Source organism: Phodopus roborovskii, unplaced genomic scaffold, assembly GCF_943737965.1.
Source record: "Phodopus roborovskii unplaced genomic scaffold, PHOROB, whole genome shotgun sequence".
In the NCBI taxonomy this organism is placed as follows: Eukaryota; Metazoa; Chordata; class Mammalia; order Rodentia; family Cricetidae; genus Phodopus; species Phodopus roborovskii.
This window is the reverse complement of record NW_026126558.1, coordinates 7,048,843-7,191,580: the sequence shown is the minus strand read 5'-3', so window position 1 is coordinate 7,191,580 and position 142,738 is coordinate 7,048,843. Positions and strand designations below refer to the sequence as shown.

At 47.5% G+C, this 142,738-nt stretch overlaps 3 protein-coding genes across 3 annotated transcripts; 1 reads left to right on the top strand and 2 right to left on the bottom strand.

The window, feature by feature from the left end:
* Positions 1 to 243: 243 nt before the first annotated feature.
* On the bottom strand, positions 244 to 27,305 carry Slc7a5 (solute carrier family 7 member 5). Its single transcript, XM_051201644.1, has 10 exons — positions 26,686 to 27,305; positions 15,312 to 15,437; positions 8,013 to 8,118; positions 7,138 to 7,182; positions 6,506 to 6,629; positions 5,571 to 5,674; positions 5,142 to 5,238; positions 3,986 to 4,135; positions 2,612 to 2,789; positions 244 to 1,992 (listed from the first exon to the last, which is right to left on the bottom strand). The coding sequence occupies exons 1-10, from the start codon at positions 27,218 to 27,220 to the stop codon at positions 1,937 to 1,939; spliced, it is 1,521 nt and encodes a 506-aa protein (XP_051057601.1). The 5' UTR covers positions 27,221 to 27,305; the 3' UTR covers positions 244 to 1,936.
* A 9,793-nt stretch (positions 27,306 to 37,098) lies between these two features.
* On the bottom strand, positions 37,099 to 66,614 carry Ca5a (carbonic anhydrase 5A). The gene is made up of 7 exons (XM_051201793.1): positions 66,452 to 66,614; positions 58,145 to 58,342; positions 46,996 to 47,114; positions 43,919 to 44,014; positions 43,140 to 43,202; positions 38,465 to 38,620; positions 37,099 to 37,416 (listed from the first exon to the last, which is right to left on the bottom strand). Exons 1-7 carry the CDS (start codon positions 66,612 to 66,614, stop codon positions 37,270 to 37,272), a joined length of 942 nt encoding a protein of 313 aa, XP_051057750.1. The 3' UTR covers positions 37,099 to 37,269.
* Positions 66,615 to 71,850: 5,236 nt separating this feature from the next.
* Banp (BTG3 associated nuclear protein) lies at positions 71,851 to 142,203 on the top strand. The gene is given in 15 exon segments (XM_051201855.1): positions 71,851 to 72,267; positions 92,627 to 92,678; positions 92,681 to 92,767; positions 93,847 to 93,938; positions 96,480 to 96,679; positions 106,669 to 106,785; positions 108,272 to 108,447; positions 114,234 to 114,473; positions 117,091 to 117,258; positions 121,915 to 122,045; positions 123,484 to 123,546; positions 124,042 to 124,080; positions 136,326 to 136,451; positions 139,687 to 139,830; positions 141,604 to 142,203. Coding segments are annotated over 15 exon segments (1,989 nt in total). The 5' UTR covers positions 71,851 to 71,985; the 3' UTR covers positions 141,676 to 142,203.
* The last annotated feature ends 535 nt before the right edge of the window (positions 142,204 to 142,738 follow it).

The following is a 142,738-nucleotide window of genomic DNA, read 5'->3' as shown; positions in this document are numbered from 1 at the left end:
CATTGAACACAGTGAGCAACTTAGAATTCCAATAGCTTTTTTTTTTTTTTTTTTTTAAAAAAAACCAACCAAACAAAAAGTCCCATAAAACAGCCAACCCCCCCCCCCCAACCCAGTGTAACAGGTTAGCCATTAATACAAGAGTGAAAGATGTTACAACCACATCACTAACTCAGGTGGCACAGTAGGTGGACCCAAAGTGGTAGGAACACAGCCTTTACACACCACTCAGACACTGACCACTGAAATAAGCCAGACACAGGCATCCATCAGGTCAGTGACAGGACAAAACCAAAATGCAAAGCACTGAACAAAATGGTTGTGTGGTCAGGGCTTGCTTTAAGGAAACAAAAAACCTACAGGTGGGAGAACCCAGGACATCAGAAATAGGAACGAGTAGAGAGTTTCTCAGAGGGCCTAGGTCAGCACCATGAACATGGCCCAAGAGTCCCTGCCCTTTGGACCCAGGCTCAAACTGGGTTCCTGACCTGATTTCAAGGGCAGAGACCTCAGTTCAGATCTCTGGAGAGCCTTCAGGAAGCCCTCTGACCTCTCCCTCCTTATCCCAGTGAAAAGGGACCCCAGAAATATAAGAGGGAGGTCAGGGAGGCCAGTAGTAAGGTTACCACCATGCAAGGGCTGCATTGTGACTCTAGTCACTGCCCTCTTTCAGGCAGGCCACAATCTGAGGCAATGGCAGGAGTCAGCAAGGGATTCTTATATCCCTCCAAGCACATCAGTGGCTTGGTGAGAAGTGCTGGCTGGACCTCAACTGTCCCCCCCGGAACAGAACATGAAACCTGGAGGGTGATCCCACATAGGAGGGATAGCAGCATGTGGCCAACAGCTCTCACACTGGGGAAGCTGGAGTGGTCTTGCCACACAAGTGGCAGAAAGTAAGGAGGGGTGCTTGTTCTGGACAATGGCTACAGGGGATAAGGAGGGGATGGTGTTGACAGTTTCAGGAACTATGGAGGTGAACAGAGACGTGTGGGTGGAGACCCATGGTACTGGTCACTGTGCCCACCTTCCTGGTCTGTTTCTAAGAGAGCTGGGATGGGGAGGCTGTGTCGGCAAGAACCAGAGCACAGCCCCTTGAATGATGCTGAGCCTGCCTGAGTGCACAAGAGCACACAGCCCTGTAGTTGACAGCTGGTGCTCTGCCCATGGGCTTCTAGCTATGGCAGCCAGGGTTATGGCTGCAGAGCTCTCTTTCATGTATAGCCAAGGGAAGAGGAATCACCAGGCCTATATTTATATCGTTAAAAAAGTTAACTCAGCAGTAGAGCACTTGCCTCATATGAATGAGGCCGGGGTTCCATCTCTAGGACCCCTGAAAAACAAAACAGCCCAAGCTAGAATGTGTCATCTGTCTGTCAGTCCAAGTCCACAGTAGAACAAGTGACATCCGAGACTCAGTAGTTCTTTTGACCTGGTGACAGTGATGTGGTCCCCTTGAGGCACACTGTGCTACTGAACAACAGCTTTGGGAGAAGAGCTGTGGCTAACAGCGTCACATTCCCAGCTGGGCTGCTCTGGCTATGGAGCTCCTGCTCTGTGCTACCCTGTTTTGTTAAAAAATAATCATCTTGGTAGTGTAAACTTGACCCAAATGCAAGCTACAAAAACAAAACAAAAATCAGAGAGGGGAGAAAGGCCAGATATGGCAGTCCCCAGAAAGTCAAAAAGACCAGGCCTCAGCTCACAGCATGCACTAACATGGAGTGCCATGAAAGGATGGTCGCCTTTGGGGACCAAATTCGTACCAGAGTTCTTTCACAGCCACTGTGGACACATGACCATTGAAGGGACAGTGGATGATGCTGGACAGTTGGTGCTCACTGGAGCTGTGGGAGATGACAGGCCTGGACGCTGTTCTTCCAAAGGTCAGTTGTCTCGAAGTAGATGCTACTCCCTGTGGCACCCAGGATCGCAGCTAAGTCTCCTGAGGAACCACCTGCATAAGCTTCTGGCACAGCACAGTCACAGAGACTGCAGGGAGAAAACAGGAGTGAGCACAGGGCAGAAAATGGGAGTGAGCTAGAGCCAGCTCCTACTGTCCTGCTTTTTCTCTCTAGGCCATTATTCACTTCTGAAACTTTGAGAGATGGGCTAGACAGATGATGGTTCAGTAGTCTAGTTGCTTGCCTGCGCCTGGCTTTTATGTGGGTCTAGGAATTGAAACTCATGTCATCGGGCTGATACCACTCCACATTCTGGAGCTTCAAAGTCCCCTAGACCATAGTGATAGCCCAGGTCTGCAAATACTGCTCTCCTCTGGGAGTTTTAGGAGGGTAAAGAAAGGTTCCTAACTGGAACCAGCCCTGAGCCAGGCGCCCCATACACAAAAATTTCAAGCTCTATCTCTTGGTCAGGCCACCATGTCCAAGCTAGTGGCCTGCAGTGGGGTTCTGCCAGTTGGCAAGGGCAGCTAGCCAAGGGATGCCTACCAAGACATGTGGACTCCATGTTTCATCCAGGTATCCCCTCTCGCTGCCAGCCCATTTATACTAGTGACTCAAACCTATATGGTGGGTATGGCAGGACCAACAGTTCCCTACCCTGGAAATTCCCACTCTGGCTGGTATGGGTAAGGGCTGTGTATACTTACAGATGGCCTGCAGGAGCCACTTGGGCTTGTTCTGCCACCAGACGCCAAAAAAATAGACAGGTAGCCCACTTAGGATGATGGCAAAGCCAATGCCACACTCCTTGGGTGTCTTCCAGAAGGACACAGCAATGAGGAAAAGGCAGGCCAGGATGAAAAACACTGGAAGGGCCAGGTTCACCTAGGACACAATGGAGGAATACAGGCTACCAAGTTCTCCTCCCCACATTGCCCATGGCCTGTGGGCACAAGTAGAAAGCTCCTACCTATTGTTCTGTGGCTGACATGTGACAATGGAGCCATCATCTTCTCCTTTGGGCCTTCCCAGCCACCTCTCCCTACACATTGGGCCTTTGCTTTGAAATGGCTTAACTACCTCCAGCTGTTCCCCTGGCCTGCCTTAAACTGTCATCGGCCTGGATAGAGCAGAATCCATGTCCTGTTTAGTCTCTCTCTGATCTCAGCACAAGGTACTGAGCATATAATTACCCAAAGCTCATCTGGTATAGACAGAGGAATGAAAACAGCTTGCCCTATTTCTCTTGAGGCTTCCACAGGGCAGCAGAGGTCGGCTCTGCAGTCCCCACACCACAGGTATAGAAATCCCTAGCTGTAATACCCACCCATGGTTACCTAGGGGAGGAGTAGGTTGACCCTTCTGGGAAGATCCTGGCTACCTACCAACAAACAAGGAATCCTGCCTTTACAGAGAACCCTTTGTGGATATAAATGCTCACCCTGAAGCCACAGTCTGCAACTAGCCAAAGCAGACAGGCTTCTGGCAGGGCAGCTCAAGCGCTGAATAATCCAGCAGGCAGAGCTGGGCTTTCCTCTGTGGGCTCTTGCCAGATTGCTGTCCAGAATTTCAGTCTTGAAAATGGCCCCCCACCGTGGGAAATAGTCTCGTTGGAACAGACTCTAACCATGTGCCCAGGGAATGAAGCCTACAGGTTATCTGTGAACTTTTTCCACAAAGCAGCTGTCAGCAATCTGACCTCTAACCCCACAGTCTGGATGACTGAGTAGAACAAGCCAGCATGACTGGGGTCTCCCACCAATAGGCCACCAGGTTCCTTGTGATATGGGCAGGAAGAAGCCTTGTGGCAGGTGTGACTGGGTCAGCCATGTTCCCAAGGAGAACTAGCCAGGTAACAGAAACTGCTAGCCATCAACCACTATTAAGTCAGCTGTCATCTTGGGACAACTCTGACACTTGCTGTGACCCCAGCAGCTTAGCCTTCAATGTGCTCTTCATATGGTACTCATGGAGAAGGGGGCAGGCTCCCTAGTTTGCCAAGGACAGATGAAGGCTGGACAGGACAACATCAGAGGCTGTCAGTCAGGGATCCTTGGATGCAGACACTGCCCAACACTCACCTTGATGGGACGTTCCAGCTCAGGCTTCTTGAAGCGGAGCCACATCATGCCGATGATAGCCAGGGCCACACATAGCCAGTTGAAGAAGCTGAAGAAGTTGATGATGGAGAAGATGTCATTGGAGAAGGCGTACATCAGGGTCATGACACACTGAAAGCAAAGACAGGGCCAGGTGAGCCTGGCAGGGCTGGACTGATGCAGGAGGATGCCAGAGACTAGCAGGCAGAAAATTGTCAGCTCCGCCAGTGTCTGGCTGAGTACAAGTGTTTGTTCTTGTTTTAAGAAGTAACTACTGTGACCATGTAGGAGGTCTGGGGTGCTAAGTGAGGGATGTGAGAACACAGCTGAGTCACCCACGGTCCAAAGATGAATGAAGGAAGTACAAGAGTTCTCCAGACTGGAATGGCAACAGTACCTGTAACAACCAGGCAGTGGTGGCTCACACCTTTAATCCCAGCACTTGGGAAGCAGAGGTAGGTGGATCCTGTGAGTACAAGGCCAGCCTGATCTAAAAAGTTCCAGGACAGCTGGAACTATTACACAAAAAAAAACCCTGTCTTGGGGACAAACAAAACAAAACAAACAAACAAACAAAAAACCAAGAAAAACAAAAACCACCTGCACCTAGAACTTACTGTGGCCTCCTGTGTCATCAGTAACTGAAATGACCAATGGGTGAGCCTTCTAACAAAGCATGGAACACACTACATACCATTCCACCATTAAAAGACAGCTCAAACTGATGCTGACTATGCCTCCTGAGAGACCTGGAATTCCTGACCCAGGAAGGTTGAGAGAGTAAAAGTTTCTTGAGGCTTCTGGGATTGGGGTGACTTTGTTACAAAGCAACAGAAAACTAACATAACGGATAGGCACAGAAGGAAAAATAGCTGAGTCCAATTTGTGCACTGAGGCCATTTACATGGTGTGGGCATGGATGGAGCAGACAGTGTCTGAGCAGATGCTCTTGTTGTGATTTCATTTCATACACTTGAAGAACCACAATGGGGTTCTGAATTTAAAAATCTGGTGGTGTATTGTAGTCTAGTGCCATTTGGCAGCATGTGCCTGACACACATTCCCAACTACATATTGCTCTGGGTAGACACAGGGCTCTGAGTGGTAAGGACAGGGCAGGAACACATGATAGACTTACTGTGAACACCAGTGATGGCACAGGTGTCAGGAGCTGTGGGTGGATCATGGAGAGGACAGAAGGCAAGTGGCCCTCCCTGGATCCCACAAAGAACAGCCTGTGAATGGAGTAGAGGGCAGTCAGCACTGGCCCCATCACCTGGAGCTGAGGGGATGTGTGTCAGCTACACTGAGAGGGGTGTGGCCTCCCCCCCAAAGACCATTCAATGTTCTTGACCTGTTGGGCTAGCAAGGACAGAAACCTGGGTTGTGACTCACTTCCAGCCCCCCCCATGCTATGGCCTAAACAGCAGAGGGTCAGAATAGTTCCCCTGTTCCCAGGTCATCCAAATATTTAACAACCTGCTGTCTATCACCAATAAACAAGACAGCTTTCAAAGCTTGAGGAATAGCAGAGGGGTTTTCCTTTAGGGTACTGTCAGGCACTGACCTGGAGGATGTGAACAAAGACCCATTGACAGAGCCGAAGCAGGACAAGCCCACGAAGACAGGAATGATCCAGGACATGACTCCTAGGTGATAGTTCCCAAAATCCTAGACAGACACAGCACATGGTGAGCACTCAGCTACAAAGGGACACGGGCAGGGCCTCAATTCTGGCCACTGGAGCAGCTCAGCCTGTGACTCTGCTGGCCTCATCTGGCTCCTAGCAGCCCCACACCTCAGGCTTCCACATGTGTGGCCATTTCTTAGAATTAGGGTCTGTACTATGAGGAGATACACAGGGTCTCATAGTGGGCCATCCCCAAGTTTTGCTGTAGGGCACAGGTAAGGTACCCTGATCCCTTCCTGTGGGACATGGGGATAATCTTTAAAAGGTCTTCCTTACTGATGGCTCCTTCACATCTGCCAAGAGCCTGGTGTGGCAGGTCTTTATGAATCAAGGGCTCTGAGTCAACACTTAAATAAATAAAATGAAAACTAGACAGAGCTGCCTCTCCTCCAGGTAAGCACAAAAGGACAGAGGAGTGACAGGGGTTGCCAAGGAGCCTGATTGTGCCTTCTGATGCCATATATAACCCAGAGGTGGCTCACAGCTGCTGACCTAGTATGCAGCCCCTAAGTCACCATGGTCCCTAATAGAGCCACCAATGGCCAAATGCCCATGATCATTCACATGCTGTCTTGACATAGGCAAGGTGCTATCGAAGCAGCTGCATTTAATGCCTTGCCCCTATCATGTAGCAAGCCTGATGGGGGCCTCGGTGGTCATCTTTAGTGGTCTCTAATGATGACCACTAGACTCCCAAGGAAGGGTAAAGCTTGGGTACAAGGGACAGGCTGGCTGGCCTGGTCACAGGTCTGAGGGTGGCAGGCCAACCTCAGCCTCTCAGGCTTAGGAGAAGTCAGTACGCAGTATCTTACCACAGCTACAGCTTCAGACATCAGCATCTGGTTGGTAGACAGGGTTGTGAAGTAGGCCAGGTTCGTTAGCACATATACCAACGTGACAATGGGCAGGGAAATGATGATGGCCAGAGGCAGGTTTCTGGGAAGAAGGAGGAGAGACATGTCAGTGTGCAATCCAGAACTTAGGGCCAGACCACAGAGTGAGGAGCCAGGCTCCCACCCCTTTGCAGTGGCTCCATGTCTGGGCCTCCCTTCCTGGGCAAACAGTGGGGGTGTCTGCAGCATCATCCCCTGCATGAACTTGAGCAGCTGTGCACAACTGAATCATAGCTCACCTTACCATCCCTGAAAAACTCAGGTGGCTCTGAGAGCTCAAGAGAGCCAAGACTGCCCAATGTGAATACAGATGGCTCTGCCTACTTACTAGCTGCACACCTCAGACAAGACCTCTCCACCTGGTGTCCAGGAGTGAGAGCCACAGTTGCTTCTCAGGTCCAGAACCCATCCTATCCCTGCTTCATCCTCACTGTAGGCCCTTGACAGAGCCCTCCATAGAACCTGGGCAGGGCTCATCTATGGGCTGGTGCAAGTGTATGGCTTCTCTCTCTCATGTTAAGGAAATGTGTCTCTGTCATTTCTGTACATACCTGTAGGGGTTGATCATCTCCTCTGTGACAAAATTCAGATAGTTCCTAGAAACCAAGCAACAGTATGTCATTATATTGTACACACAGTACAATATAAAAGTAAAAAGAACCTTGGGCTGCTTTGGGTAGGTGTGGTGGTTTGAATGAGATTGGCTCTCACAGGCTCATATCTGCAATCTTAGTTCCCAGCTGACGAGCTATCAGGGAAGGATTAGGAGGTGTGGCTTTGTTGGAGTGGATATGGCTTTTGTACCACTAGGGTGGGCTGTGAGATTTCAAAAGCCCACACTAGGTCTAGTGTGTCTCTGTCTGCCTACATATCAGGATGCAAACTTCTCAGCTACTATTTTAGGGCCATGCATATTGCCATGTTCCCTGCCATGATGACAATGGACTAGCCTTCTGAAGCTATCAGCCCCCATTTAAATGCTTTCTTTCTAAGAGTTGCCTTGGTCACAGTGTCTTTGGTCACAGCAATAGTACACTGACTAAGATAACAAGGGATAGGAAAACCTTCTGCAGGCTCCCATGATTGACAGAAGCTGGGCAATGGGCACCCTTGATGCCAGCTGCTCACTCTCCTGTTCTCTGCCAACTCTCTCTGAGGTGAATGCACAGCTCGTCCTGTCCAAATACTCTGTGTGGCTTCAACATCTTAAGTCTCTATAGAGTTGTCCTAAAAGCAGGGGCCAGGCTGGGTACCTTATGGAGAACTGCAGACAGGACCCAGTTCTGCCTGTTTCCTAATAAGAGTGACATGTAGGTGCCTGTGCAGCTCAAGATGTTCCCTCTGCTCTGTCCCACCCACTTGAGTTACCCCTGTATGGTCAGAGCACTGAGACTCGGGGCAGGAACTCCAATGTTTTAGAACCTACCATCCTCCATAGGCAAACAGGCCACTGTACAATGCCAACACGATGTTCCCCACATCCAAATTGGTGCCTTCAAATGATAACTGAGGGTGCAGGTTGGACATATCACCTAGAATGAATTAAAGAAAATAGAATATTGGTTAGAGGATATTGATAGGTCATAATAAAAATTCTGGAATGTATCTGGAGCAAAATACTGTAATACACAAAAGCTTGTGGTGTAGGCTTTTTACTGCAGATTACTGCACAAACCTAGCCACCTGACCGATGCCTCACCCCAACTGCATGGAGTTGGAAACCAGCAGGAAGTGGCAGACCCACCCCCTTCCTACACCCTCTGCTTACTCAGAGGAATGTGGCCTGGCTAGAAGCCCATTTGATGTCTCTGTAGGCAGAGGACAGACAGTTCCTCGGCCTGGAGGGATCAGCTCCAGAGGCTCTGGTGATACAGGCTTGTCTCTCATATGTGGGGTGCAGGCCAGTAGCAGGCAGTCCTATAACCCTTCCTTCAGGACATCCTCACATAGCTCACATAAGCTTCAATGCTACATAGAGACACCTTGGCCCCTTGCTACGAAGCTCAGGAAGCTCTAGTACAGGGCTGCTAGGAAGTAAGAGGGAAGAACTCAGGCTAGATTTGTGCCACCCCAAATGAGTGAGCAAATGCACCCAAGGATTAGGACAGGGTGAACTGATTCCTGGGACAACCAGAGATACCTTGCTTAGAATAGGAGCCACTTCAAACTCCCTCTGCTTGTGTCTACCCCTTGCCTTTTCCAAAGATGTGTCACTAGACTTAGGCCCACCAACTCAGATGACAACACATCAATGTTATCTGCAGTTTCAAGACAGCTACACAGCCCAGACTCCAGGTAGTATTCCTCTAAGTATTTTCCAGAGCTAGAGTTACTGAAGTAGAATCTTGGTTACCTTATTTGTGGAATGGTCTATTTCATCAAGCCTGCAAAAGTCTGCCGTTTAAAGATGCCAGACTTGGGCTGGAGAGATGGCTCAGTCATTACAGGCTAGGCTCACAACCAAAAATATAAAAGATGCCAGACTTGAAGACAGGTATCTGGACACCCAGCAAGGCGGGTGGCTGGCTCCCCAGACCCAGGTTACCTACCTGTGGGTTTTTAGTTGATGGGTCCCGTGACTCTGGGCCCCTGGGGACAGCTACAGCATTTATACACAGCTCACATTTGACCCAAGACCATGAGGCCAATGGGACTAATGCAACTTGGAGCTAGAGGCAGTGTGATCACTGGAGGCTGTGGAAGCTGTGGAGGCAGTACTGGGCCCAGGTCTGCCTCATACCCTGGAGTTAAGGTCACCAAAGGACCCTGTGAAGAGGTCTCCACAGAATTTTTTTTCAGTCCTGTGCCAGAATCTGACTAAGAAGGAAGGCCTGGCCTGACTGGAAGGTGGTGGCACATCCCTTTAATCCCAGTATTTGGGAGATAGAGGCAGATGGATCTCTGAGTTAGAGGTTAGTTTGGTCTACAGAGCTAGTTCCAGGACAGCCAGAGCTACACAGAGAAACCCTGTCTCAAACAAACAAACAAACAAACAAACAAACAGGAGGAGAAGAAAGGAAGGCAGGCCTGGACCAGTGTTTCATGGTCTTCTAGATGTATGAAATGTCCCATGATTCTATTCCCCAACCTGAGCTAAGGTTGTCTGGGCTGTCCACCTACCTCTGGTCATTTTCTTTAAGTCTGGTCTTCTGAGAAGGGTATTACCCACATCCCTATCTGTTTAGGTCCTGGTCACAGGACAATCAGCAGCCAGCTTGTGGTGAGTAGTTCAGGGCAACTCAGGACAGGGTACCTTCAAAATGCTTTGGTGGAGCCTCCCACAACCCAGGGCACTCCCCTCCTGCTCTGCAATGGAATGTTTTAAAACAAGGAGAGCCTTTATATGTATAGGGCCTAACTCACATCTCTATCTCTGTTCTGGGGATTCTTCTTCTATAAGCTGGGAAACTGAGGCACAGACCAATCATGCAGTGGTATGAAGATCTGTCAGGCTATGTAAGAATCAAAGCTGATTCTCTACCATTCTCTACCATGCTGTAGCCCTTTGAAGGATGGGTCTAAATATCGGAGACCTGGATAAGTGATCCGAATCTACCGTGGGTCAACACAGACAGCTTTAGTCTGGAGCCCACAACTACCTCATAGCAAGACCTCAAGAAGCAGAGTGACTGTCAAGTCTTTAGTACAGTGGGAGGATGCCTGCTTCTTACCCAGCCTGGGTGAGGGGTGGCACAAGGGTTGGTTCAATTCCCAACCTCAGCAGTTGGTTCTTTGCCAGGGACTCAGGGTTTGGACTAGTAAGTTTACCTATCTCAAACCTACAGCCATCCTCTTACCACTGAGAGGATGGAAGTGAGGACTAAAAGTCAGGACTTGTGGCATTCAGCCTAGCCTGCAGCAGAGCCCTGGTGTATAATGGCTATGGTCTATGTTGCACTGGAGGCCACAGCTTCTCTGGATATCCGACCAAATACCTTTCTCTGCGTGGGCACCATGGAGTGGGCAGCAGATTTGCTAGTCTGGAGTATCCAAAACTGTTCCTAGGCTGGATTGGCTCGGGGAATACCTCATAGTATCCTAACGCTCACCCTTTGACTGCATCTCCATCTTGGTGGCTTGAAGGCACAATTGTGGGAGTGGTCACACCCACCTGTCTGATCAATACACTGGCAACTTCCTGTGTCTTGTGACTGCGTGAGCTGTTTAGAAGAAATAGGAGACAGGCAACTTGCTGGAAGTGAGGCAGGACAGGAATTAAGAGGCAACTGCCCCACCTTGACCAGGAAACTTTGGGGTTGTCACAGCTTGGGGGTAAGGACAAGTACTGGGATACTAGTGGCATCTGGTGGCAAAGAACAGTGATGCTGTTCAATGTGCATAGTATGACCTTCACAGTTCAATGAGGTGTCACCCACCATTCTCCACAGACCCAGTCAGGCCTGATCTGTGTGTCTATACTTCAGATGATGGACTAAATGAGGGAAGAGTTCACTAACTTAATGATGGCCAGAGCCAGGGCAACTAAACTATGCTACCCAATGCCTCTTTCTCCAAAGCCACTGTAAGACAGGCAGGCAGGCTTGCAGTAGATCAGCTGGGCCCATAGAACTCCACCATATTATGGTCCTGGGAGTACCACTAGCCTTCCTCTGGGCTTGTGCACTGTCTCAGAGCCCCTTCTCCCGCTCTGGTTCTGTCAGGTGGGGCCTGGTTGGTAGGACTCCGTGGCTGCTGGCACTGTGGACAGAAGCTATGCACAAGCAGAGACCCCAGAATGGGTAGCTCAGTGGGACTGCTCAGAGGCCCAGAGAAGATGACTTTAGGGAATAGCAACCCAAAGACACTGTGTCATGCAGTGTGGTCATGGGAACCCACCCCAGAGGAGAGGAGGTTACTGAAGTCAAAGTGCCCTACCTGCCTTCCTGTCCTTCCCTGGCAGATGCCTGGTCAGGCAAGCACAAATGCTGAGTGTAGGTGGGAACAAACAGAGCTGAACTTCCCACCCATGGGACATGGCCAGCCTTGTAGTCCCTGATTCAGAGGACAGAGGATGGAGTGTCCCAAGACCTGTCTGCCTCTGGTACATCAGAGGTAGGGGAAAAGGCCAGGTCACTTGCCTGGGCCCCAGGCATGTAAAAACTAGTCCTGAGATATTGTCCACTATGAGCCAGCACAGAGCTGGCAAGCAGGAAAAACCAATGGCACTGTGGTCATGCAGGGCTAACTGGGCCTCACCAGACCACAGCACACATATAGTGAACCTCAGCCCAGAGACATCACTGTACGGAGCCTACCTTCTGTCCTCCAACAGGATTTGGGGCTACATCCTACTTGGCTAACTGTGGGTCTGCCAGTATTCTGCAGACAAACCTTTACTTATAAAGAAAGCCTCTGTGGAGCCTTTCCAGGTGGCACAGTTGTGGATTAATGGGCTCCTCGGCAGACACAGGAAACAGATGAAGTGACCATAAGAAGGAGCCATGTAGCTTGCTGCTCTTGGGGGGGGGGTCTCAGGAGGGACATTCCTGTGACCAGGGCACATAGCATCCATGTGGAGCACTGCCCAAGCTTGGCATGTATCTGGAGGGACTATACAGAAGCCTTGGGCATGATGTCCAGTTGGTCCTAGTATGTCCAAAGCTTGAGATGTTGCACCAAATAATCCATACCCCAAGTTCCCCAGTGGAGTTGAGGCTAACCTGAGGGCACCCCTCCAAAGATAGCTTTGGAGCTAGATGGATGAGTGGACACCCCCTCCCCAAACATGTCCCTAGGCTTCTCCAGGATGGCTTTGGAGGCTGCAGGCTGCTGATCCTACCTCCTGTTAGCAGAGCAGTTAAAGTGTTACAGCCCTGACCCCAGCTGCCTGCATATGGACACAGAGTCCCTAAGGAAAGTGATAAAGGACTTCAGCCAATCACCTGATGCTGCTGTCTTTGCCCTTGTAGGTAACAGATCCCAGATGAGTTCAAGTGTGCTGCTGATCCAGACCACCTTGCCAGCCATTCCAGAACCTAGCTACCAGCCTTCCTCACAACATAACACAGCAAGCAAAGGGACCTCAGCACTCTAACACTGTGCCTGTTGCTATAAGACCCACCCTGCCCATGAGCTGCAGGATCCAGGTCATGACACCCCACCTCTCTGATCCAAAGGTACTTCACTAAGAGATAAATGAAAATCTTGAAGCCAATGAAGCATGGCACAGGCCTAGTATCCTGAGCTAGGCATGGGTCACTGTCACCTACTGACAAAGGATACAGGTAACACACAAGTGAAGAGAGCACTTGTAGCTGTTTACCCAGCACATGAGGGTGGCACCTTTCCATGATCCCTGACAGAGCAGGTGACCACTCATCCACAGCTCAGGCTAACGAAGACTGCTTTATATTGTATAGATGTGCCAGCCAGTAAAGCCCCTTTCTGAGCAATCTAAGTGGGAGAAAAGGAGAAAGGTTTTATAGGACACCATCATCTGCAAGCTGTCCCTTATAATCTGCAACGGCCTTGGGAGATCAGTTTGTCCTGTTGCTGTGCAGTACATACCAAGCAGAACTACCGATAGAGCTACTTTGTGTCCTCTGATGATGTGGGCCCATCGATGGGCACAAGGGAAGAACTTCCCATAACCCACTCCCACACCTGGCCTTGAGAAGAAGGCCTAGCACCCACGTGCTTGGGAACAGTCTGACCTCAAGCCATAGGCCCTGTGGGGTTCTGGAGGCAAGAGGTCAGTTGATTAGAAAGGGACACAGTAGGTCAAGGACAGTAGGGTCCCTGCCCACAATGTCTGTCACCTGTTGTCCCCCCTTACTTCAGGTCTTCTGGGCTGTCTCCACGGCTTCTCTCTGGGATCCCACTGGCCTAGCTGCCACCACAATTCAACCCCTTCCACCCACAAGTCTAGTCATGGCCAGTCAGATCTAATGCCAGCTTGGGCACTGTCTGCACTTCTGAAAACACTGGACCAAGTGCAGACACCCTGTGACACCAGTGGCAGGCTTAGTCCTCCCCAGCCTGCTAGGCAGCAGGCGCAGCCACAGCACCTCCGTTACTTCTACTCCCTCCTCCTGGGCCTGAGGAGAGGGGATGTTTAGGAGGCCCTTCGTGGTCTGGGTCAGAGCCTTTATCTCCCTTCTGCAGCTCTCTTGTCCAATGGTCTGTAGCTAGCTGAAGCCTTTCACAGTGACATAAGCTCTGGAGTGCAGGTCTTGTTCTCACTAGATCCCACATGGGGGGCTGCAGAGATTCTGTGGATGGATGGCAGGGTAGAAGGACTGGAAAACTACCCACAGGTTTATCACCTTTCCTGATGAGAAGATAGCCTGGGCAGCAAGGTCACCAGAGGACTGGGGTGGGCAATGCCGAAGCTGCCTAGAGCCAAGTGAAAATGGCCACCATGTCCCAAACCCACACATGGTCCATTAAAGGTGGCCATAACACCACATGATCAGAGCCAGGGCCTCTGCCTTCAAGGACCTGGTGATCACCATGGTCCTCCAAGGACTCTGCCCAATGGGAAATGAGGGTGGGCAAGTGCTCTGGAGAGAGGTCAACATTCCAACACTGTCCTTCAGAAGCCAAGATGTCCATCTGGGTAACAGAACAAATCCCCGGAGGAAACCAGCACAGGAATTTTGCAGACGCTGCATTGAGTCCTGGAGCTCAGAAAGGAACTGCTGGGGGCGTAGGGCGTGCTTGCCACAGCCACCGGAATTATAAACACTTTGTGCATTCAAGCCTGACAAAAGCTCTGCTGTCCCCTACTCAAGTTTGTTTTCACTAACACCAGGTTCTGGTACTAAATTCCTCACTGTCTGTATCTCATCACAGCCTCCGCACTCCTACCTCCAGGCACATGCTTTGCAGTGTGACTGGGGCTGTGAGCACAAATACAATCCCCTCTATGCCCATAAAACAGGTCTTGACCACTCCCTGGGGCATCCAGGTGATGCTCAACCCAGCTTCTTCCTTGGCAGCTGGCCAGCACCTCTGTGGCTGAGAGCCTTGCCAACCAGATTCCAAAAAACGTGAACCATCTTCCAAATACATCTGGAAAGGTGCTGGAGGGAGCCCTCTGGAAGGCTCCTGGTAGATGAAGTAGCAAAGGCCTCAGGACACTCTGCTGCTGGACTCCAGGTGGGCAATTCATATACCCCTGATAATCTCTGCCCAGACACTCTGGAAGACTGGGCCCAGCTCTGGAAGCACCACCTGGGCCATATTCTAGAATTTTCATCACCTCAAACATAGTGGCAAATGGTTCCAGTCACATGTAAACACTATACAGATGAATGAGGCCATGAGGACCTCTGCCACAGGGAAGGATGTGGAGCTCCTGCAGACAGAACCCACTGGACACACAGGCATGAGAATTACCAAGAGCCATGCTTCTGGACAGAGAAAAAATCAGTCCCCAGAGAGACCTCACACATGGGACATGCTGGCTACAAGGCAGAGGGAGGGGTGCTGTTGTGGGTGAAACCCTGCCAGGTGGAATCTCTGATCCAACTTCCTGCACAGATGGGCAGACACTTGGGACATTATAGAGGTTTCACAGGCTCCTGCCCACTAGCTAGGGACAGGGCTTTGTATACATTTTCTGGAGCTCACAGTTTCTTCTGCCATTCAACTTTCCCTGGGGAACTCAATGTCCCAGGTGAGGTAGTCAAGAAGGGCCAGGCCAACTCTTCACCGCTCTGGGGGGGGGGGGGTAGGGCTGGATGCGGATGGGGACAGAGGGCCACCATGTTAAGTCACTCACCCTTTCCCATCTGGATGAAGCCGAGCAGGATGATGAGGGCCAGGGCCAGCAGCTTGGCAGCAGCAAAGGCATCCTGCACTCGGGTAGCAGCCTTCACACTGTAGCAGTTCACAGCGGTGAGCAGCACTGTGGGGAAGGACACAGAGAGCGCAAAGCATGAGTCCCCACAGGGCAGGTGGTCTAGTCCAGGGTGGAGGCACTGAGGAGGTCAGGTGATCCTGGCTGGGATCCCACAGAGGCAAAGCCCTGCCTGCCCGTGGGCTCTGACATTCTGGACTTGTTTTGATAAGCTAGCTAGTTCTCTGAGGCCAGGGTCAAAGGTTAGAAACACCAACTCTTCAAAGAGCCTGATCCCAAGTGCCCTGGATAGCTTGCAACAAATTTCTTTTCATCTTTTTTCTTTTTGGTGTTTATAGACAGGGTCTCATCATGTAGCCCAGGCTGGGCTCAAACTCAAGATCTTCCTGCCAATGCCTTCTGAGTGCTGGGACAATAGGCTGTGCCACCAGGTCCAGTTTTTCCCTTTCTTTCTTATTTTTAGAAATATTATTACCTGGGCCTTTTTGAGACAGGGTCTCACTATGTAGCCCCACTGGCAGTGAACTCTGGACCCTCTCCTCCGGCTTCCTGAGGCTTCTTGTCTGTGTGAGTCTGATAAACCAAGAGGAGGGGCAATGGGGCAATGTGGGCACAGGCTGCAGGTGAGAACCGAAGGGAAAAAATGTTCCCACAAGACGCTGCATGCAGGTGGGCTCAGGGCATGACAGACAGACACATGTGCCAACTGTATTGCTATGAGCAGTACTGAGCATGAAAGCCACAATTAATATTCTGTAGATACCTAAGCAATTGGACCACACAGGGTGAAGGCAGGGCCTCAGGGGCCTAGAAGGGCTGCAGATAGGCAGCTGAGATAGAACTGCTTGATCTCCTAAATGAACCCCAAGACCTTGGCAAGAGTGTGTAGGTGTGGAGTAAGGAACTTGGAATTCAACACTGTACTGTATGTAAACATAAATGAAAACACCAAAAAACCAACAACCATACCCACCCCACCACCTTAGTAGCAGCTAGGTCCACATACTAGAGACCCCAGCTTCCTCAGCAATGGCCCCAAGAGAGCCAGGGAACCTCTACAACTCACTCTGGAGGAGGGGGCCATTCATGGCTTGCCCTAGTCAAACATTAGCCAGTACAGCACGCAGCCTGAGAGGCCCCCAACAAGCTACCAGCCTACCAGCATCCTGACCTCTTCAGGATGTAGAAGCAGCTCATTGCTTCCCTACTGAGCAACTACCCTAGAAGCTGTGCTGACTCAGGCCTCACAGATGCCAGGCAGCATTTTCCCCAGCCAGACTAATTATACGTAATTTTGCAGTTTGGGGGACACACCACAAAGATAGAAATCCACATAAATTATTTGGACTTGGCCAGCCTCAGGTGGAAGGGAAACAGGAAGACTCCCTGGTGCTGGGGGATGGAGGCCTGGGCAGTTGCTTTACCTCCAGGAAGTCAGAGATCTCATTAGCATTGAGTCACCTCCTTCTTTATAGCTTTGGCTGATGTAATTCAGGCTGTGACTATGCTCTGAGAAAGCTCCATTGGCTGAGTAGCTGCTGCTGCTACAATCTGCTTGAAAACTCCCAGTCTCCCAGAGTGAAGGAGTGAGAAGGGAATACAGGATGAGTCCCCTTTGAAATGCTTCCCCATCTGGAGCCTTTGTTCCTTTACCCAGAAGTCCCCATTCTCTCAGCCAACTTTCCTCAGATAGTCCTGATAGGTGTGATGACAAAAGTCCAAGATGCCAAGCCTCTCTTGATCCCATCTCCCCAGATACCAGGCTTCTGAGTACAAGAGGCTGGCGGATTGCATCACTAGCCAGATCCCACTTGGCTGGGGCGAGCCGGTAGGAGGGGTGTGCCTAAGCCCAAAGCCACTGTCACTACGCCACAGCCTTGGCAGCTGTGGTCACTGGTTTCTAGCTTTGAAGGGAAAGTATGACACAGCCCTGGGCTCCAGATAATGTGCCTCTGCTGAGTAGCCCTGTATGATGTGTCCTTCTGAACCTGAGAAAGGGAACAGGGTATTAGAGCACCCATCCTGGCTGTCAAGGGGCCCCTCCTCTGCTACCCCAACACCCTGCCCTGTCTGAGGACCAAGCCAGCTTCTTCCTGGCCTAAAACAAGCCTGAGTCCAGACTCCAGGCCAAGTGGGCAGAGGACAGCCAACATGGCTAGGCCTTGGCAATTGAGGCTGACCTCTTTCTTCCTAGTTGCTGACTTCTCTGACCTTAGAATAAGAGAACAAAAGGGACTCTATACTCTCACGTCTCTTATAAAAAGAACTGAAGCAGGTGGCGAAATGGTAATGCTCACTGACTCGGTAACGAGCAAACAAGAGTATTATTATTTCCCACAGCCCTGTTTTCAAAACGAAATAATCTGAAATAAATGAATGGATTCATCTGAATCCAGAGGCTTCTGGTCTTCATGAGACGCTGTCATAAAAGGCAGTCAGAAGACTGACTGGAAGGAACCTCAGCTCCCTACCCAGACAATCTGTCACCTCTCCACTGTTTACCCACTAAAGACACAGTATGATTAGCTGCTAAGACCCACTGCTGTTGATTTGCAGCCTCTGGCAGGGGGATAAGGCTGGAAGCTGGTCCTCTTTGGAGTTCCCTCCATGGCACCCCTAGATAAGATGGTTGTGCTGGCTCTCAGCACTAGCTGGGCCAGTGAGATAAAGCCTAGTGCCTCATACTGGGTGCAGATAGCTGGCAGGCCAGGCCCTCATCCCACAGGCCTAATAATGACTGTTCTTCATAGATCAGGTTAGTTTTCATCCCTAGCCAGCTGCATGGTGTCACCCAGGGCCATTTGGCTTATCATAGGGCTCCATGGCTCACACCTTACGAGGTATAATGTGCTGGAGAGAGACCCTTTACTGTCTGGCTGGGTCAGCAGAACACAGTGCCCCAGCCATGGAAAAAATCCTAAGGTCACCCTGATACCACCTGACCCATGGCTGAGCATTTGGCACCAGGACATTGTGTGGACATGGTCTTCTATTCTGTTTGGAGTATGCAAGAAGGTACCAGGATCTCACCCCTTGAGGACCATACTCAGGGCAGAGACAGCCTCTGAACAGTTGCTGCCTCATTCACACCAATGGGCAGGTGGTAGAAACTCACCAGGCAAGAGGCTGATCCTGCCCAGACTCCCCCAGCAGCCCTAAATCTCTCAAGGTTCTTGAGGTAGACTAGAGGAAGTGGCTGGTGGATTCACTGGTTCCAGGAAGCTGGGATGGTCCCCCAGGGAATATCTAGCCCTGGACCAGCAACTGGACTAAGCTTGAGCATGGGCTGGTTCAGAGATCCCACCCAGCAGAGTTCTCATCAAACAACAGTTGACAGCAGATTTGGGACCTTGTCTAGAGAGGATTCTGACTCCTTCAAGTGGCTTCATCTGAATCCAGTCAGCACACACAGGGACCCAGTACTAGAAGATGATCCCACAAGACTCCCTAAGAGTTAGCAGCATCTCCTGACTTCTTAAAGTCTGCGTGTCTCCAATTCCCCACTCAAGACTCCCAGGTAGGGCCGGCAAGAGCCCTAGTGAGCTAGTGATTCAGGGTCTGCTTTGCAGTAAATGGGTGGGATGTCTAGTGACCAGTCACCCCAGTATTCATCTGACCAGACTCCCCAGGTGCTGGGAGAAACAAATAAATAAACACATGACTAGAACTTCCACCCAGACAATTGCAAGATAGCTGAGCTTCTGAGGTCAGCAAGTTCCCACACATGCTGAGGCCACTAGCCCAGGGCACCCACTCACACACCAGTGGGCAACTTCTCTAGGCTTCCTTTTCTGGGCTCCAGAGAATACATGTGGCCATACAGGCCTTCTCCACTGCTGGCCACTGAGGTCAGGAAACCTGCAGGGTATGATGCAACTCCAGTATAGGATATCACTCTGATGGGCCAAGAAAAACGAACTCACATCTATATGTCTTGGCAGAGGAAGGGCTGTGGAGTCTTCAATGTTATGGACATAGTGACTAACAGGCTGGTCACATACGTTCCTGTGCCCTGCCCTTAGGCTCAGGTCTATGTGGTTTTTCCATTATCTTTCTCTTGGTGTGGGGGTGGGACCCAGACCTCATATACACTAAGCACACACTTAGTACTAGTCAACCAAATACAGTTCCAGGGATGCAGGTATAAGCAACTGTTCAAACAGGCCAGAAAACATTGGCTTGATCAATTGAAACTCAATAATACCCAACTCTTGGGCCAAAGAAAACACACACTTACCCCCAGTGACTTCCTAAGACTTCTGAAGCAAGTTCCCTGAAGACGAAGGTCTCGAGGGTTCCTGGGAGCTCCCAAAAGGTTGCCTGGCCTCTATAGCATACCTAATGCTTCTATACCCCTGCTGCCCTTTCCATAAGCAGAACTACCACTACCACCATATGGCTTAAATCCCACGCCAAGGGTTTCATGACCCTTTTAATATGATCACTACAATGCTAAGTATCCAAAGGATCAGAACCGTGTGTGAGAGTGATAAGGATTCCTCACCACCATCGAAGTGTGGAGTCTCACACATCTACATAGGGCACCTCCAATTCCTCCATCAGTGAAGCTATCAAGGGAAAGCAGGCCAGACCTGCTCCAGCCACACAGCAGTTCTTGGGGAAGGAGGACACCCAGATTCCTAAGTATCACAGCCAGTCACAGGACTAACCTTGATGTCCCTAAAGCAGTAGTACTAGAGCAGTCTAGGTAAAGGTGTAGGTGTGTGTGTGTATGTGTGTGTGTGTGTGTGTGTGTGTGTGTATTTGTAGTGTGGATGGCAGATGCAAGTAAACACTACAGTAAACTTGCTGAAAATCATGGTGCATTCAGATGTCACCAGGATGAAACCTGTGTTGGAGTGGGAGTGGGGGGGGGTGTAGCTCTTAATAGCAGACTCTAAGGCCTCTCTCCACCTCAGTCAAGTCCAGCAGGTTCAGTGAGAAAAGCCAGGGCAGAATCCCTGGGCTTAGGGGAGTTGATAGCTGAATGGGCCTAACAACCCAGGACACCACTGTACAGCACTTTAGGTGTGGCCCCTGCAGTCTCTACCTTACCCATTGCTGTGAGAACTATCAACCCTACCCTGGATCACAAGTCTGGGCACTCACACTCACAGCTCAAGAGACAGAGTCAGGAACTGGCTCAGGCAATCTCTGTGGTCCTGAATCCTAGGCTAACAAGGTCCCCAGGAACCCAGTAAAGATATACTCCTAGACCCTTCTACTCCTGCAGCCTAAACTGGTGGCCTGTTCAGGAGAAGTATAAGCTGAAGGCAGGCCCTTCACTGGCCATGAGCAGCTGCCACACCATAAGGTCTTAGCAATGACAGATGCTGGCCAGGTTCCTGAGAACTGGGATGGGAAATCTTGCTAATTCTTTACATAGCAGAAAATCCTGGAACATGGGAAGTGTGGGCATAGCACAGAAAAATATCCAGCCAATGGTTGGTCTCATGGCTGGTGCTCAGGAATGAGACATCTCAGGCTCTTAGCCTTCCTGTGATATACCGATGTGATGTGGCTGGCCACCTGGAAGTCAACAGTTTGGAAGACTGCCAGATAACAGGGGCTGCTGGGTGTGAGCCCTCTGGTTGGATCTGAGCAGTGGAAGGAACAAAGGAGTCTAGGGGATATATCAGAGGCTGGTATTTAAGGCTGGTTGCAGGTAGAATGGGCACGACCTGGGACATGGAACATTGTTCTTGAGGCAGCTACCAACCGCTAGCAATCTACAAGGCTCTGGGATGAGTCATGCTGAGTAGGGGTGCTGAGCCTATTGCTCTCTGAGACTTATGCCAACTCTACAGTGTCTGAAAGGTAGATAAGGAGGGTGGTGATCATGAGAGGCATCTCAACTGCCAGGACTTCCCAGGGTGGACAGAGGGCGCTGTTTAAAGCCCATTCCAGTGGAGATTGGGGGTAGGGTGGCTGGACAGTTTCCTGCAGACACCAACAGGGGAGGAGCCCTTCCTTGGAAATCTGAATGGTGATGAAACTCTGAGCAGCCTATGTCCCTACCCTAGCAGAACACTCCCGGATGTAGTGGCCAAGGCCACCTCAGGATCCTGGTACCTGTTACCCTGCCCAGGGGCAGGGCTGGGTGCTCCCAGTCTAACTCTTGCCTCAGTTTCCCCAGCTGTGACATATGGGGATAATTACGTAGATTTCAAGGGCTATAGCAGAGGAAATATGCAGAGGCAGGTGTGTACCATGCAGGAGGCAATGCTTTCTGGGTGCTTGCCGTCACAGGGTCTGGGGCTGTAGCTGTGTAGGGTCACTATGGTCACTATGCATGTACTGGCACTGTTTCCGGGCAGAGATCCTGGACATGCTATGGATTACCCATTAGTCCACAATCCCCCCCCCCCCCACATTCCCTTCCAAAGTGTTTGAAATGCTTAAATGCCTGCTTTATTTCCCACCTTCTTGGTCACAGGTTCTGTGAACTATTCATGTCTGGAGGGGAAAGCCGATTTCAGTGCTAATTACTGAGCTGCCCGCAGCACTGGGCTTATGGCTCCAGACACTGAGGCCACTGGCACCTTGGCAATATGAGAGCCTTTGCCTCAGCTCAGCCATGGCAATGGCAGTGCTCAGAAACTCCAACCCGGGCCTGTAGAGGCCTGGACTGAGGAATGGTGGGGTCTACAACAGAGGCAGTCCTTGGGGTAGAAACCAGAAGGGACCTTGAAGAGAAGGGGCAAAATGCCACGTCACCCCTATTCTCTCCAGTTGCTACTCAGCGGACCTACTGATCTGGTCAGCAGAGCCTGGCCAGCCCAATGGCCATCAGAGACCCAGGCAGGGCTGAGTGGGAATCTACACCTCTTCACCCTACTCCACTGGCAGCTTAAGCCCTGCAGCCCAAGCTTCAGAGGAAAGGAGGCAGCTAACATCCTCCAGAGTTTCTTTCTCCCTCTCTGATCCTTTTCTCAATCAATGCACAGTGGTTATGGGGCTGGGCTGCTCCATGGTAAGAGGGGGCAGAGTACAGAAGATGACACTTAAGATTCTGTGTGACTGGCCCTGTGGTGCAAGCTAAATAAAATTCTCCACCCACATCCAGACAGGGTAGACCCATTTTACAGATTTACAAATGCAGGCTCAGAAGGTCCTTATGGATTTCTCAAATCAGAGACATAATGCTTGCGATCTGATACCATGTGGGAATTATCTCAGGCCACAGGTCCCCAGGCACGTGTCATCTAAGAATGTCCAAAATCCAGCCCATCTTATTTGGTGGGGAGCAAGGAGTAGTTAGTGTCCTGGCACTGGGGAGCCCAGGCCAGCCAGTCGCTATCTCTTGAGATGGTGAGAAGAGCTCTCAGTCACCTGAGATCAGACTTTAGCAGGGAGGGTCCCATCCTCCACCCAGCCAGGAAAAGGACAGGAAGCACACCTTCTGTGTTTTAGACTAGTCAACAGGCCATATCCTTCATACGCTAAGCCTAGGAAAGTGACACAGGTGGCAGAGAACAGTGAGCCTGATCAGCCCACTCCTCCAGGGTCTTCTCTCCAGAGAGAAGAGAACTGGCCACACCCAGAGCCCGTGTTGTCTTCTGGAATTTAGGCTGCTACACTCCTATGCACCTCAGCACAGACAGCCTCGGCCCTGTGAGATAAGATAAATCCCAGCCCAGACAGAATCTCGGCTACAGTTGGTAGGATTCTGCAACAAGACAAATCTGGGTACTAAGCTAGAGTCATTAGGGTAGAGGGACTCCGAAGTGAAAGCACCCCCAGAAGAGCTGACTGGAGGCAAGTCTATAATGCATTTTCTTGGTGAATGATTCATGTGGGAGGGCCCAGCTCACTGAGGGAGACTCATGGGTGGCAGGTGGTCCTGTCCTGGATGCCATAAAAAACCAAAAAGCAGGTTGGGCAAGCCATGAGGAACAACTGGGTAAGCAGCATCAATTAACTGCCTCCAAGTTCATGCCCTGACTTCTCTGGATAATGGACTACAAGCTGTTAAGATGAAATAAAACCTTTTCCCCTGATTTGCTCCAAGTCAACTTCACACTACCCAAGCTACTGAGCTTCACTTAGGCAAGAACAAGCCTCATACCCCAATCCTCACTCATTAGGCACAAGGCCATCCAGACAGATGTGGAGAGAAAGCCTTCTCATCTTTATGAAAGACTCCACTTCAGGTTTCCCATATCAGCCAAGGATATAGGGAGGGGTCCAGACTCAATATAAGGTAGATAATTTTACCTTTACCACAAGTGGGTTCATTCTGGGCTAATGCCAAGTCATTTCTCAATACACTCTTAACTGGGTGAGGGAAAACTTGTGGCGAGACAAGCACAAGGAATTCAAAGCACCAACCAACAGAAACCAGACCTTGTCTCTATAACTCTGACATTTGGTGTTGCCTCGGGGCTTTTCCCAAGGCATGGAAGCCAGGGAACACTACATTCCCCACCGGTGCCCTCCAGAAGGAACAGAACACTCACTGACATACACTGAAACTTCTCAAGAGTGCAATCCTCCCGGAACCAACACCAAGCCTTTAAAGGCTGTGCAGCCCTTCTGGGCCTCCACTATGGCTGCCTGGGGTCCTCCTGCCTCACCAAGCCCAACTCCTTTTCTAGATTTCTGCCTGTTTTAGGCAGGCATAGATAAGACTCTCTTGTAGAAGCCTCGAGATCCTACATTCCAACTAGGAGACAGCAGCCCAAACACACCTGTGGTTCACAGAAACAGAACTGTGTCTGCAGCACTAGTCAGGTGAAGACCAAGTGAGCAGAAAGAGCATGACTGACAGATCTCACTTTGGCACTCCAGAACTCAGGCCAGGGTGTGTGTGTCCGTTCTAGAACTCACCAGAGGGTTCTACCCATAGCAGCCACAAAGGATTGTAAGAAAGCTATTTAAGATAATTTTTAAAACCCTGTGTCATGGGGCTGGGGAGATGGATCAATGGTTAAGAGCACTGGCTGCTCTTCCAGAGGACTGCGGTTCAATCCCCAGCACCACACAGTGGCTCACCGCTGTCTGTAACTCCAGCCCCAATGGCTCTGACTCTCTTCTGGCCTCCACAGGCAATGTGCATAGGTGATGCACAGACACACATGCAGACAAGACACTCATACACTTATTTTTTTCTTAATTAAAACAAAAAAATACCAAAAGCCTTACATCTGAAAAGAAGTCCGTGAGAGTGACTTGCTGCAGGCTCCATGGAAGGCACAGTATTGGGACAGTCACCACCTCCCCACTCCACCCCCACCCCGTTCATTCTCAAGACTTGGAAACTCCAAATGCTGCATAAGCTTGTGGGAGCCCTAAATGAAGCTTTCCTGAAGAGTTGAAACATGCTCAGTCCCTTAGGGCTTTAAAGAGAGTATCCGTTATGATTCAATTGGGACTTTACCATTAGCTACACAGTGGGGGTGACAGCAATGTGTATCTCAAGTTTGACTCTCACGTGTTTATATAAGTTGAATATTTACACAATTACACATTCATGTTATGTTATTATTTTACTTTTTGTTTTTTGTTTTGTTTTGTTTCTTGAAGACTGGGTTTCTCTGTGTAGTTCCTGGCTGTCCTGGAACTCTGTAGATTAGGTTGGCTCCAAACTCTGAGGTTCAAGCCTCTGTGCTGGGATTAAAGACAGGTGCCGCCACTGGCTTTTTTTTTTTTAATTTTCAAGATAGGGTTCCTCTGTGTAGCTTTGTAGACCGAGCTGGCCTTGAACTCACAAAGATCCACCTGCCTCTTGCCTCCCGAGTGCTGGGACTAAAGGTTTGCACCGCCACCACCACACAACTACCTGGCTTTATTTTAATTATTAGAAAGAAGACGTTTAAGCCAGTGAGATGCCACAGAGGATAAAAGGACTTGCCGTCAAACCCAAAGATCTGAGTTCCATCCCAGGGACTCACGTGGTGGAAGAAGAGAAACAACTCCCATAAATTATCCTCTGACCTCCACCAGTGTGCAAAATAAATAAAACATTGAAAACAAATCTTTAAAAGAAAGGACATTTGTAAACTGTTCACTCACTGCCTCCTGGGGGCAAGCATGGTTTCCTACACTTCACTAGCACCTGCAGAAGAAACAGAAACAAACTTTCTGGTCCATCCTGACAAGAGAGTGCGGGCCCTTTAAAGATACCCATGCCAGCTTGGCCTGGTAGTGCACACACTTTCTCCCTGCACTTGGAAGGCAGAGAGAGGCAGGGTGTAGGTCAGCCAGGGCTACAGAGTGAGATACTGTCTTAAAAACAAACCCCTAAAAATGCCCATGCCATTCTCTCCCTATCTTACCTAAAAAGCCAAGTAATTCTCCTCAATGACAGAAAACTGGATAATTAAACTTCTGACTAGACAAGTGCAGCAATTACTGTTTCAAGGCTAGGCTGTTCCTTGCCAGCCCAAGATTTTGCAGACCTAACGTGGCTTTGACCAATTCTACACAAGAACCAAGCAAACAGCATGGACCTTACTGTGTCAGTTTCTGACCAGGATACTGGGCAGGGTGAAGGTCTCAGAAGGGTAGATGAGAACTATGTAACTGGTAACAAGAGACAAGTCTCGTGGCCAATGTCCCAACAAGCACTGCCATTCATCTCCCAACTGTTTTTAGAAAGCAAAAATCATCTTGTCTTGACCTATGAGTCTTGTAAGGTCTACAATCAACAGCTGTTATCTGGCACATCCTGGGACCTCCAAGCCCACCCACAGACTGTCTGCAGTCAAGCACCAGTACTTAACTGATGGGCAGTCTTTGTAGGATTTTGCTGCTCAGTTCTAATGAGCAAGCAGCCTTTCCTACCACACACATTATTACTAATGTTTTCTTATGCGTCAGCCATGCACTAATTCCTGACAGGCCGGTCTGAAGAACGTAAGTTTTTTTTTTTTTTTTAAACTGCAATTTCCCCTCTTAGTAACCAGTCAGCAACTGAAGCTGAAACAGGAAACTAGCACACAGGCTACTCCACGTGGTGCTTTGCAAAAGAAGGGAGTTATTGCTCTCACGCAGACAAGGTAGACCGCTCGTGTTTCAAAGAATCAGGTCGGGAAACGGGATGCCCACCGCGGAGTCAGAGCCGGCACCCACTGAGGTTTCGCAAGGGCTGACCCTGAAAGTGTAGAATGAGTTAATGAAACGCACGTGGGTTCTGGAACCTGTGACTTTAACCTGAAACTGCCGACATGGTCCAGGGATGGAGAGATGGAAGATGATCGGGTGGGCACGCGGGATGTAGAAAATGCGCTGCCGAACTGTAGGGACCTCGGTTCTCGCCCACCCCGCTCCAGCCCGGGTCCGGGCCCCTACTTACGCACGCAGAGGCAGGCCACGAGCTTGGCTGCCTCCTCCGGCACTGGACAGGTGGGGAAGATCGGCTTAAGCAAGTACGTGGCGAAGACCAGCGCCACGATGTACTGTGAGGAGGGCCGAATGATGAGCAGCTCGATCCAGAGCTTGAGGAAGGCAGGCAGCGAGCCGTATACCTCCAGCATATAGGCGTAGTCGCCGCCCGATTTGGAGATGGTGGTGCCCAGTTCAGCGTAGCAGAGTGCGCCCACGATGGAGAAGACACCGCACACAGCCCACACCACAAGCGCCAACCCGGGCGAACCCGCCTCCTTGAGCACACCAGTGGGTGTAACGAAGATGCCCGAGCCGATGATGGTGCCCACGATGATGGCCACACCGTTTAGCAGTGTGATGTTGCGCTGCAGGGTCACGCCTTCGCCCCCAGGGTCCGCGCCGTCCGCGCGCCGCGCCTCCAGCATCTTCTCCCGCGCTTGCTTCTCCTCCTCCGTCGCCGCCGGGGCCGCCACCGCGCGCCGCTTGGCGCCGGGGCCGGCCATGCTTTCGGCCCTCTCGGCTCGGCCTGGATACCCGGCGTGCGCGCGGCCGAGCTTCACTAAGCGTACACAGAAGCGCGTCTGCGCCCGCGCCACCCTTGCGGCCTTTTATCCCCGCCGTTACCCGCTCACCAGGCCCCGCCCCTCACCACTGCCGTTGGTCGGTCAGCAAAGACCCCACCCATCTCCTTCCGCGTGGCTCCGCCTCCTCCGCGGGCCCCGCCCTCAGGCCTATTAGACCGCTGACTGAGGGCTACTGATGTCCCACCTCTCCTGCCCCAGGTGGAAGTTAGTGATGCAGTGGACTTGCCTGGGGTCAAAGCGCCAGAAGGGTAGTTCAGGGTGCACGCCCACCACCTGCAGGGAATCCAGGCCTTGCCTCTCTGGAACCGAGAAGGAACTTATCTCATCTTCCTCCAGTCTGCACACCCTGTGCATTTGGGAGGTGGGGGGAGGATCTGCAGGGGGTTGGGGTACTCCTTTGGTCTAGCCTGAAGGAACAAGTCAGAGGGTGAAGTGATCCATCAGCTCTGGAAGAACAGGCCAGGATGGGAGGGGCCCGTTCCTAGACCTCGATATTCTTCTGATCCCATGGAGTGTCTTGTCAGAAGTGTGCCCAGTGGCACACCCAACCTGGAAAAGCTTGCTTTTCCTGCATACTCAGTGAAGTTAAGAAGGGGGCCCCCTAGTAAGATAAATCCCCAAATCTTTGTAGGGATTTTAAAGGCAGGCTATAGGGTGAGAGGGCTGTAGCTTATCATTCTTATGAGACTGATACGCTACCTATTGTGCTAACAAGGCATCTGTAGCTTGTCATTCTTAGGAAACCTTAGGTAAGAGATTTTTTGAGACATTGTAGTCGAAGTCTGAGAAGACTGTCATCACCCCAGGTCAGGTTGCAGGACATGGTGACAGCTGACAGCTGTGCTGGGAAAGTTCCAATCACTGGTCAAGGTCAGAATGGGAAGCCCCATGACCACCTTTTCACCTACTGTCCCCTTCTCTGTCCTAAGGGGCTCTGAGGAAAGCTCACAAACAAGTAGAAGCCAGGGTGAGGGCCTTAATTCAAGGAGAACCTTCAGACCTGTGAAGATTCAGGGTCAGGTGAGCTTTGTGAAATGGTCCAGTCTGCACATAACTCTGGCTCCCCCACATCTGAGGCATGACCAACGAAGAAGTTCAAACTCCTAGCGATCTCTGCATCCACATCTGCAGCCAAGAATGCCACAGCTGTCCTTGGAAGCCCATGTCCAGGAGGTGTTTAGCCAAGGACTGTACAGCATGTCTCTGGAGTCCCCACCCCACCAGTTGGAGGTGACGGTCATACACACCAATGACTGGAATCTCTGTAGCCTGAGCAGCCAAGGTGCTAAAAGGTAACATTAACATGCCATACTACAGACCGCCCATGTTGAGAAACCCTCTCATCTTTTTTTGTTTGTTTGTTTGTTTTTTGTTTTCAAGACTGGTTTTCTGTCTGTCACAGCCCTTGCTCTCTTGGCATTCTCTGTAGACCAAGCTACTATCCTCAAACTCTGCCCCCTGAGTGCGCTAGAATTAAAAGCATACACCACCACTCCTGGCTGCCTCTCTCATTCTTTACATGGTCCTTTCAGAAAGCCAAAAGCATACCATCAACTAAATGAGACATTGCTTAGATCCTAAGGTGCAGCTCCTAATTTAATAAGACATGTGGCAACTATTGTAAATGAGGAAACAAGCTTTGTAGTTGTGTTAACTTGCCTGTCCAGGAAGTGTACCCTTTAGATCTCCAACCTCAAGGCAAGCAACTTGCCCACTTCTCAGCTGTGGGTGGCTAACCCTTTTGGAGCCTATTCCCATGCACAGTATTTAGGTTCTGCACAACAGCCATGAGAGAGCTTTGATTTGAGCCAGAGGTAGCAATAGTTCATGGAAGTATAAAATCACAACCATAATTAAGCAAAGGACACTATAAAAGGCCAAGGAGGGTGGTCATGGAGAGAAACAGGCAGGTTCAAATGGCTTTTTTTGGTCTGGAATTCAGAGAAAGAATTAACAATTACAATGAAGGCAGATGGCAGCCTTGTGTTCAGCAAAGTGCCCTGGGACAGTTGGGACGTCTGGAGCCTGGGGATTTGGGTCCTAGGAAGTTGCTGTGGTCTTTTCCATGAAGGGTAACCAGGTCTAGTGAATGTCCCCAGGATCCATGGCTGTGTCTGAGATAGTACCTTAGACTTCTTCCTGCAAAGCAACTCTGGTGTGTATTGTCTCTCCCCACCCTGTAATTCCTTTTCTGACAGCTAAGACTGAAATCTTTTCCAGGAGTGCCATCTACTGGTAGATTTAGGAATAGTTTAATTGTAAACACTAAATTTCCCCACTTAGAGAGCTCACAGTGCACATCCTAGGGGCTAGCTCTTCACCAGGTCAGTAATTGATTTGAAATGATGTTGACTATCCTCACAGGGTTGACAGGATGCTGTGGAGCCCTGGATTCCCATCTCCATCTTGAAATCAGAGCAGGTGGGAATATCTGCGCAAGACCTTTTAACAGTCCTTCATAGAAGAAAGAGGTGTGGAGAGTCAGGTTCCTGCCACTCCCTCCTGCCTGTGCTGCCCAGTGGCATTCTCCTGTCCTAGTCATACATGGAGTTGTGAGGCAGAAGGCTGACTGAAGGAGGCAAGGGTGGGACTTGGTTGCCATACTGTTATCTTGCCACCTGTGCTTCTGTAAGGAACCCCAATGAACTCATTCATTCAGCAACCCGGACTTGTATGGAAGCAGGCCCATCAGTGCCCTATCTGATATGAGTAGAGGTTTGTTTATCTCTATCCATGAAAAGCCACACAACAGAGGCATTTTTGCAGATGGAGATGTATGTGGGTCAGAGGACAACTTGTAGGAGTCATTCTCTCTGTATTACATCAGTTCCAAGGGTTGAACTTAGGTCATTAGACTTGGCTGCAAGCGCTTTTACTTGCTGAGCCATTTTTACTAATCCCTCCTTGTTGCATTTATTAATTTTTTTAAGAATTATTTTAAGTGGATGAGTATTCAGGAGTGTCTGGAACCACATGTATCTGCACCATGTATGTTCCTGGTGCCCTCAGAGGACAGAAGATGGCATTGGGTTCCCTGTAATTGGAGTTAAGGATGGTTATAAACTACCATATGGGTGCTGGGAACTGAATCTGAGTCTTCTGCAAGAGCAAAAGGTGCTCTAAACCACTGTGTCTGTCTCCATGTTTTAAAAGAGGGTTTCTCATAGGCCTGGAACTTGCTGAGTGGGCTAGTCTGCCTAGCCAGTGAGCCCTGTATTACCTGGCTCTGCCTCCCTAGCACTGGGATTAGAAGCCTATGTCACCACACCTGCTTTTCTTTCTTTCTTTGTTCCTTCCTTCTTTTCTCCCTTCCTTCCTTCTCTTCTCCTTCTCCTCCTTCTCCTCCTCCTTCTCTCTCTCTCTCTTTTTTTTTTTTTTTGACATGGGTTCTGAGAGTTTAAACTCAGGTCTTCATGCCTGTAAAGCAAATATTTTATCAACTGAGCCGTCATCACCCCAGCGCCCCCTCTCTTTCTGTCCCTCTCCAGATTCTTGATGGCAAAAGCTGGTGAATGCCAGAGCAATGCTAGCCACACAGTTGAAGTGAATGTGTGCCCTAAGCAGCTACAGCCTCTGTGAGCGGCAGCCTCTACTTGTCCTTCCAGCAGACCTTTCCTTTGCCTCTATGAAGTGGGTGTGGACACCAGCACATAGGAGCAGAGACAGCACACCATTCCAGCAAGCCCTGTCTCCAGCCGTGGAGATGGTATTCAGGAGTGTCTGGAACCTAGTGTGACTCCCATGAGAAGATAACTGGACCCTCTGAAGGCTCTGGGCTCTGGGAGCCTGTTTTTGTTTTGCCTCACTAGTCATTTTTGAAATCCTAACTTGCAGGTGGGCAGACCACAAAGCAGGTAATAGGATAAGTCCTTTTCCAAATGAACCCCAACGCCCTTCAAGCTCTCAGCCTTGGTTCTTAACTACTCTTGCAGAGAACAGGCCCCTGTACAGTGAAGCGGGCAGAGGAACAAATTGGGATCACTTGAGCTCTAGTAAAGAAGAAATCTGACACCCTTACCCAGGAGCAAGCACACACACTGGAAACTGAGGCGGGAGGATCATGTGTTCCAGGCCAGCCTGGGCTACATGAAGCTCTGTCTCAAAAAACAAAATGCCATGAGTGACACACCCTGCCCCTGCTCGTGGGCAGCTCCTCAGGCCCTTCAGGCTTCTGCATTGATCCCTCTCACCTCTCAGGCCTTGCTTGTTCCTCTGCCCCAGCTCTCTGTGCTTTAATTCCTCAGAGAACCCCAGCCCTGCATGCCCCCCTCCCCACCCTGCTTCTCTGCCTTTCGAATACTGAGCTCCTCTAGGGTGGACAACCTGTGCGCAACCCACCTCTGGGTTCAAGGCCCCCAGCAGCATACACCTTTCACTTGGGGGCCACAGACTTGTTGTTTTTAAGACAGGGTCTCTCTTACTATATAGCCCTGGCCTGGTACTTGCTATGTAGACCAGGCTGGCCTCAAGGTTACAAAGTTCTGCCTGCCTCTGCCTTTCAAGCACTGGTGGGGTTACAGGCTTGCACCACCCCATGTTCTTTTGTTTCTGGATGTGTCCTAATGGATCTGTGCTCTTACAGACACAGTGTCAATAAATAGTTGTTGAACTGAACAATTAGACTCAACTGTATGTATAATTATGAAGTAAAACAAAAGGAGGTCAGTACCACGTGTGAGTACACACACACACACACACACACACACACACACACACACACACTGTCATCATGGTGCAGATGACTAGATTTGGGTTTGTGTGTTTGAGAGCATGTGTGCCACATGGCCCTCAAGAATTTCTGGAATTCAGTAAAAAGGGATCAGTGGAATTTACCTTACTTAAAGATAACTTTCAAGTTCAGAAGTATTTATGTGCTTTTGAAAAAGATCCCCAAGATGACAGGAAATTCTGATGAAGAGATTAATCACAATCCTAGAAGCACATCTACCCTCTAAAGAACTCTGCCTCAGAACCCAAAAAGGCTGTGGTCATACTGGGCCTGATGATACATGCCTATAAACCCAACACTTGGGAAGCTAGTGGGCAGGAGGAGCATTGTTGCAGGCCAGTGTGGTCTAAATGAGGCCTGTCTCAAACAAACATGAGCGGGACACATTGCTGCTATCCTTCTGCAGCTCCTTAGGTGATGAGGAGCCTGAGGTGAGGCCAAGCTGCTCCCTGCTATCAGTGCTCAGGGGTAACCCAGGAGGCCTGTGGACAGGGAAGATGGAGGAGGAGGTTAAGGGTAGGAAGCAGTGGCTCTTGCCAATAGTCAAGGAGCCACCTCCACAGCTGTCTGTCTCTATAAGAGAGCAGGGGTTGGCCCAGCTCCCTCCTGGAGAAACAGGTGCTTAACCCTCAGCACCACAAGATGCTTCTGGAACAGGGAAGCTAGCGGATCATGTTTGTTTTACAACCACACACACTGACACTTCCCTGTTTAGAGAAGTAAATTTGGAGAGGAAGGGCAGTGGCTAAACCAAAAGGCAAGGAGGCTGGTCAGGGCATGACAGACTACATGAAACAGCAGGGATCTGGAAGGTTTGGTGATCTCAGTGTCCCACTGACAGGATTCATTGATCCCGTAGATAAGGTGATTAGGAGCTGAAGAGGGCAGGTATCTCCAAGTCTGTCTGTGGCACTGGGTAGATGTAGGAGCCATTGGCTTGGTAGGGCCTCTGATGGCAGGCATAACAGCTCAGCTGACAACAGAAGGATAAGATACATCTTGAGCTGTGCAGTACCCATTGACCACAGAACACAGTTGGATGTAGAAGAAAGAATGGGTATCCGGCAAGGGGAGAAGTTACACCCCAGGCCTCTTAGGATGTCCACACATGCTCTGTGGCTGAGAGAAGCTGATGACTGGGGTCACAAAATGGACTATGGAGAGAGGACTGGGGTAGGATGCAGGGACAGGGACACTGATGAGACTGAGACTGTTGTCCCTAGGAGGTAGTATTGGAGGACTGGTCAAATGTGGCCACTTCATGTGGGCCCAGAAAGAGTTCTCACACATTTGCATTCTTACAGCTAGAGAAAATAACACAAGAGCCAAGGAGAAAGCCTTGAACTTTCAAAGTTGAGCCAGATAATCTGAATACAATGGTGTGTGTGGTCTCTGGACAGTGTGCTCAAGACTGTGAGGGAGTCACCTTTGTTTCTGCCCTGGTGCTGTGAGAGCTGATATCAAAGCTTTTTCCTCTCATTTTGTTTGTAGTTTGTAGTTTTGTAGCAATGCAGGCTCAATTTTCCTCCTGGGAGCGTGTATCTGTGTCTTCAGGCTAACATGTTTTTTTTTAAAAAATAGCTAACAAAGGGGATTTTTTTTTTTTTTTTTTTTTTTTTTAAGGAGACAAAGGCATCCGTGCCTTCAAAGGGAAGAGTTGCTGCAGGATTCTGTCTCTGTTCTTGTTGGATGTAACTTGGCTGAACAGTGGCGCTAAGCCCCTCCCTCTCTGTAGGTGCCCCCATCTTGCCTTCTCTGCCTCTGAGACCCCATGAAAATGGATGCCCATGGGTAATTAACATGTGGCTTCTCTCTCTGACTCATCCCAGGCTCAAATCTTGAGAGCTGGGCCCCAATCCCATTTCCTGGCACACCACAGAAGAATCCCCTTGCTCACAGAACCCGAGGTCCAAGCGCCTTTCTGACAGTTTCCCAAACTTTCTGGTCCAGGGAAGCAGCTTTATGCTGCATTTAGCCTTCAGGACATTGTCTGTTATTGATGCCGCCTTTTCCCTTGTTGTATAAGGTACAGAGGGCTGGGACATGCAAGCTCGAGGACCTGGGTTTCATCTTTACAAAAAGCCAAGCATGGCAGTGTCTTCTGTAACCTTGGCACTGGGGAGGCAGAGAGCACACAGGTTATTTTATACCTAAGAGTCCCCCTGCCCCAGCACCCCAGGTGCTTCAGTCCTGGGTGAGCACTGTCATGTATGACCAGAATGTCAGAAATGAAGCCACTTGTTCATGCGCACTGAAGCTCCTTCACGAGAGATGTGAGGAAGACCGTATTTCCTCAATTCTCAAAAATGGATCTTGGGTCCCTACTGAAGACATGATCACTTCCCTGCTTGTGCCATGTCTGTATTGACGGAGGAACCTGACCCTCTAGTACTCTGCTGCTAGCCATGACACCAAGGCACTCAAAGTGCCAGGAAGTCAAGAGTGGCCTACAGGTGCTTGCTGTAACTGGGCCAGCTACTGCCATGGTCACAGATGAACACTAGCCTGTACACTGCTCTTCACATCAGAAAGCCCAGGCTGGTTCTCTGTGCTTTCTCCAGGACACTGCCTAGCCAGCTGTAGGTTGTTGATACCATAGGAAGCTCTGGGATGGGAGAGGAATGAACTGTTGCCAAAGTAAACCCAGGGGCTATGCAAGTTCTCTTTGATTTGACATGCTATTTGTGGACCAGAATACATATTTATTCTCTATTTCCTCCCAGTGAAACACAGTGTGCCTTGGAAAACAGATTAGTGCTTGCTTATTTTTCCATGCTGTTTTTCATTGCGTACCTGGCAGTAAAGTGATGTTTGACGATAACACGATGAGGCTGTCTGTTGAATTGTGTTTCTACCAGAGGAAAAAAATTTAATGTTATGAAAGTAATGACTACTATTTGGATGGGGATTTTCCTTCTTCCATGCAATGCAAGCAAGCAAGCAAGCAAGCAAGCAGTTAAAAAAGGAGGGAGGGCGGGAAGGAGAGAGAGAGAGAGAGAGAGAGAGAGAGAGAGAGAGAGAGAGGCCAGAATGGCTGAGGTGACAGGACACTTGTTGGCCCCTGGAACAGAGGTGATGGAGCCCAGGGAGTCCTGATTCAGAGTGCAAATGATGTCTCTGAGCTTGGCATTCCTCTTGGCTTCCTGATACTGTGTGCTGTGGGCAGGCTCACCTCTTTGGTAAAAAGAGCAGGCACAGGCGCAGGCAGCTCCCATTCATCCATGAAATAAACACTGAGGACCTTGTTATGTGCTGAGTACTATTCTAGAGACTCGGCCCCCACCATCTTGGGATGAACTGTCTTTGCTCTGTAGGAGTTAGAATCCTAGGAGGCTGATAATGAAGGATAACAGCAGCAGATGGATCACAGAACACATTGGGTACATTGAGCTGAGGGGTCATAAGAAGAAACTGTAGGGATAAGGACCAGAGTGTGACAAAGGGTGAGCATTCTGTAATGGGCCATCGTCATAAATCAAGTTGGGGATGAGCTGCAGAGGCATCTGAGGGTGAAGAATCCCAGGAAGAGGCGGGAAGCTGGAGGTTCAACTTGATGGAGCAACGTGAGGCAGCAGGAGGCGAGGATACTATGTGGGGTGATGTTTTTAGGGAGGTTATCACTGAGGCCCCAGGTCACCATAGTCACCTGGCTAGTGGAGTGAGGCTGTATACCCTGCTAAAGGTACTTCTTTCTCCTTGGCCCTGCAACCAGGTGGGACATTCAGAAACACAGTTAAAGCTCTGGCAGTTGAGCATTCCACCTGTTTTTCCAGTAAAGTAGAGCATATAACATAAGGGAAGGGCATACAACAGAGAGGTGTCTAGGAGCAATGAGGTCTCCCCTTTCAAGACCCTCTTACTTTATACCACACCCCTCCCTGAATGCCAAGGGACTCACAGACTCTGTGGTGTGTACAAAGATACTCCTCAGAGATCACAGAACAAAGCCAATATCCCACTACACCCGCGTCTTAATCTTTGACCCCATGGATGTGTGATTTGGCCTTGGGAACTCTGCAATGGAAAGCTGATCCTAGGCTGTGTATGGACACCAGGTAATCGTGAGGGATCTTTCTGGAGGGAGGCGGTAGGGCTAGATCACAGGGGGAGAGTACAGTCAGTGTGGGAAAGGAAAAGGTGGTTTGTGTCTGTAAGGCCAGTAGTGGGGAGGGCAAGCCCCGAAGATGAATTTCCAGGCAGCCTGGGGCAAATGCTCATTCTCTTCAGAGCCTTCTGAAGGAATCAGCTTTGCTCATACCATGACTACAGCCTCCATCTTCCTGAACTCTGAAAGGACTTGGGGTTCTTTAATTCCCCCATAATGTGTTATAGAGGCCATGGGTTGACACCGAAGAAAAGGATATTGATCTCACACTGTGTTGCTGAGAACTCTGGATGCCCCTGGCAGTGAAGCACAGAAGACATCCGTGTGCATAGAGGAAAGAACAGAGCTGAGAGGCCAAACAAAACAATCTGGATGCCAGTGATTTGCTCAGTCTTTTAAAATTTGTTTCATTTTTTGTTGTTGTTTTGAGACAGGATCTCTCTATGTAGCCCTGACTGTCCTGGAACTCACTATGTAAATCAGGCTGGCCTTGAATTCACAAAGATCCACCACCCCAGTGCTGGGATTAAAGGCATGAGCCACCACATCTGGCAACTCAGTCTTGAAGGACATTTTGTACCTGTCTTGGTCTCCTAAGATGGCTCTGCCAAGAGTTCTACTCTATGTGCTTGAGTTTCTTTGTGTGAGTGTGTGCAAGTGTGTGTGTTTGTGAGTGTGTATGCATGTGCGCATGTATGTATGTGTATGAATGATTTGGGTATTTTGGTGCACATGTGTGTACAGATGCAAATGTGCACTTTCTGCTTGTGGAGGTCAGAGGGCAATGTCATATCAGTCCTCAGGCACCCCCCACACTGTGCTTGAGACAGAGTCCTGGCTGGCTGACGTGCAAGCTTCCAGGGGTCCACTCTCTCCACTTTCCATATCGCCACCACTGAGATTTACATGCACACACTTTTTGTGGGGTTATTGGGGATCCAAACTCAGGTCCTTAAGGTCTTAGGTAAGCTCTTGGTGGTCTGGGTTGTCCCTGAGCTCTATTTCTTCAGTTTCTTTAAAGTATTTCTCTTACTTGCAAGAAAGAAGCAGGTTGACTGGAGCAATGATTTCATCTTCTTTTTAATACAGGTGTCATGTCACTCTGTTCTACCTATCCTTACAGACATCATCCTGCTATTGGGACCTTGTCTCCACCCTAGTGGTCTGGAATGATGAACGTATTTTCCGGTCCATGAGGGGCTGGAGTGGGCGGTAGTTGTTCACCATCGCCTCTTCTTCCTCACCGCGTCCAGAAAACAAGAGGGTGCGGAATGCTGACAGCTGGAACAGAGACAGCCAGAGTGAGCTGAGGCAAGCAGGAAGGACCCAGGTGTCCCCCATGCCTTGTACAGTCCCCTCCTACACTGAATCGGGGTGTCAACATGTGACCAACAGAACACAGGATAATGGACCAGTGACTCCAGAACGTTCGTTAGAGGCACTGAAGCTGCCACCCTTTTGGGACTGAGAGCCCATAGGCATGATAGAACCCCAGTAGCCCCATAGAAAGGCCACAGAGTGGTACTGAGGCCCAGCCAAAAGCCAGCAAGCACCAACTTGTCAGCCACGGAATGAGCCACTTAGGTAGGGAAGGAGTCCTCTGGGTATGGTCTATGATGTACCTTTTTCTGCTAATGTGTACATTTACAGTTCCCATCCTCCACTGAACTCCTGTGATGAGACTGGGCAAGAACTCAGGTCCAAATTTGTATCACTTTTGTTCTTACCTGGACTTTTCCAGGAACAGCCTGGCTGATGGGGTATTTAACTGAGTGTCATCAGGACAATGATCACACCTGGGCCTCAAGGAATATGATGTATGCTAGCCCCATCAATGCCCCAAGTGTTATCAATGGGGCCTTATACTCAATGGTTCTCATGCAAATGGAAATTCTCTAGCAATTCAGGACTATCTAAAATATGCCGGGGAAGGGGGGAAGCTGGGGAGGTTGTTCGATTAGTTACGTGCTCGCCTTGAGTCTAAGCCTCAGGATGCTTGTAAAAAAAAAAAAAAAAAAAAAAAAAAGGCTGGCACGATGGCGTGGCATGCTCATGTAATCCTAGGGTTGGGGAGGCAAAACCTGGGGATCCTGGGGCTAGTCAGCCAGCCTAGCCTAATAGATGAGTTTCAGGCCAATGAGACACCCTGTCTCAAAACACAAGGTGAATGGTACCTGAGAAATGACATCAAAGGTTGACTTTAGACCTTCACAACACACACAAGAGATGTGCCTGAGAACGGAGTCTGGTAATGCTCTGCCATGACACCTTGATGAGGAGCAGGTAAAAATGGTCTCCTTTGGGACTGTAACTCAGCTACAGTGCTCACCTGGCTGGGGGCCACCTCAACGGGCATCTTCTGGATAATCCAAGTGACTGACTCAGCCAGTGGTGGGGTGGTGAGGGAGCCAGGATATGTCCAGTAATCCCGACAGGCAGGCAGCAGACAGGAAGGGTCAAAGGGGCCCATGGCCACCTGTGTATCCTGAGAACCAGAACCACAGACCTGTCAGGGGTCCAGCACAAGGAGGCCAGGAAGGAGCCAAGTGCCTCTGCATCTTACCGAGCTCTGATGGCCAAACAAGCATGCCTAATAACGGCTATATAGCCACTTTTGTCATGTGTGGAAGCAGGAAGAAAATGTAACTCTTATTTACAAGAAAAGGACTCACCAAATGGTTGTTGTATTTCTCCTTAAAGTTATGCCTTTCTATATACCTTGGCTAGTAAGACATATATGGGGCATTTTTTTTTTCCATTTTCAAGTGTGCAATTTGGGGCAGTAAGGACATTCACATCATGTAGTCATCACCCACATTTATTTACAGAACTTTCTCTGCCTCATTAAGCACTGACTCCAATTCTTCCCTGACCTCTGGAAACCTCAGCATACTTTCTGGCTCTGACCCGTGGAAGTCAATGTGTTGCCCTCACGTAGCTCTGGCTAGCCTCAGACTCACAGAAATCTGGGATTAGAGGCCTGCACTTTCATAACTGGCTGAGACGGGGTGTTGGGTAGACCAGGGTGTCCTCAAAATCTCTTTTAGGCAAGGAAATTTTGAACTCTGATCCTCCTGCCTCCACCTAAGTGCTGAGATTACTGATGTGAGCCAGAATGTTCTGTGTGTCCCGTGTTATGGCCAGATGAAGCACATCCACCGCCTGGCTAGGCTGTGTTTCATTTGCATTCACCCATGTTGAACACTTTGGCTGTTTCTCCCTTCTGGTTATCTTAAACAGTACTTCCAGAAGGGGATGGGATGGAGGCTGTTTGCTTCAGGGCCACTTTCTGTTCTCAGGGTCCATTCCCCAATATAAGATTTCTGGATCAGATGAACTTTTTTTTTTTAATTTTAATTTAAGGACCCAAAAGTGTGTGTTTTCAACAGTGGCTGCACTGAGAAATCTTATAATTTAAAACAACCGCCTGTCTCTCTCAAGCCGCCTGACTTTAAAACATACACTCTGCGGGACCTCCCCCCCCCCCACCCACACAACTCTCAGGCTCTTCTCTCTCACAGGGAGCAGGTGGGAGGGACCAAGGGCCCCACAGCTGCTCCTGACAGACTGTTCAAGCTCTCAGTCCTCTTCTTAAGGCAGCTGGAGTCAGCCTGGCCTCCGCCCCAGGCCCTGTGTTCACAGTTCATGTTTGCTTGCTTCCTGGGTTTCACAAAGCCTTCCTGAGCTCCCATGGGATGTCACCGTCCATTTGCTCATGCATGCATGCATGCATTCACTCACAAGTGTTTGTCTGAGCTGACAGTGAGCCTGACTTTGCCTCAGGTGTTGAGGCTACAGACGCAGAAAAGTGGAGCTCCCTTCTGTGGAGCTCGCACAGAATAAATAAGTAAAGCATCAGCACTTCACACTGAGGACTTTGTGATGGAGAAAAATAATAAATTAGGGGAGCAGGGTGAGATGGGAGGCAGTGGGCATTTTGAAAGATGTGGTCCCAAAGGCCTAATGGGGTGACATCTGAGAAAAGAGACAGAAAGCCACGAAGGAAGAGTCCATGGCATGTGTATATCTGTTGCAAAGGTCCTGAGGCAGAAGCAGTCTGATGGACCCGAGGAACATCAGGAATGTGGTGTGGTCAGAATTAGTGAAACAAGGTACAAAAAGCAAAGAGGGCTGGAGAGATGGCTCAGTCAGGATAGTGCTTGCATTGCAAGGATGAGGGCTTGAGCTCTATCCTCGAACATATGTAAAAAAGATGGGCAGGATGGCGTATGTTCATGCAATCCCAGCACTGGGGAAGTAGACACGGGCATCTTCCTGGGGCTGGCTATCTGGCCAGACTCTGCCTCCAAAACTAAGGTGGGCAGCACCTAACTAAAAACAGCTGAGGCATCCCTGTGCGCGCGCGCACACAAAGTCAATATCAACATAAACAGGTGACAAAGTATGGAAGCCTGCAGGGAGGGAGGGACACCTTGCCTCAGCCTTGGACTGGGAATCCCTATAAAAATCCACCTTGGCAGCAGGAGAGCCACTTGCTCATTGCCTGGGTGTTGCTCATCATGTCAGGACATCATCACTCAAGGGTGCAGAGACTGAGGGACCTCTTCCCCGTGAGCCTCCATGGCATAGTGGGCTCTAGGGTCCTCAAGCAAGCAGGCCCAGGATAATGACCTCCACACTGGGGAGGGTGAGAGACAGAGAAGACAGAGAAAATGAACCCAATGGTAATTTGGGTTATGTAATATTGAGTACAATACAGGGTACCCAGGGGTCCTGCTGATTAAGTCCCTAGCAGTAGGGTCCAGGGAGACCCCAAACCCCAGCTAGCCATCCAGCCTGAGATGGGACATTGTATTCTTGTCTATGGGACCACAGGAAGTAGTCTAGAGCTGCAACAAACCACCCTCAGGGATGGGCTTACTGAGCAAATGAGCAACAGAGCTAGGATTTGGGCCCAAGGCTACCTCACCCTCACTTCCTCCCTCTCTCTTCCATCCTCCCATACTTCAAGCATTTTAAAGTTTGACAGTCTCCCTAAGGTAGGAGCGCTCTTAGAGTCCACGGCAGACAGCTCTGAGTCCAGCAATGCTGCTTGAGACATCCCATCATGTGCCACGGTCCCACCCACGCACCCCATTACAACAGTAGATGAGCCAACCTGTGAGAGCCAACGGTATGCTTCATTCACACCACAGGTTAGGACAGACACTGTGCTATTCCACTTCCGTGTGGAGAACAAGGCCCTCATATGTCCACTCTCAAAAACCACATTTCATAAACAGGGAAATCGGAGTTTGAGAGGTTAAATCACTTGCTCAAAGCTATACAGTTTCCTGGCAGATCAAGGGCCTTGGACCCAGGATTGACTGAGGATCTCCACCACACACCCAAAAGCCCTAAAAGTCCTAAGCTTGTAGACGGGGTCCTCGAGTGTCTCCTACTCCTTAGCTTGAGGAGCCCTCCATGGCTGGGCCTTTCATGTCTTAATGTCCTTTTATGTCCTACAGTCAGTGGGTTATTTTCAGGGGACTAGTATAATTTGGGCTAGAACTAAGTCCCAGGCCCCAGGTCCCTCCTGTGGTCAGCCCATGGGGGAAAGGAGCTCCAGAACCTTCCAAGGAAGGAAAACAGACCCCTGAGTAAACAACACTCCCCAGGCAGCTCTATTCTCTCCCACCCCCAGTGGGAGGCAGAGGCCAGCTGGGAAAACATCCCGCCTTCTAGCTTTGTCCTGGCTGTTGACCAGCAAGGAAGAGGGTGAGGAGCTGGGCGCCCAGTACCTTGGCCTTGAGGTGTTCCTGAATGGGTGGACAGAACAGCTCTGTCTCTATTCCAAGGGGCGTCTGGACCTCAACATCAAGAGAAGGCAAGGAGCAGATCAAACACTCCTGTGAGCTTTGAGGAAGGGGTGGCCACGGTTTCCTGCAGGGCAGCTCTCACCATTGTTAAGACAGGTGGAAGCCTCCTCTGTCCCCATGTCCCTATGTCTAATGGCCACCTTGCTTCCTTTTGCCTCACAATTCTTTATTGTGGTACTGAATAAATAAACCTTTCTCCCTGGAATTTCCATTTTCCATCAAAGTCCCTTCTGGGTTTTTCTTAAAGAAAAGTGACCCCATAACTCTGTCATTTTCTCATGGCAGGCTAACATACTAAGGGATACAGAGAATGCCCAGCCACCTTCAGAATGAACTGGGGCCCTGTCGCCACCAGCCTGTGAGCTGCCCAGCCTGCCTCCCTCTCCCCAGGTCTGCTATGTACTTGGTCTCAGTTGAGCTCTTTCTCAGGTGTGTGCTGGTGGTGCACGGGCCTGTGTACGCACACGCAGCAGGTAGACACTTTGGTCTGTTTTCACAGACATTATCATTCCTGGACATCATGCCTGAGCAAAGCAAGAACAAATATGAGTTTGACCTCTCCCACAGGCTGCTGGGATTCCCCAGATGGCTGGATTTGAGGAGTCCCAAGGAGTCTAGCACCCTTGTCTCACTGAGGGGGAAATGGGTAGTAATGGGCAGAGAGAGTATCACTCCTCCTCCTGAGAAAGGGTTTCAAGTATCCCAAGGATGGCCTTGAACTTCTGATCTTCCTGCTTCCACCTCCCAATACTGCAGCTGTCTCCCACCACACCCAGTTTATGTCAGTGCTGGGGGTTGAACCCAGGGCTTCATGCGTTCTCAGTGAGCTCTCTACCAACTGAGCTACATCTGAGCCTTCCTGTTTGTTTTTGAAGACCCTCATCCTGTAGCCCAGGCTATCCTGGAGCTCATTATGTATGTAGTCCATGCTGGCTTCGAACTTTTGGCAGTTCTCTTGCTTCATCCTTCTCAAGTGCTGGATTACAGGCACATGCCACCACTCTCAGTGCTCAGAGGAAAAGCTTCCAAATTCAGCTCGTGACAAGGGCCTAAGACTAACTGGCCCTTCACTTCTCTTCTAGGACCAGAGGGTCACACCCTCTGCCAAGCAAACTCTGAATTTCCCCGAGTGAACTGTTGCTCTGGCAACTTCAGTGCCTGCTTTGCTGGTTTCACGCTTGTTACCTTGTGTTTCACTCCCGGCAAGACGTCCACCAGCCTCTGCAGAGCCTCGTGTTGGGCCCCGAGCTGCATAGCACAGACACAGGAGCATTAGTTAGTTAGCCTGGGAGGCAGCAGACAGTGAAAACACACCTTGCTTCCAGGGACAGTGTGCAAAAGGCCATTCTTTTTTGTTTGTTTTTCCACATAACGTCTTTATTGATTCTCTGAGTGTTTCACATCATGCACCCTGATGACAATTCCTTCCCAGTCCTTCCATGGCCACACTCACTTGTGACCTCCCCCCAAAGAAGTAAAATAATAATAATAATAATAATAAGCACAGGGAGGTAGTGACGCACCCCTTTAGTCCCAGCACTCGGGAGGCAGAGGCAGGTGGATATCTGTGAGTTTGAGATCAGCCTGGTCTACAAGAGCTAGTTCCAGGACAGCCTCCAAAGCCACAGAGAAACCTTGTCTCAAAAAAAAAAAAAAAAAAGTTCACTCTGTGGTATCGATACATTCACTGTGGCATGGTCAAACTCTCAGTGCCCTGCCCCTTAAATAGAACTGAGTCCTTCCCCTCCCACACCTCCTCCTGAAGCCACCAACTGTGAAGAGCTACTCTTCAGCATCTCCATCTCACTTTTTAAGCATTCTCTTACTAACTAGGCTGTTACTTTAGAGTGGGAGGAGGGGGTGGGTTGTTGAGGAAGCCTTCCATGTCCCTCCCTGCAAAAGGCCATTCTTGATGACCAAACCCAGCTATTCTCAGTGGAAGGGTCATGCCCAGCAGATGTTACCTTCAGAAACACTCCGATCACCGCCAGCCCATTCTCCCCCACGGTGGCTTCTTTGTAATTTTCATATTTCATGGAATTCCAGTGAACCAAATGGAGCTGAAACAGAGTGGAAAAAGAATGTTAATGTATCGTCATGCAGTAGAAATAGCAGTCACGCCACTCTGTCTAACACACCCTTGGGCCACGTCAAAGTCATGCCAGTACACAAAGTTCTGGTGGCCAGAGTCCTGTAAGCACCTCAAATACAGGTGGCAAGAGCGTCACAGCACCAAAGGGAGGGAGGGAGAAGACTTGCTTTAGTTTCTCTTCCTGTGGCTACAGAAGCAACTGAAAGGAGAAAGGGTTTATTTCAGTTCATGATCGAACTGTGGTGGGGAAGTCAAGGCAGCGGGAGCTTGAGGTAGCTGCTCACATCACGTCCACAATCTGAAGAGGGGATCAGTGAATGCATTTTTAGTATCTTGTCACCTCTTCTCCACTTATACATCCCAGACTTGCCCCCAGGTCTCCAGTGGGTGGAGCTGCTTGGGGAGATTTATGAGGGTGGCCTTGTTGGAGGAAGTGTGTCATTGGAGGGAGACTTTGAGAGTTTAAAGACCATTTCCAATGTGCTTTTGCTGCTTCATGCTTGTGTTTAAAGATGTGAGCTCTCAGCTTCTGTTCCTGTAGCCATACATGCTACTTGCTATCATGATGGACATAGCTTCGGAGAATCCTCCTGCCTCTGCCTCTGGAGTACTGCGATTAGAGGTGTGACCACCACTGCCCAGTCATCATGGTGTTTTATCACAGCAACAGAAAAGTAATGAAGACAGAGGGCTTCTCATATCAATGAGCATAATCAAAATAATCCCCATCTGTTAATTTAACAGTTACTAGTAGCTACCACAAGTGTTTGGAGTTGGCAAGACAGAAGTGAGTGGTTTGATCATTTGTAACTGTGAGTCACTTGGAACAAGGGTCACCAGATAAGACACAGGACTGTTCAGTGTTCAGCACTGAACGGTTTCTCAGTGTGGTTAAGTTCTCAATGTGCATCTGGCACCTGATCGTGAACTCTGCCTTGTCTTTATTTTGCAATTCTTCCATTTTCTGGATATTGGATAGTGAACCTCACAGGGTGATATATTTGCAAGATGATGGGAATGGATGTAGAAGAGGGGGCCAGGGAGGAGGGAGGAAGCCTTATCATCTGGGAATCATGGGCCCTGGGTGGGAAGTGTAGTGATAAGACTGTGGCTTCACTTAGGGGAGTCTGAGTATGTATCCAGTTGTCCCTTCTCACCCACGGATTCTACATCCATTGAACTAATGACAGACAAACTATTTGGAATAAAAAATGCTGTGTCTGTGCTTTTCTTGATTTTCTTGAAATGAAACAAATAGCAACAGCATGCGGCACTCACAGTGTGCTAGTGACCTAGAGATTAGGATGGAGGTATCAGAAGGATGTGTGTGGATTCCACGCAAATATGCTAGCTTTATCAGAAGGTGTTCCAGATCCCCTTGGATACAACAGGGGGCACACGTGTCCCCTAAGCGCAGGGCTGTGGTAGAGACATTCTTAACTGTGCCCAACCATGAGTCTTCAGGGACAAGAACCAGCAAGCCCTTGGCATCACGATGAGAAAGCTCTGCCTGTTGACATCTAGGACCTCCCCATCCCCCGGGTCCTCACTTCCAGGATGCATGGATGCTCCTGGCCTGGAATCTGGGATCTAGGACTAGCAGGGTAGACTTACCCTGTCTACTTGAGACTTCCTAGAATACAGCTCGAGGTCTCCCAGATGGAACCCTCATTTCCATCAGGCCTCTTGGCTCAGGGTCTTAGCCTGTAGACCCCTGGCCTCCATTTGTACTGGGGCCTGCCTTCATTTCTCCTCTCATCTCCACGTGGTCACTGGGAGTGTCTGGGCATGAACCAAAGAGGCTGGGTAGGGCCCACGGTCTCTCCTCCTAATCAGCTATGTTTCAACCATAGGGGCCTTCACTAGACATGTCTGCGCACAAAAACCAGGTCCCAGCTAGAGAGCTGTGAGGAAGGATTGCTACTGGGTGAGGAAGGAATGCTGTGTGCCTTCTAGTAGCAATGTTTGCCAGTTCAAAATAAATAAGAACTGGACTTGTCTGTGGCTTTGGCTAGACTCTGGTTCACTTCTACAACCAGAAAATGACGAATCGGAAAGCCAAAAATGTTGAGTGCATGCCCAGGCTGGTGGAAGAAGGCAGGGAGATGGAGGAGGAGGGACAGAGATGAGAGGGGCAGCTGAGACAGCACCTAGAGAGGAGGGGGTAGATGGAGGACTGATAAGGGGAAGGAATACGGCAAATTGGCCATTCCAGAGCTGAGACAGAAACCTCACAGTTTATCATCACATGGGGCTCTCCATTTTTCTCTGTGTTGGAAATTTTTCGTGATATAATTTTGGGAGGTTTCCAGGCACTACTTCAGAGCCAACACCTAATACTTACTTTTCTGTGGTGACCCCACTTTGGGATATTGAAGATACAGCCTTTGAGAAGATGATCTCTGGCTGGGGGTGTGGCTCAAGGATGAGTTTCATCCCCAGTTCTGAGGGGTGGGGGAGCAGGAAAAGGATGAGGTGGAGGGATAAGGGGATGAAGAAGAAGGGAGAAGGAGTAAGGGAAGGAGATAGAGAAAGGGGAGGATGGGAAGGAAAAGGAGGAAGGGGAGTAGAGGAAGAAGAGAGGAGATACTAGTGTGGAGATTTTCAATCTAGGTGGACATGAGGTCACTAGTCCCTAAGTGCGTCGAGCTTACAGCTGTCATGAGTTTCAGTGAGTTATGTGACCTCTCAGAACCTCCAGCTCTTCTGTCAACAGAGTACCTATAGTACCCGTGCTCCACCCCAGGACAAGGCGGCAACAATTAAGTGGGTCAAACTGCTCTTATTGCAGTTCTAATTGGCACATCGGAAGCCTCAGGTCCCTGGAAATCCTTTAGGTCTGGGAACTTAGTGTGTGTGTGGGGGGGGGGAGGGCAGGTAATGGTCACCCTGTGTCAGGCCTGGCATAGAAAGCACCCATGTGTGTACTGTTTTATGGCCTTTACAAACCTCAGCCGGGTATGCGTGGCCATCCACCATGTGCTCAGAGCCCCACTCATTCGCTGCTCCCCAATGGAAATGAAACTGCTTCAGCCTGTAGTGGTTTCCCAGTGGCCCACCACTGATCCCTGGAAACAAGAGAAGGGACACTTGTGTCTGGGCTGTGTGAGCTCAAAATTGCCTGTGTGTGTGTGTGTGTGTGTGTGTGTGTGTGTGTGTGTGTGTGTGTGTGTGTAGGTGGGCAATGGACATATTCTATCCTCAAGTGATTGTTGCACTGCTGAAACAGGGAGGTCTGTGAAAGGTTTGGTCACCTCTATCCTAGAGACAGTGGTTCATAGTGCCTAGACAGCAGGTTCATAGAAAACTCTGGGATAGATGAAGGCCAAGTCTGCATACAGCCACTAGATGGCGGTAGGGATCTTGGGTCCCTGCAAGTGGTGCTGCATAAAGACTCGGGTTTCTGAGGTGTGCTAATCCTACCAAGATTTCCAAGAGTTTCTTTTCTCCTGAGGCAGGGTCTCATGTAGCCCAGGATGGCACTGGACTCCATATGTAGCTGAGGATGACTTTGAACTTGTGATCCTCTTCCTCTACCTCCTGAGTTCTGGGATTACAGAAGTGTGTCATTACACCTGGTTTTCTGCCATTCTGGGAATGGACAAAGTCAACAGTCCAATGTAGGGCTGGGAGCCCATTTAACAAGCTCCAGGTGACTAATCACATTTCTAACTGTTGGTGACACATTTCCATCCAGTTTTCAGGCAGAAATCATGGAGCAATGCTGCTCCCTAGCTTTCTCTCAGGATCATGCTTAGCAAGCTTTCTTGTATAGCCTAGGATCATCTGTCCAGGGAATGGTACCACTCACAGTGGCCTGGACCCTCCCACATCAGTTAACCATCAAAGGCGATCTGCCTCAGATAGGACCACAGGCCAATCTAATCTGAGCAATCCTTTTATTGACACTCCCTTCTTAGGTGGCTCTAGGGTGTGTCAAAAGCTGACCAGAACACTGAATGGCAAATGGGGACAATGCCATGTTGAGTAAAAGATGCCATTGAGCACTAACTTCCAGAAGCTGATGGAGTGTGCTAGCTTTTCCCTGTGAAAACAACTTGCAGGCAGTAGCACTACGCTACACACTATGAACAGAGGTAGGGACAGGACAGAGATTGTACCAGGCTGGTACAATCTAACTTTCTTCTTACTCCAAAACAAGATGGTTATTCTAGAGTGTCATCAGTCCCATTCAGTTTTAAAACTTGTGCTAATATTACCTAACTCCAGATAAGAGATATAGAACTGGGTATAGCATCACACACTTTTAATCCTAGCACTCAGGAGGCAGAATTAGGCAGATCTTTGTGAGTTCAAGGCCAGCCTGGTCTACGAAGTGAGCACCAGGACAGCCAAGGCTGTTATACAGAGAAACCCTGTATAACCAAACCAAACCAAACAACAAAACAACAAAACAAACCAAAAGACAGGTAGATGGCTCCTGAGGAACAATACCTAATTTGAAGAAGTTATCCTCAGGCTCCGACATGTACACCCATGTACATGATACATACATTGTTGAATTATATCTGAAATTTTTAATACATAGAAAAGAGCCTTCTCCCCAGTGGGTGACAGTCTGATCAGTAGGTGTTAATTATACACTGGGTATTGAGGCTCTGGTCTGCAGATGAAAGGGCCCAAAATCGATGGTGGAGTTTGCATTCTAGGATTCTGTTTGGTTTTCTTGGGTTTCTACAAATGCACTGGAGGGATGATGACATGCCAAAAGATGAAGTCTGAACCCAGGAGCAACAGGATGTCTGCCAGGTCCCCACCAACAACCCTTGTAGCAAAGTCTAAAGATCATCCTAGACCTAGGTTCTGGCTCCACATTCTCCCTGATGACATCAGAAGACCCTTTGCAGAGTAGGGCTGATGGGGGATGTCTCCTGTGTGCTGTGAATATGTTTCTCTTATTGGTTGATGAATAAAGCTGTTTTGGCCAATGGACAAAGCCAGGCAGGAAGTATAGGTGGAGCTACCAGACTAGGGGAATTCTGGGAAGAGGAACAGAGAGTGAGTCTCTGGAGAGACACCATGGAGCTGCTGAGAAAGAATGAGGTTTGAGTACCACTATAAGCCGAGAGCATGTAGAGATACACAAATTAATAGAAATGGGTTCATAATTAAGACAGAACTAGCCAATAAGAAGCCAGAGCCATTGGCTAAACAGTTTATAATTATATAAGCCTCTGTGTGCTTATTTGGGACTGAATGACTGAACAGCTGTGGGACTGGATGGGACAGAAACTTCTGTCTATACAGGCCTGTAAGGAGTAAGGTTTTTCCGCCCGCTGCCTGGTCTTGTCCCGCCGCCGCCACGCCAGCCCCAAATAATGCACAGAGACTCTGTATTTGATACAATGCTATTGGCCCGGTACTAATTTCTTATCAGCTAGCTCTGTCTTAAGTATTAATCCATTTCTGCTGATCTATGTATTTCTCTTACCAGGGAGCCGGCCGGCATACTGCTTTCTCCAGACTCTCCATCTTGGCTCTCCTCCCTACTTCCTCTTTCTTCCTTGTCTCTTAGTCCCTCCTATCTCCTTTCCTATTGGTCAACAGTGCTTTATTCATTAATCAGTATGAGAAACATATACAGAATAACATCTCCCATCACAGGCCCTATGAATTGGAGGTCCTGTCTGCCTTAATGAAACATGGTAGTCCCTCAAAGGTGGGTAGCTTTACAAGGGGTAGCCCTGCAGGGTTCTGGGGTCCCATCTAAGACAGGAAGTGATGATCCTTCTCAAGCAGGAGGCATCATTTATGTCTGAACAAGGAGATTGCTATGGGGATCAGACAAGCTCACAGAAAAACCCAAAGGCTGAAGTACACCAAATGAAAATAAGGGAAGGCTAGGCATGGCCATACACACACCTGATCTCAGCACTCTGGAGGCAGAGGCAGGGAGATCTCTATGAGTTCAAAGACAGTTTGGCCTACATAGCGAGTTCCAAGCTGGCCAGGACTCCATAGTGAGACCCTGTCTGGAAAAAAGACAAGGGTGTTTGAGGACAGAGAAGGCTCAGTGGAAAGGCAGATAGGGTTTCAATGTCTCCTAGCAAAGGAAAGTCACCACGTGACTTGCACTGGACAGGAGCAGCTCAGAGGAAGCAAAGTTGTGGGAGAGAGACCAGGAATGTGGGAATTTCTGGGACTCAGGGCTTGGAGCCTTTTGAGCCAGGTGCACTGTGACCATAGTGCAGTCTCACCATCCACAAATGTGCACACACAGAGACGCAGTCTTGAGCCCTTTCAAGTTGGAACAGAAAAATTCTCACTATGACAGTGTTTCCAAAATTAGCCTTGACAGCAGAGGCAGCCACAGCAAAGAGACAAGTGTGCTTATTTAAGGACTGGAAAGGTATCCTTCATGGCTCTCTCTGCTGTCTGGGTCTGCAGGCATGAGGGGTCTGGCTGGAACCCTTCTACAGATACGACCTGGGCCTGCCTAGCTCTTCATTCCTTCCAGCTTTGTCTTCCCTATTCAATAGTAGAGTCCCAGTAAGGATTGAGTCCCATGGGTGATATACTATCCAGCATGTGGGAAGCCTTCCAAGGAAACAGCTGTGTGTGTTTGGGGTAAGACAGCTGGAAGCAAGTGTCACTGGCCAAACCTCCATGTCCCAGTATTTTGTTTTCTGGTCTCTAGTTCTTGTAGCTGTCAGTGGTGAACACTCAGTGCACACTGTGAGGTGACTGAATGGCACACTGGACACTGTGTAGGGAACTGGGTATTTCCCAAGGGATGAATCTACAGGACAGGCACTGGAAGCACAGCGTTGAGATGAGGACACAGCGACACAAACTAGCACGGGTCTTAGCCAGGGCTTCTATTACTGTGATGGACAGCTTGGGGAGGAAAGGGTTTATTTCACCTCCACTTCCACATTGTAGTCCATCACTGAATAAAGTCATGGCAGGAACTCACACAGGGCAGGAACCCGAATGCAAGAGCTGATGCAGAGGCCATGGAGGGGTGCTGCTTACTGGCTTGTGCAGCCTGTTTTCTTATGGAACCCAGGACCATCAGCCCAGGGTGTGGCCACACCCACAATGGGCTGGGCCCTTCCATATCATCAATCAAGAAAATGTGCCAGGCCAATCCAGTGAAGGCATTTTCTCAATTGAGTTTCTTTCTTCTAAAAGGAGTCTAGGTTATGTCAGGATGACATAGAACTAACCAGTACATAGAAGCTTAGGAGTTAAGGTATCTGTTTCAGATGACCTATTGACCCTAGATCCTGTTGAACACTTCAATCATTGACTTTGGTTGCAGAGTTGAAAGCTAAGTTTCTTTCCTTGGAGGTAAGAAACTTGAGAGAAGTATACAGAATCAGGTAAAATAATGTATGACTGACTTGTCATAGTGATAACACAGTGATTAATTTAAAAAAGAGGCAAGCCCAGTCTTGGGAAAGAGAGCCTTTTGCTTGCCCAAGTCCCCAAGACTGCCAGCAGCAAAGTTTGTCTACAGAGGCCTGACCATCCATTACCCTGTGTTCTCTGAGAGAAGGTACATCTGAGATAACGGAGATAAAATTGGGTGATTACATCAGCCAGAGTCAGACTCTCCATTCAAGGCCAAGAGTGCACAGCGATGGCTGGACTCCGGTACAACCGTTGCTGTTAATAGCCACCTATTTGTAATTTGGGGCTTTCCCCAGGATAGAGTGGGCTTTTGGCAGGAACAGTAGCTGCTTCGGGGTTTAAAGTCAGCATAAGAGAAGCTTGGGGGACTCTTGTTAGTCAGAACCATGAACAGCAGAGGATCTCAAAGACAGAGTATCCTGTTCCAGTGTCATCTCCAAATTTAACCAGTTGCCAACTGGTGAAGTCCAAGGCCAAAAGGCTTCTCTGTTCCTGACGTTCTCTAGATGAGGACAGGCATAGCTGGCCAACAGCTGTTGCAGTGCCGGAAGAACACAAGCTCCACAGAACCCAGACTGGAACAAGCATGGTGTTACACAAGGTGTTTTCTCTGTATCTCACAGGTGACATTTGTAGAATAAGAACACTTGCCTTACAGGGACAAGGGAAAGAGTGAATACAAGGTCCCTGGTGTCCTAAAGGGCTTGGCAAACAACAGCCACTTACTGTTTTGATAGTCACTGTTATTGTGACTACTGAGAACTTACCAAGATTTTAGCTGAAGAACCAGCCTGCCTCCATCTTAGATTTAAAGCGTCTCTCCTCCTTGCTGGAGTTTCTCTGGGTAGCTTTGGAGCCTGTCCTGGAACTCGCTATATAGACCAAGCTGGTCTTAAAACATCTTGTAGTAAAAACAAACTGGGTTCTTTCTTGTTTATGATTAGACCTCTGTTTCTTAAGGAGTGGGCTATGCCTCACTGGTAACCTTAACTACAAATGGTTCTGTGCTGCCTGTTCCAGAAATGACGATTGTGTCTTTGTTTCAAAAAGTTGTTTATACTATCTTGCAACTCTACCTTTGTTTAAAAAGGTTAGATGACCACCTAGGTTGTGATTACTTTGTTCTGACTACCGGTTACTTTCTGCTCCTATAATCCTATTTTTGCCTATTTGGAAACTCTCTATCCCTGGGCTATAAAAACCCTGTCTTCCTTACATGGGACACTGGCTTTTTGAGCCCTACCTTAAGGGAGGCAGCCAGTGAACAGGAATCAGAAAGCTTGCTTTAATTAAATGTTTGCTTTAATTAATTTGGTGGTCTTTCTCTTCCAGTCTTTGGAATTAACACAGCACCTGAAACAGACACCATTTCTCCCAAGGTAGGACCTTCTTGTAAAGACATTGGCAAGACAAGTCTTCAGAAGAACATGCATTAGATGCCAGGCATGGTGGCAGACACCCGCAATTCTCAGGAAGTTGAGGTATGAGCATATCTTGAGTTTGAATCTAGCTTGGCTTACATAGTGAAGCCAAGTCAAAAGACCAAAGAAGGAGACAAAGAAAAAAGGATGGCAGGCAGGCAGGCAGCAGCATCCATTAGAAGACTGGCCTTCCAAGCACTGTCTCTCAGCTCCATGTAGCATCTTGAACTCAATCCACACCCCAGTGGTCAGGGGTCCCTGGAACCTTCTCTGTAATGGAGATGCTCCTAGCAGGTACCTTACCTACCTAGGATCTTTGAGGGCTATCTTGGCTTCAGTCTGTTGGAAAACATTGCAGAGACCAGTGGTACAAGGGAGAATAAATTTCTTCCTTCCTTCCTTTTTTCCTTATAAATTTATTTATTTTGCATTTTGGGTTCAGTTTCCCCTCCCTTCTCTCCTCCTAGTCCCTACCCCCCCCCCTTAAAAAAAATCCACTCCTCCATTTCTGTTTAGGAAAGGACAGGTCTCCTGTGAGTATCAACAAACATGGCACATCAAGTTGCAGTAAGACTAAGTATTGAGGCTGGTCAAGGTGATATGGTTATTAGGGTTCCTAAACCCAGTAAAAGGATGGGAGACAGCCCCTGCTCCCATTGTTACTAGTCCCATGAGAAGACTAAGCGACACAACTGTAACTTATATGCAGAGTGCCTAGATCAGTCCCAGGCAGGCTCCCTAGTGGTTGGTTCAGTCTCTGTGAGGCCCTATGAGCCTAGCTTAGTTTTCTTGTGTTATCCGCCACCCCTCCGGCTCCTGCGATCCTTTCTCCCCTGTAGAGGATCCCCTGAACTCTGCCTTTGCTTCCATCAGTTGCTGGGTAAAGCCTCTCTGATGACAACTGGGCTAGGCCAATCTGGTCACAGGAGGTAGGAAGGATTTCTTGCTGCTCTTATTCCTGCCCTGTCTCCAGGTCACCTGGCCAGGTGTAGGAGCCTTGCTTTTTCTGGGTGCTTAATACTTCCTTTAGGTTTTTTTCTCTCAGGAGGGTCTTTCTCTGGCCTGCAACTAGTGACCTCTAGTGGATAGAAGTGAAATCTGTGAACTTTAAACTCAGACACTAGGCCTAGGAGCCTGGTCTGTGGTGGCCAACAACAGCACCCTTGCTTGGACTTGGGCTCTCAAGAATAAAGCTGCTCTGGGGTTTCTTGGCTTTGGTGACAACTATCCGTTGTCACTTAGGGGATCAGAGGCCATGGTGGGCTATAGCGATGTTACTGGAATATTTATAGGTAAAGCCTGGGTCCTGGCAGCCCCAACCTCTTAGACTCAGCCTTTCATCCCCAGTATCTTCTTTAAAGAGACAGATAATAGTGAAAAACAGAGAGAGGAGATTTAGTCAATGTAACCACATTGGGAAGAGAAACAAATGCAGAGGTCTGACAACCATCCTCAAGTCCATCTCTAGGGTGCTGAGAGGAGGTTTGGGGTTAAGTTCAGGATAAAGGGTATGTATAACTACACAGACCTAGTCAAGGTGTAGTCCCACCCATCATCAACCCTTTACTGTCTCAGTTCAGCCTCTCTACAAGGGACCTTACACAAGTTGTCAGAACCATCCTGGGAGGCGAGGTTGTCCTCTGGCTTTCCATCTCACTGTGGACTTCCTGGTGGAAATGTAATTCTTCCAGGTGCATTGTTTCCATACATTGATAACTGAAGCATCTCTTTTGATTTTCTTCTTCCCTGCCAGGACTGTAACAGAGTGTCTTCATTTCATGTCTGTGGTTCTGTGGGTGTCACTGTTACACAGTCGCTTGAACTGACTGAATGGGTCTTAGTGAGCAAGCCCTCTGTAGTTAGAGAAAGCCCCCTTGAGCTCTGGGCAAGTGTCTGCTTCCTGCCTCTTGGCCTTCCCTCTAGAGGACAGCATCGCGAAAGGTGCTTGGCTGCAACCACAGTCGGCAAAGAGCTCCTATGCTGAATGCTTAATCCTTTGGTGGGGTTCCAGGTGCCTTCATTTTCAGTCCCTCCTCCCAGTTCAATGGAGCCCATATGCAGCTTCAGTAGCAGGAGAAGACAGATGATCAGAGGGTGGGCTGGCCTCTCACACCCCCTGTTGATAGGTAGAGGATAGGTAGCTGGGCCCAAGGCCCAGCTAGTTGCTTTAAACACCATCTCATGCTTCCCTCCACCCCCATCCCTAACCCCAGGAAAGAAGATGGGCTGCCTGCAAGTTTGAAGCTTCCATGGTGAGCTGGTTCATGTGCGGCTCAACAGTGCTGTGCCTTAAGGCCTGGTTGCTATGTTCTGTGAGGCACCCACCCTCCCCACCCCTGCCGCCCATCCTTTTCTCTCCACAGTCTCCCTGCTGCCTCCCTTGGCAAGACCTTTAGTTCAGTGGCTTTCAGTCCTTCACAGGATGTATCTGCCTCTGTAAGTCATCCCCCTGGCAATGACAACCTACAAGAGATCACATACCTTACCTCTTGTAAGAGTCCCTGGTGCCTTCTTTGACTGCCTGGACAACTGTCCTGTCCTCCTGCTGGCATATGACTACAGTTGCTGGCACTCACTTGATGAGATAGACCCAAATAATCACACTTTACATAAAATGGCTTCCACACCACCTAAAATGGCCCCCTCCCACCCTCAACTTAACTGTCTTCTCAGAAGACACCTCTGGACTTCTCTCCTTTTCACCCAGTTTTTGTTTGTTGCTTTTTGTTTTGTTTTGTTTTAAATGGAAGAGTCACTTCCTAATTCTGACTGGAAATGTTATTTTGTGGTGCCGTCCCCCCTTCCCACTCCCTGGTATTCTCCACCCCCTGTTCCTGATTTCTGATGGAGATGAATGAAGAAGACAGAGACTGTGGAAAGTGGAAACTTGTGCCAGGCGAGAGAAGCCACATGAAGGATACAGGAAAAGCAGACTGGCCTGGGCGGGTGTGAACCGAGGATATACTGCTAGTTTATGTGACTGGAGACACTCATGCTCCCCACCCTCTGCTGCAGGGTGGGGAGCATCCCTTTGATCCAGATAGAGAAGGTGGTGATCCCAGGGGTGGGGTCAGGCTGAGGTCAAAGTGGAAGGCTGCTGCTTGCCCATAGTGCAAGGCCATGGGGCTAGGAGCAATCAAGTTATGGAAGAGTTAAGGTCAGCTGGGGTAAGAGTGAGGATTCCTAGCAGCTGGCTTTGTAGGCTCATTCACCCTTCTAGGAGCCATTCTGGCAGCCATGCCCCAAGGTCCTGCAGGAGGCCACTTTCCCTTCTCTTGTGCACATCTTGCTTCAGGTCAGGGTTACCCTTAGGTTGACTACACGCTGGTGGGAGTCACTGTGTTTGGCTCACCCCTGCTTGGCCACCAGCAGTGGGACACTGAGCAGTGGCCAGACTTTGACAGAGCCCTTTTCTCCAGCTGTTCTTTTGGAAGCTGGTGCCAAACCGAGGTCACTCATTTTGTTACCTCTAGGAAATCCACTCAGGGAGTCATTTGTCACCCTGGAGCCTGCTGTGTCTGGACTTCTCTGAGTTGGAGCCAACTAAGTTACCAATTCTTTGCTTAAGATGGTTTGAGTCTGCAATGAGCAACCAAAAGAAATCTGAACTAATGCAACCAACAGCTCAGTGGGAGAGAGAGACCAGAGATTAAAGACCTAGACCGGCTGTAACTCTAGCATTGGGGGTGGTGGTGGTGGAGGCAGGAATGTCAAGAGGTCAAGGTCAAGAGGTGAGGCCAGCCTCAGTCACTGGAGACACTTGTCTTAAGAGAGTGGTGGGAGCCAGGTGATGGTGCACACCTTTAATCCCAGCACTTGGGAGGCAGAGGCAGTCGGATCTCTGTGAGTTTGAGGCCAGTACAGGCTCTCAGAATTACTGGATACAGTGTGCAATGACCACACCAAGGAGAGCTGTAAGCCTGCAGAGTGTGGCTCATATATCCCTGTCCAGCCCCAGAAGGCCAATTGCTAGCCCTCACCAGCCTTAACTGGTTTGTTTTTTCCTCAGCCCTGGCATGGGAAGGGGCCCTACTTTATTTCTGGGTTCGTCCTACCAAGACATCAAGACTCAGGTGACTACTGGTGACATTTCTCCCCATCAAGTGAGTGCCACCTCCAAGCCCTACCCAGGTTCCCCTTCTTTGCTGAGTCTGTGATGTCACGGAAGAGAAGAATTACCACTGTGTTAGTTACTTGTAGATTCCTGAGGTCCAGCACCTCACGGAAGCAACTTAAGATTTGCTCCAGGTTTAGTTTGGCTCAGTTTCCAGATGGTACAGTTCATTGTGTTGGGGAAGGATGGCAGGGCAGCTCCATGATGGGAGGAGCAGAAAATGAAGAAAAGAGCCAGTGGCTGGGGAGATGACTCAACTACATAGGCTTGAGGAGCTAATCACCAGAATCCACATAAAAAGCACAGCGTGGTGCTTGTGCTTGTAATCCCAGTGCTAGAGAGGTGGAGACAGGCAGAGCTGGGGCTTGCTGGCCAGCCAACCTAGCCTACTGGGTGATCTTGGCCAGAGAGAGATCCCGTGTCTCAAAGTGAAGGGAGAAGTCTCTGGCCTCTGACCTCTGTATGCACATGCACATTTACACACACACACACACACACACACACACACACACACACACACGGAGGAAAGGAAAGGATCCAGAGATAATATATGGCCCCCAAGACTTGCCCTGGTGAGCCACTTCCTCCAGAAAGGCTCCATCTCCTAATGGTTTAAAGGGACCGGAATGTGACTCCATCTTGGACACAGAGCACCCCATTGTAAATAATGACCTAAGCCTGAGTCCAGGAAGTCCTCTAGCCACCTTTAGCCAATCAGTTAAACAGTTTCAAACCTGGTCTTATAAGGCTGAGAGACTGGAGTTGTAGGATATGGCTGCTACTGACCATATGTAACAAAAAAAGCCCACAATGGATGAAACTGTTACTAGCCCCATCCAATCAACATGTGCCCCATGTAACTACTCCCCAGTCACCCAATAAGAACAGAGATACTTAGAATTCTCCTTTAAAAGGGCCTGCATGCCTCTGTCATCGTTGCCATTTTATGTGGGCAATCCACCTCTGCATGCTGGCTATTTCTGCAGAATAAACGCTCTTTGTGTTTGCATACTATTTGAGTCTGGGGTCTTTCTCCAGCATTTCTTGGCCCCTTACAGGGTCTGTACCTCAATGAAGAGAGCCATCAGTGGGGGACCAGGTATTCAAGAGCTCCAGCCTATGGGAACATTTCAGATTCACAGACTGACTGCCTGGGCCCAGCCCCTAAACCCCAGCACAGGCTTACCTGACTCCTCAAAGGAGTCGTCAAACTCCACCTGGAAGAAGTAACCGGTGTTCCAGAGGTACCTGCAGGATGTAGCATCGTAGGAGACCCTGAGTGGTGCCAGCTGTGGGTCATACACACTGTCCCTCCACTGGATGTTGATGGGAGACTGCCTTGTGCCTCCCAGTGAGGAGACTGGGCCAGTCCAGAGGGGGTGCCCTGGAGACAGAGAGGAGATCTTGACTGAGGGGTCAGTAGGGCAGGCATGAAGCAATAGGGACCCACCTCTGAGAAACAGGCCCAGTAGGGAGTTCTGGAACCTTCTGCCCACCAATCCACTTAGCTCTTATATACACATATGCAAGCTCCTGGCTCATTCTCCTGGCCTGTGCCTATGTGATCTTGACTTCTCTGTGGTCATTGTCTAGAGTGTGATCACAAGAAAAAGGAGGGAGACCGTTAGCTTGGATAGGAACAGCAGCAGTTGGAACAAGGGGGACCTGAAAAGTTCCAGAGAGCAGCTGGTGACAGAAGCAGTGAGAAGCAGGTTGGTGGAGAGATGAGAAAAGGTTGTGGTGATATAGTATTTATGATTTATTAAAGCTCGCCTGGGGATTCAGAAGGCAAAGTCAGCCTCAAGCTGTAGAGATCGGGCAGTGGTGATACACACCTTTATCCCAGGACTCAGGATTAAGAGGTAGATGAGTCCCAGACCACCCCGGGCTACTGGAGAGTGAATAAGAGCTCCCATCTTTAATCCCATGATTTGAGAGGTATAAAAGGTATAGGCATTCAGTCTGAAGAGTAGTCTCTAGTCACGTTGAGGAGAACACAGCAGTCTGAGTGGGTCAGAGGAGTAGTGGAGTTGGGAGCAGTTTGAGGACCGCCTCTTTGGTCTGAGCTGAGGTAGAGGTAAGGGCTAGTGGCTGATCTTCAGAAAAGCTTTATTGTTAGATCATAAACAAAATGTCATCACCCTGTACTCTATTTTATTTTATTTTTCTGAGACAGGGTTTCTCTATGTAGCTCTGGCTGTTCTGGAGCTTGCTAGGTAGACCAGGCTTGCCTCAAACTCACAGAAATTCCTTTGTCTCTGCCTCCTGGATGCTGGAGTTAAAGTAGTCATGGGCCACCAAGCCTGGATTACCTGTGCTCTATTAAGAGGGCCTTGGAGCAGCAGGGGCTTTGACTACATCTTCTGTAAGAGAGACTCGAGTTTACATGTTACAAACCATGCATTTGATCTTCCCACTGGGCAGTGGGTGTTTAACACAACTGAAGAATGATGGGAGATGCTATTCTGTAAATATGTTTCTCATATTTCTCTGGAGGAGTCTGCATCGAGAGACTGGAGAGAACAGAGGTCCGGGCCCACTCTCTGGTAAGATGAGACCATGTGGAAATACTTAGATTAATAGAAATGGGTTAATAATTAAGACAGAATAATTAAGACAGAGCTAGCCAATAAGAAACTGGTAACTGGCCAACAGCATTATATCAAATACAGAGTCTCTGGGTGTTAATTGGGGCTGGCATTGTGGTGGGACAGGACTGGTGGTGGTGGGGGGGACGGGACGGGACGGGACACTACTCCTAACATAAGGCGCCACAACGTGGCTAATAAGAACTTCCATTTAAAACTTAACAGAAGCTTAAAAAGGGTTTTAGAAACCAAAAAACAGACAAAAGCAAGGCTTCTTGATAACAGCATTTTTCTCGGTTGGACTCTGTTTTGCTAGATTTAAGCAGAGATTTGGGCAGCTCCTTTAAGGGAGGTTTCCTGACTCAGCATAAGTGACAAAAAACCGCAAGGCTTTTAAAGAGCTCTGTTCCCAACTAAATGGTGTGTACAAGAGCTGACAATGGCAGTGACCACATCTTCAAGCTGGCAACATGCTGCTGGGTACAGCGTAGACCAAGGCAGTGAGCACAGCTCTCAGTTCTGGTGGTAAAAGTACCTGCCACCATCTTGGATAGACCGCAGCTAACACAGCTATGACTCATTAGCAATGTTGTTGTTTACCAGATAAAGACTTGTGGCCAGAAAAAAAATAAAGATTTACAGTAAAGACAGATTCAGATTAAGAAAAACCGCTAAAGGTTTACAGTGTGTTTTAAAATATACGTAGGCTTGGGAGAAAATAAAAAATGGTTTTAAAAAGACAGGAACTGGGTGTGGCAGCACATGCCTTTAATCCCAGCACTTGGGAGAGAGAGGCAAGCAGATCTCTGTGATTGCAAAGTAAACCTGGTATGCAGAGTGAATTCCAGGACAGATAAAAGTTACACAGAGAAACCCTGTCTCAAAAAATAAAAAAAAGTAGAACTAACAAAAACAGTAATAAAAAGGCCATGTAAAGATGGAGAGAATCTGAATACTGTACAGTATTATGTTGTCTTTGTATCGTTTGCTGAGGAAATAACAACAACTGTTAAAACAAATGCTGCTGGATCAATTCAATTTATATATTTTAAAAATGCTTTAACTTCAAAATTTAAGTCCAAGGACAAGTTACTGGGGAAAAGGATTTCTATTTTTGTTCCCACAGAAAATGAAAAGCTGTGGATTCCTTCCAGACTAATGTGGTTTGATCAAGCCAGACCCCCTGAAACAGTTGCAGGTGATCCTACATTCAAAACAACTGGGACATAGCAGACTTGCAGACTACAGCCAGGATATCTGCATCTTCTTAGGATCCCCATGACAGCGTCCCCTACCAACAGGAAGCAGTTTGGAAAGAACGATGCCCAAATTCCCAAATATTGTTTATAAATGTTTGTTTTCATTTAAATGGGGTTGGTTATAAATGGTTAATGACCACAACCAATTTTTTCAAAGGTAAAAAGAGGATTATGGTATAGAAATGTATACTTTGTTTTGAAATGGATTTTCATTTATTGACACAAATTTAATGTCAATTTTGTGATATGTATATTTCTCCTCTTATTTAGGTATTGTGTTTATATAGCTCATTTAGAAATGTATAATTTAGTACAGATTATAGATAGTTACCTATAATAGTCAAAACTTATGTTAGATTTTACCTGTAATAGTCAGATATTTTAGTTAAGTTAGTTAAAATTTCTAGATATACAGACATGTATTTGAGATAAATAGGAATTCTTCAAACCTTTCAAAGACCTACAGAATATGGCATTTAAAATGGTTTAGGGTTTTTCTTGACAGTGAGACATAAATGATCCTGGCAACACCTGTGTCAGAAAGGAAAATGTACATTGAAGAAATGCATTATGAAGTTTGCTTTCAATATGGCAAGACTAGCCATTTGGGCAAGATACTGCTCTTGTCTGGACTGTTTGACTTTATGCTGTATAAACTGGACATGCAGGACCCACAGGAAAGTGACTGCTGATACAAGATGGACATTGCTACAGAGTTCATACTTCATGGAAGAGTCTGCCAGACAGTCTGCAGGACACAGAGAAAAGTGACTGACAAACTGCCAATACAAGAAGACAGTTTAAACTTTCCTGCTTTGCTAAAGAGTCTGCCAGTAGAAGGCTGAATTTAAACCAAATGTAGAAGTGTCAAAAGTCCCTACCACAGCTCTCTTCCAGCCTGGCATCTCAGGCTTCCCTGATTCAGAAACTCAAGGTGTGAGAAGAGTGGCTATTTGAGGATCTGTTTGCTGAGCTGTTAAATGAGACCACTAAGGGGGAAACATTTGCACTGGGCAGAGCATCTGCCACCAAATGAGGTGGAGCTGCTCTTTGGAGCATCTAAAGTGTTTATGCCACCAGAATATGAAATGAGTCTCAAATAGTTACTCACACTGGTCTCATAGCAAGATAAGACTTAAGCTCGGTACAGTTGGACTCATGGTCCAGCATGCTGGTGCTCACCTTTAATTCCAACACTTGCAGGCAGAGTCTGCAAGTGAGTTCGAGTCTAGCCTGGTGTACATAGTGTTGGGGAGGATATTTGATCACACTGTGAATCTCAAGTTAGCATTTGCATTAATTAAGTAAAATTAACCTTGTGTTAGGAGGCTTGGTTAGCAACTAGTTGACAGAAAGTAATCATAAAGCATCAGAGGGCATCTGGAAGAGATAGAGACACAGGAAGTAGTAGAGAGGGATTTTGAGTGGCACAGTTTTTTTTGTTTGTTTTTGTTTTGCTTTGGCAGAGCAGGAGAACTTTTTTTTTTTAATGGTGAGGAGAGAAGGTTAGCTTGTTGCTGCTTAACCTCTCTGAGCTAGCAGGTTTTCACTCCAGCCTTTGAATCTCAAGCTTTATTTATAAACAGAACAACAGAGATTTAGTGAAAGCTACTTTTAGTGACAGTGACAGAGCCGGTGCCTGGAGGTCCAGAATTCCCGCCAGACTCCAGCCTAAATGGCCAGGCTGCTGTCAGAGAAGCAGTTCAGTAACTGCAAAGTCACATTTGCTGGCTGAAATAGTAGTAGATTAAGGTTCAGCCACTGTGCTGAAGATAAAATGACTCTCTCTCTCTCTCTCTCTCTCTCTCTCTCTCTCTCTATATATATATATATATATATATATATATAAAATCACCATCATAGTAAGTTGTTTGGTTTTAGATGGGAAGTAATGTAAATAAAACAGAATTTTTTTTAATCATTTAGCTCCAATGGAGCCACCGTGGACTAGATGCAGATGGTATGAGCTGACAGCAGAGCTACAGCCTCTGCCCCTGGGAACTAATCGGGTGACAAGAGTGACGACCCAACAGGACCCCCTTGCATCATGAGTTTCCATTCTCCAGCCTTGTTGATCAAACAACAGACATCTAGTCCTTTCCCTCAACCTCCTGGGGAGAGCAGAGCTCCACGCCACTGTCACTGGGTGTGACTCCTGGTAACTTGCTCCCACTTGGCATATAAGTGGAATATTTACTTATATTTTGCTTTGTTTTGAGACGGGGTCTTTTACTAGCCTGGGCTATCCTGGAACTCACCATGTAGACTAGGCTGGCATCGAGTTCACAGACTCACCATGAGAAAACTACATCTCAGGTGGCTGCTGGCTGAGTGGGGAGAGATGAGGGAGGGGGTGTATGAAAAATGCATTGAATGGATATGGCTCACCCCACAACTGGGATGTGGCCCAGCCCTACCTGGGAAGACCCATCAACGTGTGTGCATGATGAACCTATTAAAAGGTCCATGCCCAAGTGCCTGTAACCCCAGCACTCAGGAGGCAGACAGGTGGCTCTCAGAATTTAAGTTCAGCCAGGTCCTCATAGAGAGTTCCAGGCCAGCCCAAGCGTTTCACTATCTATCTATCTAGATATAGATATAATCTTGTTCCAACCAAACCAAACCAAACCAAGCCAAACCAAACCAAACCAAACCAAGCCAAACCAAACCAAACCAAACCAAACCAAACCAAACCAAAAAACTTCCAGGAATGTGCAGCCAGGAGATGACAAGAGTTGATAATTAGTTCTCCTGGATAGTAAAACCTTTGTGTGTTGGTGGTGGTGGGGGGTGTCCACATACCTGGATGTTTGTGGAGGGCAGAGGACAATCTTGGGTGTCATTTTTAAGGTGCCACCCAATTTTTGTTTCTTTTTCTTTTTTTAGACATGTTCTCTCATTCATCTGGAATTCACTGAGTATGTTAGGTTACCTTGACATTGAACCCGAAGGATCTGCTTATCTCTTCCACCCCAGAACTGGAGATTACAAGACTGGCCTTGGTGGATGCCAGTTGCTCCTTGTAGCTATGCCCACCCAGGCCAAAGAGGGAGTACCTTGGTGGCCAGCAGAAGGCCTGTGATTGGTACATACCCAGTCCTTCATTTGCATGCAGGGCTGTGCTGTGATTGGTGTAAACCCTTGTCACATCCACCTCACCTCTGACTGTGTAACTAATTTACTTAGTTCCCTTTTGGAGTCAGCCAGGGTCATCTCTCTGCTCTCTCCTCTCATTTTGCAACATCAGGTCCAATTTTAAAAAGGCTTAATAGGGTGGTAGTGGTGCACATCTTTAATCCCAGCTCTTGAAAAGCAGAGGCAGGCGGATGTCTGAGTTAGAGGCCAGCCTGGTGGGTGGAGTGAGTACCAGGACAGCCAGGGCTGTACAGAGAAACCCTATCTCAGGAGTGAAGTGAGGTAGGGTAGGGTGGAGAAGGCTTCTCTCAATGGCCTTGTCTTTGAGCTGAGCAGGTAACAGGAAGAGGAGACAGAGGAGGTAGTGTGTGTGTGTGGGGGGGGCACTATTGATATGAGTGCCCATAGCCCCATTGAGAGGACAGTTGAAGAGTTCCAAAGAGTGACAGAGTGAGGAGCAGAGCAGTGATGACATTGGACCTTATGAAGATGGAAGATGAGAAGCTGCCAACCTCTGTCACCAGATGAGTTCCAGAGAGCTGCCAAACTTTAAGGGCCAAACTTCAGACACTGTAGGCATGACAGCTGTATCATTAACTCCTGCCATGGACTGAAGATCCCCCACCCTCGGCACATTCCAAACAGTAACACTAGCGACTGCTGCCTGCTGTTGCTCACAGCTGGACTACAGCAGTGCCAAGTGCCTGCCTGGGTTAAAGCTCAGAGCCACCAGCCCAGTCACAGAGAGGAGAGGCTTGGTCAGGCCTGTGATGGGACAAACTTCATTGACTCCCTGTGGGAGACCATACCCTCTCTGAGGAGTGGATGGGGGTAGGGTGGGGGGGGAGGTGGGGGAACGGGATGAGGAAAGGAAGGGAGAACTGGGATTGGTATGTAAAACTAAAAATAAAATAATATTAAAAAAAAAAAAAAAAAAGCTCAGAGCCACTAGCCTCAAACTTGAGATCCTAGAGCCAGAAGACTGGCTTATAAAACCTGGGGTAGTGGGCCCCCAGCTTTCAGGGCTGGAAGCTGGGAGCCTCTGGGCTTTGGACTCTCAGAGCCTGGGCTTCCAGCACCTGAATAGCTGTTTGGTCACAGGGCGTGCCTGGGTAGAATAGGACCTGGGCTTGCTGACCGGAAACAATGACCTTGTTTTGTTCTTTTAACAGCTTGAGTGGTAAATACTCTTATTATCCTTCTTTGACAGCTGTGGAATGTCCTCCACATGTGTGTGACATGACTGTAGCCATCTTGGAATTAGAGCAGCTGTGATCACTCACAGGAGATCCATAACATGTGTTCATTAACATTTCCTCATAGAAGGAGTGGGAGTACAGTCAGGGGACAGACCCTTACCTGTATATAATCCTTCCCTACCTACATGTGGTCTTGGAAGGTGCTAGACTATAAAGACGGTACAGCCATGGCCCTGGTGCAGGTTGTGTGGCAATCTGACTCGGTATACCCCTCCAGTATGGTGGCCTTACAGGGAGGCAAGGCTGCACCATGAAGGATGGCTGTGTCCAGGAAATGACGGGAAAGGGGGAGGGAGGTGACATGGTTTTCATTCCAAATCCTGGGTGGGGGTGAGACATGTGGGTGATTTATGGAGGGCAGCTTGGATTTCATACTGCCTGCATCTCTGAATGGCTCCTGCCTCCAGAGTCTGGACACTGGGCTGGGACCACTGGAGGATGAAGTTTATCCCCAAAGCTCTTTGTCATCCTTGACAGGAGCATGCTTGGAGGCCTGGGTGCTTCTTTGGTTGCCCTGGGGTTTGCAGATAGAGCTGCGTGGTGTTGCGTACCCTGGGGTGAATAACAGTGTGGAAGCACCAGGCTTTCCACATTGGCTTCTCACCAGATGCTGGATACAGCATCCATCTTGCCTGTTCTGTGGATGGGGAAACCGAGGCTTAGGGAGGCAGGGCATTTAGTAAAGCTGTCATCTCTTCAAAGCTACCTGTTGTCTACACTTAGGGCTCAGGGCCTGACCCTTCCAAATGCAGAAGCCCAAAGTCTGTAGCCCAGGCAGTTCGAGTGCTGCGTCAGGACACATATTTTACAGGGAAGTGTAGTAGGCCCCAGTTGGAGGCTTGGAGAATGAACTGCACATTTGCAATACCTCTCCCCATTTCTAACCCTGAACCAGTGTTAAGTGCCTCACTCAGGGTCACCAGATGCCAGAGACACTGTGCAAATCAGAACAGAAGTCAGCCAGCTCTGAACTGTTTTGCCTTTTTAAAAAATCTATTTATTTATTTATTTATTTATTTATTTATTTATTTTTGATACAAAGTTTCTCTATAGCTTTGGATCCTGTCTGGGAACGAACTCTGTAGATCAGGCTGGACTCAAACTCACTGAGATCCACCTGCCTCTGCCTGCCCTAGTGCTGAGATAAAGGCTAGTGCCACCACCAATGCCTGGCTCCATGTTGCCTCTTGAAGCCACCCTAAGGACTGCACCACATTCAGTCACAGCCGGGAGAGCCCAAGGATTTACTTACGGGCACAGCTGCTGTGTTTCTCTGCACAGGAATGCTGGGAGCGCCAGTGCTGTGGCCTTGTGGTACGGAGAGGCCCCATGTGCCTGAGGATGGCTAAGGGCTTGTGGAGGCCTCTCCCCTGCATCATGGCTCTGAGCACGCCAGTTCCCCAGTCTGCCTTCATTTTGGTCAGGGCCACTGTGGAGGTGGGGTGCACCTCTGTTTTTTTTTTTTTTTTTTTTTTTTTGAGGAACACATTGAAACTTCTGAACCTAGTGGTTAAATTTCAACTCTTGCCTGTCCCAGCTCAGGAGTGGATGACTGGGGACCAGTGGCCTTAGCTGGAAACAGGCCACTTGGGTCACTGCTCTGGTTGATAAACAGCTGGGCAAGCTTGTCAAAGAGCTAAACTAAGGGATCCCCCGAGAGCACCAGGAAAAGGATGTGAAAGGTGGGTGAGGGCAAAGTCCCTGCCCCCTGTGGTGCTGGCCCTGTTTTGGACGGAAGCGGGCAGGTTCAAGAGCAGAAGGACTAGTGCAGCCACAGTGGCTGAGTGGGGCTGTGACTGGGCGTTCCGATTGCCAAGGGCAGCTGAGATGCCTTGGACCCATCTCCTCAGCCCAGACCCCACTTGATCCAAACGTAGTTCCTGAGGTACAATGCCCTGGAGAGCCCCTGGGTTCTGCCCGGAGGTTTGCCACCAATACCAACAGTGTTCCTTTCATGCTTAAAGGGTCAACATAGGGCAAAGTGTATTTGGTGGCCCTGGCCATGCTGCTTGGATTTTGCGTTGGCCTCAGGAAGCCCCACTCTGGAGCAGTCATCTGTCCTCCAACACCCTTTCCTAAAGGGGCCCCAAGGGAAGACACATGAGAGCGTTCATTGGTACTGCTAAGTTTCGAGTCTACGAGAGCATGGGAAGTCTCACATCACAGATTCCAGATCTTAAATCTACAAAACCTAGATGATTGGGACGAAGTGTGGGTGACCTGTGGGCCCAAGAGGGGGAGAAAGAAGACAGGAGGGAAGGAGGGAGAGGGACAGAGAGACAGACACAAAGAGAGGAGAAGACAAAAGGAATTGTGCTTCATATTTTGTATTGTTTTTAATCTTTGTCTTTATTATTATTTAAGTCAGTTATATAATCAATACATTCATTTAAAAAAGGAATAAAAACTTAAATAGCATCTTATTTATTCTGTGCATGAGTACACATAGACACATGTGGAGGGCGGAGGGCAACTTGTGGGAGTCAGTTCTCTCCTCCACCATCTTGGTTCTGGGGTCATCAGGCTTGGTGTCAATCATCTTTACTTAGTGATTCATCTTGCTGGCACAAATAAATTCCTTTTCTTTCCTTAAACTGGCTTCTACACTGTGGCATTTGTATCTCTGTTCTGAAGATGGAGGAAACTGTGCTGCTGGGACTGGTGGCCTGGGTTGGGAGCACCTCCTAGCTGGCAAGTGGCCGGGCTAGGACGCTCATGGATTTTGAGCCCATCCCACAAACAATACTGAGGAGACTGACTGGAATGAAAGCGCAGCTAAACGTTTGGCCAAGCAGGAGGTCTTCAAGTACATGTGGCCACCACTCTACTTCAGCAGTTCCAGGACACGTGAGGAACACAGCAGATGCCTGGAGAACACAGTAGGGCCTGTCACCCAACCCCTGGGCTGGCTACCGTGGGATGTCTGGGGGTTGGTGGCAGGAAGCTTCCATGGGAGCCTGCACTCCGGCTGTCATTGCTGTCTAAGGAAACAGGCTGAGAGGGTGAGGTGAAAGGAGCCCAGCTCAGCAGGTCACGCGTGTGCATTTCTGGCTGGGCTCTGTGGTCCCTGCTCCTCTCTGCTCCCTGTGGTGTCAGTTGTGCTGGCTCACGGTGTGGCGCCCTCACTACAATATGGCTTCTTCTGTGGCTGTCTGGAAGGTGCTGGCTGGGGTTTCTTTCTGCAGGGCAGCTTGGGGCTAAGTGGGTCAAGGGCAAGGGTCCCAGGACACAGGAAAAGGACACTGCTGATTTCTAAAGGCCCAGTCTGGTGAGTAGTTGAGGACATCACAGAGTTCTTCTGGGCTAGCAGCTCATAGGTCAGGGGAAAGGTCAAGGCCCCACTTCTGAAGGGTTGCTCCTCAGTGAGTCAGCTTTAGAGCCAGGAGTGAGCACCACAACAGCCCACCCTGCTGCCACCACTGTCCCCACCTGGAGAAGGACGCAGCCACTCTTTTGGCACAGAGAGCTGTTCTTTCCTGTGATCCTGAACTGTCATCTTGGTTCCTAGTGAGAGAGTCTTCACTGACAGCTTCTTGGGTGGAGTAGATGAGGAGGAGGCGATTACCAAAGGCCTTGGTGTGCCCGATACAAGGAGAGGCTGTCCCCACAACCTGGGTGGAGGCCAGCAGCCATTCGATACAGGGGACTGTGTCTCTGTCCACCTGAGGGCAAGTCCAGGCCCTGATGGTGTGGATCTCCTCTCCCTCCTCAGCCTGAGTGTGGGAACCTCTCCCATGTGTCCACATCTCTACACTGCCTCCTACTCCAGGCCTCCATCATCCTTGCTGGCCCCAGCAGAGCCTCTACAGCTGCCCTTCCCCAGGTAAGCAGGGCCCCCATTGTTTCCCCAACACCCCAGGCAGAGTGGCTTTTCAGAACACAAATCTGTTCACATTCACCCTTTTCCAAACCTTGACAAGGCTTCCCACTGCTTCTCAGTAAGACATCCAACTTTCCTCTCTGTGTACCATGTATGATCTAGGGGCACTGCCTGGTACTTATGTATTTTTGTTTTCTTCACAAAGAATAGGGATCCTAGTAAAACATGGCTGGTTGGTAGCCATTCAATGCATGGCGTGATCAGTTCACTTTCTGCTTGGGAACTCTGCCAAGGCCTTTACCCCATCCTCTCTTGTGTGTCCATGAGCTCTGGAAAGCTCCCAAAGAAGGTTGAGAATTTTGAGCAGCAGCAACCCAGTAAAGGAAAACGGAGGGACACACCTGCCTCGCTGTACAAGCTGGTCAACCAGTTATGGGGGAAGCAGAGACAAAAGGACTGCAAGTTCAAAGCCAGCCTGGGTTCCAGGACAACACTTTGTCTCAAAAAAGAGATCTCTGCTTGAATACCTGGATTTGATTCCTGTGATCCAGATGGTAGAAGGAGAGAACACTCTCAAGTTGTCCTCTCTCATTTCCATGAGGTTCTATGGCACTCAGACAACCCCTTCAACATATCCCAAAGAGGGTTGGGGAAATGGCACAGTTGTTAAAGTGCATGCCCTGTGATCATGGGGAGCAAAACATGAACCCCAGAACCCATGTATAATAACCAGGCATAGTGGGGTGGGCTTGTAATCCCAGAGCTGGGGAGGCAGAGACTTGAGGGTCACTTGAGTTTGCTGGTCAGTCAGGTTCACCTATTCTGCAAGCTCCAGGTCCCATTGAGATACCATGTCTTAAAAAACAAAATGGGTGACTGCTGAGGGTCATGGTATCCCAAACACTTATGAACATATGAACCCTCATGTACACACACACACACACACACACACACACACTCACACACACTACAGCACTCTGGCTCTGGATTCTGGCTCTGATTAGCTTGACATTTTTTTGTTTGTTTGTTTGTTTTGTTTTTTGAGACAGGGTTTCTCTGTATTGCTTTAGAGCCTGTCCTAGAACTAGCTCTGTAGACCAGGCTGGCCTGGAACTCACAGAGATCCGCCTGCCTCTGTCTCCTGAGTGCTGGGACTAAAGGCGTGTGCCACCATTGCCAGGCTTGCTCCTTGATCTTTTGGCTAAGATCAAGTACAAACAAATTTCATGAGATAGTTTGAGCAAACAGGTTGTTCCAGGAGGTTACACATGACTGTGGGGGTAGTCCATGTGACATATCTGCCTTGTGTGCTAGGGTGGTCTCCATCAAGTAGGCTGGATCCTGCAGTCCCAGAGGCCCGAGGTCACCAGAAGGAAGTTATACAAGAGACAGCATACAAGCGCTGTCCGTCCGTGGTGATGTCGCCTGCTCCTAGAAGAGAAACCGGCTTTTCAACACATCCCAACCCTACCTTCAACCCTCACCCCGCTGCAACATGAGGCTGTCCTGGAACTTGCTATGTAGTCTAGGCTGCCAACTTGCTTTCTACATGGATGCGAGGCAACTTTAAATTATAAGACTTCACACAGACGCCCAAAGCCTGCCCTCCTGACTCCAGCTGCCACCTTCAGCAATTTCTCAGCCTCTTTGCACTTCATTCTCATCTTTGTAAATGACAGGTCTCATTTTAACAGCACAATTCCAGGTTGAAGTCTTCAAGACACTTTGGAGGCAAAAGTAGCCCAGGACCAGCCCCCTAGACAGAGGGTAGTGGTCTGGATGGGCTGTTAACTCAGTAAGGTCGCCTAAGGTCGCCCAGCTGGTGGATGCACCGAGTCCTGACTTCACTATCGGCACAGAAGAGGGGGCAGGAAACTTAAAGAAAAGTATTTTCTTTCCAGGTGAAAATAGCTCCCGGATCCTGGTTTGGAGGATTGCTCACTTCGAACAAGGGGAAGGAACAAGCCCGGAGAGGAATATGAATGAAAGACCAAGTGCAGAGACAGCCACTAGTGGTATTTCTGAGAACAAGTGCATATTGATGCCGCAGGAACGCCTATTCCAAAATACATAAGCATGTCACATATAATCTCTTTCACCGCGACAGTGTCCGCGTTACATGCTTGTCCTCACTGGAGTCGGACAGTTTTTGAGGCGACATCACTAAACAAGCCCGGAACGTCTGAGACCTTATCTACGGCACGAGTAGGGAGGACCGGTTTGGAAGCGCACATTTTAACTGAGCTGCTGTTACTACAAGTCCCAGTAGCCCTCAGGGCAGGGAAGGGACGCAGCTGCCAGCATCCGGATGAACTACAAATCCCAGCTGGCAAATTGTAACCGCGGAGACTACTAGTCCCAGAATGAATCGCGCCATACACAACATACTCTGGGATTTGTAGTCATCTGGGCAGCGTTAGCTTCTATTAACTCCCTCTCAGAAAGGACATACATTTCTGATAGCCCACGAGAGAATTTACCTCTTTACCAAAAAGCACGGACGTGAGATGGGAAATAAGGGCCTCGGGAGTCAACTCTCGGGGCATGGGAGGACAACTGCGCATGTTCGCCTGAGTCTGTCGGCGAAAGCGCGCGCTAGAGGCGCCCAGAGCAGGCTCCACCCCCTGTGCGCCTGGCTCCTCCCTCGAGCCCCGAGCCCAGGGAGCCTGCGCTGAGGGCGGGGCGCAGGGCGCGGGGAGGTGCTCGCAGCGCCTGCGCAGAGCGGCTGCTTCTCTCGCGAGGACGGACGCCATTATCGCATCTCCCCGACAAACACCACGAGAATTCCGCAGCCCACACGGTAATTGCAGCTCCCGCAGCCGGTCGCGCCTCCACTCCCCCTTCCCGCGGGGCGAGAGCGAGAGCGAGAGCGAGATCTCCGTCCGCCCCCGCCCCGCCCCGCCGCCAACGGTCGCCAACGGCCGCGGGCCGCACGCCTGGCTGGGCGGGGGCCAGCGGGCCGCGGAATGTCCGTGCGCCGCCTCCGCGCCTCCACCCGCCCCGGCTGTGGGCTCCGGGTTGGGAGTGCAGGGCGGCTGGGAACGAGCGGGCGAGACCCGGCGGCCGAGCTCACGTTCGGCTACGGAGCCTCGGCGCCGCCCAGTCCCGCGCCCGGCGGCCCTGTCACGTCCTCGGCGCGCGGACGCGGTCTCCCGCGCTCAGCCACCCCAGTCTGTCGATGCAGAGCCTTGCGCGGTGCTCCCGGGCCCAGCGCACCGCCCTGCCGCCTCAGGTGGCCCCATCTCCCGGTAGTTCTTGGCTCTCTGCCCCGGTTGGGTGGCTTCGCTCTCGCTGGTTCATCCGCCTCTGCTTTCCACTCTGTTTACATCGGGGCCGATACCGGAGCTCTCTTCCCCACCTAGCGTCACGTCCCTGTCCCGCACAGCCTTGCCTTTTTCCTGTTGTTTATAGTGGCTTTTGTTTTTCTGCTCCTGGTGACATTGTAACTTCTCGAGGATAGTGTTAAATCTTCGGTCTTCCTCCACCTCCGCTTTGTGTTTTTCTAATCTGGGTCAGTGACTGACTCTTAAAGTCTGCTCAGGTAGGTCCCGATGTCTTCCCTGCACGCCTGATTAGTTCAGGACACGGTGTTTCAATCTTACCTTTCTTCAGTCCACAGGAGTCTCTGCCAAGTACTTCCTTTCTGGTAACTCTTTCCTCCTTGGACGATTTTAAGGTTTTGGCATTAGAATATCTTTACATTTTACAGGTATGCTCAGGAAGCGTGTCCTCAAGCCTGGGAAATTCTCTTGACTCATTAGAGAACTTATTCCCCTGATTTTATTCGTTTAGGGATTCTTGTCATGTGTAATAAACATTTTGGGTAGATTCCTTGAATCTCTTCATTTTTCTTTCTAATCCCTTTTATTCTCATCCCAGCAGAGAGCTTCCATTTATCTTTCAGCCCTAATTTAAAAAAAAAAAAAAAACTTGCTGGGTACAGTGGTGCACGGTTTTAATTCCAGGATTTAGGAGACAGGCAAGTGATTCTTTGTGAGTTTGAGGTTCACCTGGGCTACATAGTGAGATCCTATCTCGGGGAAAAAACCCACAGTCAAAATTGTAGTTTCTGAGTGTATTTGTCCTTTTCCTTTTGTCCAGTAGTTTGTCTCATGAATACATTTTCTCCTTCAGGCTGAGGAAACTATATTAGCGGTTCTTTTCAGTTCTCTTTGATTTTTTTTGCTTGGTATCACTTTTTTTGTGGGTACCTGGTAAATGTTAGCTTCTTGCTTTGCATGGCAGGTCTTCAATATTGCTAATTGTTATTGCCTAAGCCTTAAGCCCTAAGGCAAGAGGGAACTGGCAGAAGTCCCTGGGCTTGTGGAGAGGGTTTTTAAAATGGTTTTCTCCTCTAGTGACTTGACAAGGTTGTTCCCTTAAGACTTGGAGGACTTGATGCATACACTTTTAATCTGTGCTGTTTATCTATCTTTAAGGGTCTTCCTTTGCTTGGAAGATGTTCTACTTGTCTCTGAGGTGGCTGTGGAGACTGCTGAGGTCCTAGTGAGGCCCCACTCCTGTGTGCCCCAGGATCCCGTTTTTTTTTTTTTTTAATCTAGATTAGACTCTGTCAGAAATTGATGAAATCTTTTGCTCCCCCTCACCCCTCCCCAGACAGGGTTTCTCTGGAACTCAACTTTGTAGACCAGGCTGGCCTCAAAGTCATTGAGATCTGCCTGCCTTTGCCTCCCAAGTGCTAGGATTAAAGGCATGTGCCACCATTTCCCATTTTTACTATGTTCTTTATATTAGAAAGTATTTTCAGGAGTAAGTAGAGATTATTTACAAGGGCACTCACCTTGAACAATAATTCCAAAGCCTATTGTCTTCTGACCATTTCTCTCTTCTTCCTTTCTTTGGTCTTCGTCATGGATGTGTGCCAAAGCATGGTCTCTGTGTTTGCCTTCAGCTGAATGGATGGTTCTTCTGGCTCTGCTGTATTGGCAGGGCACCAGGATGCAGGAGACTGGCCAGACACTGAGCTTAGGCACCTCATTTGACTTGTTCTGTAGTGAGCCCTCAGGTTAGCCACTTCACTTTTTGCTCGGTCAGTGCAAGCAACTCAGCTATCATGCATGGTTCACTAACCCAGAAGTGCGCAGTGCAGTCAGTGTTTGCTTTACCCAAGCACAGGGACAGCAAGGTGATGCATTGGGCTGGCCCACTTGCAAGCTGTTTAATGAAATAGGCTGCATCTGCCAGAGTCTTGTAGCAGAGTCCACAGCAACCCACGGGCTGATGAGCAATTAGGCCCATCTGCAGATTCAGACTGCAATTAAGAATTTCAGATGAACTATTAGTGAGCTTTCTCCTCCCCTTCATTTCTTCTCCTGATATTTACATCCACTTCAAGGCTACCTAGATTACTGACTTTACACAAGTTCTAGTATTCCACTTTCTGTTTGTTTCAGGATCAAATTCAGGACCCCATACCCTATTTAGTTGTCATATCTCAGTCTGATACTTCCATTATCTCAAAGTATCATCGATGTTTATAAGTCTTGACAGGATAAAAAGTGCCATCTCTGAGAAAGCCTAGGAGATCCAAAGAAAGTAATTGAGGCTAGTGTGGCCAATAGAGACACTGATGTCAAACTACCCCAAGCGATAAACCAAGGGCACATCAGTTCTCTTCTAGAAATGCAATTATTGTATTCACGAGAAAAGGTTAGATGCATATGGGGGGAGGGGTGTTTATAAAATTCTGACCAGTGCTTCTCTCCAGGTGAGGGACTCAGAATCTGCATATGGCCAGGGCAGGTGTGTGCACACTGACACTCAGGGTGAGGTGATTAGTAAGTGCCTAAGAGAAATGGAGGCTCCAGACACAGATTTGTAGATAGTGATTTTTACTATTGCCACCCCATGCAGTTTAGCCTGTATTCTCAATCAGCTATGCTATAGAAACATAAGGTGTACAGCTGAATTCCATGATGCAGAGCCGACTATAAAATCCCATATATGGGCCACCTGGAAAGAAAAGACTAGACAGTTGGATGCATTGAGGGCCCCAACAGGAATGTGCCAGGGTTAATTAAATATGTCTGTAGTAAATGTTATTAAAGTTTCTCTTCATAAAATTCCTCCCAGGGAACTGATCAGAAGTGCTCCTAACTGTCCTGCACTGTTGGTTAGCAAGAAGAGTTTTAGGAGAGCCAAGTTTAAGAGTTGAACCATGACAGTTGCCTCCTTAGGCTGCACCAGCTTTGCGCTTGGAGCGCATTTCATCCCAGGCAGAAGCTTCCAGTGAGATCTGGTAGCTATCTGCCTTGAAATATCGGTGGGAGGTGCTGCTCCTGTGCCTCCGTTCTCAAGGGCAGGCCTAGAAACTGACTGGCACTGTCCTGTATGGGTGGAGTTAGACTTAGAGTGGGGCTGACCCTGGAACCTGGTGGGAGAGCCCGTGTCTTCAGAGCTTGGAACCACCATCAAGGAGGAGGAACCATTGCTGAAATACAGCGGATTTGATGCCTGTCTTGAATTACCTTCTGCAGCTTTCATGTCTACAACGGCTGAGAACTATCCAATTTGATTACATATCCTATGGTGGAGCAGACATCCACTTACCCCAAAGAGTCTCAAAGGTGGGGTTAGGAGGGAGCATCTACATGGTTGATTGCATACTGTAGTGAGCTTTGGAAGAATGAAGTCTGGCAAGAGAGGGTGAAAAGATAGAAATAGGTTTTGGCATATCATTGAAAAAGTTGAGATATGATGGAACATTTTTTGATATTGACAACCATTGCCTTTCTCTCAGGTCCTCTAGTGGACATTAGAAGTTATTGAGGATCAGTGTGTTGTAGTGGCACACACCTTTGATCCCAGCACTCACAAGGCAGAGGCAGGGGCAGGTAGCTCTGTGAGTTGGAGGCCAAGACAGCTAAAGCTATGTAGTAGAGGACACTGTTTCAAAATAGAAACAAAAAAGTTGAGGATAAACAGTGCATAGAGAGTGTGAGTCAGGAGGTGGTGTCACATATCTTTAATCCCAGCACTTGGGAGACAGAGGCAGGTGGATCTCTGAGTTTGAGGCCAGCTTGGTCTACAGAGTGAGTTCAAGGACAGCCAGGGCAACACAGAAACCCTGTTTCAAAAAACACCAAAAAAGTGATTGTTGGGGAGGAGTTAGGAAGAATGAGCAGGCAGATGAAATCTGCACAGGTCTTGTGCTATAGTCCTGTCAGGAACAAACACCATTTTTGTGAGAAGCTGCTGTAGCCAGTGTTCCTTTGCCTCAGATGGAAAGTTAGTTTATCTTTGTGGAACTGGTAATGAAACCTTGGTGTGTGTACACCCTGCTGCTACAAACCGGGTTTCCTTTGAACACAGCCAAAACCCAAGGCCATCTTACGGAAAAAGTCCAGGAAAGGAATTCACTTGCCTTGCAGTTCCCATGGGCTGTAGGTTTCTAGGATGGGGACAGTCCCCTTTTCTGAGCTCAGCTTATGCATTGGCTAGGGGAGACCATTGCTGCAGACCACCTGTGCTTTGGATGCATCTCTGAAGACATCATATAACTCAGCCTTTGTGGGCTCAGGATGGATCTTGGGCTGTGTGACCTGTTTACCAGCTGAACATTGTTGCTACTGTTAATCAGTGTGAAGTCATGGCCATGTTTCAGCCAATGACAAGACAATATCACCCCTGACCTTGGAGTATCTAAGTACTATAACACACCCTGTGATGTCTATAAAACCAGCAAAATCAAAGGCAATAGCTCTTAGAGCCTGTCCTTGTGAAGTGACTGATTGCCCTTCCGGGTTTGAAATTTAATGGGTTTTAAAGATTTGTAGGATTCAGATGATTCACATTTTTGCAAAGTAAGGGTTTCATATTTACAATGTTTCAGAATTTCATAATTTAGATTTGTCTAAAATGCAATCTGCCATGTAAAGGAGAAAGGAAGAGGAAGGAGATCAAGAATGGAAGCTACTGCTGCTGGGCTCACAGGTTGATTTCAGCTCCACCTGCTTTTGAGTTCTCCCGAGATCACAGGAGTGCTGTTACTTGGCTCTTTTACCGTGGAGATACATTGTTTCTTCTCCCCATGGGGATCCCTCTAATAGGAAGTGCAGGAGCCGGAAGAGTTCTGCCTCTCTAGAGGTTCACCCCTTTAGAGGTGTGCCAGTGTCCATCCTGTTATTTCTTAGGCTCCTAGAGGTTTGAAATGTTATTAAATGCTGATGGAGCGCCAACTCAAAGCCTGGGATCTTTTTGTTATGGGCATATAAGAGATTGTGTCTGACTTCATGATCTGTCTTCACAGGCCAACTCCACCATGCACATCAGAAGTTGGATGTGTGTGTTTCCCAGGAAACTATCTACTCTTCTGGGGTTGTGGCTTGTGAGGCCTATGTCCTCCACTAAATGTTGATACAAGTTGGACACGGAATAGAGTGTGAGTGGATCAGCAGTGAGGACATTTGTGGTATAGGTGTCCTCTTAATGTGCTGTTCAGTATTCCACTCAGGCCTTGGCTGTGTGCTGCCGGTTGTAATGGCTTTTCCAGGTGCTTTTGGGTCTGGGCTCTCACCTGCTGGCTTGAGCAGCAAGTATAAAGAGGATGCTACTTTCTCACTGGCTCAGGCACCCTTATGTACTTCAAGGATTATAGTTTATTCTGGAAAGATGAATACATCAGTGGTAGCCTTTCAGAATGTGCCTTACAATCATCTTTAGACCCAGGGACCACCCTTTCCTATCACTTAAAACATGGAGGACATCATTTTCCATCACAGCCTTTCTAGTTTTAAAAGTTCAAGGTCTTTTGAACAGGAACAGGGTTAGAATATTTGCTTTAAATAATCCCAGGAAAGGGTTGGGTAGTTTCCACCTGTGTTTTCAGGTGTCAGTTCTCTTAGAGAAGACAAGTTTACTTATGTCATGGTGTCCTTACTTTAAGCCTTCTGTACTTAAACAATTTCTAAAAACATGGGCATTCTTTTCTACAACCTCAATGCAATTATCATACCAGAAATTTTCGTTTCTGCTGCTTAAACACTAGATCTTATACTTGACTGATTGTCCCAGTCATGTCTTTAATTGCAAAAATATTTCTGTGTGTGGATGTAATGGCTTCTGTTTGTGAACGGCATCTGTGTGTGGATATGGGTGGCTCCTATGATGGATGTAGTTTTCCTGGGTTTTTACTACACTTTGTATAATCAGTTCTACACTAGGGCCTGCATTCTATAGAATACATACACAGAAAAATAACAAAGTCTATATGTTTATTGTTCCCCACACTACTTGAGATAGCCATTTCCTTTTGAGGCCTGGGAAGACAGGAGCGTGGTGGGAGACACCATAGTGGTGAAGTCTGCCCATACTAGCTGTTGTGCAAATGCAGGATGGCTATCATGAACTGAGAACATGGTCTTTCCATGTCCTCTGCTACATTAATTGGAAGTGGAAGAGCCTGGACTCTAGTATCTATATTCCTGGTTAGAGAGTTTCTGGGGAGTCCCTACAGCTCAGCTGGACTGTGTGTTAATTGGTTTATGTAGTCTTCATCCTGAAGATTAAGGTGAAGAAAATGTTCACAAAGGCAGAAAGATGAATGGATTTAGTTTTTTAAGTTTTTATTTATTTATTTTTTAGAAGAAAGTCTTGCTGTATGAATCCCTGCCTGGTCTGGAATTCAGTATGAACCAAGTTGAAACTTGGAACAGCCCTCTTGCTTTAGCCTCCTAATGCTGGGATTAAAGGTGCGTGCACCACATAACATGGCTCTAAGTAGTTTATTTTTCAAATTTTAACACGGGGTGTGTGTGTGTGTGTGTGTGTGTGTGTGTGTGTGTGTGTGTGTGTGTGTGTAGGTCAGAGAACAACTTTCAGGAGCCTTTTTTTGTTTTTCGAGACAGGGTTTCTTTGTGTAGCTTTGTAGTCTGACCTGGAACTCACTCTGTAGATCAGGCTGGCCTTGAACTCACAAAAATCCACCTGCCTATGCCTCCCAAATGCTTGGGTTAAAGGTGTGCGCCACCACCGCCCAGCCAGGAGCCTGTTCTTTACTCCCATTATGTGGATTTTGAGTATGGAACTCAGGCAGATCAGGCTCTGTGGCAAGTACCTTTACCTGCTGAGCCATTTTGCTAGCCCTAAGTAATTCTTTTTAATACACCAACAGTTTTTCTTGTGAAACAAACAGATTCTTGTTCTATGTTGCTACCATAGCTGAAATTGATGACAAGGGTTCTAGTCATCTTTCTTTACGATGGTCACTGGAGCATCACATCCAGATACCTGGTAGATTTTGGTAGAGTTGGAACCTGTGAGATCCTTGTAGGTAAGGTGCTCTGGGTGTACTTGCTCCAGGATATCCTGCTCTGTTGTAAAGCAGGAAGGGGTTGTGTCCTGGTCCATCATCTTTGGCCATTGCCATGTGTTTGGAGTGACCAATCGGTGGCATTTTATGCACAGGTTCTGGCATGAGACATGTTCTAGTTTAATGAAGACACTACTATTGAGATGGGTTCTCCAAGCTAGAGTGTCTTGGTTTTTTTTTTTTTTTTTTTTTTTTTTGTTATTGTTTTTGTTTTTGAGATGGTTTCTCTGTGTAGCCAGTCTGTCCTGGAACTCACTCTGTAGACCAGGCTTGACTTGAACTCACAAAGATCCACTTGCCTCTGCCTCTCGAGTGTTGGGATTAAAGACATGAGCCACCCTGCCCAGGGAGTGTCTTATTCTCTCACATGTGCTGTGTGTACATGTTGCTTGCTCATTTGAATGTCTCAGATCTGATCCTGTTTTTTTTTTTTTTTTTTTTTTTGGCTCAAGGGGTTAGTTGTGACATTTCAATGGGAAAACAAATTGAAAACTAAAATGACTTTAAACCTTTTTTAAATTTTTTTATTTTTTTAAGACAGTGTTTCACTATGCAGCCCTTGCTGGCCTAGAAGTCACTATATGAATCAGCTAGTCTCAAAATTCCAGAGACGTGCCTGCCTTTGCCTCGAGAGTACTGAGACTAAAGGCATAGTCCACCATATCTGGTTAGATATATGAGTTTTTGCTTTGGTCTATCCTCAACTTACTGGGCTAGCATTACAGAGCGTACAGCAGAAGAGCACAGCTGCTGTGGTTCAGGTTGATACTAACGCCTGGAATGTTGGCTTATGTAGTGGAGATGAACATGTAGGTTGGGCCTTGTAGGTCACCGTTTGAAGTGTATAGAAGTGGCTCTGCTGTTGGTTAGGTAGGTGCAGATAATAGCCATCAAATAGCATCTCCTTGGTCCAGGTCACTGCTTCTAAAAGCCATGGTTCAAGGTTACAGTATGTACTATGGTCTGTCCATCTCTAATCCAGGTTGTTAGTAATCTCTGAAAATGTGACTAATAACCTAGCACTAGACTGCCCCATTCATTAGTAATCCCATGTACAAACACCCCTGCCTGCTGCAGGTTAGATGCTGGAGAGCAGGGTGCCAGCAGTCTGGCATAGTCCAGCAGCTCTTGAATGTATTGTATGGCAGAAGCAGCAGATAATGTAGAGACAATGGGTACTGTGTGCACTAGTAAAACCATATATGGGGGCTGAAATTTGGATTTCATCTGTTGTTTATATCCTAAAGTACAGTAATTAAATTTTCTCCCTTTATTATTTTAAAATGTAAGATTATCTTTTAGCTCATGGGTTGCACAGAAACAGGTGGGAGCTGGACCTGCCCTGTGGACCTTGGTTTGCTGCTGTGTGGCCTCTATGGAGTTTGTGAGTGAGGAACAGACTGAGGTCATAGGTAGGCCAACTGGAAGGGCTGGAGCCACTCAGCTATGGAAGGCTAATGCTGTGGGTGGATGGAGACTTTGAAGGAGTAGGAATGGGCTTGGTGGGACAAGCTGTGCTCAGAAGTTGCTGACAGATGCAGTTCCTGCTCAGTCATGTATGGTTAGGGAGGCACACCAAGTCTGCTGTCAAGGTGTGCCCTGGAGATGTGACTTCTGTTGGACCAAGGTCCTTGGCAATTGATAAATGAACATGGTGACATGTGTGAGCACAGAAGGGATGCTGAGAGAAACCCGGGGGAGGAGGCTACCTTAGGACTGTTGAAGGGAGCAGGCCTAGAATGTCCAGGTCGTGGAGCATGGGGATGGTGGTCCCCCTTGAGCAGTAGAAGTTGGGAAGAGCTAGTTGTAATTCAGGAAAGCTTGTCTCAAAGTTCTGGAATAGACACTTGAGTACTGCAGCCTGAACAAGGTGAAATGCTGGGCAAAGAAGGCACAGGTGAAGAGAGAGGCAAAGATGGAGATTGACTCAGTGCCTGTGTCTCCCAGCCCCAAGTGCTGTGGTAATCAGTGGATGGCCCATAGCTTCTGGAACAGCTGGAAGCCCCTTCTAGGGGGCCTGAGAGGCCAAAATATTGATGAGAAATTGTTTATTTATTTATTTTTTTCTGCATCAACATTTGGACTGATGGTCCAAATTGGTGGTAAGATTGCTGGTCCTTGAACACAAGTCAGGTCTGTGGCACCATGCTGTGTTCTTGTGCTCTCTGCAAGACAGTGAAATATCAAATGCCATATTTTTAGTCAAAGATGTCCTTGATGGGTGGAGAGATGGATTAGTGGTTAAGAACACTTGCTGCTGTTCCAGAGATCCCAGGTCAGTTCCCATCACCCATGTCAGGCTGCTGACAACTGTCTGTAACTCCAGTTTTAGGAGATCTGGAGCCACTGGCCTTTGGGAGCACCTGTACTCATATGCATATTCCCATATGCATACACAAACATAATTAAAAGGCATAAAAATAAATATGTTGTAAAAAGATTGTTCTAATGTCCAGTAAAGCTGATAGCACTCACCCCATCTTAACACTGGTGACCTGGACAGATGAGAGCATTTGCATACTGAGGTTATTCCCAGGATAGTCCTCTGTAGTAAAAAGCTGTGAGCTGAGCTAGCTACTTTCTCATGGGCCACCACAAAAGAGAGCCTGACCAGCATGGCTTTTCTTACAAAGTGTGCAAAGCCTGTCACTCCAAAGGGGTCTGTTGTCAGTGATACAAATTGAGATGTCAAGTGGGATTGGAATTTTTAGGAAGCTGTATTTACTGCTGGGGGCCTAGCAGATCCTTCAAAGAGGAGTCAGTGCTAATGTTAACAAACACAAGCTTTTGTGTTTCATGATGTAACCCAAGCTATCCTTGGTATCCTGCTCAGTCATCTGAGTGCTGGGATTATGAGCCTGCTTGACCATGCCTGGCACAGTGTTTTTAGTATCATTGTATATCATGAATAGCACCTATAGACAGTGTATTCCTTAATGAGAGGGCTTTCTGAATGATAAATAGAAGTTTACACTTGCCTCAGAAAGCCACTTGGCAAGCAGAACAGATTAGTGGGCTTTGAGGAAGTTGGGTGTAAAGGTCCCAGTGATGTCAGACTCTGGCTGGAGTTAGACTTCAAGAACTACAGCAAGTGCTGAGTTTTAGGGTCGCTGAAAAGGAGTATATCCACAGCTGTGCACTAAGGCTGTTGAATTTCTTTCCCATTTCCAGCTGCATTTCCCCATGAGGCTGGCTGAAGTCAGGGCTTCCTTCAGAGCCAGCCATTCTGCCAGGTTATGAGTAGGATCAGTGGAATGCAGCTGTAGCCTAGAGGTTAGCAAGTCTATAAAAGGGCAAAGCAATGTCACTTTTCATATGCCATTGTTACTTTTGGAAATTGTAGTTCTTTTTCATTAAAAGGTATTTTTTTTTTTTTTGGTTAATATCTATACAAAATAAATTTTCAGTTGGGGGGTGGTGGTGGTACATGCCTTTCATTCCAAATACTCAGGAGGAAGAGGCAGGCAGATCTCTGAGCTCGAGGCCAGCCTGGTCTATAGAGCAAGTTCCAAGACAGCCAGGGCTATCCAGAGAAACTCTGTCTTGAAGGAAAAAAATAAATTTTTATTAATTTATTTAAAAATAAATAACATGCGGTTTCCAAGCATTCTGATATGATAGCAAATGTGGTGGTGCAGGAGATCCTAACCCCAAAAGTCAGAACTGCTACCTCCAGCACACTAGCCTTTTCACCCTTTGCTGGAGTTGTACCTGTGGGTGTTGTGTATAGGACCCGACTGGCCACACACTTAAGTGGAATCTCACATCTCTTAGATACTTGGAGTTCTTTCTCTCACTTACTTACGTATTTTGAGACAAGGTCTCACTGTATAGCTCTGGATGGTTTGGAACTTGCTATGTAGGCCAGGCTGGTCTATACTCATAGATGTCCTGCCTCTGCTGCCTGATTGTTGTGATTAAAGGCTGAATCACCATGTCTGCCCTGGTACTTGGCTTTCTTAAGATAATCTTTAGCTGTGCTTCTTGTCCAGAAGCCTGTCTGGCACCATCACCTATCTGGCCTGTTCTCCACTGCCTGGAAAGAAAACCATTGAGACATAAACTAGTGTTGAAGCTTGTTGCCCTGCTTCTGTTCTCTCCTGCTCCTATGGACTTGTTTGATGAGGTATTTGTGTGTGGGGAAGCATGAGAAAGTGACACATTAAATCAACATCAGCTTAGGAGAGAAGTGGCTTGACCTCAAGGCCTATTTGCTCTTTTGTAGCTTTAACTTGAAGCATTTTTTAGAGACTCTGTCAAAGAAAAGCACTGTTACCTGTATTTTCCGAAGAGTAGGGCAGGACCCCAGGAAGAACTAGTTCTTGTCTTCCGTGATTTCCTCACAACTGATGAGCACTTACAGTTTGATTGCCATTTTCTAACTAATTTTTATTCATTCATTCATTCTGTGGTACGTGTGTGTGAAAGTGTGTATTGTGTGTGTGTGAGAGAGAGGGGGGAAGAGAGGGAGAGAGAGAATGTGTGAGTGTGCACATGCATATGTGCATTGAATGGCAGAGATAAATACTGGGTATATTCTGTCATTCTGTCTTGTTTTCTAAGCAAGTGTTTCTCAGCCTGGAGCTTATCACTTTGCTTAGTCTAGTGGGCAAGTAAGCTCTGGAGATCTGCTTCTGCCTCTATAGCCCTAGAGGTCTTTCTGTGGGTACTGAGGATGTAAACCAGGTCCAAATGTATGTACAACAAACAACACTTAACACTGAGCCATCTCCTCAGCCCTCATCCCATCTTTTTATACTCCATTTCAGATATGTTTGGGGAGAAGCAAGCTGAATCTTCCCATGTACTGTAGTTAATAAAATGCATCCTGTTGCTGACCTCCTGGCCTTTGTTTTTTTTTTTTTTTTTTTTTTTTTGGTTAGTGCTCCTATGTCTTGAAAACGGGTAATCTTTGATACCTCAGCAGTTTCCATGTTCCTGGAGACTTGGCTGTCTGAGTACCACTACACTACTTCAGTGGACAGCACTTGCTGTCCTGATTTTTGTTTATATCTAATTTAATTAATTTATTTTTTTGAGATGGCAACCTGGAATTTGCTATGGATGTTGACCAGTCTGGCCTTGAACTCATAGAGATTCACCTGCCTCTGCATCCCAAGTACTGGAATTGAAAGTGTCTATCACTATGTATTCCGATTTTTACGGCACTGAGGACTTGGCATTCCAACTCTCATGGACTCTGAATTTTCTAGAACAAAGCAGTACATTGGGAACACTGGGATTTGGGGCCCGGATCCATTCTTTCCACTCCTGCAGTGGTTTGTAGTACCTTTTCCACACACATCTGTTCTTCACTTGGACTTGCTGAGGGCTGCTCCTGGCCTTACAGCTTTTTGCCAACAGTGAAGCATGTTTTTTCTCCTATAAAGTGAAGTCAGACAGGCCATAGATGCTTTCCACAGCCCCTTCCAGACACATCAGAAACACGCTAGGCTTTTCACTGGTGGCATGTGCAGTAGGCTTGTTAGACTCACTGCTGGATGGGGATCTGGTAACTGGCATGTCATTCCAGTCCAGGTCTGTGTGTCTGGCTGTTTTGTCCTGCTTCCTGTGGAAATAACTCCACCAAGACAGATGTGGCATACGGGCTCCTGGAGAGGCTGATAATAGAAACAGTTCTGAGATGCCTGTCCCCGAGGCTGATGGGAAAGAAGCCATTTGAACATCCGGTATGATGTGGTTGATGCCTTGACCGAGAAAATCCCTGTGGGGAATGTGCTGGAGTGCAGTGAGCCTTTGTTCAGTCATTTTTTCCTTGCTGCCTTCATTGTTTTTTTATGTCACAAGACCTGATACTCTGTAGTGTTTCCTTTTTTAACTTTTACCCCTAAAATGAAGCTTTATACTCTAGTATTGTATACCCCTCTTCACCCCATCCTGTGCTGGTGATCAAACCTACACTGAACTCACCACCCCCAGTTTACTTTTATATTTGAGACAGGTTTTTTTTTTTTTTTTTTAAATTATTTGTTTTGATTTTTTTTTTTTTTTTTTTTTTTGGAGACAGGGCTATGTGTTGCCCTGGCTGTCCTGGAACTCACTATATAGCAGACTAACCTTGAGCTCAGAGATCCACTTGCCTCTGCCTCCTGAGTCTTGGGATTAAAGGTGTGGACCACCACTTCCCAGTGAGACAGGGTTTTAGGTTTTATCCCTTAGGCCTTGAACTTATTCTGACATCTCAGCTTCCACAAAATAGCTTGAAAAATTACTGTATTAATACTTAGAGCTTTCTATGATGGATGCTGCAAATATTTGAAAATTTAAAAAGGTTTGTAGTTAAATATTCAGTTACAATGCTTCATTGCTGACTATGATAGTTACCTGACTTTGGTCTGTACTGAGAGTCATTTTGTCACTCACATAAAGCTAAGCAGTTGAGTTTATATAGTTAACTACAGTGTAATCCTGTGGAGACCAGAGCACAGGCACAAAGGCTTTGAAGACCTTAATTTTGTGTGTGTGTGTGTGTGTGTGTGTGTGTGTGTGTGTGTGTGTGTGTGTGTGTGTTAGAGCCATAACTTCATAATATAGCCTTGGCTTTCCTGGAACTTGCCACGTACTCCAGGATGGACTTGAATTCAGAGATATCTACCTACTTCTGCCTCCCAAATGCTGGGATTACAGGTGTGTGCCACCTGTGCTTGGCTTTAACTTTTACTGAAATGTAATGACATTGATTTTTGTGGTGCTGACATGATTATATGTGTTAATGAGGCATGGTGTGACATTTCCACACAGTATACTGTCTGCACTGGCCAGCTTAGGGTAAATGGGGTTCTTATCAGTGGCATCTCAGTGGCAATGCTGATGTCAAACTGGCATGAGCATAGTGCCTTCCATTGGGTCCATCTCAGGCATATATACTGGATGCCAGCATGGGCCAGGATTTGTGCAGGCAGCTCAAATGCTTCACTGGGGCTCAGCTTTCAGCAGGGTGTGGGAGGTATAGTAGGTAGTCAAGAAATACAGTAAGCCAGAGGAAAGTTCATCCATAAGGCAGGGCAGGGGACTGGAAAGGTGGGTGCTGGTATCCTTTAAGTATGACTTAGTGTTACTGAGGAGCCTGTAAGAACATGTGGGAAAGGGGCAAGGGGTTACTGGATGGATATCTGGCTGGAAGGGCCTAGACTGGGCTCTTCCTTCTGAGCTGGAGGTGGGGTGACTGGATAGGTCCAGTGGGTGAGCCAGAATGAGAGCCCATCAGGGATGCTATGCTGCTGGTGTATAGCTATCTGCTGTAGGCACAGAAGCAGTTCTCATGCTTTTGCAGCATGTTAATGAGCCAAGGAAGTCTTGTCTGTCTCAGATGTGGCCCTTGAGCTGCTGTTGAGAGCTCTGGAGCAGAAGGTGGAGCTGCACTTGAATCCAGGTGTTAGGTGATGCCTGGTGCATGCAGAGCTGGAGCCAGAGTCTGTAGGAGGGAATGGAAGAGCCACCCAGGCTTGAGGCTTTGGCCCAAGCAGCTGGATAACATGGGCCACAGTTGAAATGTTGGGAAGAGCTATGATCAGTACCAAGGAGAGACGTTCAGTGGCCTGTGCTTGTGCTTAGTGAGGTCAGACCTGGGAGAGTGCTGCAGTGTCAGCTAGATCCTTCTGGCTGAGTACCAGGCCTGCGGTGCCCATTGAGCAGAGGGCCTTGCCCTGGGCGTCCTGGCAGGGAGTTGATAGGGAGCAGGCTGAGATGGAAGATCAGTGGCCCAGGGGAATGAATAGTCCTGCAGGAAGCCCCGGGAGGGTGTTGTGTGGCATGTGGAGAGCCTTGTGGGAGAGAAGCCAGAAGCCCTGGAGCTGGAGCAGCCTGGTGGGAAGGACTGTGAAACTCAAGAGGCGCCCAGAAACAGTTCAAGGAGGGAGGAAGTGAGTGATTTCACTGAGTGCCCTAGAGCACTTGGCACCCTGGAGGGAGCCCTGGGTGTGGGGCAGGAAAGCAAGATAGTCTGTGGAGTCTGGTAAGAGGGAGTAGAGGAAGTGTGACATGTTAGTCCAGGAGTTCTGGGGAGTTCAATCAAGGTGCAGGGAGGAATGGGGGGTGGGTAGGGGTGGTGACAGGGTAGGGGTGCTGAGTGAGATAGTGAGATGGAAGGCCTTGCTAAGATTATTAGATCAGTGGCTTGGGTCTCGGTTCAAGACCCAGCATGGGGAAGAATGTCTCAGTTGCCATTGTGATTTGATGCTTGTGTTAACTCTGTGCACTGAATTACTCCGACCTAGAAAAGCTGTGTCACAGGCAAGAGGTAAATAATAAATAAGTCATGTGGAAAGTAAGCAGTTTGGAGTGCAGAGTCCAAGGGGAAGGAGACCCTAATCTCTGCTTCCCCTTAGGGAGACAGCTTAGGTCTGAAACGTTCTACCCCAAACCCCTTGTACGGCTATGCACCTCTCATAGACGTTGGAAGACGTACACATGCAATTCCTGTGGAGGGAGTGAAGGTCCTACATGCTGACCTGGAACTTTCCACTGGTGTTTCTTTCTGTGGTGTATTGGATAGCATGATTAAATCATTCTTCCATGTTAACATGTGGATGGATCACCCCTTGACTTCCTGTACACTGCTGAGTGTAGGATTGTGCCCTGTTTCCACGTGCACTCTGGAAGCTCCAGGACTCTGTTAATTGCATTCTGAGTTTTTAGTGAACATTAGTTTTAGTCCAGCTGTTTTATTACATTAGGACTGGACTCTCCCCAGGCCTTCTGAGAAATGGCAAAGCTAATTTGCCAAAATGGCAACTACGTGTACCACTCTCTGTTCCAGTTTTCTTGGGCTTCTTGCCCTAGTTTTTTCTATTGAAACCTTCACTGTTAGCAGAATTTTAAACATTTTTTATCCTGGCAACAGTTTGGATAAACAACTAGGAGGGCAGTCGTGTCCTTGTTTGGAGGAGGTCAGGGTTCAGGGTTTTATGTCTAGTTGAGAGTGTTTTCTTAAGCACTTGCAGGGCTTTTAGAAAGCAGGGAGATACTGGGGTTGGGCATTTGAAAGCCACTTCCATTGGCCCCTTAGGAGAGGCAGGCACTGCTCATGGAATCTGTGGGGCAGGGCCAGCGTAAGCAGGTTTAGATCAGGCGCTATCTTACTTTCTGACAAGGCTATTCATACCAGGTGGCCTAGGAACAGGTGACAGCTCCACACAAGTGAGGAGCTGCCTCCTCCCTTCTAGCTCTTTGCTCTTGCATGGGTTTCCATGTTTGGGCCTCGAGAAGGCCAAGGCTGTAGGCCCGTTCTCTCTTGGGGGTTCCCAGAGGCTTCTGCATTTGTTCTCTTTGGGTTATCTTGTTGGAGTGTCCTGTGTTTTAACATTGTGACAGACATCATCCTCTATGATGTTCATGCACAAAAGCCATGCAGTTAAGTAAACTTCCCCAAACAGAACCTTGCTGTGTTAAGTGAATTGATGAGTTTGTACTGGGCAGCATTTATTGCTCTCCTGGGGTGTATGTGACTTGTGGGCCATGGGTTGGAGGAGCCTTGTAGTTTCACTTGCTGTAGGTGAAGCTGGGAAGGTGAACCTGTCTGGTGACCATCTGTCCTGAGATACTGAGGTAGGCACACTTGTGATTCTATTATCTGTGCAGCCTTGGAAACTGCAAAGATTTGTCCGTCTGCATTTTCCTGGAAAAGGGTCTATAGTGCATGTCCAGTTCTTTGGATTTGCTAGACCTGGGCTGTTTTGCTGAATTTGGCCAGGTGGCTCTGCCCAGAGCTGGTGCTTACCCCTCTAATAGTCTTTGCTTCTCAATTTGGAAGTGAGAAGACAGGGTTTATGTATGGGACAAGGTACATTATCTCTCAGTAGTTGCTGCTCTAGACTTCCAGTTCCTCCTCAGAGGCCTTGGGAAGGTGTAGGCACAGAGGCCCTGGACTGTTCTCCCTCATGTAGGGGAGCTGCACCTGATCCCAGGCTCTGGGACAGTCCTCAGGCTGAGGTTGAAGGCAGCAGAGTGATGCCCTGGTTTCACCCTGACACTACCAATGGGTGTATCTGATCACCTTTTAGAAGCATGTTTTAGAGGTGGAATATGGACAGAAGAGGAGAAATAGAGTGTTCTTCTTTCCTCCCATGTGTCTCAGGCCATTGTCTCTGTACCCTGTGCAATTTCTAGTCCATCTCCTTTCCTTCCCCCTTTCCTGCTGTTTCTGCTCCCAGAAGGCAATGCTCAGAGCCAATCCTTGCACAACACATGGTATCCCACTGCTCAGCTGTTCTGTTGCTGCTGCTGCTGCTAAAAATACCACATTGGGTTCCATTATGGTTCTTTTTTGAGTGAATCAATGTTCCTGTGTCCAAGGAGGTCACTCCAAGTCTCCTGCAAGCTATTGGGGCTCAGTACCTTGTTGGATATGTATGTTTTCAGTTACCCAGAAGGTGGAGAATCTGTCCATGTTTTAGCTTTTTCTTGAGACTGATTTCTTATGCTCAGTTTCATATGTTTCCTGGTCTTTCCTATTGCTGTGAAAGAAAGAATTGGCCTATGTGTTAGCAAGTATTTTTTTTTTTTCTCCCTCTTCTTTTTTCATCTTCTTCATCTTGTTTCTCTGTTTTGCTTTGGAGTCTGTTCTGGAACTAGCTCTGTAGACCAGGCTGGCCTCAAACTCAGAGATCCGCCTGCCTCTGCCATCTGAGTGCTGGGAATTAAAGGCATGGGGCATCAATGCCCTGCCTTAGACTTGCATTTTTAACTGTTATTTAGTTTTGCCCTTTCCTTAGTTTTGTCAACCTTTAAAGACTATAATTTCCTACAGACACTCCCTCCCCCATGATCCCTCCTTACTGTGTTAATCAGATGTGTCATCTGTGGTACAGTACAGCACTTTTATTTTGGGGGGATCTATTTCATTTCTTGCAAAGTGAGACCTTTGCACCCTCTTTCCCCAAAGTACTGGTGAGGAATTTCAAGTGTTTTTTCACCCCACTGCAACTGTTATGTTCAGTGACTGTTAGTGTTTCATGTTGGCCCAGAGTAGCTCCTTAAAGTTGGTCATGTGTCCTGTAGATTAATCTGAGCCTAGCAGTGTTTATGGTGTCCTTAGTAAACATCTGATGGCTGCCTCCTTCAGATGGGAACCCATTGGTTTTCACAACAACGTCTTACATGTGATATGACAAGTCTGACATTGCTGCCCAGTACAAACTCATCAGTTCACTTAACACAGCAAGGTTCTGTTTGGGGAAGTTTACTTAACTGCATGGCATTTGTGCATGAACATCATAGAGGATGATGTCTGTCACAATGTTAAAACACGGGACACTCCTACAAGCTTGTGTGTTTCTTGCCTGGAATATTTAAGTGTCCCTTTCTTTAAGGAGTCTGGTTTCCTTCTGTTGAGAACTGGACCTTCAGCACCACAGCCAGGCTCCAGGGACTCAGCCGGGCTGCAGAGACCGCTGCTGCCTCTGCCTTTTCACTGGGCAGGGCAGAGTGTGTCAGCACATACCCACACCCAAGTTTGCCCTTCCTGTTCAGATTGTGGTACTGTACCTAGATATAAACTTGATCACTCCCCGACCACTGTCGGCTTTCCCACTCTCAGGAGTGTTGAGCAGGATTGGAGTGCTGTGAGCAGACAGTGTTAAACAAGCTACTCAGCTACTCAGCAGGGACTCCCAGTGCCCCTTGCAACAGTTGCTGAAGATGGCTATAATTTATTTTGTAGTTGTGTTCTTCCATTTGAAACAGTTGTCATTATTAGTGTGGGGGGAGGGGGCCTCCTCCCTCTGCTAGTATTCCTTCCTTACAGTGCCCTCAGCTGACTGAGTCTTTACTGATTTTGGTTTTCTGAAGTTTGGTGGGTTTTTTTTTTTTTTTAATCATTCATTCATTCATACTTTTTGGGGGCAGGGTTTCTCTGTGTAGCCCTGGCTGTCCTGGAACTTACTCTGTAAATCAGGCTGTCTTGGAACTCAGAGATCCGTCTGCCTCTGCCTCCCAGGGCTGGGATTAAAGGCGTGCACACCCCCGCCCCTCAGCTTTTTGCAGATTCTTTACAACAGGTTTGTATTGCTGTTCCTAGACACCGTATGAGAATCAAAGTCTGCTGCCTTTAGACTTCATAGTAAGTTTTGTTTAGATATAAATTTCTTACAGTATTATTGTATGTATGAGTTTTTGTCTGCATGTTTATCACCTGTCCATCATGTGCATGCAGTACCATGAGAGGCCAGAAGTGGGCATCAGATCCCTAGAGTAGAAGTTAAAGATGGTTGTGAGTTGCCATGTGGGTACTGGGATTCTCTGGAAGAGCAGTACTTTTAACTGCTTAGCTATCTTTCCAGCCCCTCTTATAGTATCTTAAATATTTTGACCCATTTTCTTTTGCCTGGTTTGATTGAATTCTCTTTGTGTTGTAAGCCGTCTAGGCTTTTGCTTGGATGTGTAAGGGGAGATTCTTCTCCTAGGTATCTGGTGTACCCTTTTAAGAGACTGTTTCAGCAAGGGCTAGCGCTAGCCCCACTCACACTTTGAGGTGCCCCCTCCCCTTCTTTCTGTCCTGGCTGTGGAACCCAGGGCCTTGTGCTTGTTATTGCTTAGTTGTGCCCCAGCCCCAAGAGAGGCTTGGGTAACAGTTCTGAGATCCTATTTTGTTGCTCTTGCTCCTGTTGTCTCCCAATACACTTGTTGGGTCTTCTTCACCTGTCTTCTATATTCTATTTTTGAACACTCCTTGTGGTCTTTTTTATTCCTTTGTGTTCCTGTTAGTTTTTCTGTTATTTTTGTTATGGCTCTACCTGTTGTGTTTGTTTGCTTTTGAGTTCTGTTTATCTTGGTCTTTCTGTAATTGTTCATTTACAACTGTTTATTTAGATCTGTGTTGATGGACCTGACCTTACTTTCATGTTGGAACTTAAGGTCTCTGGTGGCTTAATCAAAATGTCACAGGAGCTGGAGAAAGTCACAGATGGATCTGCTAGGGGAAGTCCTTGGGGTCGGGGTGTCTGGAGGGCCATGCATCTGGGGCTCACGGAGATGCTAGGATTGATGCGAGGGTTCCAATGCTGCTTAGAAAGCTGTGTTTGGAGGTGGCATGAGGAGTGAGTGGGGAAGTGAGGCTTTCAGCTGGGGCCATCCCTTCACATTTTTTTTAAAGGAAAAAAGCAGCAGTTATTTATGTTTCTGAGCACTCAGAAAACGAGCAGAGCTCTGTAGTAAAGCATCTGCAGATTTCTAAGACCCCTCGGACTCACAGGGCTAGTGATCTGTTCCACACTGTGACTCTTAATCTTCCCTTGTGGTTCTTGGCATTTGTTTTGCAGGTGACAGAAAGCGCATACCCCGCGACCTCTGGATTCTTGCTTATTGGTGTGCCCTTCTTCTCGTGTTCTGGATGATGTCAGAACAGGACCTGGCGGATGTGGTTCAGATTGCAGTGGAAGACCTGAGTCCTGACCACCCAGGTAGAGCTGTGAGACAGTAGATGAACTGTTGGTTCAACTGTCTCCCTGATTTTTCAGTAGCAAGAGCCACTCTGCTGGACTTTGTTTCCTCAGTAAAGCAGACACTGGCAGTGGTGCCAGCTCTGTGTGAAAACTCATGTGCATGCACACACAGCACTTACTCCTGTAGCCTGGCCCTCAGGTCTGTTCCCAGCAGTGCAACTGCTCATGCTCAGCACCCTTTTCCCTTGTGTACTTGTCACCTGTTCCATGACGCCTTCTGATGCTCCTGCCATGTGTGGGACCTGTGGCTCTTACTCCGCCCCATCTTCTACTGTATAACTCGAGGCCGCAGTGGGCAGTGCATACTTACTTCAGAGGGCTGGCAAACACGGTTCTGTGGCACTCTCTTCCTAGGCTTGCCCTGGTTTACTGACCTCCCTAGATGTTGTTTGCTGTGCTTTGCGCTGCTTCTCTTCTTTGTGGAGAATGGGAGAGAAGATCTTGATCTGGGCAGATATTTTTGCAGGGTCAGTTCTCAGAGTAGAGCTGCTGTGTGCATGTACAGTTTAGTAAGTCACAGATTTTCCAGAAAATTCGTATTACCTCATTCCTATACTGACTGCTTGAAAACAGATATTCCTAACTGCTAAGGCAATTCACTTTCTTTATAGTGGTAAAAGAATAACCACTTTTAAACCTTGGCTAAGCATCTGTTTTAAGGAGACTCTAGGAGTGATAATCTGAATTTAAGACTTCTGGGGAGCATCATCTGTGAGAGAGTGGTGGCTGTCAGTACATATGTGCCTCTCAGCCCCATGTTGGGAGTGGACCCAGGACTAAAGGCGGCTAGGTGAGGGTGCTTTTGATTTTTGCATGGGTTAGCTAGCAGGCACTAAGTAAAGCTGGGGAGAATCACAGGTGAAGGTTTAGTGTGGGGTTGCCTGCTGGGCTCTGTTGAACATTGATTGGTTGGTCTGATGTTTTTGAGAATTTTAATAAAGTACTTAAGGTGTCAGCACTGTGCTTGGCTGTAGTTGTAAAGTGCCCTGAGGATCTCACCATGCTCACTCCAGTTTCTGTGTCTGGTTGCTTTTCAGTTGTTTTGGAGAATCATGTCGTGACAGATGATGATGAACCTGCTTTGAAGCGCCAGCGACTAGAGATCAATTGCCAGGATCCCTCTATAAAGGTACCATATGGGTCTTGTGTACACTATGTCAATTTTTCTACCATGAACGTGGGCTTAGACTAGCAGAACTGACCCTGTTGCAGCCTTTGAGTGTCAGGACCATCTATGCCTTCTGGGATTCCAGGGGAGGCTCTTCATGCCTCTTCTGTCCTGTGACCTCTAGGTAGTCCCAGCCTTGTTGCTACAGTCTATGTCTGAGGCCTATTCTCATTCAGGCACAGATGATCTCATTTATTTAAATACATCTGCAAAGACCCTCTTTCTAGATGATGCCATAGGAAGGGCTTGGGCTTTATAGCATGGAGATGCCAGTGCTACATGAAAGCACAAGGCCAGGTTCTCCTGGCAAGATGAAAGGAGGCAAATGAGATGTCTTCTTGAGTGTGCATAGGCCTGTCTCAGATGGGAGGAAAGTTAAGGGTCACTATGGCCCCCAGGTCCTGAGGTTTCTGGCTGGGGTTGGAGGCCCCCTCAATCAGTCAGTCAGCTTTTGGATTTGCTCATTTGGGACTTAGTGTCTGCAGAATCAGCATTAAGTATTAGCACAGGAGACATTTGCAAGAACAACTCAGATGACCCCAGTCCTGTTCACATGCTTCCCCTGTGTTGAGGGCTGAGATGCTCAGTTCACTCTGGTAACAAGGAAAAGCAGTGTCAGCTGCAGTGGGGGACTGAAAAATCTGCTCAGACCAAGAGTGATGGAGCACACTTTTAATCCCAGCCTGCAGGAGGTACAAGCAGGTACCTCTGTGAGTTTGTTTAGTGAAATCAAACTTCAGACCAGTGGACAGAAGGATGGTGCCCGATTTCAAAGTAAAGTGTGATCTTAATTGTATGACAGAACACATTTGTAAACAGAAACAGACCAAGTGGAAAGGGAAGTAGCTGTCTGGGGTCTGGTGGGATATTAGCAGCATACTTTATATGCATGCTGTCACATGCAGCCATGTGCTGTCAGGGACTGGAAGACATTCACATGCCACATTGCCAGCTGTAACTCTCACAGACAGACAAGCCGGAGCTTTTTGTGGTCATCCTTACTTGTGGAGCAGTGTTAGGAAAAATATTATTTCCCCTCTTTCTTTGTGATTTGCTTGAGACATTAGTTAATCTGTAATAGTGATTTTTTTTTTTTCCCACCCAAACCCCAGACAGAACGTTTCTAATACAGGGTTAAAATAATGGTTTAACTCTTAAAAGAACTTAGAAGGCAAATAGTTGATAACCCCCAGTTATAAAAATTAGTGATCCATGGTCTTGTCTCAAGAACTGGCCACTACTTAGTGCTCTCCCTGCACTGTTGACATTGCTTCCATTGATAACCAGGACACTTGGAGATGAGTCCAGAGCTACTGCTTGCTTCCTCCTACACACAGCCTTGGTGCTTGCATCTGTGGAGTGTGGTTAGCAGGGCAGGGTCAAGTTTCTCACTTTAATCTTTTCCTTACTAGTGTTGCTGTGTTGTGATGAGTAGAGGTAGATGTGAGGGCTTTGGGTATATAGGACATTCCTGTGGCTGTTCCTAACTGCTGTGCATAGTAGGGAATAAAGCAAGTTCAGAATTCTTAAGAGCCAAGGCTCTGGACCCATGCATTTATGCTTTGTTGCACCTAGGCTTTGGTGATATGCTATATGCCGCTGCAACTGTTGTGATTTTGATAGTATTCTGCAATTGCCTTTCAAATTAGAGCAGAGATTGGCCCCTACTAAGCTTGGACCAGGTGCAGAGAAGCAGTCTGTTCTGACTGCTTGTGCTCTGAGGTTTAGGGTCAGCCTGAGCTGGCATCTCTATTTTCCCAGGCTTGCACCTTCCTTCTGATGTGTCCCTAAGGCTACAGTTTTTTCCTCCAGTCTAATCCTTTTCTTTCTGTTTTCTCCAGATGTTGCTGACTTTCTTCCTACATTTTCTGTCATTAACCAGCACCCTGAATTCTGGCCTAGAGATCTCTTCATAGTAGAATTCTTATGTGTGTCATGTATCTGGTGGCTCCTGACAGGACTGGCAGTTGAGGGAGTAAAGCCTTTCCCTCTGGCTGGCTGCTGATTTCAACTTGGTAGTTGGAAGCTGCTCCTTTTGTGGGCCACTAGGTGGCATGCTTGTTATTTAGAAGGTCCTTGGAAGGGGTCATTACCAGATTTCAGTGGGGTGTACCTGTGTCCAACCAATTTTTTTTTTTTGATGCGGCTGAATACACTCTGAGTGTGCAGGGCCTGTATTTTCCAGGCTGTTTGGATGCTAGTTATAATTTGTCATCATAAGGAAGATTTTGTAGTTTTAATGTGTGGATCTACTGATGAACACGATGACAAGCTTATTATTGTGTAGCCTTACTGTAGGTGAGATTGCAAAAGGTCTTGTTTGATTCTAGGGGCTGGGCTTCTCACTGAATACTGAGACACTGCCCAGGGCTCCTCACTGAATACCTGAGCATGGCCCAGGGCTAGGTTGGGTGGAGTTAGGAGCCAGCTGCCTAGGGTCTGTGGACTTGCCCCTCCTAGTGTAAGATGCCCTCTCTGAAGCTCTTTTGTTTTCACTTCCAGTCTTTCCTGTACTCTATTAACCAGACGATATGTTTGCGGTTGGATAGCATCGAGGCCAAGCTGCAAGCTCTCGAGGCTACTTGCAAATCTCTGGAAGAGAAGCTAGACCTGGTCACTAACAAACAACACAGTCCTATCCAGGTCCCCATGGTGGCTGGTTCCCCACTTGGCGCCACCCAGACCTGCAACAAAGTGCGATGGTAAGTATGGAAAAGCCAAGGCTACACAGGCCACCCTGGGAAAAGTGCTCCTGTGCCAACCCAGGCGCCGCTGTTACTGATCTGCCCTAGCTCCGGATATCTGCCCTGGTGGTTCCATGGTGCTGGTTTCACTTAGACGGAAACCAAACACAGGCTGTGTGCTGGAACGACCTGAGTCGCTCCAACTTTCTCCTTGGCTTGAGCAGACAGACTCATCTTTCCTTGCACCTGGCCGTGAACTTGGCCCACGTATGTTGCTTCTTTTCTTTTCCTACCTCTGGCTGGTCATTGCCTACCTTTTCTTCAAGGGTGGTATATATAAATTTCACTTGATCATAGCAAACTTTCTGCTAAGTCTGATTCTACATTGTGCCTAATTTTTAAATGGAAGGTTTGTAGCCTCCTAGAAAGCTTTGTATGGTTTGTACTTTGCTGGTGTGGAAGGAAGTTTCGTGCTCGGCTTAGTACTAGGGATGGAAAGGTGCCTCAGAAGGTATCCTTCCAGTACCCGGGTCCATAGGCAGTGGGGCATGAGAGCCTTCAGCACAGCAGCACCCACCCAGTGCTCCTGCTATTTTTATTCTTTCCTTCGGTGTCTAGGAGGAAGTCTGCTTGTGGTAGTGGGCACAGTGTTATCTTTGTGCTCCAAGACCCACATCCTCTTGTCTATTGGGTTTAGGAAGAACAGAACAGCAGGACGGCAGTGGGAGCCACAGAAAGCATAGAGGGACACCAATGGTTTGGCTGCAGTGGTTCCTGGATGCCACCTTGCCCGTGGGTGCTGTTAACTAGAGCAGCAGTAGATGGCTTGTGGATTTTAAGGGGTATGTGGGGAGGGAGAGTAGGGGTTACTTTGGCTTTGGGGTGCTCAGGAGTACCAGTGACTACTTGTCCTCTTTCTGAGATGTTTCCTAATGAGGGCTGCTGGGCAGAGTCACACATTGTCTCCTGTAGCTCTCAAGAGCACCCCATCTACACTCTTGCCCCTCTGTCACCCAAAGGGTGTCTAGCTTCTCAAAGGGGGGCACAGTTGCTCCTGTAACTGAAGTGGCCGCATATCTCACCATGTGTTTCCGTGCAGACGCATGCCAGTTTCTGTGCAGGCGCTCTATTAAGGTCGCAAGATGACTGATTGCCTCTTAAAGCAGTTGGTTTTTGAAAATGCCCATCCGTTCCCAAACAATGTTTAGTGAAGTGGCCCGCCTCACCAGAGGTAGGTGTGAAAGGACAGCAGCACATGTTGAAATCTGTGCTTCAGGATGCAATGGGTGGCAGAGATAAACCTGGAGTGTCTCCTTTGCTGTGAGGTTTTGGTTTGTGGCCACTACCAGGTGGCAATGGAATGTTCAGAATGGTGAATTCTTTGTGCCATTTACAATGATGTAAAGTGCAGTTCTTTCTAGATTGACATAGTAGTTGAGTTCCTAGAAAGTTCAAGTTACATAAAAACTGTGTAAGGGTATCTTATATCTGAATTCCACATGGGACACATGGTCCTCATGTGAATGCTCAGAACCTGGAATGTTTGTGTGGGAGGGTTTTGTGTTAGATGAGATTGTTTCTAGCACTGAAGGACACCTTAGCCTCTTTGGCTTCTCTTACACTGGTAGCATCTCACATGGTAGCCATGTCTGTTACACTTGACTCCAGAGCTTCTGGACCTGCACCACATAGCACTGATGTCTTCAGAGGGAGATAAAAGGGCAGTGATTCTCTTCCCTCATAAGGTGCTGCCTATTTGGGGGATAACAACTCAGTTCTTATTTCTCCTGGAATAGGCTATCTTCAGGAGCTGGGGAAGTGTTGGCCATATTCTTTTCTCTGTTTTAGTTCTGCCAGGTTATGGGAGAACCTGGAGAGGGGCTTTTGTGGCTTAGCCTCAAGGACACATGCTTTGGAATCTGTCTGTTTAGGAGCATTGGGTGTCAGAGTCATTTGATTGGATGTTCCCAGGTCCCAGATATTTATTTCCAAGTCTCAGTTTCCTCATTAGAAAGATGGAGAACTGGGGCAATTTACTACTTAAGTGTGGTGGTGACAGGGGCCATGTTTTCTAGAAGGCTGTTAACAGGAAATGAGAGCAGCCTGGGGGATGAGAGCTAAATCCCAGGATTTAATGAAGGATGGGTGAAGTCACTGATGTATAGACACAGAGAAGAAATAAGAATTGTCTACACAGAACCTGGGCAATGGGGCAGACTGGTTTCTAGAAACAGCTAAAAGGCAGTATCATACTGGATGATAAGGTACTGTGCTCGGTTTACCTGGGGCCACCACTCGATGGTTCTGAGTGTAATTCCCAGGCTAACTCAGGTGTCATCATCAGCAGCTGAGCTCTAAGGAGGCCTGCAGAGAGCACAGAGCCAGTCCCTGAGGACCCTGCCTCCCATTTGCAGAGAGCTGTAGAGATCTAGATCTAGCAGAGGTGGTTCTCAAGACCCTCTCTCTGCTCTGGGAGTCTGTGCTCCCTGCTGGCTGGACAGGTTGAGGCTGTAGTGGGCTTCAAGGGGTGCTCATCTAATTGTTGGTGCTCCTTGGCAAACAGAAGGCTGTGGAATACTGCCAACCTCAGCTGGCATTAGGTTCAGATTTTCAGATTCTGCACCTGAATGAGTAAATTCAAGAAAAAAATAAAAGGAGGCCTGTTTTCTTTGATGCCAGAGCTTAATCATGATAAAAACGCTTGTGAGGTTACAAGGATGAGGTTTCATCCAGCATTTGGCTTCCAGAGATGGAAATGGACTTCAATTCTGTTGTGGCTGGCTTATGTCTCTCTTGCAGGAATGCCATTTGATTTTAAATAGTTGCACTTGTAGGGATGGGCAACGAGGTATTTTAATGCTGAAGATGTTTGTAGAAGCAGTAGGTGTCGAAGCATCTCCTTGTGGAAGCCTGTGATTTAATGAGCCAGCCTTTAGTGCTGGGCTTGAAGCATTTTAGTAGTAAGGTGCCAGTAATGTGTTGCCTGACCAGAAGGTCTCAGGTGCCAGCATAGGTATCTTTTATACAGATGGCGAACAAGCTGCCTTCCTGCTCTTTTCTGCAGTTAGACACAGACTGGTGAAGGGAGCCTGCGGTGGGTAGCACAGCTGAGCTGAGAGTGTTGGTACAGTGCAGATGCAAGCCAGGAGCCATGCAGGCAGTACCCAGACAGTGACAGTTTGTTGCCTCCAGGGTTGTCTTGTAGAACCATATTGCTTGATAACAACTTTTAAAACCAGGTATTTTTATTTGCTTTTAACTAAGACAATGTTTCTTATTTTTAAAAGCAATAGGGTTTTTGCTTTTAAAGGTTTAAAAATGTTTTAGGATTGGAGAGATGGTTTAGTGGGTAAGAGTTCCATCACCAGCACTGTGTAATCCCAGTGTGGTAGCATATGCCTGTCGTCTCCACACTCAGGAGGTACAAACCGGAGGATAAGAAGTGTAAGGTTATGTTAAATACACAGTGAGTTTGAGGCCTACATGAGACTATGTCTCAAAAGCAAAACCAAATAAAATACACACATGAAAAAAAAAAATCATGATGAATGAAGGTTTTTGTATAATAGTGGTTTTCAAAAAAAAAAAAAAAAAAAAAAAAAAAAAAGTTATTTAAAGCTTCCCTTGGGGCAATTGTACAAAACTTCCAGGAGAATTCTTTTGTTTCTCTCTCAACTGACTTTAGAGACTTGAAGTGTGTGATGGACAATGGTTTAAACTCCCTCTAGCAATCTGGCTGCCTGCTCTTAGTTCCTAGGTTTCTTTTGTTTAGCATTGAAGGGAGCTCATGGTATGGTGAAGCTTATTTGGCTCCTAGTTTACCTGCTTCTTGGAGAGCTAGCTGGTCTCCTGCTGAGCATCTCTTCTGAGAATGCTGTGGGAACCTGTGCTTCATGCTTCTGCTTTGGGGCCATCAGCTTTCTCAGAAGCCTCTATTTACTCTGTAGGCTCCAAGTGTGGTAGGATCAAGATAGGGCTGTTTGACTGTGGAACATCTGGTCTCTCCACAGTAATGGGCTTGTTTACTTCTTATCTAATTTTGAGTTCTGGATGTTTCTGTTTAATGTCATGCCTGATCTTCCTGCCTGGCCTGTGCTGCTTTGCACAGCCATACAGGTTCCTCTGTACACTCCAGGACTGGGTATTAACCACTGTGGCACCAGTTCATACACACGAAGCTTGGGGAGTCCTTAGCAAATCCTGCTGACTCAGAGGCATGCTTCAGCCCCCAAAGCCAATACAACAAAATGTCCTGCTGGCTTGTGATTGTTGTGACTGCTCAGACGATTTCTCCAGCACCTGTAGAACTCATGTTCTTTGTCAGCTCCTGGTGGCTCTAGGAAGAGTTGTCTTCATGACCATCCAAGGTTGTTACACGAACAGAGCGTATCTCTTCATCTGTGTGTCAGGTTTTTAGTTTCTCCCATAAGATTTTGTACAGATCTTGTTATTTCTAAGTACTTCATACTCATATATGCAATCCAGCCTCCTTTTTGGCCTCTAACTGCTCCTGCCCCTATCTCCTGAGTGTTGTGATTACAGGCACGCACCATGCCTTGTTTATGAGGTGCTGGGCCTTAAACCCAGGACTGTGTACATGCTAGGTAAGCTTGCTACAGACTGAACTGCATCCCCAGCTTCCATAAATCTTTAAAAAAAAAAATGCATGTATGTGTGTGGTCTGTGTATGTGTATATGTGCTTTTCTAAAGCCAGAAGAGGGTGTTGACTTCCCTGGAACTGGAGTTACAGGCAGTTGGGAGCCACTTGATGTAGGTTCTGGGAATTAATCTTGTGTCCTGAGAGTCATGACTCCATCCCTCCTATGAATGTTTTATGTTTCACTTTTCTAGTGTTTGCTCATTTCTGAATTCACCTCCAACACTGCCATGAAATCTGGCACATACTAGGTAGGCATTCTACCTTTGTGGCAATTCTCCAATCCCTATGTACATTTGTTTTAGTAGTTTTTCTTTAGGATTTGAAAAGAGTTGGGACTGGCATATGGTGCACTTTTTTTTTTTTTTTGGGCCAGTTGTGTTTGGGTCTATCCTGGGTCTCTAGGCTGTTCTTCCTCTGGTTCCTAGCTATCTAGGCATTGTCAGGAGTGGTCTCCCTCTCATGGTACACAGTTTTAATCCCATCCCAGCATTTAGGAGGCTGATGCTAGAGGATGCTGTGAATTGCACACCAACCCAGCTTATGTAACAAGACCTTGTTGCCTGGAGTTTTCCATCTTTTTTGGGTTTTTCTGTCTTTACTACGTCTGCTGTGAGCTCATTTCCATGTGCTCTGCCCTATGTTTGCCTCATTCCTGATCTTGTTTTCTGAAGGTTCTGGTTCATCTTTAGAAAATCTGTCCCCTGCCCTTTCCAATATATCCCTTATTCAGATGTCATACTACCAGCACCATGCATTGTAAGTATTAAAAATAGAAATTTGCCAGTGCAGCCATCTGGATCAATATTTCTTATTCAGAGGGCCTCAATTCACAGCAGTTTTATGCCTCTCTAGTCTGGAATTATAGATATGAGCCACTGTGGGAGTCTTTTCTGACATCAATGTCTCAATCAGAAGTTGGGGACAAAGGCTGGAGTGCTGTGACTAGTGACGAGTGCTCAATGTTCTGCAAGCCTCAGTGGCCTTGAGCAGTAAAAAGTTACTTGTCATTCACTAAGTACCCACTGGCATGCTGGCTACACCCCCAGCAAACCCACTGGATTTCAAATCTCCATCATCAATACTTGAAGTCGACTTCTGACCAGTGGATAAGGTGGTCACAACCTCTGCTTGTTGTGTGCTTAGTGTTGCATGCAGCCTCTTCCTGTCTTCCTTATGGTGTTGGCCAGCAGCATGAAGATTCCAGAACTTCAAGACACTTAGCTCAATATGTGCCCAGTCTTGAATTTATGTGGGCCTGAAACGAGCAGACTTTGATTGTGGCTTGAGGTCTTGAGGTATTGGCAATGCATTCTTGCACAAAATAGACAGAATGTTCCTGTCCAGGGGACACCACCATAAATAAACTAGAGGTGCTAAATGGACACTGTAACAGGGAAGGAAAAGGCGTGAAGGGAGGCGATCCAGCAGAACTGCATCTCCCAGGTGTATCCTGGCTGTATATGGAACTTGGAGGTTGTATATTTTTTGTTTTTCTTTGTTTTAATTTTAAGCCAGAGGTCTCATGAGAATTACCCAGAGCAATTTTAAAAGTAAAAATAGGTCTTAGGCTCTCCTACGGGTGTTCTGACTTCTCTCAGAAAATTCTGACTTGTGAGTAGTATAAGCTTAGCTTTTTATTTTGTTTTGGAAAGTTGCTGTTGAAAGAGTATGTAGGGTTCATATCTAACTTGTGCCTTGTCAACTCTGGTCTCAGGCAGGTGAGTTGTCTTTCTGAGCTGCTGTCTGTGGCAGAGGCACTAAGGTGCCTTGTCTCTATTTTGCGTTGCAGCCTCTGTGGAAGATACTGCAGCGCCCCATCTCACACTCTATGTGTGTATGTTTGCCTGTGTATGTGTGAAGTGTAAGGCACTGTGGTGCCCCATCTCATACTGTGTGTGTGTGTGTGTGTGTGTGTTACTTATTGTTCCATCTGATGCTGTCTATGTGGAAGGCACCATGGTGTTTTGTCTCAGAGTACTAGGATTGAGCAACACGCTTCTCTTGAAGCCTTTGCAGTCAATGCTCGTCATCTTTGTAGACCCCAGAAGGCATGCCAGACACTGATTGTTGACAGTCCTTTGACCACAGTAGGTGCAAGGGACTTGTTTACAACCTATCCCACAGCCGTTGCTTTGCCACTATATAGAGCATGATTTACTAATGATTTAATAATGCTGTATGAAGGCAAGAATATTCAGCTTGTGTATTGAATAGTCAGGCCACTGTGACTGTACTTGCCTATAATTCTAACACTTGAGAGGGGGAGGCTGGAGAGTTGTTAAGTTTGAGGCTAGCCTTGGATACATAGCAAGACACTGTCTTAGAGACCAGATCCTACCTCCAAAAGTCTCAAGAGCCTATGGGTCATATTATTTCCCCTTTTCTCAATTTTTATTGTCTTATAAGAAGATTTATTTTTGTTTTGTCAATGAGTGTTTTTCCTCCATGTTTGTAAGTGTATTATCATATGCCTCTAGCACCCTTGGAGACCAGAAGAGGGTGTCACACCTCTAGGAATTGGAGTTATAAGTGATTATCATCCACCTTGTGGATACTGGAAACTGATTCCAGGTCCTCTGCAAGAGCAGCCAGCACTCTTAACTGCTAAGCCATCTCTTCAGCTTTTATTTCACAAAGTTTTAATAGAAAGATGACAGCTGTGAATAGATGTATAAACAGTTAATTCAAAATTGTAAAAGAATGAGTGAAGATCATTAAAAAGAATTTAATAAGAACAAACCGAGGGGGAGTAGACAGCTAGATCCTGGAGCAGAAAAGAGAAAGAGAAAGTCTTACTGTAGGACAGCCCAGGCAGTAACGAGGGCAGAAGCCACTCTGTGCCCAGTTTAGCCTTTCTGCAGTTGGCACTGGAGCAGAAGTGGACCTGAACAGGAGCTTGTAAGGTAGACCACAGATCCAACTGTAAGGTCTAAGCTCTAAGGGGGTTTTTGGGGTCTAGAACCAGGCAAAGGATGCTTCAGTTTGATGAAGGAAGGAAGGTAGGTTGGTTGGTTGACTTGGGAAAGCTGAGAACATAGAAAGACTAGCATAGACAGGTGAAGATGTTCTGAATCCAGAATGCTCTAAACTCAGCAGTAAATAAACCACTGTGTTACTGTGAGGAGACTGACCTGAGGGACCTGCAAATCCTCAGCTTCTGGGTCACTAGGATATATCAGTCAGAGCCAAGGGGGAGACTTGTGCCCTGTTAGATGAAACAAATGATGATGACAGCCCTTGATGCTGGAAGAAATGTGGAGAGTCAGGAGCTTCCAGGTGGGCAGCAGCATGGCTAGGTCTCTGGAGGCTGGATGTCCTTGCTACATGGCCCAGCAGTTGTGCTTAGGATCATTTGTGCTCATGACCAAGGCACAGAGTTTGTGGTCATGCAGAAACCTAGGAACACTTTACTTTTCAGTGGGCAAGACTGATTAACATTGTCATGCTGTGGAGCCATCCCCAGCCACAGAAGCAACAATTTTGAGCTGCTGCTGTGGATGGTCTATAAGTCCATTTGTATAGCATTCTTGAAGACCAAACACAGATGGTTCTTTAGAGAGATTCCAGGAGGTGGCAGAGAAAGTTCTGTTTCTGTGAAAGGGACATTATTTGGACCTGTGCAGGAGACCCTCTGCCCTGAGCCACACAGGTGCACATGTGGAAATGATGATATCTGAAGATTTGTAGCCTTTCTCATGCATTGTTTCAGGGTTATTTACTGCTTTTGGTTTGGATGCAGGCTAAACAGGTTTCAAAGCTGGGAACAGTGTTCATAAGCCTCACAATGTGAGTATGTGGGGCTTAAGTATACACATGGCTATTTGGGTAATATGTATGTATAAGATCTTATGTGCTTTATTTATTTTAGGAGTGTGAATGCTGGAGGCCTCACAGGACCATAGCAGCAGGCAGAGATCTCCAGAGTTATTTTGGGTCCCTGTGGACACTTAATCATGGTCTGGGGGGGGGGCAGCTGTAGGTGTTATCAGAGAATAAGTAGAAATGACTGAGAAACAAAAGTGTATGTATGTACTTAACACTTGCATTTCGGAAAATTAGCTGTGGTTCTGGGCATATGTTGGACTTTACATGCTGTTGCTGTTGTACCTGTTGGTGTGTGTACCATGGTATGTGGAGATGCTAGTGACCATGGCAGGTGGTGGTTTTCATGTGTATGTAGCACCCTTTCCTCTGAACAAGGATGCTGGGCTTTTAGGCAACATAACTGGTAATATCAAGTGGCAGTTCTTTTCAGTTCTGGCTCTTCAGAGCGAACACACTTTAGACAACCCTGTGCTGTGAAGTGCTAAAAGTTGACACGGCGACTGCAGGAAAAGTCTCTTGAGAGCCAATTCCTGGTCCTGTTCATTTGCACCCTAGTGCTGCCTTTAGGGTGAGCCTGGTGGTTCTTGGGCCATGTCCCATTCTTTTCCTAGTATTTTTTTTTTTTTTTTTTTTCCTGAAAGCCAAGCCTCAAGGCCTCTTGTTTTGGTCTGCACTTTGTAGAGGGCTGTGGGTGGTGTGTGTGTATGTTTCCCTTTGCTGCTCATGGGTTGACTGCCCCACTCCAAGAGTGCAGCTGTAGAAGAACATTGAGGCTGTTCTGAGACCTTCATGCCTTGTCTTTGTTTGGGAGGGATGTGGTTAAAAGAGGTTGAACCAGGCTGGGGGGGGGTTGTTGGTTCAGTGGGTAAGAGCTCATGCTTCTGCAAGCTTCAAGATCTGAGTTTAAGCCCCTAAAACCCATGTACAAAGCCAGACATGCTGTACATATCTTGCAACCCCAGTGCTGGGGGATTGGGGACAGGCAGATCCCTGAGCTTGCTGGTCTGCCAGCCTAGCTGAAAAGATTACCTTACCATTGTGATAGACCGTGTTTCAAACAAATAAGGCAGAGAATAATAGAGGAAGATTCCTGATATCCTGCTCTAACCTCTACATGCAACCCACATGCATATTGTACACACACACACACACACACACACACACACACACACACACACACACACGAAGGGAAAAGAAAAGGAAACTGGTTTTCATATAAACCTGTTGCTGAGGTGGCTTGCAGGTGCATAGGACAGGAGAGTGTCTTAGCCTGTCCTATGTCCTACCCACTGTGTTAAATGTCCACAGCCCAGCCTGCCCTCATTATGCCATTTGTGTCAACCAAGAATACTAACCAGCAAGAACCTGAAGAGTCCCATCTCCAATTTACTTGTCCTTGACTGGAACCCTGCTCTCCGGTCCAGGCCCTGGAAGGTGACCGTGTTGAATGACGATGTGCTCTGACAATGAATGTTGTTGTTTTAAGGTCTTCTTTTTTCTTGTGATTCTTTTGTTCCATAGCGTCGTCCCCCAGACTACAGTAATACTCAACAATGATCGGCAGAACGCCATTGTAGCCAAGATGGAAGACCCATTGAGCAACAGGGCACCGGATTCCCTGGAAAATATCATTAGCAAGTCAGTAGCCACCACCACCCCACCTTCCCTTGCCACTGTCATGAAGATAAATGAGCATTCCTGAGCCAGGGCACAGTCTGAACACATGTCCATGTCTGTGGTCACAGGGCTGGTTTTGTTAGCAGCCACCATAGTTTTTCTGTTAGGGAGGGCCAGCCTGGTACCTAGTGATGGTGGGGTGAGTGTGAGAGCATCAGGGCAGCTGTCAGGACCTCTGGGCTTGATCTGGGGTGTGAAGATGCCAGCGTATTGCACATGGTCAGGTTGCCACTCTCATCTGTCTGTCTGTCCCTGCAGTTGATCCTCTTCTGAGTTTGGTAAATGTTGGAGATGTGTTTTTATGGCTTTTGTTTTTCTTATGCCTTTTCTTTTGAGATGTGTTGAATGGAACTTCAGTCAGAAATGAAAATGTACAATGGCCATGCCCTGTGGGGGGCCTCTGCCCATTGGCTCTGGCTCTGTGCCTCAGGAAGGCTTTGCCACCTTTTGGTTACTAGCAGTGTTCTTACAGATTCCTGCCATGCTTTTTTTCCCCCTCTGGGGTGTGGCTCTTTCCAGTCTTGTTCTGGCTTCTTGTCCTGGTGCAGTTCTCTAGGAAACAGGAGGTCTGGGGTGTGATGTGGGGGTGCTGGAGGCCAGCCAGGCTGCTGGGGAGAGGATGGATTTCCAGGCTTGCACTGAGGTCATGGGTGTGGAGTGTTGAGGAGCCAGTTCACCATGGATAGTTGTATGGGGTCATGTCCAGGAAGGACATGTGTGTGGCTTCTGCCTCTGGGGATAACTAGAATTTTAAAGCCCCTGTGACGTTGCTGGTGGGAAATAGAGTTTTGTTTCATCTGTAGTGTGTAATAGGTCACAGTCCAAAATGTTGACAGGGTCATTCAGAAGACAAATCCATCTTGGGTCTTCTTTGAGAACTTTCTGCTGCTGGCTGTTGGCTGCTGCTGCACTTCAGGGCCCAGTACCAAGAATGGCTCCCAGGGGACTCCTGGCATTCTTGATGGCCTTGGACACTGTTCCTGGGATTTGTTTGTGGGAGTCATGGAGAGTGTGGAGGTGTTTTGGAGGCTGAGTCACCTTGGGTGTCTGACAGCATGGATGATGGATGGATGGGGGCTCTTTGACACATGATGGCCATTGTGCAAATCAGCCTTGCTAGGATGATCTCTGAGATCCGAAAGCAGTATTCTAAGCTGTTTCAGTGAGTTACGGTTTTATTTATTTTATGCTGTTCATATTTTTAAGCAGTTGCTTTATATTATGTGTCTTCTTGGTCTCAGACTGTTTTTGTGTTATGTTGTTGCTCATATCCATGGAGGGTGTGTGTGGGGACATACCGCATGTTGGGGGACCCACCTTGTGCATTGGTCCATGCTCAGCTAGGCATTTTGGGATGAGTCCACGCAGCACAGTGAGTCAGGGCTAGTCTCAGTGTGCCACTCATGTCCCTCTCACAGCGTGGGCTGCTGTGTTTGTTTCCCGCCAGCGCTGTTCCTGGGCGTCGGCAGAACACCATCGTGGTGAAGGTACCAGGTCAGGATGACAGCCACAATGAAGATGGGGAGAGCGGGTCAGAGGCCAGTGACTCCGTGTCTAACTGCGGCCAGCCAGGAAGCCAGAACATTGGAAGCAACGTCACACTCATCACCCTGAACTCTGAAGGTGCGTTACCAGGGCTGTTCTGCTTGTCAGCACAGCCATAATTGTACCTTTGTGCTGTTATTTTTGGAAGCGCATGAAGCTTATTGTTGATAAGAGGAGTGATACAGAAGTGAAAGTTAAAGTGACTGGGAAGCCCACTGTGGCTTCCTTCCAGCACCTGAGTCTTCCTCATGTTCTTTCTGTTGGCTTTATGCTCGCTTTCCCCTTCCTGCACAGAAATCAATTTCTTCCATGTCAGTTGGGGTTTCCAGAGTGATTTATGGAGGTGTTCTTAGATGGTCTGCTTCTTGAGGAGGAATATCTTTTATGACCATGCACCAGTAGCCACTCACTGTCCTTGGCATTTCTCTGCTGGTTTCCAGAGGATACTGCCAGGCTTAGGAAGTACAGTCTCCTTGGGCTGGGCTGCCTTTTGCACTGGGGATTTGCAAGGGGCCAGGAGGAGCTAGTGCTGGGTCTCTTTCTCAGACTCCTCCTTATGGTTTCTTGGGGTCCCCATGGTGGGGCCCCGTGACCATGGACTTAGAAACTGGTTTAGTGTATCCACATGTTTATACAATGTCACCTCTATCTAAATCTTTTTTGTTTTTTAGAAACTGGTTTAGTGTATCCACATGTTTATACAATGTCACCTCTATCTAAATCTTTTTTGTTTTTTTAATCACCCCCTTAAACAAACCTCAAACCAGTTAGTAGTCCTCCTCACCCTCCCACCAAGCCCTTTGAGCTGCTGATCCTCCTGTGTGAATGGGAGTTCCAATGTGTGAGCACTGATTGTGACAGGGTCATGCCATCCAGGTTGAGGGCCGTAATTGTTCCCTGTCCTCTCCCTGTAAGGAGAAGGGCTGCATTCCCTGTGCGCTGGTGTCCTTATGCATACAGGGGCGGTGTTATCAGTGCTTCCCCTTATATGGCAGAGACTGTGTTCCCCATTCCCTGACTCCCCACACATAACAAAGACTGCATGCTGCATACTCTGGCCCTCCCTTTGTATGACAGGGACTGCATGGCCCAGGCTTCAGGCTTGCCCTTATGTGACATCGTTGGTTGACAAGCATTTGGATCTTTTCTGCTTTTGGCTATTGTACATTGTGAAGTGTGAACACTTGTGTGTAAATTTTGGTATCTTTGTGGACTCAGGGCCAGGACAGCTGGCTGTTTTAGCACTAACTGAAAGGAAAGGTACCAATCATTTCTTCTTTAAGGAAGTCACATAAGGACCATGTCTGTAATAGCAAAGGAGCCTGAATGATCTCCCTCCTTTCCTGTGAGAGCCATGCAAGCTCTGGTGTTGGTCTGGTCAGCTGCTTAGGGCTGGTGTAAACCCCTAAGGAATATAATCATTTTAGTCTGGGAAGTCTAGATTATCATAAGAATAGAATTTTCTCTTTTGAATCTGACTTTGTGATGTGGTCAGTGTGACAGATTATGTTGAAATGAACCCAGGAAAAACAATCATGCTTAGCACTTGCTTTGTTATTAGTGTCCTAAGGAGGAACAGAAACATGTCTAACTTCAGGGTCTCTGAGATGTGTTTTTAGTAGAGGCTTAGAGCCACACTAAAAGCTGGCTGTGTCTACAGTTATGGCGCTGGTGGACAGCACCAGGAATCTCCAATGCTAGGACTCGGCAGTCTCCCACTCATGGTTTTACTTTTGAAGACTAGGTCATATTTCAGCACCGTTTGGCTTTCTTGTTGGTTGGGAAAGGTAGGTCACAGTGTCCTAGTAAATGGTCCTGACGAGCAGTGTGCTGGCACAGTGGTTTTCTGAAGAGTGTCTGGAGACAGATAGCATCGTTATTAAGTGATTGTTGCACATGGAAGTGCTAGAAGGACTACCAAGCAGGAGCATGTCTCACTTTAGACTCATTGCCCACTAGTCCTGACAGTACTGGCCTCTACCCTGTGGCACTCAGTCATGCTCTTGTCTCTTTGCTCAGTGGATCGTGTTAGGCCATCTGGCTTATGTCATAGAAGCATTATTAATATGGGGTGTTATGGATGATAAACTTATAGGACTTAGTCTTTTTGTTCCGTTAAGAGCCAAGAATTGCAAGCTGACAGATGCTTCTTGTCTTCTTATGTGAATATCTGTGTGTGCCTGAGGTCTAAAGAATCAAGATTTTGAAGCGATTATTGCTTAAGAATTCCAAATGTTAAAAAAACAAAAAACAAACAAACAAAAAACCCAAGTGGTGGTGGCACATGCCTTTAATCCCAGTGCTTAAGAGGATCTCTGAGTTCAAGGCAGGCCTGGTCTACAGGGTGAGTTCCAGGACAGTTTCCAAAGCTACAGAAAAACCTGTCTTTTTAAAAAAAAAAAAAAAAAAAAAAAAAATCCCAAATGGGTTTTTTTTTTTTTTTAAATAAAATTTGAAGTCAGTTGGTTATACTACAATGGTACCATTTCCTGGTTTGTTTTGTTTTTAGGGTACTAGAGGGACCTAGGACCTGTGTGTGCTTGGCAAGTACTCTATCACTGAGCTATATCCCAGCCCTCTTTTCATTCTGTATTTTGAGACAGTGTCTCATCAAGTTGTTCAGGCTGGCCTTGAATTTGCCCTGCATCCCAGGAGTGATAGGCCTTGAAATTTCAGTCCCACTGCCTTTGTAGTAGCTGGGATGGTAGGCCTGTGCCATTTCATTTATTTTAGTTTTTTACTTAGGTAATTTGTTAAGTTATGCAAACTTAGTTTAGATGAAATAGATGGTGGCTCCTAATCTTTGGAGCAGGGCTTACTAAAGCTAGTTTTTGCCCATGTCTTCTGTGGGTAGTTAGGCCCTCCTGTACTCCATTCTTGAGAATGTGAGGGCCATAGTCATTCAGAGGCCAACTTGGCTGTGGGACAGATACAAATTAGCTAAACGAATCAAAGCAGGATCTGTTAATTAAGGGATTTAGTTGGTTTTCCATTCCCACAGTGTGGGCATTTGGTAATTCCTAGAGGATGGACTAATCCTCCATGTAAAATGCTGAACACCTAATTACAATGCGGAATATTGTGTTTCAGTTATCACTGGTTCAGATTGCTCCCTCTTCAGTCCATGGTTTCTGCGAGTATGCTTCCACCCCACATTCTGCTGATCAGTCAGGACTTACTGACAACCTCCTGTGACAAAAACCCTTTAGGTCCCTGTGCTCTGAAGCTAATGGCAGCCTGGGCAGGCTCCAAGTGGCTTACAATTTAATTTGTGCTTTGTTTTCCTTTATTGTGACCAACCTCTGACATGCCCAGCCATTGAGACGGCAGATGCATGGATCTTGCTTGTGGAATGACCACATGGTATAGGGTAACAGAGCCCTTCTTAGTTGTGGTTAGTTTTCATATGCTAAGGAATATTTATGCGTTACTGGTTAGAAGCCATAACTATATAATAGAATTGTTGATTTGAAATAGTTTACTAAAAAAGAAACAAAAATCACATATACCGAAAACTTTTTTGAAAAGAAAATGGTGCAGTTTGCCATTTCTAAATTGAAATCTGTAGTTTATGGAATGAATTTTAAAAGTTCTCCATTTTTGTGTCATAGAAGTTGCTTCTGGCTTTTATAGTTGTCCTCTAGCATGTGGCTGGCCTTCCCTCCATTCAAGGCACATGCCATCTTGCAGCCTTTCTGCTTCCTTTCCCATATGGAACATTGATTAAATACCTAGCCATCTACTTGTGGATGGGGATTATGTCAGAGTATTAAGAATGGGTGTGTGAACACAGATGTGGCCACATATTCCATGGGTCCTCCTGGACACCTTTGGGGGACAGATGCTTATAAATGCATAAGAATGAGGTAGTTTCTGGACTACAAAGAAGCTCTGGACCACTTGCTGGAAGTACTAGGTTAAATAAATATGATCAACCCTTGGCTGGCTTGAAAGCATTCTAGGCTTTGTGTGGCAGTGTGGGTACCTGGTAAGTTCCAGGGGACTTCATTCTAGTTATCTTCATTTTCAGAATGATTAGTATCTCATGAAGCATGTGCCTTAGTTTGGTAAACTGTTTGGGTTGACTTTATGAATGTCAGATGGGAATTAATTTTTTTATATGGATGGAAAATACACTTATAGTTGATAACTACAAGTCTGTTGTCTAAAAAGTTGCCTGTAGGAGGCTGAGGCTGACCCCAGTTGCTAATTTGACCTGAGGTCTATAGTGTATTTGAATAGCCCTGAAACATCCCCAATCACATCTTCTCTAGCACCCCCCTCCATTCCCTCATCCCCTACTGGAGAATAGCAAATGCCATTGGCTTCCAGGACTTCAGCATAACCCCAAGAATGGCTTAGGAAAACTTCAAGTGTGACTGGTGCTCTTGACTAGGGACAAGGGGTATCTGTGTTACCAGTGGGAACTCTGCTGTAGCCTGCCCAAGGTCAGAGGCCACAGATCTGTGTGTTTGTGGAAGCTAATGCACTGTGAGCCAGTCTGGCTCAGTGGGTGCCAGTTCGCCCTCCTGCTTGTCCCCTGTATCACTGAATGACAGCAGGCCTAGGTCGCTTTTGACCGAAGATGATTTTCCTGTCTCCACAGCAGTACACTTAATATTTGCTTGCCACTCTTGTTGCCACTGGTATTTCTTGCTTAGCTCAGTTAAGTTTCTTGCTTAAAAGGGGTCTGTACACCCACAGGTTGTGGTTAGTTTAGTGATCTATCATCTCCACTTTTGTTTTGTTTGTTAAGATTGGGTCTCCTTGTGTAGCCTGTGCTGGTCTGGATCTCATAATTCCTCTACCTCAACCCTCAAAGGGCTGAGATTACAGGCATGTGCCACAATGCCTGTAATCTAGATTTTTTAGTTTTAATATGCCTACTGGATATAGCAATGACTGGGTGACTTCTAGAATAGGATCTGGCTCTGAGAACCATCTCTCCACTTACATATCATTGTTATCACTGAGAAAAAGATTATTAATCTTGTTCTGAATTCCAAAGTTATCTCCATCTTTAGCTATAGCTGAGGGCTCATGCCCATTCTCCACCCTGCTAGCATGTCTCCCTTGTGATTGATCGATCTCTCTTTCTGCTTTTTTCTCCCCTCCTTCCCCTCCCTCTTCTCCCTCCCTTCCTTCCTCCCGCCCTCCCTCCCTCCTTCCCTTCTTCCCTCCCTCTTTCCCTCCCTCCCTGTCCTCCCTCCCTTTCTTTCTCCTCTCTCCCTCCCTCTCCTCCCTCCCTCCCCTCTCTCCCTCTTTCTCTTTCTCCTCCCTCCCTCCCTCTCTCCTTTATTGTGATAGGGTTTCTCTGTGTAACAGTCCTGACTGTCTTGGAACTTGCTCTGTAGATTACGTTGGCCTTGAACTCACAGAGATCCATCTGCCTCTGCCTCCTGAGTGTTGGGACTAAAGGCGTATGTCTCCATGCCCTACTATCCCTGCACTATTTTAAGACAGTACTGTGATAAAGGGATCTGGCAAAGGCTGTTTTGGAGAGGTACATACAACATTGATTGGAGCGTGGTCAAAGATGAGTTGGGCCTATAGATCCTGGAGACTGTCAGTGCTTGGACACTTGTGCCAACAGCATACTTATTCCCCTTTAAGAGGATTCCCAAGAGGCTCCTGTTATTTCAACTCAAATCTTGTTTGATGTTTTCTTCTATAATCAGGATGGCTTGGGGCTGCTACTGGCTAACACCAGTGGCTACATCTCAGCTCTGGTGTTCCTGGCAACCAGATGGATAGAGGCTGGGAGCTTGGCTTAGCAGCCCCAGGGAATTTATATTTGAGCTATATGCTGTGCTGTCTGAACAGGCTTCTAAGCTTTGCTAACTGAGACCTTTCTCCTCTTTCAGAGGACTATCCCAATGGCACCTGGCTGGGTGATGAGAATAACCCTGAGATGCGGGTACGCTGTGCCATCATCCCCTCTGACATGCTGCACATCAGCACTAACTGTCGCACAGCCGAGAAGATGGCACTAACGTTGCTGGATTACCTGTTCCACCGAGAGGTGCAGGCTGTGTCCAACTTGTCGGGCCAGGGCAAGCATGGGAAGAAGCAGTTGGACCCCCTTACAATCTATGGCATCCGGTGTAAGTTTGCACAGCTGATAACAGCCTGGCTTGTGGGTGTGCTGAGGTGGTCAGGGAGCTGAATTTACACCATGTTTCCATCCACAGAGATGTGGATGTGGACCCAAGATTTGCTTTGGCAAGATGTTGTGTGGCACCCTGTGCTGAGAGGGACACTTAGGAATGTGCTTCTCCAGGAAGTTACAGATCCCACTGTTAGTCATCCTTAGGCTGCTCTTGAAGAAGAGAGGACAGAGGTGGGATTCCTTGCTGTCACTGACCACAGTGTTCTTAAGCTGTCCAGTGGCATTAGTGGAATCTGTTCAGGAAGATCTTGCCCTTGCCTTGGCACTGTGATATGCTCATGGGCTAATCTGGCTATATTGAAGGCCAGTAGCATTCTAGGACCGATTTTAGTATCCAACATGATCTTGGTGTTTTCCTCCACCACTTGCTCAAGCTGGTTGTCTGTGTATCATCCTGGAGATACTTGGAAAGCATGTAAGAAGCTCAGGCCCCTCTTATCAGTGACCCAGTCTGATGCCCAACCTCCTAGATGGTTCATTTTAGGTAACTCTGGCAAGTGGTGGCCTCTGCTCATATGCAGGATGATTCTTGGGCTGGCTGTGTATTTAGTTTCACTGGGGCCACACCTTTGGCTTTTCTCAGAGGAGGCAGATACTTTGTCTTTACCAAAGAGACAGCCATGTGGGGGAAGTACTGGGGCCAGAGGAACCATATAGCTTTATCAAATATCCCACAGAAGGTAAGGTTTTGACACCTCTCTTAGATAGAGACTGCCTTGGAGCTTCAGAGGATTGGGCCAGTGTGCCCCATATTTAGACACCATGGCCTAACTCCAGGGGTTTATGGATTGGGGAGAAAAGGACACTAAGGCTATGAGCATCTGCAGAAGAGTCTGCCTTGCCTTTCCCAAACCATGATCTACACTTGTGTTCGCTTGGCAGCCAAATTTGTAGGCCAAAAAATTTTCCTAATGCCAGATACTTAATGTAGCATTTAAAGGCTCTGTTTTCATTATTTCTTGTATTTGGTATCAATGGCAGCAGTTTTAAAGTTTGGGCAGTAACTTAGCTCTCAGCATATGATCTAAACACAGTGGTCTTAATAGTCAAAACAGGAAGCTTTCTAACTTAGACTTTTATTATAGTTTAATTTCTATTTTCCTGTTAATCAGTGAAGTTTCATGAGCCAGCTACATAGGTCACTATGTTGAAGAGAATGTATTGTGATGTACTCACCATCATTTTTCCCTGGTGCCATTGGGTATAACAAAGGGCCCCGCCTGGAAACATACATGGTCCAGTGGTTAAGAGCAATTACTGCTTTTCAGAAGACCTGAGTTTGGTTCCCGGCTCCCACACCAGTGGCTCACACTGTCTGTAGCTTCAGCTCTGGGAGATCCAATGACTCTGACCTCTCAGTGGACATCTGCACTCATGTACATGTGCATGCACACACATGCACCCTAATAAAAAACACACACATGATTTAATAAAAATAATTTTTAATTGGCAAAGTTAAGAAGTGACTATACAAAAAAATAAGTTCTATAAAGAAAAAAGGGAGGGGTGTCACATGGGCGAGTGAGATGTGGAGCCAGACTTGCAGTAGTCTGTCAGCTCTATTCTGTCATCTGTTTCTGGTGGCCTTCTATGTCTTTGATTTCTTTATTGTTGAGTGACAGTATCTGCATGCTGTTCAGTGATGCTCCTGGCATCTCTGTATGCACAAGGATTTGGGTCCCAATAGGTGCTATGCCATGTGCATGGCTTCCCACACCATCCTCCAGTGGTGGGGTGTGGGTAGTACTCTTCCCTAGGGTGACAAGCAACTTCAGGGAGTAGTCCCTGTGCTCCAGGAGCTTGTGTTCTAGGAGACAACCTGGTAAGAACACAGGAGCAAGCATCTGACGAGGAGCACTGGCCCAATAGCTTCAGATAACTGCTGCTCACTGAGCAGATAGCCAGTGTTTACAGAGTGCCAGATCAGAGACCAAAACCAAGTTCCCAGCACTTACAAGGAAGAAGGTGTATATAAACACGGTGTGAGGCTCCTGTACATTAGAAAAGGGATGGGTGTTCTAGAAGGCAGGTGTGCCATGCTTAGGAGGAGTTTTGGATGAGGAGGGACGACAAAGTACTGTTGGCTGGTCTGGGTGTGCCTAGCACAGGATCAGAGGTTAACGGACTGTACAGCTCTAGCAGGACTTGCATGAGTACAGGGTGAAGCTTCCATTTGTTTCCCTAGGCAGTCAGAATGGTGTGAGTTTAGGGCAAGAGAAGTTGGAACCTGGGGAGTCTGGAACTTGTGAGAAATGGAGTCAGCTCCCTTGGTGTTTGGGTGAAGTCAGGTTATTTAAAGGTTAAATAGACATGAAGAATGATAAGTATTTGAATCTGATCCTGCTGACCTAGTGACCTGAGTGACTCTCTTCCCTCATGCAGTTAGATTTTCTGCCTTGTTTTCTGGAGGGTGAACCAGCCCTCCAGGAATATGCCAGCAGGTCAGCTAGGTCTCTTAGCAGCACTCAGCTTCTGTGTTTGGTGCTCTCAACAGGAGGGGCCCAGGTCAAAGCCTACTTCTGATAGCTTTTATCTGGGATATGTTCTTTCAGGTCACCTCTTCTATAAATTTGGAATCACGGAATCTGACTGGTACCGGATCAAGCAGAGTATTGACTCCAAGTGCCGTACAGCATGGCGGCGGAAGCAGCGAGGCCAGAGCCTGGCAGTCAAGAGCTTCTCCCGGAGGACACCGTCCTCATCCTCATATAGTGCCTCAGGTATGCTCAGGAGAAGACTGCCCTGAAGCCTTTTTTCTCACAGAGAGTATGGCCCCACTCAATGTGAGGCTAGACAGTGGCAAGAGCATGAAGCCTGCGTATCTTACCTTATAGGTCCAACAAGAAGAATTTGTGCAGGACCTTCCTTGTATTGCCTGGTTACTCATCTCCCAAGTGTCCTACAACCCAACAGTAGTTACTGTTACTTGCAGAGTGGCTGTAGGTGAAGGGTGGAGGGCCCACATTGTGCTGCTCTTTAGTCTTAGTTTGAGGTTGTAGACTCAGGCTTGTCCTCAAGATCACTGAGACAAATTCTTTGAGCACTACCCATGGGCTTGCCCTCCTGTCTTCACTCTAGTGCTAGGGTTTGTGCCTGAGGGTCTTGGGTGATCTTGCCTCTAGTACTTCACACTGAGTTATGTTCTCAACCCTAAAATAATCTTTTAAACTCCTTTTTATGGCTTTCTTGCCAATAGCAGTAGCTCCTGAAAGCTGAGTCCTATTGGGGGTCAGCTCAGGACCCAGAGTAGCAGTGGATAGGGGGCTGGCAGGGCTCCTTCTCAGTACAGGCTTTGCCCGGGACTTTGTTTTGGAAGCTACAAAGCTGGTCACCTGGAACCCTCCTTGACCATCTTCCAGAAAGTGCTCTTCCTCCCTTATTTTGGTGGTTATCAGATATTGAGCTCTAGTTGTTTCCAAGGTTCCTAAAATGGCACCTGTTCTGAAAACAAGAAGCTGGCATGCCTGTCCTCACTCAACATGCTTCCCAAGGCACAGTTTGGAACCTGAATTAGGAGTTGAGGAGACAGACTGGTGTTGTGAGAGCCCAAGCAGTGAACCTGGTGAACCTAGAAATGAGGTCCCAAGTCAAACAGAGTTCCCTTGGGTTCTTGCTGTTTTCTGAGCTAAACATGCCTGCAGTGAATAGCAGCTGGACTCACAATGGGCTGAAGAGGCGTCCAGGTGCTCAGAAGCCAGAGCAAAAAGCCTTGGAAACAAGACCGACTTTTGGAGAGAACTAGAGGGCTCTGGCTTTGCTCTCCCCAGAGAAAAGACAGAGGGTTTTTTTGTTGGTTTGTTTGTTTTTTTAAGGTGTGTGTGTGTGTGTGTGTGTGTGTGTGTGTGTGTGTGTGTGTATATGTATGTATGTATGTATGTATGTATGTATGTATTATGTATGTATGCATGTGTTTTCTCTTACCTGCATGTAAGTCTATGTAACATATGCATGCCTGGTGCTGGAGGAGGTCATCAGTGTACATCAGATCTCCTGGAACTGGAGTTATGGATGGTTATGAGCTACCATATGGGTGATGGAACTGAACCCAGGTCCTCTGAAAAGAGCAGTCATTGATCTTAACTGCTGAGCCATTACTCCTGACAACCTGAGATCACACTTGGCCACAGGTTTCATCAGTTTAATAGGAAGACAACAAAATCCAGATACCTAATCTGGGAACTTTCACAAGGTCTCAGATCTAATACCAAGAAACAGGAAAAATGTGACCTATGACAACAGATAACAAACAAAACCGAATTTCAACCATCTAACCAACCAAAATAACCTAGTTACTAAGGAGGCCTCGTCTGGAATTAACAGCCCATTGTAGTAAAATGTTATTAAAGTTAGGTTCAAGGACTTAAGAGAAATAGAAATATAGTAGCAAGGAAAGAAATAAGATTTTCAAAAAATTACCAAGCAGAGTTAGAGAGAAAGGGAGCAGTTGTGAGATGCCTGCATTTTATGCAGATGAAGCTAGCTGTTTATCTAGAACTTGTAAGGAATTACAGTCAAGTAGAGTTTATTGGATAGGGTCTTGTGATGAGTCAGATCTTACCCCAAATCTATCATAGTCCAGTCCTGGTCTTTAAGCCAACAAAAGTGGAGACTCAGGTGCTTGTGCCTGTTTCTGTGGCTCCTGCTCTAGTGAATATCAAGCTTGCTTACTTATTAGTGGTTGGGCTCTTGTAGTTATTTGTGTTTCTTTCCACTTGATAGTAACTTAGCATAATGGTATTTATAGTCTGTTTTTTAATTTTTATTTTTTTCTGTTTTGAATTAGTAGCTAACTGCTTTATTTATTTACTTATTGCTGCTTTGTTTACAAACATATTGGCAGTTTCTCTAAGATGCTATGGATACTGGCTTCTTGTGTGGGCAGTCAGCCCCTGTGCATTATATTAAGTGCCCAGATTCTGGGCAGGTCCCCAGGAATGCCATGTTTGAGGAGTTCTGGCAGCCGTCAGGTCCCAGGGTGACTGTTGAGCAATGGACAAGCCCTGTAGTGTGTGTTCTGGTCTGACCGAGGCATCATCCCCAGAAGCTACTTCCAGGTGGCTGTTCTTTTTTCCTGTTTGACCGATGGTCTCTATCCTCCCACCAGTGGACATCATTAGAATGAGAATAGTGCTGACCTTGTTCTGTGATCTTTTGTTTGGAGTAGAAGAGAACCTGTGGCTGGGAGGGTGCTATTCAAGGGAATTGGGGTTGGGGAGGCTGGAGAACACCATGAAGCATGATTACTGTAATCATCTTCCAGTGGCTTTGGGTATGTGTTGTTTGGGACTAGCTCAGAGCTGCCTCTGAGATAGTAGATATAATTTCAAGCCATGGCTAATAAGGCAGACAGGCATTTGCTTTCAGAAGAGGGCCTGGGCTGTCCTTGCCACTCAGCATTCACTGCTTTGTAAACTGTGGAGGAGGAGACAATTGTTGGCAAAGATCTGATTAAGCAGAGTGGGTGGGTAGGCCAAGGGACTTCTGGAATCTTTGTCATTGTTCTGTCTGTATCTGCTGTTGTCTTAGCAAAGCTATTCTGGTATTCAAGGCTATTTTGGTGATGCTAAAATGTAATTAAGCCAGAATTCTGCTAATTTGGAATTGGTATTGATTCCAGCTGGGCTAACTTGTTACCTTAGAATTGTTAGTGGAGAGACAAGGGACCACCACAAAATACTGCAAATGAGTTTCTTTTTTTCCCTTAAAAAATATTTATATAGCTAAAGGCCAGGCCTTGGTGGTGCATACCTTTAATTCCAGCACTCAGGAGGCAGAGGAAGGTGGATCTCTCTGAGTTCGAGGCCTGTCTGGTTTACAGAGCAAGTTCCAGGGCAGGCTCCAAAGCAATACAGAGAACCTGTGTCTTGAAGAACAAAAATTATATAGATAAATATCCATCTTTTATTCCATTTTATTTATTTTATATGTATATTTTCATATGCATGCCCTCTGTGTATGTGTGTGTACACATGTGTACATGGTAGTGAGAATGCATGTGGCATGCATATGAGTGGAGGTCAGAGAACATCTTGCAAAAGTAGATTCTCTCCATCAGTATGGATTTTGGGGATCAAACTCAGGTTGGCATCCTTGGTGACAAGTGCCTTTTGGAAGCATATGACAGTGAGCTTTTCTTTAGAGTCCTTTGTATTTCTTCGTCCACACGTAATGGCAGCCCAATTTCTTAAGGTTCAGGGCATTACACTGTTTGTCCAAGAGGTTTGTTCTGACCAGTTACCGCAACTCTGTCATGGAACTGCATGATATACATTGAAAATTGAAAAAGAAAATCTTAAGCCCTAATATCCTGTTTCAGAAAATTCTGCTTGTGATGTCATTACAGTTAGAGGCTGAGACGTGCTCAGTGTTGGAACACATGTCTGTTGTGGAATAATAAGGAATAATAAGGAAAAAACAGATAAGTTGAATAGACGTTTATTCAGGGAGAAATAACTTACAACAGAGACAGATGAATGCCAGCAAGTTCTCGTCCCAAGGATGCCTCCACTCCAGATGCTGTTTCCATCCCTCTAGGGTCCCCTACCTCAGACCTAGTTCCCCCAGGTCACTTCCACACCTGTCCCCATCCCCCAATGGGCGTGGTCAGTGCAACAGGTGCAGACAGAGGGAATATCTCACTACAATTCCCCTTTTAATCTAAAGAAAAGATTTAGGCTTGATACAAAACTATATACAAAAAAGAGTGAATAACAGGTATGCTCTAAGAAAAGGAAAATCAAGAAAATACAAACTTAAGAGCTACATATCTAGTCCTAGGGTGAAGGCATAACTGAGTTTACAATAGAGTTGTCCTAAGTTGGAAGGCTTAAGTCTAATACCTGATATTTCTAACTAGGAAGAGAGAATAATAAATGTGATAGTCTAATCTCACCACACATGTCTAACATGCTGGAGGCCTTAGACTCAGTCTCCAGTACAGTAAGAAAATTCATTATAGTTTGTATTACAATTAAATTTAGCATACCATATATCAAACCAAATGTACCTTACTTTAATTAAACCTAGGAGATAAAATGTATTGCAGATGTAGTTTGACTACAGCATAGTCCTATGGGTCATATCTGTGGACAGACCTGCAGGAAGTTAGTAGTTTATCTAGATGTTTGTAGGAAAGAGTTTGTTGCAACAGGATCATTGAATCTGAACAATGCTTACCTCTGTCACACATCTCAATTTCCATGACTTGCTGTTGACGCTATGCAGAGGAGGGATGTGCTGATCTGAATCTAGGAACAAGGTACCTTCCCTCTTCATCAGGAATTGGGGGGGGGGGTGGAGGGACACATGAGGGACTGAGGTGACTCACTCTATATATGGGACCTGAGAATCCTAACACTTGCTCCTGTGTTCCACAGAGACCATGATGGGTACCCCTCCACCCGCCAGTGAGCTACAGCAGTCGCAGCCACAGGCTCTACACTACGCATTGGCCAATGCACAACAGGTGCAGATCCACCAGATTGGAGAGGATGGACAGGTGCAAGTAGTACGTACCTTCTTACTCACATGTCTGGGGAGGTGGGGGAGCTAGCTGGGGGATGCTGATGGCACAGGAAGAAAAAGGACACTGATAGTTTGAGGGCAGATGAAAGTCCTTCATTTAGAGAAGTAGTATGACAGCCTTGCACATGGCTGTTTGCTGCTGCTGGACAACCCAGTGATAGAAACCCCTGCAGAACCATTCACCGGTCCCTATGGTCCATCTCTTGGTCCTGTATAAATGTTGAGGACACCTATACGTATACAACCTGTTTGAAGGAATCTGTTTCTGCTTGTCTCCCTGGAAGCATATTTTTTACTTCATGATGTCAGACAGCTTTTCATAGTGGAAAGGTCTAAGCTGATGACCCTGGCTTCTGTGCAGCATTTCTTTAATGTGTGCACAGTGAATGGCATGACTCAGCCAGGGTCCTGGGTTCTGAGCTATAGGCAGCACAAAGGCTAGGCAGTCTTCTGCATACTCTGGGCAGATAGTAGGAAGTGGCAGAACAGGAAGTATGCATCCCAGAAACTGCTGGAGAGCAAGGAGCTTTGAGAGCGGCTCAGGATCATGCTAGTGCGTTTTGTCCCCTGGCTGAGGGGCTTTTTTAAAGGGAACATAGTGACTGTAAGTGGTGGGTTTTGTGGGATTTGTGTAACTGACTAGACACCAACAGGTCATTTCATCTGGTTAGTGGGGAAGTGTTAAAGCACTGGGGATAGATTCCTTTGGCATAGGTTTATATGCACAGTGAAGCAGAAGCAGCCCAACACCTGCATCAGGTTGTTTGCTATGAGATCATACTTGAGCTAAGATAGGATTTTAAAAAATAAAAAGATGTATTTTTAGTTATGCGTATGCATGTGTGTCTGTGTGTGGGGTTTGTGCATGTGAGTGCAGGTATCCACAGAGACCAGAAGAGGGCTTTACATACCCTGGGCAGCTGGGGTATTATAAGCTACCCCACATGGGCGCTGGGAACTGTACTCAGGTTTTTTGCAAGAACAAGTACTCTTAACCTCAGCCATCTCTCCAGCCCCAGATAGGATTTTGGTAGGTGTCAGACCCTGGGCTTCTGTGGAACCATATTTATTAGTGCTTACATGAGTTGTTTACATGAAGTGTTTCCACTTCAGTATAGGGCACACTAGTGATTCCTCCCATCTGCCACCCTTACTAGCGGTCCCCAGTGACTGCACATTCTTAGTTGTTAAGCAACATTTAAAAGTTCAGCAGATGGCATAAACAATGTGTTGGAACCTTTACTTAGGAGGCTGTGGGAAGAGCTCAGGCTGTGCACTTATTGCACCAAGCTGGCCAGTCCCTGCCCTCTCTTGGGCTGAGAGTAGATAAGGCATGAAATTGGCAGAGGGTGCTTGTTGTTTCCTTGGGTTTGTTTTTCTCTGATGCTTCTTGGTGTCTTCTCTTGCTGTGGATCCCACAGGGCCACCTCCACATTGCCCAGGTGCCTCAAGGGGAACAGGTGCAGATCACACAGGACAGTGAGGTGAGTCAGGTGTCACTCTGTGGGTCACAAGGCCACACACACAGTCTCATACTCAGTGTGTGGGACCTATACTATTCCAGCAGAACCTGGGGAGCTCTCTAGGAGAGTCTGCCTGGCTCAGTGGGGTGATGGGATGTTTTCAGCTGTCTTTTACAATTGGTAATGGTATAAAATGAGATCTGTGAAGGTACATTATAGACTCAGAGTGGTGAGCGTGGCCTTCTACCTATTGTGGGTCATACTTGTACATGCCTGTTTAAATAAAAAGGGAGAAAAAAGACATTTTCATTTGGGTGTAAGAATTGAGGGATCAAGTTTAAAGTTTTGTGCTTTTAATACAAGAGAAACAAAAATAGATTCAGCTTCTAATACTTGTTTTATTTTTGTGGGTTATATTGCTAAAAGGGGTTGGGCTTTTGTAGAATTAGTGGTTTCCTGGTTATTTCTGAGTAGTTTAAGGAAGTTCTCACTTTGTCTCCCTTTTTCACTGTTTAGGGTAATCTGCAGATCCATCACGTTGGCCAGGATGGACAGGTAAAATGCTCATCTATCCCCATCCATACCTTCTCACTATGCCCTGCACAAAGTCTATATTCCTCAGCATGAGACACTGGTGTGGGGTGGGGGTGGGGTTGCCTCCTGCAGGAGGGAGCTGGGATGAAGTGTTCAGGGGTGTGTACAGGTGGGGCTCTGGCCTGCTTTATGTTAGTTTTGCACCAGAGAAGAAACTCCCTCAAGTTTATTGCTTTCTGCAACTTCCCATGAAAGTGTGATGACATTTGCACAGGTAGGACAAGATAGGCTTGCTTCTTCTTGCTGTCAAATGTAAACACCTTCATGCTTCTTAGATAAGGAGAACAGTTCTTACTGAATATACCCAGAAGGACTTCTGTGCTTAGTGAAGTGTCCCAGGTCATGGGTCCCCAGGAGGGAAGTGCTCCAGGGTGGAGGGAAGCTGGGGGCAGCAGTGAGGATTTGCACTTCTGTGGCCTTTAAGTAGTTTTATGAAGGTTGGTTTTAGCTCTGGGTCACTGTGTCTAGTCAGAACAGGCTCCTGTTTGTATAATAAAGCATAAGAAGTTATAGAGACACATAGGGCTCATTCACCATACAGGGGGCTCTGCTCCTTCTTTTCCTAAATTCTCTGTGCTGGAAGAACCATGCATCTTCCCTCTGCCACCCACTTTGTGAAAGAGTCAGAGCTAAAGAGAACCCTAGTCATTCCTGCCAATCTTGGGCAGTTGGGAACAAGTTCTCATAGCCTTCCTCTTGGGGAGTGTCAGCATTATAGTTGGTTCCTTTTTCTGCTTTTTATGGCATTGTGGTTTGTGTTTGTTATATTGGTGTTTCCCCATGGGAAGGATGCACCTTTTCAAAGATAAGGAAAGCAAAGCTTGGACCTCAGTTTCTTATTGTTTTCTATAGTGAATAAAGTTCCACTTGGAATTAAAAAAAAAAAAAAAACATCAGGCTTTCCACAGTGTGAGTATGATACTCATGTTGGATTGTAGGCAGAAGTGCCTGCTTGATCCTTGGCCCTGTCTACCTAACCAGAAGGCAGAGAGCCCAGCATCTAGCCCCAAGCATGATAGCTCAGGTCACAACCATAGGCTTCTATCAGGGGCAGTGAGGCTATGAAAGAGCCAAGGCAGACATCTCTGGTTCTACCTCTGTCCCCAGTACCTCAGAAGCCTGTCACTGCTGCCAGCCATGATTCACTACCCACTCTGCTCTAAGCAGTCTCCTTGCAAGAAGCTGCAATGCTGGTCACTTTTTCCACTGAGAAGTAACTTGTACATCTCTGATTCTTTTCACATGTGAGCCCCATACTTTCTTTCTGTCCCCTGCTTCCCAGTGTCAGTGTATCTAGGACCACACATCAAAGGGCACTGCTGGCATCCTTTTCTCTCCCGCAGGCAGCTTGCCTTCTGATTGTCGTGTACAGGGTGTGCTCATGAAGCAACTGTTTTCTGCAGGCCCATTAGCCAATTGTCTTTGCTTTCTACTTATAAAGATTCTGTCCTCATTTTTATCATCTGGCCAATTCTCAAGTCTTTTCAGTAACCTTACTCAGAATGGCTTAATTTATGGTTCAAAAGGCACACATGCTCCATTTACCTTGATGTCCTCAGTGGAGCTAAAGTCCCTAGTCCTGTGCTGGGGACAGTTAGCCTTGTCACTTTTCCTGTTCCTGAGCCCTTAAGAGGATCGTGCCTGTGGATCTTGGATTCTTTATCTTGAGTTGTTCTTAGGTTTTCCTTCATCTGGTGTGAATGCCTGAAATGTTTTACTGAAGACTAACTCCATGCACTGGCTTTACAAAGCTCTAGAAACATTTATATGACTGACTTGTTTTTGTTTTTCAAGACAGGGTTTTATCCTTTGCCCTGGCTGTACTGGAACTTGCTCTGTAGACTAGACTGGCCTCAAACTCATAGAGATCTGCCTACCTCTGCCTCCTGAGTGCTGGGATTAAAGGTGTGCCCCACCACCACCTGGCTGTGACTGCCTTTTTTTGAGTTCATAAATTCACCATTATTTTGTCAGTCTGGTGTGGGAAGGTAATGGGGCTTGTTGCATCAAGACTGCAGCAGGACAAAAGGATGGCTGAGTCCCCAGAGGGAGACTGTCATAGGAGGACTTGGGCAGCAGAGATTCAGTGTTAATGAGGTCAGATTCACCTGAACTTGGCCTCTGGGGGACCGGAGCACAGCTGCTCCCAATGTATACAGCCCCTTTGGACAAGCACAGTCAGGAAGAGTCAGTCTCCAGCCCTAGACGTTCTCTGCTGCTCTTGGCCATTCTAGCCCTAGCAGTCACTGCTGTCTGCCAATTGTACTTCCCACTTCAGGTTTCTAGGCCAGTGCTACAATGGCCAGTATTCAGCATCTCTGGGCAGTAGAGGGAGGAGTCAGGGGATTCCCTGGATACTGAAATGTAAACTGCAGCAGAATCTTTTAACACATGACTTGGAGGGCCTTTGGCTGGGTTCTCAAAGCTGTGCTTTATCTTGGCTCCACATCAGGCTCCTCTGGGTGTGGCTGAGTGCTCTGAGTTTACTCTCAGAGTGCAGCACCCATATATATAGGCTAATGCACAAATCTCCCTTTAGCTTCTGGCCAGTGTGCTTTCTTGTAATGGCTTCCCATCCTTTATGTGACATTAAGTTTCAGGAGGAAGCTGACTGACATGTATATTAGAGTTAGATTTAATATGCTCACTAGTTAGTTCTAGCTACAGCCATGGGGAAGCTTGTCAGAGTAAGGTATGGGGCTGAGCCTAGGCCTCCGGTTGTTCACTGCTTTGTAGCTTTGTTTCTGATGGTTTTTGTTGAGAGTTGGCCTGAGAGACTGGCAGATTATTTAAGCTGATTGAAACTGGTGACGTCTTTCTTCTTAAGTGAAGCCAAAAGTACCATTGGAAGGTGAGTAACAAACCTTCGCCAATGCTCTTTGTAGCTGTGAGCATGCTCGGGATAGTACCATTTGGAGTGGTCTGGATAGAGTTATGGCCTGATGGAATTGGTTGGGTGGAGCTTTGGTGGGAAGGCCAAGCAGGGAAATCTAGGCCCCTCATGCAGTAGGTTATAACAGGGTAGGGCTCCAGAGTAGGGGCTGTAGGTATGACAAATGTGTTAATACAGTACTAACTTATTGTCAGAGGGATTTCAGTTTTCACAATGTCAGTGTAGTAAAGTCTTTTAATTTGTGTGGGTTGTCAGAAGATACTGGAAAATAAAAGTCCTTAAATTCCAAGAGCCATAGGATTGAAGATTATAGTACAGTGGATGGGTGCATCTGAAATGGTAAACAGTGACCTTCTTGAGGTCATGAGGACTTCTTGAGACCAGTAAACTATTGGCTATCTTGAGAAGTCCCCTGAGGACTGGCTTTGGCTTTGGTCTTAGATAATCACTTTATCCACATGCCTGAGCTCTGATGTGAGCCACTTCCTCTTGAACTTCCTCTCTGTGGGCTGTTCACATTGACAGCTGGTACCTGGGGCAGCTACCCAGGAAGGGTGGTTTAGTTCTATAGTGGATAGCAGTGTGCCTAGACAGGGGTGATGTGCCTTTGAAGTTGCTTGTGTTTGGGTTTCCATTCTCAGTGAGAGTGATTTCACACATGACTTCCAGGGTCTTTCTCTCATGGATGTGTGCAGTCAGACTAGCTCTTCAAGGCAGCATGGGCTTCTGTAGCTTTAGTAGTGTTCACTTTCTTTTTTGTCCCCCTTCACATTTTAGCTCTTGAATACTGGTTATGACACACCACACATATTGTGAACCACAATGTGTAATAGATGACTATTGTTGTCAGCTTAGTCTAGTGGTCTAAGATATTCCAGTTTTCCAGACAAATGACATTTGTGCTATAAATACCAATATATTTTCCATCATTTTAATAAGTCAGAAGATAGCTCTTGAATTATATTAGAACCCTTTTTAAACATTGTTGGGCCTGGCTAAGTGCCCTTGCTGCTTTGCAGAGGAGCTGGGTTTAGTTCCCAGCTTCTACATCAGGTGGCTGGCTTACAGTTGCCTATAACTACATTACTAGGGGAACTGATGCCCACTTCTGGTCTCTGGGCACCTGTATTCATATGTTCATACCCACATATAGGTACGTAATTTTTAAAAAATTAAAAACGAACTTTATAACAACTTTATGTGTGCTAGGCCTAGTGGCACAGACTTCTCTCTAATTGCAGATAGGCAGGAATACTGCCAATGGTTTCATTCTCAAACTTGTAAACATCTATCAAGTACCTGCATCTAGCTGACCAAACAAACTTCAGGTGCCTTGTTCAGCCATCTCCACAGCTCCATGTCCTCTGGGGCAGCAGGATGGGGGTGGCTGGATGCTTCCAGACAGAGGCTTGTATGAATTGGACAGATGTAGTTGGTTTTTCTTCGGGCCACCACCTTACAAACAATGGCTTGGAGACTTACTATGAAAGCTCAGCTTTAGCTTAGTCTCACTAGATCTTAGAACTTAAATTAACCCATTTATATTTATCACGTGACATTACTTCTCTTCCATCTTGCACATCCTGTTTCCTCTCCATGTCTCCTGGATTCTCCTGCCTGCCTAGATTAATTTCTCCCTCCCTCCCTCCCTCCCTCCCTCCCTCCCTCCCTCCCTCCCTCCCTCCCTCCCTCCCTCCCTCCTGTCTAGCTATTGACTATTCAGGTTTTTATTACACCGGTCACAGCAATATACCTTCACACAGTGTACAAATACCCCACAACAGATGGACTTCTGGCCAAGTGTGCCAGAGACCTGTTGTTGAGTTGTACCCGGGCAGTGAAAAGGAAGTTTCAGGCTCACATGTTACTCTGGGCTCTTGTTTTTGTTCCTGGGGACTTTCTTGGTACTGTGTCTCATAGCTTGTGACACAGAAGTGCCTTTGAAGTCAGGCAGAGTCCCATGAGAAATTGGACACAGTTTGTGGCTGGAAAGTATGTTGTGACTTTTTTTTTTAAAGATAACTTGGAGGAATGCTCACTCATGTTTGTGGTTTCAGCCTCTGGTCACTGGAGCTGGGGCACTTCAAGGGGCTGTGCTAGTTGTATAAGGCAATGCAGATTCAAAACAGCCCAAACATACCCAAGGACAATCACATTGCTACCATCCCCTGTTCCCATCTATATCCCACATTCCATAAGGCAAAGGCAGACCTTGGAATCACAGAATCATTTTTGATTGATTTTTATCATTTTTCTAGTGATAAAACACTTTCTGTTTTTTGTTTTTTCTGAAACAGGGTTTCTTGGTGTATGTAGCTCCAGCTGTCCTGGAACTTGCTTTATAGACTGTCTTGCTTTATATTCTGTCTGGTCTGAAACTCATAGAGATCTACCTGCCTCTGCCCCTCAAGTGCTAGGATTAAAAGCCTTTGCTACCATGTCTGGCTTCATTTTGTGTTTTTCATTTTGAGACAGGGTCTCACTAAGTTGCACGGGCTGGCCCTGAATTCATTCTTTAGCTTAGGACTTGATTTAACATGTAGTTCAGAAAGGCCTTGAGCCTGGGACCCTCCTGACCCAGCCTCCTAAATAGTTGGAGTTATAGGCCTACACCAACAGGTCTGGTTGTCCATAGATTTCAAGTTGTAAATTTAGGTTACAGTGATAATAAGAGCATGGCACCATCGAGAGGGGAGAGCAGTAACAATGTCACAAAAGTAGTGAATACTGAATTCTCACAGGTCTAGGGGCAGAGCCAGTGGCTGCTGGGCTGGTACCTGGGTGCCACATGATGAGTTGGAGCAGGTCAGCTCCCAAACACTGGTTTTTTGCAATACCATCTCCTTTGGGGGTATTCTCAACAGGCCCCCTCCAGAGAGCTGGGAAGCATGTTGTGGGGAAAGGCTAACCATCAGCAGGTGTCCTAGCCTTAAGGCTGTTTTCTTTCATAAGAAATGCTGAAGGAAAAATTCAGTGTAAATAGTTTCCTTGTTTGGGGTCCTGTGACATTTTTGCACTTCTTGGTGGCATGATCTAACATTCTCCTTGCTCTTTTCTAACAAACCTGTCATGGGCAAGTGGTGGTTTCAACCATGGAGGACAGCAGGGTGGGACACTGCCTTAAAGGCCTCCTCTGTTCATTTGGTTTTATTGGCCTTATGAACTTGGACAAACGAGTCAGTGTCCTGGGCTGTGTTTCCTAACAGGCAGAATGCAGCTTGGAATAACAAACAAGGTAACATTTGTGCCAAGTACCCAGAGCCCTGGCTGGCGCCAACCTAGGTAGCCCCAGGTGCTATTGGACTGGGGTACCCGGCTCTTTGCCTGCCTCCCACACTAGCGTATTCTAGTGTCTCTCCTGTCCCAGGCATCCTGATTCTTTCTGTTTTGGTTGGGCTGACTGAAAGGGCTGTGAAATCCTCTGATATTTGAGATACTCCACATAGCCGAAGAAACAGGCACTATGGTCTTAGGCTCTGGCTCACCCCCCTCCCCAGCTGGGCACTCTTCCTGTGTGTTTTCATATAGCTCCTTCCAGCTCCAATATCCGTCATTCACTCAGTACCCATTCCTCTCACCCACTCTGTTGCCACCTCCTGCCAGCCTTGGGCAGGAGGGAAGCATGTACATGGCTTCCTCAGTGGGTGACTCTATAGCTGGAAAGCTTATATCCCTGGAATGGCTCTGTTCTGAAGTGCAGCCACAGTGAAGAAGGAGCCTTCCTTGTGCTGGGTCTTTCTTCCAGTGCCCAGTGTTACCATGAGAACAAGGACACCTGTGCATCAGGACATCAGGACACAGGCTCTCTCCTTTTGCCCTGATCCACTCTTGGTAGTGCTTTTTTGATTTTTGTTTTTGTTTTTCTTTCCTCTCTCGCAGTTTCTCTACACCCGAAGCAGTCTATTTGCTGATGTTTTGAATTCAGTTAAGTCAAAGTGGCTTCTTGGTGACGTCATGACTTAGCATAAAGACTGACTGCCATCAGGTGTTTAGAAGCTTTTGGTTTTCCAAGTGACTGTGTTTGAGAACAGCCACTGTGCCTCAGTGGGAACACAGTTGCTGTTTCCCAGTTCAGGGCCAGGGCCTCTGAGGTGGGGGTGAGAGGTATTGCTGTGCTTCTCAAGAAGTATGTCAAGGCCGGTCAGTTTCTCATCCTCCCCTGCTTCTCACTTTTCTCTCTAATCTGGGGTCAGAGTTAGAGTCTGAAGACTGAGTGCTGTGCTCCATGCTAGCAGAGCCCTGGGGCACAGGACTCTGAAAAATGCTTGACTTTAGGAGGCTTGAGCCGCATCATGGGTTTGTGGGTCAGGTGGAAAACGGTGGGCCTGGCAGCACTCAAACTACAAGTAAAACAAGGGTGAGCAGCTAGAGTGCCCCGGCCCGCCCTATCTTGTCAGCCAAATGGGTCATGCTCTAGTGTGTGTGTGTATGGAGGACTTATTGTTGATGGGAATGTGAAGCTCTTTCCTCCATACCTACTCAGGCTACCTGAAGAGCCCACTCTGCCCAATATAGAACTAGAATTTGGCTTTGTAAGCCACCATTGACTGTATATTTTGGGTTCTGATGACTCATTTACATTAAGTTACTGTAAATTTCTACTGACATTCAGAAATTTTTGCAGGGACCCAGCACCCACCTTTGTCACTCTTGTTAGGAAGGGGCCATCCCATAGAGACTATGGAAAGGACTCAGGGAGCAGTTAGGGGAGACCATTGGTGGCTCCTTTGAAGGGCAGTGAGCTGGTCCAAAGCAGCTACAGGAGAGGACAGGGGCTTCCAGAAGCCTCAGGGTATTCTGGGAAATTCTTACCGGGAACTCAAGTGACAGACTTTTGTGTTTGGGGATTTGGATCCCCAGGCCCCTGTTTTCTACTTGGATTTTAGAGCCACCCCCCAAAAACAAACAAACAAACAAACAAACAAACAAACAAACAAAAAAAAGCCCCATCCAGTGTCCTGGAGGCTAGCGATATCCAGAAGAGGCCAGGCCGCCTTTACAGAAGTGTGCAGAGGAGGCCAGGCCCCCTATACAGAGGCTCTTCAGCAGAGCCCAGGCCGCCTGTATAGAAGTGTGCAGAAGAGGCCAGGATGCTTCCATTACTTTTGGAGGCTCTAGAGAAGTTTCCTACCAGTTGCATTAGGTCCTTGGTAGTCCTTGTGGTCACATTGTTTCAGATAGCACCTATTGTTACATGGCCTTCTAGAATTAGCCTGTGTGTAGATGTCCCTACCTTTGGAGAGATACATGTTCTTATGTTAGAACCTGTCTTTATCCACTAGGGCCTTATTTCTAAGTGAGGTCATACTAAGAAAGGGAGGTTCATCAAACTTGAGAAGGGATATAGTCCAGTACACAGGACCCACTCTCCCTGCTCCATCTCACATTGGTAGCATGCTTTCCAGCTTCCTGTACCTTAAACACCCACAGTTCAGGACTCTGTAGCTAAGCTCTGTGTTCAAAGCCCACTTTCTGTCAAGGAGAGCTCTGTACTGGAGGAGTGGATAGTCTGCAGATTGGGAGCGTCTCAGGTGGCCTGCATGTGATCACTGCACCACTGTTGTCTCATTGCCCAGGTTCTCTCCTTGCTTTGTGTGCAAGGATCTGGAGATGAAATGGTAGGAAAAATCACCTGCAACCAGGGGCACTAGAGTATGGTCTGGTAAACAATTGCATAGCCCCTGGACCCACTTACGTCATGAGGACCTAAGTCTGAATATCTAGTGCACATGTAAAACCTGGGCATAGCTATGTGTGTTGGGAACCCCAGCGTTGGAGGCAGAGACAGGCAAATTCAGGGAGGAAAGCAGCAAGATTCATGTCTGGTCTCAGTGGAGGGAGACAAAAGCAATGGAGGAAGATCTCTGACAGTGTCCCCTGGCCTCACCATGTGTGCCACCACTCTTCCTCCTTCCTTGTAAACACATGCATACAGTGCAGACCCCCCCCAATCACACACACACACACACACACACACACACACAATGGAATTCGAGGACATGTGTTCAGTAAAATTCTTTAAAGGGCCCCAAGAATCTGTAGTTTAGCTGAGTTTGTACAAATGCCTTTAATCCCAGCACATCTGCCCAGGCGAGTCAGGGCTGCATGACTGTACTGCTAGTTTTATGCCAACTGAACACAAGCTAAAGTCATCAGAGAGTAGGGAACCTCAATTAAGACTCGGGGGAGGGAGTGAGAGGAGAGGAGGGAAGGGCAGCTACTTAAAATTAATAATTAAAAAATTAAAAGAAAAAAAGAAAGTTCCTCTGTAAGATTAGGCTATAGATAAGCCTATAGGGCATTTCCTTAATTAGGGCCCAGCCCATTGTAGGTGGTGTGTAGGTGGTGCTGCCCTTAGACTAGTGGTCCTGGCTTCTATGAAAAAGCAGGCTGAACAAGCCAGAGAAGGCAAACCAGTAGCAACACTCCTCTATGTCCTCTGCATCAGTTCCTGCTTCCAGGTTCCAGCCCTGTTTGAGTTTCTGCCCTGACTTCCTACACACACACACACACACACACACACACACACACACACACACACACACACACACACACACACACACACACACACACACACACACACACACACACACACACACACACACACACACACACACACACACACACACACACACACACACACACACACACACACACACACACACACACACACACACACACACACACGGGCCAACAAGGCATAATAAATTTGACTTGTCATGAGAATATGTGCATGAATGATAAGTTTGTGGATGGTTGCTGTCTGGGCCAGGCATTGGTTGAATAGTTGTCTTTCTAGCACCTCACTGTTTTGGAGAAAGCTACCCTTTGATGTTGGGGAAAGACCCTTGTTTGGATGGATCAAGTGAGTAAGAGAAACAAGTTGAAGCTTCTTGGCTTTTCCTGCAGCTGTGGCCAGGCTGGCCACACACTAATCAACACAAGTGAGTGTCTGCCCTGGCACAATTGTTTCCCTTTGTTTTATTTTGGTTTTGCTTCCTAGTAGATTCTTGGTGGGACTCAGTTTCATATGCAGATACTGCTGAAAGGTCCTGGGGCTTCTTGCATTTATTTTAGGGTTTGCACCAGTTTTGCATTATCTCAGTTGGGTTTTAAGTAGAGCTTCAGAATTGACAGTGGATGGAGGAAAACCAGATGGTGTGTGCTCCAAAGCACAGTGCTCCCAGGTTTCTGAGTGCCCTGCTCCAAACTCTTGCCCTCTGCCACTTTTTCATATGTCTGAAAAATTGGCAGCGTTTCAAAAATGTGTTAGGGGAGTTGCTACTAATGAAGCTGAGACTGTAGCACATGCTTGTTCCTGTCCCTGTCTTTGTCTTGTCAGTGCTTCAGTGCTGTGCTACCCCTTGGGAAGTTCACTGGAGGTCATCTGCAGGCTAGCTGGAGTTGGCTACCTGGAGGTGATGGGTGTGGCTATTGGCTTGGGTGCCAGCACTCACTTCACTACTGTCAGACATTTCCACATTCCAGAGCCTGTTTGGAGAACCTGCACATCAGGGCTCTGTTCCAGATGCAAAGTAAGCAGGAAGGGTGAAGGAACTGAAAGTTCATTATTGGGAGATAAGTGGAAACTTGCCCCTGTGTGCCACGCATAGGGGCCTACATTGCTGTATTCCTTTTGTAGCTGAGGGCTCATGTCAGCCAGACTCTTGCCAATTGCAGCAGGGATCTCCCAAACAGACTGAGTAGTTGGTCTTCTTGGGCAGCCAAAATGTACCCTAGACACCCAACACAAGCTGGGATTTGACTTTTTTCGGATTTTATCCACCACCAACTTAACATTAAAGCCAAACCTCAACTTGCATTATTCTCTCAAAGCACTGCCAGGACATTCCAGAGACCAGGATGTGGTTGACTTAGAGAGTGTAGCGGGCCTTCCTGTGCTTACTGCAGTACACCTGTACTACTCTTGCACAGTGCTGTGACAGGTAACTCTAAACAAGGCAGAGCACATGCAGCACATATTTCCAGCGTTAGTAGTAGATACCTGCTGGGTGCTTGAGTTAGTCACAGAGCAAGTGTTCTAGTGTTGCTGGGACCTTCCTCAGTCTTGTTTGTAAAGATAGATGCCAGATGTCATCTTCCTTGCCCTGGCAACTCTCCTGGGCTACAGTGTTTCAAAGAAGTTCTTGGGGTGAACAGCCCATGCCCACCCAGTTGGTTCTTCCTGCATGAGTCCTCCTCATGGCTGTCCTCCTTCACCCGGAGGAGCATTTTCAGTGAAACCATACTTGGGTTGTTATGGTCTCATACAGCTCTGGCTGACCTCCAACTTACTTAAATAGCCAAGACTGGTTTTGAACTCCTTATCTCTTGCTTCTCCCTATCAAGTGTTAGGATTATTTGCCATCATGCTAATAACGCTAGAAGGTGGCTTGTTTTGGTAACTTCCTGGGAGGTGCCTTGGAGCTTTCCCTCCTCTGGTACTGGAGGCAGGTTTGGGAATGGCCCATACAACAAAACAGGTACATGTCTGTTCCTGTTGGTAGAGAACTAGTCACTAGGATGATGAGTCTTAGAAGTGTGGACCAGAGACACACAGGGGCAGGCCCAGGAAGCATGGCCAGAACTGGACAGTTGAGGTATGGCCAGGCCTTCCCAGGCAAGTGCCCTTCCTGTGATCATGGTGATGGATGGCACCCTTGACATGAATGTTGATCTTCACGTTTCTTCTCACAGAAGCCAGACAAAGTGAGAGAGCACCAGTTCTTCCACACAGTTGAAATGGACTTTGTCAGATCCCATAGCCAGGGTCCAGGCCTAGTAGCTCTAGTCTTTGAAAGCCATGACTTTCTTCTAAGCTTTGGCCAGATGAGAATCTTGTTTCCATTCGTTGATTGATTGGTCAAGTTACACCTTTGTGTTAACATTGCAAATTCAGGTTTTCTTACAGGTTTTCATATAGAAAGTGGTTTTACTGGCAATACTGGCAGGCAGCACTGTTGGGGCGCTGAGCAGGGAGAGTGCTGCTTTGCTGCAGTCAGCACAGGCAGAGCTTTATGGGAAACAGGTTCCATGATTGCAGAAGTTTTCTTAAAAGCAGCTACAGTTACTTTAAACTCATTATGAGGGAATCTTGTTAAAATGTAACATGATTGGGAAATTGTGGTTATGTTACAAATCCTGACTTGGGGTTTCTAAGGGCAGCCTGGCTTCTGAGTTCCCAGGAGATAGCAAACCAGGTAGCCACGGTGTGCCAGCACCTCCCCCTTTTCCTATCTCTTCCCCACAAGGTGGGATCTGTTGCTTGACATGTCACTGCCAAGCCTATAGCCCCCATTCTGATCTCTTCCAGTCGTGGGGCCTGTGCCAGAATCCCATTCCTGTCAGCGGTGACTCAGTGGCCCAGGCTAATCCCTCCCAGCTTTGGCCTCTGGGAGGAGACACACTTGATCTGCCTGCTGGAAATGAGATGATCCAGGTTTGTAAGTGTTTCTTGTTGGGAGATGTGGGTGGCCTGACCAGTGTTTTCTAGGGACTAAGAGAAGAAGGGTCAGGTTAAAGACCTGGACAGCAGGCAGGGCCTGCTTGCCACATAGGTATATGGCCCTTTGAGAACCTACAGCAAGTTAGACGATGCCACACATTGTGAGCCTAGGCTTACTTACAGAAGCTGCCACATAACTGGTATTGCTCATGTTGGTATATCCACCGAGGCCTGAGGATAAGAGCTTGCTTTGGTAGCCAGAAACACCAGAGACACCATAGGAGGAAAGCATGTTAGGGGTTTAGCAGAGCTAATGAGGTATCTATGAACAGGTATGTGCCTTATGTGTACATGCATGCATGTATACACATGTATGACCATATGTGTCTGAAGACTATTAATGGCATATGAAAGCATATGGTTTGATGACTGACTAGGAAGACAGACCCAGCTGAGGAGCTCAGAGACACCCCCCCCCCCCCACCAGCTTTTTATCCATGGAGGCAGGATCATTCTCTGTTGCAGCAGTTCTAGTACTGATGTCCTTTCCTTCTGGAGCATGGTTTTAGTGGGATGCAGGGTTGGCATGGGAGCATGTGGGACCTACTGAGATCCACAAGAGCTGCTGAGTGGGGAGGGCAGGAGGTACTATGGGTGAGTAAATGAAGGAGAAGTCCCACGCTATGTTGGCTGACCGAGAGATGGCAAGGACAACTCACACAGTGGGAGGGTCTGGAAGAGCCAAAGTTCCAACCCAGTACTACCGAAAGCTGTCCCCAAAACAAGAGCTCCATCTGCTCTAAATGTAAAATTCTTGCTTTTGTTTTAAGTTGAACTGCTTGGTCATATGAAGCAAAGCACAATGCCTAGACAAATGTAGTTTTGAGCAAAAATAATGGACCTGACTACAAGTCAGAGTGAAAGGAGGAAGCCTGCCAATGACTTGAAAAAAGCCAGGTCATTTTACTCTATTCAGGCTTCCCCCTGAAAGGGGACAAGCTTTGTCTAAAACAAGGTGTGTTTACTGTCAGCCAGCTATTGGGCAACTTAGCATCTGTTGGCTTGGCTTTGCTCTGGAGAGGGAAGGAGTGGCCAGTAGCATTGTGCAGTAGCTGTGCCAGAGCAGGGTGTGTGAGGTAGTGGTAATGCTGAGGTATTTTGGGGTAGAAATACCAGGCAGATATTTATGTTGAGTTTTGAACTTGCCTGGAAACCAATTACACAGATATGTACTTGCACACTCCTTTTCCTTAACTTGAACTTGAGCACCTGAATAAGGGTAATGACCAGCTTTCCCCTGATTTTGCACAGCCTATTGTCTGCCACTGTGGCCCAAGGGTTGGCTGACCAGGATTTGTGGCTCCTATGAGGCCAAGGAGACTGTCCTCTTATCCCCACATGTTGACATCAAGACAAGCAGAAACAGGTCCAGAGAGGTGGGTCATGAGGGCCAGTTATGTGCAGAGACAGGCTAGACATTAGGTTCACTATTTGTGTTGTCTCTTGGCTCCCCTCTGAGCTGAGTTTGTCAGGGCCTCCATAGGTGAACAGAATCTAACTGGAAGTAAGGTTGACCCAGCGGCCACTGTGTTCTCTAAGGAAGAGGTTGGCCAGTTTCCAAAGGAATACTTGTTGTCGGCCCCTTATGAAAGATACTTCGTGACACTACCACGATGACATCAAGCATGGGTCTGCTAGCATTCATATCCCCAAGTAGTTGTCTCACTTTTTTCTCAGTTATTCAAAAACATTAAAAAGGGCTTTCAAGTCATTAAAGAATATTTTCCTACTGCCTGCAAAACTTAGTCTATTTTGGTTTGGCAGACCCTCATTAGTATAAAAGACACTGTTCTTACTTGGAGTGTGTCCTTTAAAAAGGCACATGTTATGTATCTGACAGACAGGCCAGCACTATTTACAAGTACAGCTCTTCTTAGCAGTTCCCTGGTGAGTTTGTACTGCTGTCTCTGGTTGTGGGGAACCATGTCACATGCTGTGTTCTTTATATCACAGGATGAGTGCCATCTTGCCAAAGGTGTCTTTGATATGGGCAATTCTGTTCATTGTTGGATTCCATGTCTGGGACTCCTGGCCTTCCCTCCTAGAATAGTACACAGTCCTAATAAAGGGCACCTTAGTTCCTGGCAACTATGAGTAACCAGACAAGAGACTCTGTATTGCCTGCCTAGAGCCACCTGACCAGTTGTGTAAGCACCAAGTGGACTTTGTGGGAAGTAAGCCAGTAGGAAGGCTAACCAGAGGAGGGGTCACCCCAGACCTATCCCCCTCCTCCCGATCCATTCTGAGGCAGGGCCTTGGTCAAGCAGGGTCAGAATGATGGGCACAGCTAAAAAGGCCTGAAGGTTATGTTCTATAGTGACTTTGCTTCTGGGTGTCATTACCTCTTTGGTCACACCCTCCCCTAGGAACCTGTTCACTCCTCCAGTCTCCCTGCCATAGTGTAGCTCTTCTTTTTTCTTTGTGTGTGTGTGTGTGTGTGTGTGTGTGTGTGCGCGCGCGCGCGCGCACGCTTGCGTGTTTGCATTTGCTTGCTTGCTGTGTGCCTGTGCTGTGTCTGTGTTTGCACGTGCAGAGGTGGATGTTGATGTCCTCATCTATCATCAACTTATTTTTTCTGAGATGAGGTTTTTCACTGAATCGGGAGCATACTGTGTTGGCTGGGCTGGCTGGTGAGTTAGCTCCAGCAGTCTTTCTGTTGGGGCTTCAGACATACACAGCTATTCCTGACTTGTGTGTGGATGTTGACTATCCAAACTCAATCCCTCATGCTTGCATACAAGCAGTGTACCCACTGAGCATCTCTGCAGTTTTCCCTCTCCTTGTTTTCCTATCTAAAGCTACTGATTCCCTTTGGGCTCTGCTCAGGGGGTTGTTAAACTCTCCTGCTATGTCTTCAGTGTGCCTGTGCAGTTTTCTTTGGTTAGCTCTTTCCAAGTTCTAGCTTATTTGTTCTTACACGGGCTTTAATAGACTAATGTCTATTTAATAGACTAATGTCTAACAAGGATATTTGCAGAGGGCTATATGTGGATGTGGCAAATTCCGTGGCAGTCAAAAACTCAATACTCACTTAACCAGGTGTCTCTCTGCAGTGGGAAGTGAGGCTACATTGCACTTAAATCTGCTGTGGGCCGGGGGCCTCCTGCTGCTTCTGGACCAGGAGAGGATGGGGGTCCACTGACCAGCCTGACTTTGTCCCCAACCCCAGGTACTGCAGGGTGCTCAACTCATAGCTGTGGCCTCTTCGGACCCTGCTGCTACAGGAGTAGATGGGTCACCTCTCCAGGGCAGTGACATTCAGGTTCAGTACGTCCAGCTGGCACCTGTGAGTGACCACACAGCTACAGCACAGGTGAGTCCTTTGTCCCTCCCAGGCTCAGTCCCACCAGCCTCCCTAGTAGATAGGAACTCTGGGCTGTGTCTGACATTCCTCTAGAGGTAGGAACCCTTGTAGAGAGGCACACAGGTGCAGTTCAGGCATGGGTCTTTTGTTAACTCTTAACTCCTGAAGTGATGATGTGAGGGCAGTTCTGGCAGTTTGCAATTTGAGCTGTACTTGAGATGCTGTCTGGAAATGTTTATCTAGATCTGAAACTAGACCAAAGCTCTGCCCTGCCCCCACTTTCCTCAGAGCCACTCTTGGAGGGTGCCCAGAGTCAGGGCCTCTGTTTGCTGAGAACTCAGTCATCTGCCAGGCAGACCATCCATCCCACTGGCCAGGGCTCATGTGGTCTTAGCCCAACCAAGGTAGGTGACAGTGGTAGAGAGGCAGAAGGTTCAAGACATCTGAGTCCGCCTCAAGTGGACACGTCTCCTACCTCCCTGTGTATACCTCTAGCTGGCTCTGGTAAGAGCTCCTTCCTTGTGCTGTGGGCCTGGGACAGTGAGCAGTGCAGGTTCTAACCTGAGAGCCTGAGAGCCAGCCCTCCGCCTTAGGCTGGTCATGATTCCCCCAGGGGCTGTTGAGGCCTATCTGCCTCAGGAATTGGAAAGGCTTATGGAGCTGCCAGGCCAGGTGCCCTAGGAGACAGCACTGAGAGCTGTGTTCCCTAAAGGCCTAGTAATGACTCTTCCAGGTTCTCAGGGAAGGAACTTGGGCTGAGGTGAACGCCTCCCAATCTTTAGGTCTTAGCCAGCCATAATACCCGTCCAGCCTCAGAAGGCTACTCCCTTTAGCTTGTCATATAGCTGCCCTCTTGATCTCACTTTTGCGAACTTTTGATAAAACCCAGGGCCTTATTTCTGCATGCTGAGCGGAGCTTCATAGAAAGCACCTGCAGTCCACATCCTTCCACCTGAACTGTAATCCTCTTCCCACCCCACCTTTTTTTTTTTTTTTTTTTTTTTTTTTTTAAGTGAGCTAGACACAGCCTCAGCCATGTCATCCCCATTATTGAGAGAGGAACAAGTCACTTTTTTTTCATACCCCCCCCCCCTGCAAAGACAGGATCTTACTATGTAGCTTTGACTTTCCTGGATCTCACTGTGTAGACCAGGCTGGCCTTGAACTCACAGAGATACTCTGCCTTTTCCTCCCTTCTTAAAGCAAAGACTTAGGTGTACAGTAAGAGCTGTCAGGTGCCAGTACTGTGGAGATGTGGCTATTGAGACTTCTGCCTCATGTGGTGCAGGCCCTGTTGCTGACTCAGCACCAAAACCCTGGTAGCTTATCTTTTAGTGCCCCTTCAGTACAGCTGAGATGGAAGATCAATGAATGACTCGTTCAAAGGTTGCAAGTTTGCACCTTCAAACAGTGACTGCATAGTCTTTCTAATGTATATCCCTGATAGGCACCATGTTTTTAACTGTCCCAAAATGCTACTTTAAAACACTGGGGCAGTTTCTGTAGAAGTCAGTGTGATCCTGAGATTCTAGGCAAATGTGTCAGGTTAAGAACATGCATGGCTAATCTGAGTTGTTTCTCAGGGCACCCTGAAGTAAGGATGGAGAGTTTGCAGCATTATGGCCCAAGTTCTCCTGGGCAAGTGTGAGGTCTGCTTGTTTCCCACCAGGTCAGGGTGGCCTGAGCTTCTGAGACTTGCATGTGAAAGTTGTGGTGGCTTGCTGACACAAATGTGCTGCTGTGTTTTTGTAGAACAGCTTTCTTTTCTCCCCCACCTTGCAGACGGCTGAAGCGTTGCAGCCCACTCTGCAGCCTGAAATGCAGCTTGAGCATGGAGCCATCCAGATCCAGTGAGACCAGACATTGTAGGAGAACCACACCACAGCTGCTCACTGACACTGCCCTGTGTCCTGCTCTCCTGATTCAGCAGGGCAACTGTGGGTTCTGCAGGGCACACGAGAGTTCCTCCCCTTGGGGAAGAGTCCTGGCCACCCCCTGCTGGAAGGAGCCTCAGGATTGAATTCCATTGCTGGTCTCCGGAGGAGAAGCATAGTGCAGAGCGTGTTGAGTACATTCAGAAAAACAAGAACTACAATATTTTGTTTAAACAGCTTTTTTTAAATTTGCTATGGTGTTTATAACAAAAAAGAAAAAAAAAAAAAAAAAAAACAAAAAAAACCCCAAAAAACAAAAACCCCAAACCACACATAACAGAAACACAACTGTGGAGTAGCAGAAGCTTTGGCCGTGTGCTCCCTTCAGGGTCCTGACATAGGTGTTGGAGACAGCTAACGATGCTGGAGCATTGCGGACCCGCTGCTAGGGGAAGTGCTCCACAGTGTAATTATGCATTTCTAATGAAATAAAGTGTATTTATGGCCACAGAGGCTCAGTGTTGTTGCACCATGAGAGGACTTCCCCAGGTTACCCGGTCCCAGGATGAGTGCTGGGATGCATAGTCATTTCCAGGTCCATGCTACCATGGAATTCCTGCTCTGGCCCTTACTGCTAGGGGAGTGTGAGCTGTGGGTACCCTTGGGGGCATCTGGCTTACATTTCATCATGGTGGAGCTCTCAAAGGCAAGGTCACTCCAGACCATCTTCTTCTGAATGCTTAGGCTTCATAAAGTGCAATCCCAGGGGTCCTTGGAGCATTCCCTGTGGAAAAGGCCATGCCTCTGCAGAGAAAGCAGTTTCAAAAAGTCACTGGCTTGTGAAATGCCAGTAAAGTTTTCCTCACTGACTGACACTGCCATGCTAAAGGCTTTTCCTGGGAAGACTTCAAAGTTCCTGTCCCAATTATCATGCCTCTGTCTCATACCACCACATTCTGAATTCTTGGGCCGGTTAATCATGCTGAGGTAGCCGAGTAGAGCAGCTCTCTGGAATAGACAGTTTGATATTTTTTGTGACCATT

Coding starts and splice junctions, on each gene's coding strand:
- Slc7a5 (XM_051201644.1), bottom strand. CDS start 27,220: ATGGCCGGCCCCGGCGCCAAGCGGCGCGCGGTGGCGGCCCCGGCGGCG. Junction 8,119..15,311: donor CTTCATCCAGATGGGAAAGG/GTGAGTGACTTA, acceptor AATTCATTCTAG/GTGATATGTCCAACCTGCAC. Junction 7,183..8,012: donor CTGTTTGCCTATGGAGGATG/GTAGGTTCTAAA, acceptor CTTGGTTTCTAG/GAACTATCTGAATTTTGTCA.
- Ca5a (XM_051201793.1), bottom strand. CDS start 66,614: ATGAAGGCAGACTGGGGAACTGGCGTGCTCAGAGCCATGATGCAGGGG. Junction 44,015..46,995: donor GCCACGCATACCCGGCTGAG/GTTTGTAAAGGC, acceptor ACTCTGTTTCAG/CTCCATTTGGTTCACTGGAA. Junction 38,621..43,139: donor TGCCGGGAGTGAAACACAAG/GTAACAAGCGTG, acceptor TCTGGTTCTCAG/GATACACAGGTGGCCATGGG.